We start from the raw sequence: 135826 nt of genomic DNA on the forward strand, positions 1-135826 counted from the left end.
AATATAGCAGCAGGAGCACATGAAGAGGTATGAATTTAATGTAAAAGTAGTTAAGTTTCCCCTGGGAGATGGTCTTTTCTGATTGTCTGATTGCATTCCAAATTAATGTTATTTCTTTCTCTTCTTTTTTTTGGACATACAAATTAATGTTAATTTGTCTCTTTCCAGGCTAGTCATCGTGTTGGATCCGACGAGAGACAACCACTTCTTCCAACTTAAAGTTTTAGGGAGTATGTGAAAAGCCTTTTGTTCTGGGAGTCAACTTCTTAATTTTGAAAATATTTCATGTGTTTTTAATTGCTGCACAAGTTCCTTGGTAAAGAGGTAGAGTGCTGTTATTCATTGTTAATAAAGCTGTATGTTACCTGGACCAAACTTGTTCCTCTTGGTGGATTATTTATTTGTCAAGGAAATAACAGCCAGGGGGCTTCAAGTCTAGATGAAAACAAAATGGATAAATGGAAAGCCTTTGTATTACTATGATTAAACTCAGCAGGTCTAGGTTTAGGTGTATCTATAATATGCAGATCATGCCTTCCCTGTCCCTAAGTTACACTTTTCATAAGATTAGTAACTAGTATTGTTGAACTGCTGGAGGATGAATCTGACACAGCAGTTGTAATTTGTTGCAGGGAGGGAATTTGTTTTGGTAGGGACCCAGGTATTGTTGGATAGTGACAGAGATAAACCAGTTTTCGCTCGAGACGTTTAATGGAATTGAAAGAAATTTGTAAAATGAGAAACCCTTAAATTGTGGTCATTTGTTATAATTTTCGTTCATGGGTCTGAATGGATGCTTGGTAGAGGAAGTGCAGTGGTATTGGCTCGGCTTGTTGCGGAGTTCTTCCTGATTTCTGCCTAGCCTCCACTCCACACTGCCTTTTCAGAAAAATGTATGATGTGGCGTTATTTGTTTTATTTCGACAACATACAGATTACAGGGAGACGGCGAGCAATTTTTGTTTGTTTATTCGGTTGTTATTTATCTTTTTTAAAAGGTAAACAGTCTTTTTTGTTTGTCATCAAATTTAAAAAAAAAAAATCGAGTCACTTATATGTTAAATCATGTTGACGTGATTTTTTTCTTGGTATAATAGTAAAATTAACCTGCCAATATTTGCTTATTTTATAAGTTAAATCATGTTGATGTGATTTTTTTTGGTATAATAGTAAAATTAACTTACCAATATTTATAATTTTATTAATTAGATCAGTTAACAAATTTAATCTTAAATTATGCTATCAAGTTAGTCTTGAATCTAAAAAATTCAGAATAACAAGATAAACTTATTAAAAAAAATTTTGACAGATCGAAAAATGTTCAAAAAATAATTGTTGATAAATAATACTTGAACTAAAAATATTAATATGATAAGAAGTAAATAAAAATATAAAAATATTGTTGGACCATAATACGAGCATTTTTGTGGATTTTAGCCCCAAGTATGTTACGAATTGCACACAAAGGTCCGCGATGAAGGTGAGCAGAATAGCTTAAGGCAATTATTTGAATAAATTAACTTACCAGGATTGGCCTAAGTTTTGCAAAATTATGGAAAGCTCTTTTATTCGAAGTCTAAAGACTGAGTAAATATTTTAGCAAATTGTAGTTCCCATGCTAATTTGTAATAAGGATAAATATAAAAGAGAGCTAATTTGTAATAAGGATAAATATAAAAGAGAGCGCAAATTCTTTAGAACTATTTTGTAGTTAAGTTTGAATTTGAGTCCTTGATGTAATTTGATTTGTACCTTTAGATGTAAGAGAGCACAACTACAAATAAAGACCTTTCCCACATCATTCGCAATCATTCAATCTTGTATTCTTTACTCAATAATCAACTCGAGGGCATTTACTATAAAAGCTTTTTTTGTGCTTTACTGAGCATTTTTTTCTTTCTCGCTTGTTTCTCTCAACTTCTTTTTAGCATTGAAGCCTTAGAGAATTCGATTTGAGATTCTCAGATTTTGAGGAATTAGAGATTTACTTTTTAAATTGTTTCTTTGTCTATGGTTGCGTGAGTTGATTGGCTGAAGTTCAATATCATGACAACGTTAAAGCAAGGTTTGATTAAGATGTTGATTGAGATGGCAAATCAAACAAATGATTAGAATGTCCCACCAATTGTGGGAGATCCAAGAAAGCTAGCAATTCAAGGGGCATACTGGTTGTAGCACTTCTTGTCTGATCCAATTGTTGAGTCTGAGTTACAGTATGTCATATTTGTTGTCGGAGCAACTACAAAAAAATTGAAAAGGATAGGAGTCATAAAAAAAAAACAAGAAAAGTGAAGACACATGAAGAGATTGAAGAGTGTGATTTTTAAAAACTCGAGAGAAAAAAAGATGGAGGCAAAATGTGCAATCATCCATTAACAAAAATGAGAAATACACGAATCAATCTTTTATTAATTAAAATTATCAAAATTATAGGAGAATTCTGTGCAAAAGCACATAGAAGACACGGCGGTCGACAAGCTCATCAAATTATTAGTAAATTATGAATTTAAGGTAATCATCAATGAATTGATTAATTTTGAAACCAAGGGTAGAATTAAGTATAAAAGGTGACTATTATGTAGGTCGGTGCATAAATTTTTCAAAGCAAATATTTTGGTGTTGGATTGAGAAATCACGGGACTCTCTTATAAACATTTTGTGAAATTAAGGTGAATGTTTCATGAAAATATTTCTTTCTTTTCACAATCCGACAAGAGATTGTAGTGTTGTTGAATTAAGCATAATTTGGAATAAAAACATGATTGTAATGGATTTGAATATTGTTAAGTATGGTTGGTTGTTATCAAATAGAGGAAGATGAAACAAAATTTCAAAAAGTTGATAGTCTGTGCGCATGCATAATGTGAGATTGATCAGATGAGGTATTAGAGCTTAAAGTTTGTTGCAAGGATAATGGTGATGGTCAATGTGTATGCATTGTGTGATATGTGATGAAATACAAGAGATTTTAATTGTTGATTGCGGTTGAACTTAAATTTAATGAATTTTTTTATGAAAAGTATGTGGTGAATTTATTAATAAAATGGTGATTATTGTTTTTTGGTATTCGAATATGGAAATTATGAGATGGGTTTAAAAATGAAGTTTTTTTTTAATTTTTTATGAGACGGAGATCATTGGAGAGTTGGCGTGGATATGTGCTTTTGGAATTAAATTTTGTTATAGGGAAAAGAAGATAGACAGGGATTGAGGGAGCCGAAAGTAGTTATGTAAGGAAGGTGAGAAGAGAACAGAAAACTGAAATTATTCCAAATTAGAGGAGACAAACAGATAATAATCTTAAAATTCCAAAATGGTTAGTTTAGTTGCATTTTCCCATAGTAAATCACCCTCCTGGAGCAGCCAAAATAATAATAACAAAAATAATATGACCCGTAAGCCATGACTAGTCTCTTCTCTAATTCTAAATAAAGAAAAGCTGTTCGGCTTTTTTGTTTTCTGTTGTTTTTTTTCTTTTGTTAAACTAGCCTTCATATTATAGAGTAAAATTATGGCCTTGACTTCTCCTCCTTTGCCTCTCCATGCATTTCAATTTTGAGTCTCTTGGGTCGCCTCCAGTTCGACCACCATTTCTTGTCTATTTTGGGCTTTGATTTTCCCGGAAATTTTCCGGGCATCCATACCCTTTTGGAGGCGTACCTTGGTGCCTGCTGCTGTTGCTGCTGCTTTTTTTTTCCCTAATCTTTTTTGCTTTTATACACGCAACGAAACATGGGTGCCTGCTGTAGTACAGAGGTGAAGTACAAAGGTAGACGCCATGAAGAAGATGATTTGGAGGGGAAAGAAGAGGAGGGCCAACAGGAGGAAGTTACGACCACTGGACATGCCGGGGCCATAGTCAGATTTCAGGGATCCTCTAGCTACACGTCAATGTACACCCGCAAGGGGAAAAAAGGGATCAATCAGGACGCCATGACCGTATGGGAGGTGATTTAATTTAATTAATGTTTCATTCTTTTTGTTTATTAATTCAACATTTCGATCGATACTTTCCGTATGTTCCAATTTCCAGTGCCACCCACCAGATCGTAATTGTTTGATGCCTACCAATATAAAATTTTGTCTAGGATTCATCTGCTGCTTTCACAAGGTCTTTGTGATCTTAGAATTATTTCCTTTTAATATTCTATTTACACATTTGGTGATCGTCTCCGTTGTTTTTTATGCATGTCGCTGCCGACTGCTTCTTCTGAATCTGACGTTGTTTTGCTCGCGTCACTATTTGTCCCTTTGATGTTATTCTTTCTTTTTTTTTTTTGGGTTCATTGTTATTGTTGGTGCAGCTCTCTCATGTAATATAGAGAGAGAAAATGGAATCAGTTAATCATCATTAATATATTTCTCCATTTTCTGAATGTTAAGTAATTTCTTTCCATTACCTGATGACTGTTGAAAAATGCAGATGCTAATATTAATAATTTGTATGTATAAAACAGCTTGCTCCGATCGACCAATACCGACCTTTTCTTGACCAAATAAAATTCGTAGCTAGAGAAGAATTTGATGCCGATTAGATTGTGGAGGAAGACTCCTCAATTTCTTGGGGGGAGCTTAATTTAATTTAGCAAACAAGTTAATTAGTATAACATTTTTGTAGGCCAGTTCGCCGTCCTGAATCACCTACCTAAACCCACACATGGTATTTCATTTCTTCGGGAATGCTGCTGCTCTATGCATATCGCCATCAACTTTAATATTTATAATTAGATAGTCTAAGAATGTATGACCATTTATTTATTGAATACACGGAACTAAACATATTTAAAATTTATCCAGAACTTCATGGGAGAGAAGAACGTGTTCTTCTGCGCTGTATTTGATGGTCATGGTCCGTCAGGTCACCAGGTTGCACGTCATGTATGTCACACCTTGCCATACAAGCTTTCTACAGTGTTCAAAGAAAATGATGTAGCTGTTGGCGCTGACAAAGACTGGGAGGCAAGTATAATTAGAGCTTTCGAAGAGTCGGATGAAGATCTTATCTTGGAAGAGTCTCTTGACAGTTACTGCAGTGGTACCACAGCTGTAACTGTTATTAAGCAGGTATAGCTTCTTTCTTAATTTGGTACATACATGTAGATGATGATCCGTTTATTTTCTCCAAAAAACATATATGCATATTTCATTTCAGGATGAACATTTGATAATTTCAAACTTGGGGGATTCTCGTGCGATTCTTTGCACTAGAGACAATGAAAACCAACTCATTCCGATCCAACTCACAGTTGACTTGAAACCTAGTATACCAAGTAAGTATTTTCTGTTCCATTCCATTCGCGTATATATATTATATATATATAACCTTGCCTATGCCCTATAGTTAAAAAATAAATCAAACCGTATATCCATATCTAATATGTTCCTCTGGAGTTGCTTCTTAATTAGGTGAAGCTGAAAGAATCCTGAAGTGCGGTGGCAGGGTCTTTGCAATGGATGAAGAATCAAATGTACCAAGAGTATGGATGCCCGATCATGATTGCCCTGGCTTAGCCATGGCAAGGGCTTTCGGGGATTTCTGCCTCAAGGATCATGGTGTTATCGCAATTCCTCAAGTTTCTTACAGGAAGCTTACAAGCAAAGATGAATTTGTAGTGTTGGCGACTGATGGGGTAAGAAGGAAAACTTTTACATGCACGTATAGCGTCTCCTTGTTTTCTTTTTGAAATATTATTATAGAATTAAATGAATCTTTCTTTAGGGTTAATTAATTCAACAACACATATATAAGCGGTAATTATATTTATTTATTAATTAATTGTTGAAATTAATAACAAGGTTGTATGAGAAAAAAATTACAAATTTTGCAGGTGTGGGATGTGCTAACAAACAACGAGGTGATACGAATAGTAGCTTCAGTAAAGAAACAATCAATGGCAGCTAAAATATTGGTTTATTATGCTGTTCAAGCATGGCGAACAAGGTATCCAGGCTCCAAGGTGGATGATTGTGCAGTGGTATGCTTGTTCCTGAAGAAACGACCATTATTAACAAGATCCTTGTCTGACATGAGCAAAAACGTTGCAAGTCAACTAGATGGTGCAGATTCTAACCTTATTTCTAAAGACAGGAAAACCGAAGAAGGCGAGACTGTTATAAATTGCGATATTACTGTGGACCCTAAGGCCCTTGATGAATTAAATAGAGTAAAGGCTTTTACCAAGTCTTCTCGGCTCGGCAGTTTGAATAGGAGGAAAACATCTAAGGACTTTGGGGGAACCGAAGCTAATTGATTTTGGGTTTAATTTGCTGGCAGCAATATTCACAATTTATAAAGCTTATTCTCAAATATATGTGAATCAAGTTCATATCGGGGAGGGAGGATTTATTTTTATTTTTATTTAAAAAAAAAAACACACTACTAACTTCCTTCCATTTATTATAGTTTGAATTTGAATGGAACTTTCGTCTCACTATTCTGTACATGATCTGAGAGAATTTCCGAAATTCCTCACACCCAATTACGTACCCCTCTTAATTAGCACATGATTTTTCTTAACTTCCTTACATTGTAAAATATCATTACACTAAAATTAAAATCTAAATCAAATCTGAATTAAAATGGTGTTGATGGTTAGATAAAATGCCCTAAACAATATCAATTTATAACTTATTTCCTTGGGAAAATATATTTCAACCTCAATTTGGACCATTTGGACTCTTAATTGGGTAGTGACATAATTGGGTAGAAATTCTCATCTATAAACACCCCAAGGATCAACTTAGTAGAGGGACTCCTCATTACTCCAAACCCTAACACACTAAGCTCTCAATTACCTCAGTACTCGGACCACAAAGAGGCCCCAGATATGATATTGGAGTGCTTCAGCAGTCCACGAACCACAAAAAACTCAGTAACCGAGCATGCAGCGGAAGGTGCACTCTGGTATTTAAAACATGAATGATACTTACAATAGGCTTGAAAGCTTGACGCAAAAATTACTAAAATATCTTGAAAAACTCTGCTTTTATTTAATTTAATGGCACTTTTGTATTTTTTCTATTATATTATTTTTGCCTTATAAATAGACATGATTAGGTTAATACTAGAGAGACTTATCTTTCATATATTTCTACTATTAAAAATTGGTTTGTGTACTTTAGAATGAGATAGCCACATGTAATTAATTAATTATTCATTCAACCATATTAGTTTTTACAATAGAATTGGATGAAACTTTTTACAAAATGATCAATTTGCTCTTTGATCTAGCGTATATGAATTAATTTACTGTTTTTTTAGTAAATGGACAAAATGCAATCTGACATAGATGAAAAAAAATCAAATTACAAAATAAAAATAATTATAAATCTTAATAATTGAACTTTTTCTTCTCCCTCCTTAGTCCATCAAAGAAAAAGCCGAAATGAAAGATGTTCGAAAATTATAAGCTTTATGATAACTATTATCATCATTATTGCAACCATTTATCCATAGTGAGTCCAGGCCTACAGTTTCACAAGGAATCCATCTCATGAACCAATTTCTGTTGGCAGCCTATAGTAAAAAGACCGAAAGTCTGGTCGCATGACCTTCTCGGTTGGACTGGTTTCAGCGAAGCCCTTTGTGGGTTGTGGACATTGTTAGCCTTGAAATGCCTGGCCCAGATCCAAAGCAGCAGAGATATCAATATTAATTGGCTAATTCCTAAGTTTAAGTTGGTAGTAATAAATAAAAAGGAGACAAATGCGGGGATCAAATAAGGGTCTCTGCAAATGCTGAAAAAGTTGCTAGTTGGTGGAGAGAGCTGAGTCTTGGGACTTGCGAGTCTCACGTTCCAAGTGAGAAAAGCCAGATTCAACTCCACCCATGCCGATACGTGGCAATGGATCCCTTTCACACTCCACCCCTTATAGAGAGGAGAGCCAAACCAACAGACAAAACAAAACACTGTCTTTTTTCTTTAACGACAAAAATTTGAGGAGACAGTTTCAGTTGGAACCCGCAAGTGATGAAAACCTTGACGAGTCCTTGCTCCAAGCCAATCTTTGGCAATAATAGAGATAGAGGGTTTTCTTCTTTTCAACATCTTTCTCTTACTAGAGCTCAAGTATGCTTATTACCTTCTAAAAAGCTTGCTAGAATCCGCTTCTTGCATTTGGTTTCTGTGCAACGGAGGCGTCTGCAGCCTCTTTTTTCATCTTCTTCTTTCTCACCTGACTTACAGGCATGTTATGTCCACTTTTATCCATTTTTTACTGATTTTTCCTTTTACTTTGCCGATGCTCCTTTGCCCGATTCCCAAGTTTTCTTTCCATGTTACTTCTCTTTACACTTTTTTTTTTCTAAATAACTTATATATGATCTAATTCTCCAATCATGGGTTATCGTGCCACGTGGGGTTTAAAACATGCATACGTAAATCCTTTTTTTACAATCCAAGCCTTTTGAAACTGAATGGATTTTGAAACAAAAGATGTTGCTTCATTTACAGTTCCTTTCCAATTCAAGAAAAGTTACTTGTATTGAAGTTGATATTCATTTGGTAAATTTTCTTCATGTAGGGGGAGTTGGAGACAGCAGAAACTCAACCTAAAGAACACAGTAAGATCTTGTGGCTCTTTAACTATTTGTCTATTATTGAGTTTTCTGATTTCTGAGTCTTATTTCAACACCTCTGATGCACAGATACCACTCGTGTCAAATTTCAGTTGAAGAAAGAGTGCTCATTTGGGGAGCATTTTTTCATAGTAGGGGATCATCCTATGTTAGGCTCATGGGACCCTGAGAGTTGTATCCCACTGACTTGGTCAGAAGGACATGTTTGGGCAGTAGAGCTGGTAAGCAGCAACTTATTGAGAATGTGAAATATTCTTGTTGAAGGCTTTATTGACAACTGATGAGATCTCTTTTTTTGGTACTTGCTCAGGATATACCTGTTGGAATCTCAGTCCAGTTCAAATTCATTCTGAAAACAACCACTGGGGACATTTTGTGGCAACCGGGCCCTGATCGGATATTTAAATCCTTGGAAACTGAGAATATGATTGTTGTTTCCGAAGACTGGGAAGCAGCTGATTATCAGGAAGTACTGAAGGAAGAACTACAAGCATTATCGGAGGAATTGGCCACTGGAAATGGTGTTCCTTCCCTAGACAAGCCCTTTGCTATTGTTGCAGAGAATCCTAGCTACCCAACAGAAGACTTCATGGCAAATAAAAATGCTGAAGCGCTTGGCATGAATAGAACTAAATACCCAAATAATGAAGCTATGGCTATTGCTAACAAGAATGTTGTAGTAGCAGAGGACTTGACTCCATTATCAACGGTGGCAACTGAAGAAGAAATGTTGGATGAAGATGACAAGAATAGTACGAGCGATACATCTGTTGGAGTTGATGAAGCTAAATGCGATGAATTATCAGAGGTAATGGCCTGATGAGTGTGATGCTTTGGATTTTATTCTCTCATTGTCCTCGTTTGCGGTCCTCTATTACTATAAACCTACCAAGAAATAAAACATCATCTCCATGAACCTTGTCTCTCATGTGAAAAGAAATTCCATACTAGTTCAAAAGTATCTGGTTTAAGCTTGTATCTTGTTGAGATGATGTGTAATCTGCAATGCAGCTCTTTCAATCCCTCATCAATGAAGTATTGCTCGTTAATAGTTAAGAATAATGACATATAAATCATCAATAATATATGAAACGTCGCACGTTCCCTGTTCCCTGTTCCCCGTTCCACTTTCCACACGCATACTGCTATACAACATAATTTTTGCTCCAAACGAGATGAGAATGTTTAGTCTAAACTTTCTTTTTGCTACCTAGACCTATGATTGTTTTGATTCACCAACAAACGCAATGTTTCATTTCTGGTCATGCTAATATATGAATCCTTGAATGTTAAGGAAACCTTTTCTACTTAAACAGGAAAATAATTATCAATTTACTTGGCCATTTGACAATCAATCATACTGTGAGACGTTGCTACTGTGGGATGTACTTGAAAAATGATAGGGTGATCAAGGCAATTTGTGATTCTCCCCTAACAAAAATCTACCATTGCGGTTGATAGCGTTATTACAGATTACATGCGTTTATGTCTTTTCCATCTTTATTTAATTAATTTTTTAAGTGCAATTCATTAAAATTCAGTTAGTTGAGAAGCAAGAACCTGAAGGTGAACCATGGGAAGAAAAAATAACTGCGGTAACCTACAATGGGTTGGAACAACTCGACAGCTGTACATTCAACTAGCCAGAGAACAGCCAGGACCGGGGCCTTTTCAACATAATAATGTCTTGCAAAGTGATATCCAGTGGGATCATCAAACATTACAGAAGCTTCTCGACAGTTTTAAGATTTCTATAATTCACCCTGTTGCCATGTGACAATTGCCGAAAAATGAGGGTTAGTGCTGCTAGTATGTACCAACAAACATTGCTTCCTTGATTCTCTTCTTGTGTATTCTATCATGTCAGATTCCCAGAATATTATACCATTACATCATTAATGTGACAAACATTGATCATCTCAACTACCTGCCCTTTCCTTTTTTTTGGATAATTCAGATGAAGTTATTGCTTAACTATGACTATACGCTTGGATTCGTATTTTGCAACAAAATCTCTCATCTAAGATTTAACAAGTTCTTAAACGGCACCAAAAGCCACGTTAAACGAATGAGATGCTAGACTTGCTGACACTTTAATCTGTGGATCAGGTAAGCAAAACTAGTTTTGATCATTAAAATGGTAATATTTACAAACTACAATCACCCTTTACAGCATCTTAGGCAAACCTCTGCCTTCAAACATCAAAGGCAGGAAAAACTGACAAAATAAACAAAGGAAGAAAAAAAGGTAGATAGTTTAATAAGGTAAATGAATAAAAAACCTGGTTTGTGCCTACTGCCTAGGAATCTTCTGTGCATGTCACAATCACTGTTACAATTGCTGGTATCTCATCTTACAACATCTCCAAGTCAAATCGGGAGGGAAAGCAAACTAAAGCTGGATTCTAAGATCTAGTTAAAAGAAAATCATGAAACTAAACTCACTTCACCACAGCATATCATGCCTTCTTTTGAAAATCTATATTATTCTGGATGCACAGTTCCTGATATGGTTTAAAACGTTCTTGCCACCTGCAAAACTGCCTTTTCAATGTCTTGAACGCTTCTAATTCCTGTGAGCCAAAGTTCATGACAGGAACATAAAGCTTCAACTCAATGGGACACAGATCATCGAATAGTTCTAGCCCAACACTATCAGTTGTGTCATTACGATCAGTAACCTTATGCACTTTGGTAATCATGGTAGTAAATTTCTCATCTTTATAAATATGGTTTCCATATGACTCGCCTCCAACTGGATGGTATAAAAGCAATGGTTTTGGCCTTTGAGAGTTAACCCACATCTCATCTCTGTCATCAGCAAGAGAGACAATTTCATCATTGTTAAGCAAGCTAGAATCTGATACAGCCATTTCTGCAGCAACCTGCATGACTTCATTGCACCTAAGGCCAAACTCCACCTCTGATGAAAATTCACACATTTTCTCTGAATCAGGACAGCCGTTACGAAACTCGTGAAGTGTAAGTAGAATGGGGAGAGGAAGAACAGGACCCACAAGTGAATCATCAGGCTGCATCTTATGTGACCACTTAGTGCTGCGGCATGAAGGCTTCCTTAGTAGGAATGGAGGCAACTGAGGAAGGTCTGGAACAACTGAAAATTCCAGAGGCATTGTCATGTCATCGAAGGGCACATCAAGTAGCTCAGGATAGCTAGAGAAAGCTAGTAGTAAAAGTTCCAAAGGTAAGGTTGCCCACATTTGCCTTGAAGCAACTTCGCATATACTTGTTGGCAAGCTAATGTCATTGAAGACAACGGAAAGTGCAGGAGAGGACCTGAATCGACCAAATCCGCAGACCTTCAACTTCTCACACAAAATTTCATGAAAGTCTAGGTTAAAAGATTCCTTCTGCTGAAGACCCTTGTGGGACTTCTTTATCCTGGAGTCTAGGCCTTCAGCAAGATTGTCATTCAAATAACCACGAAGATAGTCAAGGTTCAAATACTTGAACCTTTTAGGAAATTCATATTCATCGTCACCCAAGGCGTATAGTAAGCTATCCCCAAAATTGAAAAATGGTTCTCTGTGAGCTACATTAAAATTCTGCACCAAATCCCACGAGGCACAATATCGTTGAGCTTCAATCCTTCCTGAAGACATTAGCCTAATCAAAGTAAACCCACCAAATTCATCTGACTCGCACACCAACTTCGAGAGATCCCTGCTCAAAACCCCGAAGCCAAGGACAATATCTTTCTTCTGCTGCCAATCAATCCATTCAGGAAGTGCACCTTTCGAAAATTCTTCCCTAACAAGACAACTTCCACAATGACACTCTTGGTTTGACAATAATAAATCTGAAGGAAGATCCCATGCCAAAAAGGGTTTGCAAAACTTTGAAATTTCCATAGCAACAGGTCCTTCATTGGCTGAAGAAGGGCCATAACAGAACAGCCTGAACTCACAATTCCAAAATGATCCCAATATGATGCAAAAACCCGATTCAGTTGCCCACTGATATGTATCATCCCTTGATTGTGATCTCAATTCTGATAACCTAATCACATCAATGAAGCATGGATTATCTAGGGCATGAGCCCAACGCAGCAATGGTAACATTGGTTTACGCACATCACAAAGAAGCAATAAACTTAGGGAAGCCAAAACAAACTGAAACCCATCAGCTCCTGCTCTAGAAAATGCTAGGAACTGATCCTCATCAACTACAGCATATGGGCTCAACATCTCAATCTTAGCTAAACAAGTTACATTGCACTCATCACTCCTGAAATCAAGTAAAAAAACAGCATCTGATCGGGCAACAACTAAAATTCTAGGATGCCAACTGAACTCAATACCCAACCATTTACAATTCTCTGAAACACTCGAATCATCCCATAGAACTCTAAATTTACTCCCTTTAACATAGCCATTGGGTTTCTGACAATTAACATAAGAAGCTAAATCAAACAAGAACAGTGCACCATTCTCTAACAAAACCACACTTTCTTCAGGTATGTGTGGGCTGCAACAAGCACAGACAATCGAGGAACTCTTGAATAACTTACTGCCTAAGTAATCCAAAGCAGGGGTTTTGCTAGAGTTATCAAATCTAACAGAATACCAATGAACAGAATATAGAGTAGAAGTCATTAAATACCCAACAACAGAATCACCTGAAATCCCGTCGAAATCATCAACTGGGTTCACTAAAATACTCAATATTTTGTGATTGAAGTGGTTGTTAGAAATAAAGACGCCACCGTTCCCATCACCCAGAAACTTAAAATCGTTGTCTTGGACGTGAATAGCGAAGAACCCGATTCGGTCATGGTTAGAGCCAGTGGTGAAGAAGACAAGAGTAATGTTGTGGTCAGGGCAATGGAGAAGGTGGAGGCGATTGTGTGATAGAAGGGAAGAAGCGTCGTCGTCGTGGGAGCAATTAGGGGTGAAGCAGGAAGCAATAGAGAAAGAAGTGGAGTAAGGGACAGAAGAAGCAGAGAGGAATCGAGAGAAAGAAAGGCGAGGTAGAGGAGGAAGAAGAGGGGGGAAAAGAGAGGGAGAATGGAAAAGGATTTTAGGAAGAGTTTTGGGCTTTGGGATGAAGAAAAGAGGACCAAGCTTTGAAGAAGAGAGGAGCGGCGGGTCCAGTGATTTGCCGATGGGAAAATAAGCTTTCCATTCTTCCGATAACTCCATTCTTTACGACTCTACTGGGGAGGATACTCAATTCCCTTTCCACTTTATAGCAATTTCTTTTTTCTTTTCTAGCAAAATCTCTGCATATCAGAACAGAACAAACACAAAATCATGGTGAATTTTTGGGGTAGAAAAGACATCAGGCACCGGCGGGAAATGATGGTCGGCAGCATCTCACGGTGGCCGGCGACAATAAAAGCCCTACGAAGCTGATGAAGACCACTTGAAGAAGATGGGGTATTTAGAGTGGCCTGGATTAAAAGACTCAAGAGAGAATGAGTTGTAAAAATAAGAGGAGAGAGAAAATATTACTTATGAATATATTTTTGAAGAGGGAAAAAAGAAATTATATTGTACTCGTTGGAATTTTTCTTTTTTAGTGGGTTAAATATTTTAAAATTAAAAGTAAATTGATATAATATATAATTGGTGAATTTAAAAGTATTATTATATTAATTTGAAAAGAAAATTGTCACATTTAAAATTAGTGTGAAGGTAAGGATTAAATTAGGAAAAGTTGTTAAATTTTCATATTATTGTTGCCTTTTCTATACTCCTTTTATATTATATTTTTAAACATTATATTATACATCATTTTCGGAATTTGTAACTATTTTTAAAATTTTAAATTTAAATTCTTCTTACTTTTCCATTATTTCTACTATCATTTTAAAAAAAATTAAATAAAATATGCATATGGTAGAATTTAAACTTGCACTAATTGAATTAGTAAAACATTAAATTTATCACTCAACCAAAGCTTCATTTGGATGTCTTGGAGAATTTCTATCGCAAGTTTTTACTTTGCAAGAGTTAAGTTAATTTAGACGGATTTGAAATCAAGAAATTGCCTAAGGTTGTACAAATTGCAAAAGTAAAATTCTAACCCTATGACACATACACGTGTGATACAATTTATCACTTGCATATTATAGTGTCATGGGTCACGCACAAGAGCCCACAACCAATGCACACATTGATGATCGTCTTTGTTCACTTGACTTCGTTTGACCTATCACGATTAGCCTATTTCTTGGAGAGACTTAAAACCCATTTATTTTAAGGTTAATGAATATGTAAACACTCCAGTAACTTGTATTCTACCAAGGTAAATATTGTAATCCTAAAGGATAATGCACTATTTTATGTTTATTGGTTGTTTTTTATTCGAGAGTCATCATATTTCGAAAGTTAAGTTAATTTAAGTTGATTTGAAGCTAAGTTTCTTTCTAAGATAGCACAATTTGCAAAATTAAAATTTTAGCCTCAAGAAAATAGTAAATGTTTTAAATAATTAATAAAAATTAAAAATATATAACTATCGGCTCTTGATCCCCCTTTTCTTTTCTTTTTTTCCCCTTTATTGTTTATTTTAGCAATATAAAAATTTCCCGAGATAAATTGAGAAGTCTTGAAGAGTGATGACCAAAGTTTGAAATTTTGGAGATTAATTTCTTACTATTGTAGGCCGAGGCCAACTAATCATTTCAGGCATGTAATCAAATGGAATGGTGAGCATCGGTGTAGACGAGACAATGGATAATATAATAAGCATAGCATATATATATGCATTATCACCTAGGAAGCATCTGTGTTATAATGTGAGAGCTAAAAATCCTGCTTGAGGAGGAAGGATCAAATGCTTGCAGGTCTTTGTTGACGCCCCAGTGGCGAGGGTTTTGGCCCTTGTAAACACCTGGCTCTGACAGCAATTTCTCAGTTAGGTTCACTTCTTTGGAAAGCATTTCCACCACTTGCTTCATGGTAGGTCTTTGGTTTGCAGCGGCTTGGGTGCAAAACAGGGCAACCTTGATGAACCGCAGAACCTCTTCTTCTGGATATTGACTCAATTCTGGATCAACAATGTCTAGAAGCCTGTCTTCTTCTTTCAGTTTCCATGTCTGCAACAGGTACACTTTGCATGAATTATGATATCACTTATGTGAGATGTTATGTGAAGACCATCTAATTTTATCAAATTTGGAGTCCAATTGATGTATGAAAAGATAAGTAACATGATGTAACAAGTGGAAAAAGGTTGAAAGTACCCATTCAAGCAGAAGCATGAATTCCACTCCAAATGCTGCCTTACTACTACTTTTACCACTTACTATTTCAAGCAGGAGCACCCCAAAGCTGTACACATCTGCCTTCTTGGTTAGTTGTCCTAAAAGCGCATACTCTGGTGCCAAATATCCACTGGACAAAATACAATATCATAACTGAGATGCAAACAGAAACACAAGGATTAAGCAAAGGCAAAGAACAAAACACACTTGCCAGTGGATGACTCCTTCAAAAGTCCTTAAAAAACATCAATGAAATATTGAAATAGTTAAACAGCCTAGGCAGCTGACTAAGGATGAGATGCAATGAAAATGATGCTTACAATGTTCCTGCTACTCGAGTACTGACATGAGTGACATTGTCCGGGAAAAGCTTAGCTAGCCCGAAATCCCCAATTTTAGGATGAAAATTTCCATCCAGGAGTATATTACTAGCTTTAATATCCCTGTGGACGATATGCGGTACAGCTTCATAGTGAAGAAACGCAACAGCAGAAGCTGTACCTAAGCAAATAGCAGCTCTTGTTGGCCAATCCAAAGCAATATGTTTTCTTCTTGAACCTGAAATTAGGATTTCTGGACATCAGTATACCTCAATTAGAATTAGGAGTTCAATGAGCTTGGACTGATGTATTTACCAAGTAAAACACTGGCAAGGCTGTTATTCTCCAGATATTCGTAGACCAAGGCCCGATGGCTGTCTTCAACACAACAGCCGATTAGTTCAACAAGGTTGGTGTGCCGTATGTTTGATATCATATCAATCTCTGTCAGGAATTCATTAGATCCTTGCTTAGACTCTGCAGACAGTTTCTTGATGGCTACTTGAGTACCATCCCTCAAAACTCCCTGCAAACAGTAACAGACAGTAAAATTTTGTTAGTGTTTCCCAACTAATTCTAAAGTTGACAGACACTAGTACAGGCCTGCCATATGAAAACCAGAAAACCTGCTCTCTCTCTCTCTCTCTCTCTCTCTCTCTCTCTCTCTCACACACACACACACAAGCAGACATATACATAATACATGCCAAAAAGAGCCCAGAAGACATGGATGCTCTGTTCCAAAAGAACGGTCGGAGAGCTTTCATTACCCTGTAGACAACACCGAAACCACCTGCACCGATTCTGTTTGATGGATGGAAATCTGATGTCGCTGATCTCAATGAATTGTAAGTAAAAAGCTTTACATTCTCGTTGGTGAACTCTGGCCATGCACAGATACAACAAATATGGAATCGAATGAGATCACAAAATTATAAGAGAAATAGTTGACAATACCATGTGTCCGAAACAGAAACAAAAACAAGGAACCGTTTGAGATAAATACTTAGGAATGGTTACAAAAAAAAGGAAGAACCTATTGTAGGCTACGCTCAAAACACAGCCTGCCATGTAGAGCAATGGTCATAGTTTATGCATAACTATAAGAAGACAAGGCAGGGTATTTTATGAAACAAAGCGACCAAAGAAGAGAGCTTTAGATGCAGCCTACGACTTTACAAGGAACAACAAAATAAATGCAACTGAACCTTGAGCTTGTGTCTGGTCAGGGCTATACCTTCCTTTGAACCAATCAAAAAATCCAAAGCACTTACAACTCATTGCAAACACCAGACACCATTAAAGATCTTGTAGCTGCACAGCTTATCCCATATAATTAAACCGGATCTCTTATCCAATTCTGAAATTACCAAAAGTCAAACTCTTTTTTAATTGCTCATAAACCAAAAACAAGCAATATGGAAGTTACCTACGAGAAGTAGTTACAAAAAGCAGAACAAGAGAATACTATCAAATTACATGCAACTGGTAATTCACCAACTTACCAAAGCCCAGAAAGTCAAATTTAGTATATCTTCTGGGATTTTACAATCCTAATCGAGTTGCGAGCAACAAGTATGCTAAAAAAAAGGGTATGGGTTGGTTGAAGAAGAATCAGAAAGAAAGCCCCAGGGAGGATGGTGGAGATGATATAATTGGGAAAGAAGAAGATCAAGTTATCATCCAAGGCTATAAGAATTGGGTTGTGCAGTTTGACTGGAAGGAATTGATAAAATAGGAAGAAACAAAAGGTTGTCATTTAGCAGGAAGGAGTGTGAGAGAATGAAAGTGACAACACAAGATGGTTAGATTTGCCATGTAAGGCAAGACACTGTAGCAAAAACCTGGGGGACTTTGATGGACAGTCAATATATGGCTATAACATTTCTGGTCTAAGATAGGAAAAGTTTTTGTTGATTTGCTGTATTTGCTTTCTCCAATCCAACCATTCAAACTTAGCAAGAAAAAGAATACAAGATTTCCCTTGAAATAAGAGAAGTTTTTGGTTTAGGTGAAGAGAAGCTTACTTCGGATTTGACATTGTCCAAATGTATATTTGGAAAGATATGGGCAATGGCAGCAGGCTTTCAGTCAAAGTCATTGGAGTAGAAGAAACCAAACCATGATCCTACAACTTGTCGTATAGCAATGGACCTACTTTTAATATTTATGAATTATGATGTTATGTGAAAAAGGGTTCGTGGTCAACTTGGCTAGCTCCCCCTTATTCCTGCAGGAAACCATTTGCTTGGGATTTGGAAGTTGACCATTTTGCGCAAGACCACCAAAGTTTACCAAATTAAATTAAGAATTCATACTCAACCACTTTTATCTTACCTGCAAAAGTGGAAGGATGTATAGAAGTGAGAGCTGAGAGCAGAAATAAATGTTAGGTTTGCTACTTAGGAGAGAAACATTTAATTTTCTATTTACAAATTAACCTTTTAAAATTGAAAAGATAGGTAATAAATAAATATATAGTAGAAGCTTTAAATGTCTTCTCACCTAAAAAATAAAAGGTTGATGACCAGATTGAGATTGACATTCATAAAAGCTCAGGGTCATATTCATCTTCCATGCCATCCATGCTGGGGTCAATCAAGGACCAAAATACATAATCATTTGAAGGATATAATGCAATACTATTATTATGAAGAGATATACCGAATCATATCAAAAGATTTTGTTGATTTGATTGAATGCAAATCCAAGTTTTTTTGTTTCATCCTGTTTAGCGTCGGCCTGGTCCATTTAAGTTAAGCGGGTAATAAAACCAGCACCCAATCTATTATGGTGGATGGATCCATTGGATAATGTTTTCAATTCATCAGCAGTCTTAACACTAATTTGTATGTAAACAAGGCAACATTGAGCCCTCATCTTTATCGGTGGGGGGACTGGAAACAACAATATGTACCATCTTTTGCAGCTCTGCGAAGTTATTCTGATACTAATTTGTAAAGAATGTTCAGTGACAGAATATTGTTCCAATTTCAAGGCCAAAAAAGTTCAACAAGCGCAGGAGAAGCAGAGATATGTACAACTAGAACAAGTGATTAAATGGCAATCAAGCATCATCAGCATCACTACTTCCACCAACCAGAGATTCCTGAATGGCCAAGTAATTGCCTCCATCAGGACCCAACACCTTAAACCTGCTCCACGGTTAAATGCACATTTGAGAACATTGATATACTATAAGCGAGTAAAGGAAACGGTGATATGGCACCTCTCGAGAATGAATTTTCCCTCTTTGTACTTTTGAGCCTTCTCATGTGCAGCCTCCTAGAATCACTCACGCCATTAGGAAAAAGGGAAAATGTTCCATGAAATTACCTCATGCAACTAACCCTTGAAATGAAATCAAACTGGCAGAAGAACTTGAAATTTCAGAACTAGTTCTTACGTATTTCCATCCCACAATCGAGCCACACCCAACACAGAATATATCAACAACAGTGTGCAGTCCAGTCATCATCATGCGCTCTTCTTTCTCCCCTTCAGTGATATTCACACTGTAATGGATTAAGAAAGAAATATGTTATTTGAACTATTCATATATGCAGAATGTATATGATACAAGTCCCTATACTCTCAACTCCATCATAGGCATTTCTGCTTTTGCCATCCATGGTTATTCTTGCAACAATTAGTATGCATCACTTGTAATCTAGAGTTTAGATAATAATAAGCAGAATGAATGGAAATCGTAGGAAAGGGATTGCCATATAGCTGCAGGCAGTGGACTGGTTCAGATTGTTGATTTTTTAGTAGTTCTTTAATAGAAAAAAGATGATCTGAATCATTTTTTTATTAGATAAATGAAAAGGAGAGAAGGGAAAAAAAAGGACTTATCATACATCCATACCAAAATCAACACATTGAAATGCATAGAAAGTGAAATCATGAGCATGGTTTTAAAATAGACAGGACTATTTTTAGAGAACACTCCATGGAGAAAAAAAAAAGAGTGCATAGCAATGAAATACTTACACCTTATCAAAGAGATAAGCCTTTCCATGCCCGCAGTGGAAAGACTGAAACACAGGTAAAGGATAGGGTTAGTATGACTCTGTGATGCTGAACAACACATGATGTAATTCAGACAACAATGAGAAGCATGGCCATGATGAAGAGAAAGATAAGACAGAAAATGCGCTTGGCAACACAAGTGGCTTTGCTCCTAGAGTATGCAAGAAGCCCTGTATGATGATAGTCGATTATATTCTATGAACATTGGAACCAGTCACTGCATCTACAATAACATTGATGATAATAGTCCCGAAAAAAAGAAGGGTAGGTGGTTTTTCAATATATGATACTGATGTAAAACTAAACATGATAGGCTGACATACAACCTACTTATTTTACTCTTCCTTATGTCTCAACTCTTAAATTCCAACTTCACAAATATCAAACAATATCTTAGGCTTAGACAAAAAATAACCTCCAATTGAACCAGCCATTGTCTATTAAAGAACTGATACATAATCAAAAGAAACAAGAAGCTATAACTTAATATTTTCTAGCACCAATTAAAACCCTCCGTAGAACAACAAAAAAGAGGCAGCTAAGGTCAGTCACTCTCCGTAGACAATGACTCGTTCATCCATCAAAGTTGTAAGCATATATTAATCCCTTAATTGCAAAATAAAAAAAGGAAATCACATAGAAGGTTGTGCGCAAAAATTGCTGGGGATTCGTATTATCAAAGAGAAACAGTAAAAACAGAACTGAAGAGTAATCAATCTGTTTCAGTTAAATCATTATTCCTTAATATTATTTACTACGTTCCATAGCCCAATAAAAGCTTGGGGAACCCCAGAATGAAGTAAATAGCATAATAACAATGCATAAAGCAATTCGTGGAAGAAGAAAAGAGAGATCAAAGGATTTTGCTGGAAACCTTAGAAATAATGTCGTCAAGGAGAGCCAGATGGGTAAAGCAATGCTTGCAGCTATAAATGCGTCCTTCAAGAGTGATCATGAATATCCTTCCCATTTTGTTTTTAGTTTCCAACTATCAATATATTAAACCTTCAAGAAAAAGAGAAAAGAAATAAAATTCAAATAACTGACTAAACAAAATAAAAGCATAGGAAAATGGTATGGATCGAGAAAGATACCAAATATGAAGGGAAAGTAATGCGGACGTGTGTTCTATAAAAATTAACAGCAAGGGGTTACAGAGAGATCATTTGAGATATGAAAATGGTGATGAAATCGGAACCGAGCCAATCCTTAAATAATAATCTATACAATACCCACCGCAAAATATGAATTTGACGACTTGAGCGCAATTATTATACTCTTATAAAAACAAAATCTTCGTATAATTTCCGAAATTGGAGTTATTTCTTAGGTTGGGGTCGGAAATCTTTTTGTCCAAATTACCCCCATAAACTTATTTGTCATTATCATATTGAGCTCTAAATTAAGAAAAGGCTTTTTCAACTTTATTTTCCCTAAATTAATTTATGAACTTGGTAATTATTCTCGTATTAAAGCTTAGATTTGATAATTATTCCCGCAACTTTAAGGAAACATTAGGGACTAACTTGAATTAAAAAAAAGTTCAATTCTCAAAATGAACCCTTCTGAATTTAAAACTATACTTGTTGCGGATTACTATTTCTTTACTAGTTGTTAGGTGATATCAGTTCGATTCGATCGAATTTTTTCAATCATCCATCCATCATTCTTCAATTCAGGTATTGATTTTTCCACATTGGTTTTAGATTTGTAGATTTATTTGGACAAAATGAACTTTGTTTTATGAGTTTTGTATATTATTTGATAAAATTTTAAAATATCTTTCATAAATGTATTTCTAAGAAAACAATACTTATTCAAGAACTTCACACTATTTTAAATATCAAATATTTTTTTATATCATGAAAAATATTTGATTTTATTTTAGATTTTCTAGTAGTAGAAGATAATAATAATTTCTAAAACATTTATTTATATATCATCTAATTTTATATTGATTTGTTTATTTTTGGTGAAAGTAAGCTTCATTAAAAGATCAAAAGATTGATGAAACTAATTTATAGATACGAGTGATGAGTAATACAACAAAACAGAAACAAATATGTGTTCAGATGATGTTTTCCACAACTAACGATAAGCATTATGTGTTCAGTCCTTGCTTCAGATAACTGTAGACACCAGTCATTTCATTTTAAAGTAGATAGTCCTCCCATACAATACAAAGAATCACAAGAGAAAACAAAGGTCTACGTCAACGTCTAGGATATACAAGGAATGGTTCACTAAAACTGATAACTGGTACGGTTCTCTCTCTACTCCCGTCCCAAATTCAGAGAACCATCTTTCATCAGCTTTATGCTTAGACTGTTGAATCTCCCTCTTGAGTAATGCCGAGATGCCTTTCTCCAATCTGTTCCTGTTTTCATCATGGCTGCAAATTCATCATAGCTGATGCGCCCATCCTGCACTTACAGAAAATGAATTGTCACTCGACTTCAACCTGATTTTTATTTATGACACAATATTGGGTCATCATAAGTCACCTTGTCTGTGTCCACTTCTTGAAAGATGTCATTTGCAACACTAGTACAGTCATCTGCTCCCTCCATTAATGCATCCCGAAGCTCATCAGGCTCAATGAAACCATTACCATCTCTGTCAAAATAAGAGAAGGCCTTTCGAAGATGCTCGTCATTGGCCATTCTTTGCACATGGAGAGAAACAGCAAGAAATTCCCCATAGTCCAATGTTCCTTTCCCATTAGCATCAATCTGTAGTCAAGAAACACATTTTTAGCATTGAAAATAAAAATAACTTGAACCTAAATTATGAGGTGCCATGGTCCGTAATTAAATTTGGATATGTTAAGGTCGACCCGATTAGCAACAAGAAAAAAAAAATAGCGGAATAAATTGAAAAATTAAACACACAAATTTAACGTAAACTACGGGCAAAGATAATTTTACTATAATGGCAAAAGAACGAAGAGTACAAAAAATAGAGATAAAAACTAAACTCTAAAAATGAAGAACCCTCAGAACGTAAATACAAAATTCTCTAAATGTGTTATGAGTTCTAATCTCTAATAGGTGTATTTTCTAACGTTGTAAAAGAGTCTATTTATAAGTCAAATAATAATAAAATAATCTAAACTAATCAGAATTTGATTGAAACAAATAAACAGAGTTTAACTGAAAGATTATTTCTCAAATTTAACTGAAATAAGAGTCATACTCAACAAATCTCCACCTTGACTCATATTTCCAGAACACCATCTTTGCCAAAGCTCGCCACGAGCCTATATTGAACTATCCAGGGAGTTAACTAAGTCGAATCTGTGCTTAGAAACTAGAAAGCTTCTAGCCTTCGACTTGTATACTGCCAAATTAAAATTAACTCGGGTCTGATTTTCATAAACACAGTGCCCTAACTTTTCAAAACCTACATCCAAAAGAGAACCTCTCTTCAACGAAACAGTCATACATTTTTCCCTCCTATAACCAAGTTGCCTCCGCTCCAAATGAGTTGATTTCGACTCCATAACGGACGAGGGACATCCGATTTCACCAGTCACTGTAGAATCTTCCAGAATATAAAGACTGCCGGTTCTTTTACCTTTTAACAAAACGAGAGCTTCACGAGATACTTTAATGTCGCTCGACTTGATGTTGATTCTGCATCCTTTCAAGTCTAAAATATTTAAGGAGATGAGATTCTTTCATAAATCAAATACATATTTGACATCTGAGAGTGTCCTAGTCATCCCATCGTGTCTCCTAATTTTAACAGTACCAATATCAATTACCTTACTAGATGAATCGTTTCCCATGCGCACAACTTTACCTTCAACCGAACTGTATGCGGAGAACCATTCTCTATTGGGACACATGTGGAAAGAACATTTCGAATCTAGAATCCACTCGGATGTAAGCTTAGAGTTATCGCTTGTTGACACTAACAAAAAATCATCACTGCTTTAATCAGCCAAATTAAAGTCAGCTACATCTTCTCCGTTACTGTCAGCAGCTTTTTTATTTTACAGTTTATAACAATCTGCTTTGACGTGACCTAACATTTTACAATAACGACACCTTTTTTCTCGTTTCTTTGATGTCACCAAAACGAAAGCTTGCTTATCTGCCTTGCTATCCAAACCAAACTCATTGTCGAGTTTATCTCTACTCAACAAATGACCCTTCACATCTTTGAACGAGAGTTTGTCTCTGCCATAAATCAGGGTCTCCTTAAAAGACTTGTATAAAGGGGATAAAGAATACAATAATAGCATAGCCTGATCTTCATCGTTAATATGAACCTCAACGTTCTTTAAATCATTTAAAAGAGTAATGAATTGACTGATATAATCTCTAAGAAGCTCAAATTCATTCATGCGAAACATAAATAAACTTTGTTTCAACACTAAACGGTTAGCCAGAAACTTAGTTGCATAAAGAGTTTCTAACCTTTTTCAAAAAGCGGATGAGGTTTTCTCCATCAATACCTCCTATAATACCTAATTCGCGAGGCACAATTGGATTGCGGATAAGGCCTTTTCATCAAGCTCTTCCCATTCTGTTTGATTTAGATTATTAGGTTTTTTCCCGGTAACAACCTTTTCCAAGCCGATTTGAACTAGAATTGTCATCATCCTAACTTGCCCTAGATTGAAATTGTCTCACCATCGAACTTCTCAATTTAAAACCTTATTGCTGTCATATCTGAATGGGCTGATCTATAAAAATTAAACTAACTCGATACCACTTGTTGGGATCGACCCAATTAAGCAACAAGTAATAAAAAAGAGCAAAATAAATTGATAAATTGAACACACAAATTTAACGTGTAAAAATTCTTCCAAAGAGGATAAAAAACCACGGGAAAAGATAATTTTACTATAATGGAAAAAGAACGAAGAGTACAAAAGATGAAGATAAAAACTAAACCCCAAAAACCCGAAAACAAAGAACCTATTTATAGGCTATTTATAGGCTAAATTCTCTAGTGTGTTATGAGTTCTAATCTCTAATGGGTATATTTTCTAAAGTTGTAAAAGAGCCTATTTATAGACTAAATTCATAGGTCAAATAATAATAAAATAATTTAGACTAATCAGAGTTTGATTGAAACAAATAAACAGGGTTTAACTGAAAGATTATTTATTAAATTTGACTGAAATAGGAGTCATACTCAACAGGATATGTAGGAACCGAGCCAGAGTATTACAGCCACATTGATAAAACATCTTGATAAGTATGAATACAGCTGAAGTGTACATCAAATTCAAAATTGACCAACTGTTCAGGAAAATGGACAAGAGGGGAAGTAGCATTACGAACCGACTAGCATCAACACCAAAAAACCTACAAATACGGGAACCACTAAAGTAAAATCTCTCATCAACTACTGCCAAAATAATACTTCATGAAAAATTAGAATGTTTGCTGAGTAGCAGCTGCATACTCTTTTGAAAACAGATTTGCTTCTTTTTCCCTGCTTAAAAGTGTAGTTACACTAACTGCTAGGATACCTCAGGATCTCCGTCATTATAATTTGTCTCTAAATGCTGATAATTGCACAAGGTTAGGACATTGTCCCCAAAGGCCATCCACTCCTTATTCTTACTTAGAGTATCATCAGATATCCAACTTCCTCAAGCTGCTCTACCAATGCAGAAACATACTTCAGAGATTAAAAATTTTAAAATAAATAAACAGAGGTAGCCTGACAGTAAAGTTAGTTTCTTACAACCGCATAATAACATAAGAAAGGAAGTGATAACAAAGAACTCAGGTTAATTAAAGATCCTACATAGCCGGCTTCCAACCCAACTAAATTAAGTTCCAACTATAACAAGCCTTGGTCTACTAATACTTCTTATGATCATATTTACCACACTTGCGAATGATAAAAAAAATAGTTTCAAAAAGAATAAAAAAAATGACTCTCTCTGCTTAAAATTAGATCAAACAGGAAATACTTGTTAATTTAAGGTAGTGTATAAACCAAAACTCACTCACAGCTTCAATAAGCATCATTTGTACTTCAGACTCTGCGAGCTGTGAACCAACATTTCCAAATACAGCTTTCAGCTCTTCAATTGAAACAATGCCATCATTGTCAGTGTCCATTTTCTTGAACATTTCTTTGATGCCTTCAACTTCTTCAACAGATAAGAACTCAGCAATAACCTAATCAAATTAACTTAAGATTCCCCCAGCTATGGGAAAAAAAAAGGATTTAGTAGATTTATTAACAGTGAACCAACCCGCAGAGCTTTTCTTTTGAATCTGTTCATTATTGAAAATTGTTTAAGCCTTGACTTAACAACATCACCAAGAGGAACATTGGCAGCTTTTTTAGCATTTTGGAGCCACGGGTGCTCTGCGAGAAGAGGCAATACATAGATTAGGCAAATTATCACATATATAATGTAGGACAAATCAGAAACATCACAATTTTGAAATAAACTTGGAAAGCCGATATATTGTGGTTTTAGATGTTATATTTGAAGAGGCATAAAATGCCCATCACAAGATCAACAGAAACATGAAAAGAATGTGCCAAAATGCTTATACCCTCATCCACCTCCCTCCCCCTGAAACATACACATGAAAAGTAGCACGGAGGAAATGTTAGTACCAAGCACTTGCTTTGCAGTGAGTCGAAGCTTTGGGTCAGGTTCCAACATTTGCTGGACTAGACTCTTAGCACTCTCTGAAATATTTGGCCATGGGTCATGTTTGAAATCTATTAACCCACGAAGAATTGCCTGTGCAACGCCTTGTTCAGACTCTGCATAACAAAAAGTCTTCAGGTAGGAATAACAATTCAATTCATTTTTTATTTGTTAGTGCAGATCCAATAAACATGCACACATATCAACAGAGAGAAGAATAGTCAAAAGAAACAGACTTGCCAGCCCAAAAAGGAGGAACCCCACACAACAAAATATACAGAATGACTCCAGCACTCCATATATCAATTTCTGGCCCATAATTTCGTTTGAGCACCTCTGGAGCCATATAATATGGACTTCCAACGATCTCAGAGAATCTTTCACCTGAAATTCACACGATGTAGGCATTAGAACAAAGTATTAAAGAATAAAAACTACAATAAACAATAACAAAAGGAATATTGGTCAAACTATAGGCATGAAGGCCTTATCTTACTTAGCATAACATTGACACCTACGTACATCACCGGTTTCCCCCCACATCACACCCTACACAGGCATGCAGTTTTTTCTTAAAAAAAAAAAATTTCAAAACCACGATATTGAACAGACAGAAATATACTTATGCAGAGATAAATTGGGAAAAATAACTTGCTTTTCACGAAACGTTGGTCTTACTGTCCCTGCTATTCCCAGTTTAAAAGCAAAGGAAGTATTAAAAGAATTAACCAAAGTAAATTCAGCCACATCTTGGGGTGATAGAACAAGAAAATCTTCACAAAACCCAACGCTGACAGGATGTTTATAGCATACTAGAATATCCCAAAAAATAGACCATTCATCTTGTGGAAGGAAAATGAAAATCAACTTAATTTGAGTCACTTAAGCTAGTAAGGTTAACAAGTGCTATCCCGTCACAGCCCATTTAAGGAAATAGGGAAATATGTATAAGATGAACAAAGCTACAGTTTCTGACAACTATAAGAAAGAAACGACAAAAAGCATGCTTCAAATTTCCCCAACAAGAGGAAAGGAATCAAATGTGATTCCAAATCAAATACATGAAAAAAACTGCAGTTAACAAGGCCCGACTATGCACTACCTCATTCTTCTGTTGGTTTATTTTGGGAAAGTTAAGGGCCTAGTAACATTACTTTAAAGGAATTTCACCTACTTGTAGTAGTGCTACAACAGCTTATTATGCACAGCCAAATAAAATAATCAAAGTGCGAGTTTCGTCATTACAAAAACCATGAACAACTAAATGCGAAGACACTACTATATCACATCGGAAGTTCAGGATGTCCGATAAACTTTGATCATTCCCATGTACTGTTCCTTTATGGCCAAATCAAAACCAGCTTAGCAAAATACCATATTTGCTACATAATTAAATAAAACTCTAAACTAGCACTATCACTAATAATTCTGACTAAATATGGCGTGCTCTTGAAAAGGCCACTCATTTATGCATACATTCAGATTTCAAACAACTTACCTGGCTTGAAAAATATGGATAACCCAAAATCGATAGCTTTTAACGGTGAATTCTCTTTCTTATTAGCGAACAAAAAATTCTCAGGCTTCAAATCTCTATGAATCACTCCATGCTTATGGCAAAGCTGAACCACTTCCATAATCGTCCTCGTCACTGCCGCGGCAGCTCTTTCAGTGTAATGTCCTCTGGCGACAATCCTATCAAAAAGTTCACCACCTTCGCAAAGCTCCATCACTAAATGAACAGCATTGTCATCCTCGCACGCTTCTTTAAAGCTCACTATACTGGAATCCTTTGGTAAGTGCTTCATAATTGCAACTTCCCGTCTCACATCGTCAATATCCACAGCAGTCCTCAGTTTCCTCTTCGAGATTGACTTGCACGCGAGCAACTCGCGCGTACCGCGGTCGATGCAAAGATAAGTAACTCCGAACTCACCTCGGCCGAGCTCGCGATCCACGAGGTATTTCTCTTCTATGCTATCCTTTGGAACTCCTGCAAGCACGGTAATCGCCGGCTTCTGTTTAGAAACAGAATCTTTACGGGCGTGATCGCGACCGGAGAAATTCGATTTCACGTCTTCTCTTGCAACGGCTGCTGGAGATCTACAACAATTCCCCATTTTGCCAAACGCAGCCTTGTCCTATGTCCGCCAGTCCGGATCGCGTCGATGAAAAAACTGAAAAAGGAAAAAAAGAAAAAAAAAGCTTTAGAAGAAATACTGAGCTAGGGTATCACATTATAGTCTGAAAGCCAAATAAATCCGCAGCTTTCTAGCTTCTGTAGAGAGCAACCGAAGTAAAGAGACTGATTAAGAAAGAGAGAAATAGAGAGGAAGAAAGAGAATGTGGAAGTGAGCCCGACAAAGGAGCAAACCAACAACTTCAATGAGAGTTCGTGTTTTGTATTAATTGTCATTTTAGTAAATTATTAGTAAATTTACATTTTAGTCACTTAACTTCAAAAGGTTTTAAAATAGTCACTGAACTATTCAAAAGATTTTATTTAAGTCACTAAGTTATTAAAATTGTTATCATATGACATTTGTTTGCACCACCTAAACTAATCGAAAGCTTTTTTTTCCCTTCTTTTCTACGATTCAGTTTTTCTTCATGAAATAACTTTGAATGCCATGAATCTGAAAATTAAAATTCAAACACATTTCTTCTCTTCTAGCATTAATTGTCACATTGGCTTGATTCTAAGGTATGTTCTTCTACTCATTAATGGCTTTATTCTAAGGTATGTTCTTCTACTCATTAATGAGTATTCATCCACCATACCGATCGTTGAATCATCACTTGGAGCTTACTAGCTGAATTTTTTAGAAAGAAAAAGAAAAACTTAACAAACTAATGACTTAAATAAAAACTTTCAAATAGTTCAGTGACTTAAATGAAAACTTTCAAATAGTTCAGTAACTATTTTGTAACTTTTTGAAGTTAAATGACCAAAACTTAAACTTATTAATAGTTTAATGACCTTGAATATAATTTGCCCCTTTTTAGTTTTACTTCAAAAAAAGTTGTAAAATTAAAATTATAACAAAAAAAAACCCATAGAAATAGTCACTCAACATGGATTAAAATTTATTTATTTTATGGAAAAATAAACTAGTTGTATGACCTTTGGGCTTCGCGACACCTTGCCTAACACGGAGAAAATAGTGGTAGGGGTAATCTTTTGTTCAACATCAACCTAAGCCAAAACACAAGTACTTTTGTCTAAAATTTGGAATTGTATTCAACTGTTAAGCACTTTTGGCTTTTAACTTTAAAAGAGCCCCAATTTCTTCTATCTTTTAAGCTTAGAAGTTACTTCTTCTTTATTTTTTAGGGTTTTAGTTCATAGCTTTTCCGTCTAGTTAATTTTTATTATAACTCTAGTATTAATTGCACTTTGATACTTTAACTTTGCTTTGTATTTTCATTTTCATCCAAATCCTTCAATATATTTCTGTTTTATTTTCTCTCAAAGTATAAAAAATCTAAACTTTATTTGTATTTTCTATCTCCATTATTGTTGTCATCATCTTCTTCAAACATCTATTAAGAAATTTTTAAGCTTTCCTTAAATTTACTGTTGTGCTTATTTTTATGTATGATTTGAAAATCTGTTGAGTTGTGTGTATGGAAATGATGGTTGATAACTAAATTTATGGTGGTTGGTTGATGGAAATATTGTTTGGTAAGTTTTTGGTATAGGGACTAAATTGTAAAAATTGGACCAAATCGAACAAATCTTAAAATTGAAAATTGACACTTTTAGGTGAATATCTAGATAGGTGAGACTGAGAGGAGATCCTATTGAGCACCAATTTAATTGTTTCGAGTTAGTTTGGTGAGGTCAAGAGATAAACCAAACTAAATCATTTAATTTGGTAAAGTGGTGATCGAGAGGTAAAATTAAGCCAATTTGAAGTTTACGCCTTTTAGATCCCTAATCCAAAGACTAATCAGCAACATGAAAGTCAACCAATCACTTGTGTGTATTGAATTGTTAATTGCCTAATCTTGAATGTTTTACAATTTGGTCTTTTTTAGCATTAGGCAGTCGATTAGTGTAATTTACCCTTGATTATGAATTGTTGTAATATAATACTTAGTGAGTAGTTAGCTAGACTTTCTATTTACATGCTTATTGTTTATGAATCACTTTGTTCCCAAACATTCTTAGGTTCGATCCTTGGAATACTTGAGTGTTTTATTGTAACACTATAAATATTACAACTTGATTTGTCACACTTGCAGTATATCGCTAGATATTTAGAGATAATTGTGTTGATTCATAACCCTAGTATACGCACGTTAGGGTGTGGTCAGAACCAATACCTCTTTTTTTTTAAAAAATATTATTTTCTCTCTTTCATATATTATATATTATTGTATCTAAATAACTTTAAATGGAAAATTATTTCTTATGAAATTCTCCAAATGATGAAACTTCTTATGAAAATAGTGAAAAATTAACACTAATTTATAGTGTGAAAAGGAGAGTGTCATCTAGTTAAATGTGGGATTTACTGACACTTACCTAAAGAAATAAAATATTTTTTGAAATTTATTATTACCATATAAATTTAACCATTTTCTAAAATAAATCAAATCAAGAAAGAAATTATAAATGTTGTTTATTAATAATGGTCCCATATCTTATATTAATATGTTTAATAAAATTTTATATATAAATGTCTTCATATTAATATTCTTAATTATTATATAAAAATTTTGGATCAAAATTTTTTAAAAGGAAGCCTCACAATTTTCTTATTTCCCCAATGCGTGCGAACAATAAAAATAATATTTCCAAGATACATCACGATTAAGAAATAGTATTCCCAATATATAATACAATGTCTTTTCTTGAACGGAACAATTCTTCTTACACCTTTGAATGGAATAATTACACATTTAAATTCAATAATGTCAGGAATCAAAAGTTTATATTGTATTTTTTGCACTTAGATTTTGATTTAAATAATTGCACCTTTAAAATTGAATAATGCCAAAAATCACTCAAAAGAATAAAAAAAGAAAAAGAAAATTTGTATTGCATATTTTGCACTTGAATTTGAGGCACATAAACAACACAAAAATGTGATTAAGTGTCGTTTCAGAAAGGTCATAACACTAAGTGTTGTTCAAAAAGGTCATAAAGCGGTATTTTAGAAAGGTCATAACCTCAAAAAGGTTATAACACTAAGGGTGAGTTTGGATGGGCGGTGGGGTGCGGTGTGGTGCGTTTAGCTTATTTTTTATCTCACGCTACAGTATCGCTACAGTATTTAATCTCACTGACACTGTTTTTTTACACTAGCCGCAAGTAAACGCACCGCCCATCCAAACTCACCCTAAGTGTGATATTAGTAATTTTGACATCAATTAGACTAAATTGCAAAGTATGAAATATGTGATAGTTGTGAATAGGTACAGGTACCAAAGTTGATATGAAATGTTTATAAGATTGGCATAATATGTATATGTTATTATAGGGATTGAATCAATATGATTACAGTAATAAAACATGTGTGAACTTAGTAAAGAATTAGGATACATATGAATGACATGCCATTAGGGTCTAATATGAAATCAATCAGGGATTTACATGGTTATACGAGATCCACCATTTGTTTTTGATTCTCATCAATTCATAAATGTCAACTTGTGTGAGCAAATCCTTAAATGTCAGCTTGTATGAACAAATCCTTAAAAGCCAGCTTATGTGAGTAATGTTAGCTTGTGTAAGCAACCCTTATCACTGTTAGCTTGTGTGAGCACTGTCAACTTGTTGAAATGATATGAACATGAATTGAATTACATATGTTTCCGAATTGAATATGAATTTAATGATATATGTTACTAGATGAAATTGTTGTATATATATATATATTATTTGTGTTATAAGTTCTTGATATGTAATGAACTAACCTATTGGTTGTATTTGTTGAAATGTATATGAAAGTATAAAGATGCCAAAGGATGCCATGTTATATACCAATGTGTTTAATTGCTTAAATTGTTATAATGTCAAGGTAAGTTAAGTAAATTTCATATGGACTTACTAAACATTTAATATGCTTACTCCGTTGCCTCCCATTTTCCTTATAGATTGCGAACTTACGAAATGTGCCAATCGGATCAACGAGAAGCTCACACTATCCCGTTATTGATTCGATAATTTTTCAATCATTTAAAAGCTCAGTTTTGTGGCATGTATATGGGTGTTTCATAAATGTTAGCTTGAATGATGAACATAGTTGAAACTTACCTAATGTTTGATTTTGACAATGTTAATGCCTACTTGAAATGGTTGGTTTTAACAAATGTGGTTGAGTCTTTGATGATTTAAAATAGCTGATGTGTCGTTGAAAGCACCAAAAATATCCTATCCCTATAAAATAATGAAAAGAATATTATAAGGGAAGTAGGGTCAAATCCTCAAGGACTGGATTTGCACAAATTCCTGTTCCTTGAGATCCCAGATAGAGTCATGCCCAAGAAAACTTGCGTACCTGGAAAAAAAACAGAATTAAAAGTTTGATTGAATTGAAATTGCATAAATTGGATTTAAAATTGTAAAGATAACAATGTTGAGAAAAGAGCGTTTTTGATGGAGAGATTCCAGCCTCCGGTTGTCTCGATCCTCTTTGGGTTCAATCCTCGACTTTTGGGTGATCCTTCTCGAACAGAATAAGCCAATTATAGTGGAAGAGGACGCCTACGACCACCAGCTCCACTTAGATTTCAAAGTTATAATTTAGAGGAACCTGACTGTAGCCAACCATTGCTTTTGTGGGATCGTCTTACGCTAGATCATCACTTCTCAATGGCAAATGCCACGCCATTTTGTCTATTGGGCTCAACAACCACTAACACAGTAAGCTAACGAATCGACTGTGCAACCTTCCCAAAACGTACAAAGCGGCCGCCTTTGTGCAAGATGAAAAGATCACTTTTGAAGGGACATGGATGGAAGCGTCAATCCCGTAATGCAGAGAAACGATGAATACTCGTTGAGAAGGCTAAGCGCAGATTTTAAGCCTCATGAACCCTTTTTGGGGAATTTCGACAACCTTTGGCTAGATGAATTTAGTGCTTCATGCTTTTTGGGAAAAAAGAAATAAATTTAATAAAAATAGAATTTTATTGAATAAAGAAAGGAACAAAGGCTAAGCTTTTTGAGAGATCGAGTGTTACAGAAAAAGATGAGTGAAATTTGTGGCACTCTATCCCCTATTTATAGTTCTTAGAAAACCTAGTCTATTCTTATTTAAATTCTAAAAGATAAATAAAAATAAAAGCTAAAATTAAATCTAAATAATAATTTTAACAATTATCCTAATACAATTAAAATTTAAATAGATTCTTGTGTTTATAAAATCTCTTCTTTGCACTTTTGCCCCCAAGTCTTCCACACTTTGTATTTTCGGCACCACTTCTTTCCTATTTCGCATGCTGGCCCATTTTATCTTTAAATTAACGCTTTTTGCCGTTAAATCTCTTTTTGCCTTCAATTTAGTCCCTACAAGATAAAAAACCATAAATAGTTCAAATTAGTAGGATCATACTCAAAATAAATATGTAATTAATACATAAAAATATGTCATTCTAGAGTATTATCAATAGCATGCTAAGATATTTTTTAACATTGATAAGAAGATGGTATTGAATGGCTAAGTGATTAGATGAATAGGTTGAAATTGAATAAGTTGAATTGATATGTTTTGATACCAAATTGAAGTTTTTTTGGAGTAGTTGAATTGAGATGGTCAAATAAATTGTTTTGGCATGTGTTTGAAATGATTTTTGTGCAGGTAAATTTGTGCAAATATGCACCAAATGTAATGTTTGAAAGATAAACATGAAATAGGTATCTAATGGCCTAAATTTTACCAAAAATATAGTCTATGTCCCGGCAAGCAATCTTCCTCGTTGCAATGTCAACCGACAGTATGTGACGTCGCGGTGTTGTGTGGTCTGACATAATGACGTGAAAAATTGTTTGGTGACATCACAACATGGAGGAAGTGACGTCAAGACGTCGGGTGTAATAACCCGTTTTTGAGTCTGATCGGAACAGTGGTTTCGGGACCACTTAACCAAGTAAAAATATTTATTATATTATTTTAATAAGTTTTATAGCATGATGGAATTATAGTATAAAAATTTCATTAAGAAATTTTACCGTTTAAATGCTTAATTTGATAAAAAGGACTTAATAGCGTAAATTGTAAAAGTAGCATGGTATAAGTTAAGAGTAATTATTTACTGATAAGTTGAATGAGAGGTCCTTATTATGTTATTGGACCAATGACAGTGGTGCTGGTCATAAATGACCTTAAAACATGTGAATTATGCTTTTATTTCATTAAGGTTAATTTGGTAAAATGGTTATTAACATTGATTTAAAGTAAAACAAAAGCAAAGTGGCGTCATTTTTCCTTCGCACGATTTTAAAGTTTAGAAAGCCAAAGTCATGGCTTTTACATTCGGCCAAGCTTAGATTCTCAATTAGGGTATGGTTTTTATTCCGTTTTTAATAATTTTTACGTTTTTGAAATCGTTGTTTTGTATTCTAGCTAGCCCGTACCTCAATTTCTGAAAATTTTGATGATTTTAAAATATGCCATTGGTGAATACTAGTATATTTTGAAGTATTATGCTAGATTATTGATGGGTATTGATATATATACAAGTTTTATAAAGTAAATTTTGACAAAATGAGCTTTAGGGATTTAATAAAAAAATAGAAATATTATGTTAGAAATGTGAAATAAATGAAAATATGGGCTGATTAGAAGATATATATTATTCGGCTAAGAATACTTATAAAGAAATTTCGTATATTTTGTATATTTGTGAATTAGGAACTAAAGTGTCAAAATGTGAAAATATGAAGGCTATTTTGTAAAAATGCCAAAATATATTTATATGGATTGAATTGATTGATTTGGTGAATAAATGAGTTAAATTTGAATTTATATAGATCAAGATAAACAAATACCGGAACTTGATCGGGGGAAACAAAAGTTAGACGGGTAGACGAAAGTATTCGAGCAAATACGAGGTAAGTTCGTATAACTAGAATTGAATTATTAAATAACTGTAATTGTCAAAAAAATTGTGTGTAAGTTGAATGAATAATCTATTTGAATTTTACATTACCGGTATACTATTTTATTTGTGGTTATATAAATGCAAATGAAATGTTACAAATACTATATACGTTATATTGTTTTGGTATGATAATAGGCACTGAATATGAAATTTGAGTATTTAAATGTATGTACTTAATTATATTAGATATATATACATATGAATTGAGAAATTGAGTTATTGATTTTTTTTCATTGCTTAATTGATGAAATTGGATAATACCGAGCCCGTTTGAACTTTAGAAAATCGTCGGATACGAGTGACTTGTCACTAGGGTTACCGTTTGGGCGAGCTCCTGCATTTGTTGTGGACTCACCACAGCTCGTATGAGCTTACCGTTTCAGCTCTATGGAGCTTACCGTTTCAGCTCAATAGAGCTTACCGTTTATCAGCTCGGAATGAGCTTACCGATCATGGCTCGAAAGAGCCAAAATAACAATGAATTGACGAATTTCTGATAAATACACTTATAGTGTATCACCCGTGTATCCTTCGATGTTCTAATAGGTTCAACGGGTATAATTACTGTTACTGATTATATGAATAAGCTATGTAATTATATGGATGAATTACCGTTGATATGTATAAGTTACGGATAGATTTCAGTTATTATCGATGAATTGCAGGTTATACGAATAGGAAAGAATTGATATAAATGTTATATGATTTACATGATTTAAAAGTTACATGAAATACATGATTTACATGGATTGTTGTTTTATGAATATATGAATTATAGGGACGACATGATATATTTGGCTATATGACTAACTCGGGGATGGTGATGTGAATAGACCTTGTGGACAAATGAGTTGATTTTAATTGTTTTAATGCTTAGATGTTAAATTGGAAAATTTTAATTCTTTATTATACGGCTTACTAAGTTTAGTGCTTACTTCATTCATTTTCTTATGTTCTATAGATTCGGAAGCTAGCTCGATTTCGGACGAGGTCGGAGATTTGCTATCACACTATCAAAACGATTTTTGATACTTTTGATCAAGCTATGTGATATGGCTTGAGTTGGAAATGTTTAGTTTAGAATGGAAACATTATGTGTTATGTTCATTTTGGGTGCACTTTGATAAATGGTATTTTGGTATAATTAAGTATATAAAGGCATTGGTTGCAATTTAAAATTTGCAGGGAAGGTTCAATAGTTATAAATGGGTTATATTCAATTTTTTTTTTAAAAAATGAATGAAGTCAATTAGTAAGAATTTATATGAATTTATGACTATATATGTTTGTTATTTATTTAATTTTTTTTTGTAAAATTCCAAGATATACGATAATTCCTTGTAACCCGATTTCGGCGACGGTTTAAGGTTATAGGGTGTTACATCGGGCCTGAAATTTTAAAACTTTTATAATTTGGTCATGTTTAATGCTTGGGTCAACAAAATAAAAGAACTTTTGTAAGCTCGATTAAGGGTCGAATTTAATTGTGTATCACAATATGAATGTATTTATGATATGATTGAATGTTTGAATGATTAATTTACGATGTATTTGGCAGTAGTTGCTTCAGCAACGAATGTAGCATCCTATAGCTCAGACCCGACAATCGAGTTGGGCAAAGGGCGTTACACACAATCATAGTATTCTTAGTACAAAATTGAAATCACCAGGGTAACTTCTTAGTAATCTTAGCACTGTATTAGGATCCCTATGGTAACTTTTGAGTACTATGGAATCATATTTTATTTGCTTGGAAAGTTATTTGCAAAAGTTAGGAAAGTTCTAGATTATTTTCAAACTAATAGAAAGATTATTATTTATCTATTTCATGTAATATATATTATTAGAGGATGGATCTACTTACATCGTGTAAAATTAAAATGATTTTACTCCCTTTCATATATTTTTGTATGATTAATATTTTAACTATTCAACCGCCATATTTCATATTTCATCCCTATAGATCATGCATATCAAATTTTACGTAAATTAAAAATTTCAAACTATCTATTTTATGCAAAGAAAAAAAACGTTTCAACCGTTCAAGAAATATTAACATATATACTATTTTAGATCAATATGATAGAAATATCGGATTGGTTCGAAACTTTACATGCATATCTATTTTATGTTTGAATACCAAAGAACAAAAATAATTAAAATTATAAATAACTTTTTAATTTTGTGAGAAATTGGCCTGATTTATGCAACATGTGGAAAAACTTAGCTATTTGAAGCTTTGGGAGTGAAGCACTTAAATAAATTTAAGGTTACCATGGTAAATAGGGAAACTTATCTTAAAAGATGTGATATTTGATAAGATTCAATTTTGAAATTTTAATGGATTGAATCAATCCCTTAAGAATCTCAATTGTAAATAGATTTTAGTCTCGACCGTCGATATAACTCAATTTATACCGTTAATTTTGGGGAACTCAACTTTAAATAGATGTCTTCCCCTCATTTGTAGAATTTCTATGAAGATTCTCACTTTTGTGAGAGTTAAATTGACTTAAGAGAATTTGCAACCAAAAAATCATCAGTCATATGGATTGCGAGAGTAAAATTCTAACCTCGTAAAAACAACACGTAACCAATTAGTTGAAATTTTAAACTGTTTGAATAAATTGATCTCATACAATACTATTGGACAATGGATGATCTTTGGATGGACCCAAATTTGGTAGACAAATGTCTCTCCAAACCTTAACTTACTTGCCGACGATTCGAATAGATACCCTTCCGAACATCCTTCAGTATATTCCTCAATGACCTCCACACAAGGAAATACTAACTTCAAATTTTCTCTTAAAATTAAAAACATGTAAGACATTAAACAGAATTAGAGGTAGACTTTGAATGTTTGAAATGTAGTTTTTTCTGTGAATGTTCCGGTTGGTGTATTTTTTGAGAATCAGATGTGTTGATATGCGAGAGATTTGAAGTTGTAGATGTTGAGGTAACTTCAAGGCAACGAATTGATTTGGAAATGTACCAACAACACTAACCTCATCTGATGTGTGCATGTATTGAGTCCACAACAATGAAAAATCTGCGTGCTTTACTAATTAATCAAAATTACCAACATGTAAATATCCAAGAAAGAAAAAGCCGAGAACCAGAGAACTAATTTGATGGAACTTGCATGGAAATTAAATAAATTTAATTTAGTTTTGCAAGCTTGAGTGTTCTGGTATACAAACAGCTAGAAAGTAATAGTCTTTTAATTTCTTGTCTTGTCTGTTACTTTCAGCAAACTTGAAGGTCCATTCTTCCACTTCTCCTAATCCAAGATATAAAACAACTAATTGTGAAAGTTAAATTGCCACCAACCGCTGGGAAATTCAGAAATTATTTAGCTTCAAACAGAGAGCGGGGAGGAAATTAGTGGACTCAGACTTGGGCACAACACATGGCGAAGAGAGGGAAGAATACGGTGAAGAAGCACCAGGTCATGCAGGTTCTTCCTGCAGGCGCGTGGGGTATCAAGAGCAGCTTCCGATCGCTTGTTGCCCTTCTCTTTGCCTTTCTAGTGGTTGCGGCTATATATCTTAGACAAAGCAATGAACAAGTCTTCCAGCATGCGAATGGGAGAACACATGATGCAATTAGTTCAGGTGGCTGCAACTTGTTTTCAGGGAAGTGGGTGTATGATAATAAATCTTACCCTCTATACAAAGAGCGAGAGTGCACGTTTATGTCTGATCAGTTAGCTTGTGAGAAATTTGGAAGAAAGGACCTTAACTATCAGTTTTGGAGATGGCAACCTCATCAGTGTGACCTCCCTAGGTAGCTATCTTTCTTTTATGTGCAGATTATGTATATATCATTTCATAAATATACTAGTAAGTATTTACAATATCCATCTGATTTAACCACACAAAAACGAGGACGATCGATATTGATGGTTTTAAGATTGGATTTGGCAATGTTTTTGAGTTTTGTGGAATGTTTCCTTGTTTATGTTAATAAGGTTCAATGCCACAGCACTGCTGGAGAGGCTTAGGAATAAGAGGCTTGTTTTCGTCGGGGACTCACTCAACAGAAACCAATGGATCTCGATGATCTGCCTGGTGGATTCAGCCATCCCACCGGCCTTCAAATCCATGCATAATAATGGTTCAATAAATGTTTTCAAGGCCAAGGTGAGTCTTTATTGTAATTATTATTTCCAGATGACAGTATATGCCAAATCCAAGCCAAGCAAGTTTTCTAAATTTATGTTGGCTTTGGCTTTTACAAAGCATTTAACCACGGTTTCCTTATTCGTCTTATAAAAATTTGTATTTTGTGATGCATGCTACAGTGACTAAATTTTACTGATTAATGTTATCAAGGAATATAATGCAACAATCGAATTCTACTGGTCTCCATTGCTGGTGGAATCCAACTCCGACGATCCAGTAAACCATCGCGTACCAGACCGGATTGTTAGAGTAGAGGCAATTGAAAAGCATGCTAGGCATTGGACAGATGCAGATATTCTTATTTTCAATACCTATCTTTGGTGGAGAAGACGCCAAATGAAGGTTTTGTAAGTACATTTAATTTTCCCACCTAATCAATTCTTATAATCATAACCGGCCGGCATGAGCTTTTTTAATTAATTGATCAGGTGGGGATCTTTTGAAAGCCCAGAGGATGGGATTTATAAAACAGTAAAGTTGCCAAGAGTGTACGAGATGGCCCTACAGACATGGGCACGATGGCTAGAGGTTCATGTAAATAGAAACAAGACTTTGCTGTTCTTTATGAGCATGTCACCAACTCATGAAATGTACAAACCTTACTATATTCTAATGAGCTCTTTATCAATTCCTAAAATATGAATGAATGGATTTTAATGATCAAACTACAAATTTATATAAATTATAAAAAAATTTCAGGGCTGACAAATGGGGTGGGACCAGTGGTGAAAATTGTTATGGAGAAACAGAACCAGTTATGAAAGAAGGATATGCGGGAGATGGAGTGAGTCCAAGGATGATGCGTGCGGTGGAAAGTGTGCTTGGTGAACTGAAAACAAGAGGTTTGAACGTCCAGATGATCAACATTACTCAGCTATCAGATTACAGGAAAGAAGGCCATCCTTCAATTTACAGAAAGCATTGGGAAACAATAACACAACAACAGTTATCCAATCCCAAAACTTTTTCAGATTGCATTCATTGGTGCCTCCCCGGAGTACCTGATTTGTGGAACCAGATTCTCTACGCCTATATTCTTCAACTTAATCCCATTACAGAATAAAATCATGTTACTGAAAGATGGCTTACTTAGTTAATTGACGTAACTGCATGCATGCATGCATGTTGATTGAACTAATGAGCTGACAGCATTGCATAAAAGATGGTAAAATTTTACCTTTTCTTAGTTTAAATATATAGCAGCATTGCAGTCCCGGAAAATAATTTACATAATAGTAAAATTTTGCAAATTAATGACCTGAGGACTCAAAACTCTTCCTTATTGCCAAATTAAAATCCATTCAACAATATTGTAGAACTAAATTATGGTATTAAAACATTATATAAGATACAAATGAAGCTTTAATGGGTGTCTAGGTTAAAATCTCATTATATACAAACTTTTATCTATAAGATGTAACAACCAATTTTTAGTGGTGTTAGAAACGATGGTTTTAAAACCCCATTTTTATTTTCAAGTTCATAAATATTATTATTTAATATTTACGAGGTTACTATTAATGTTTATTAAATTTTGGTCCCTTAATTTTATCAAATTGATTGTTAATTAAGGTATTGTGATTATATTATCCTTATAAATTTTTAATTGATCAGAGGACCAATTGAGGAATTTGACCAATTTTATTTGGCCAAACGGTGGTGGATATTAACTATAGTCCACTAACTTGTCGAATTTAGATTAAGGTATAGGTAACTTGTTTTCTCGAGCGGCCGCCTCCTTTACTCTCTCCCTTCCTGCGACTCCATTGCCCGCCTAAGCTTTGGAGGGAAAAACACCAGGTAACTCTTACTGTCTTTCAATTCTTCTTCCCGTATCACTTTTCTCAACTTGGGTTTAATTTGCTTTTAAATTTTATATATGTTTGTCCTCGTTTTCATCATATTTTGAGTTTGACATGGTGGTGAATCTATAATATGGTGCTCATGGTGTTTTGTTGTTTTCTCGTATTGTGATTTAGTAATTATTTATATGCTGCTCAGGGATTGGCTTGTCGACCTTTATTCATCAGGTTTTTGTTTTTTTTTTATTCAGAACCTTTGAAAGAGGGAAAACATGAGTTTGATATCTCAAAACCCAGTGTCTAGAAACAAGGTGAAGGTTAAAAGGGATGATGAAGTGGTTTCGATTAATGAAGATACAAATGACACTGAGAATGGGTTAGAATCTGATTCTGAAATCTCTAAGTTGAAAAAGAGAAAGAAAGAAAAAGAAAAACAGATTGAGGTTGAGCAGGAGACAGAAATGAAAAAGCTTGAAAGTTTTCTTTTCGGGTCGATTTATTCCCCCCTTGAATTTGGTAAACAAGTGGAGGAAAAAGCTCACGATGTTGTTGCTGAAGACGGTTCTGCTTTGTTCTTCTTGGACAGTTCCACGAACGATGTGGAATTGTCCGAGGAAAGTGATTATGAACAGAAGACTTGTAAGGAAAGGAAAGCCGTTTGGGTGGATGAGGAGGAGGAAAGAACCGTGATAAACATAGCTAAGGTCAATAGGTTGAGGAAGTTGAGGAAAGAAGAGGATGAGAGTGTGGTTTCTGGTTCAGAGTATGTCTCGAGATTGAGGGCTCAACATGCTAAGCTGAACCCTGAGACAGAATGGGCCAAGCTAGATTCAGGGTTAAGGAACGATCATGGTTATGATGATGAATCATCTGACGAAGAAAAGGGTGTAGTGGCAGCTTCTGGTTATGGAAACGGTGAAGTTGTTGATGATATTCTTAGAACAAATGAAGATCTTGTGGTGAAGAGTAGGGTTAAATTGTTGCCGGGGCTTCTTGAGTATTCGAGACTCGTGGATGCAAATGCTGAGGAACCTTCCAATGGCCCAATAAATTCAGTTCAGTTCCACAGGAATGCACAGTTACTACTTGCTGCTGGATTGGATCGGAGGATCAGGTTTTTCCAGATTGATGGTAAACGGAATACCAAAATACAAAGTGTTTTTCTTGAAGATTGTCCGATTCGTAAGGCATCTTTCTTGCCTGATGGTTCCCAGGTTATTATAGCAGGGAGGAGGAAGTTCTTCTACTGTTTTGATTTAGTGAAAGCAAAAGTCGATAAAATAGGACCACTGGTTGGTAGGGAGGAAAAAAGCTTGGAAGTTTTTGAGATTTCCCCCGATTCTAGCACGATTGCGTTTTTGGGAAATGAAGGTTATATCTTGTTGGTTTCATCCAAAACAAAGGAGCTGATTGGAACACTTAAGATGAACGGAACAGTCCGCTCTCTAGCTTTTGCTGATAATGGGAACCAATTATTGAGCTCTGGCGGGGATGGAGAAGTCTACCATTGGGACTTGAGAACTAGAACATGCATCCATAAGGCCGCTGATGAAGGCTGCATTAATGGTACGGCTCTTTGTACATCACCGAATGGAAGAATGTTTGCAGCTGGTTCTGATAGCGGGATAGTGAACATTTACAATAGGGATGAATTTTTGGGAGGTAAAAGGAAACCAATCAAGACTGTCGAGAATCTAACCACCAAAGTCGATTTTATGAAGTTTAATAGTGATGCTCAAATACTAGCTATCTGTTCTACCATGAAGAAAAACAGTTTAAAACTGATGCATGTCCCATCATTTACAGTCTACTCTAATTGGCCTCCACTGAATAAGAACTTACAGTATCCCCGCTGTCTGGATTTCAGTCCTGGTGGTGGTTTCATGGCTGTTGGAAACGCCGCCGGCAAAGTGCTACTATACAAATTGCATCACTACAATCATGCATAGAGTGGATCTTTACCCCTCTAAACTTGTTTGAAGCATCATGTACTCATGTAAGGTGAGTTCATTCAGCTGCAATATAGTTTCAATCGTCACCATATCTGGTGGGTGAACAACCTTTCTTTTCTTTCATTCGATCTTTTGGTTTTTGCCTTTACTTATAAGCAATGATCAAAGAGCTTAAGTTTTGGATACAGTAGCTTCAAACACGTTCCTAGTATGCGAACTTTTTGGTGGTTCTAGTTTTTTTCTGATCTCTGTTGTAATTTCGCTTAGTGATATCTTATTTAACAATTTTGCCTTGCTTTATTGATATTTGGAGACTACTCTTTTTGTTTTTTTATCATTACAATGTTGGTATCATACACTACACCACTATGCAGGTTCATACACTACTACACAGATGAACCTGCTGATCAAACCTTCCTCTTAAGTATGGATGAACTCATTTCAATCATTGACTCTATTGCTTGACTTCAATTTATTTTTATTATAATTGATTCGGATATGTATTGTTTAGAATAATAACTGTATTTGTAAAAAGAAAAGCCAAAATCTTCACCCATTTGGGAGTTCCCTGAGCATAAAAGTGAAATTCTTTCTTTCTGTGGAAGAGAAAGTAATGTGGAGAAAAATGATAGACAGTGCGATTAGTGAAATTAGATATTGTAATGATACTGTAGCGTGAGATAAAAAATAAGTAGCTAAAAAATAAGTAGCGTGAGATAAAAAATAAGTTAAATCACTTTCCATCCAAAATTTGTAATCCAAAATCTTAAGTATTTGGACAACTTGGGTGCACTCATCCTGATTTGCCATACAATCAAACTTGGGGTTCACTCTTCCTAATTCGAGCATTTTTAATCGTTAGTTTTTGATGAACAGTTTCGCATACCATATGTACTTTGAGGGTAGCAACTGATTCTTTTCTTCACATGGAAGTTCCTTTTTTTTTCCTACCATGTTTATTTATTTGAAAGATGGTGTGTGTAGCATATGAAATTCATTCTCTTCTCGTATTATCTTATTGAAATTCTCATGAAATTTTGTAATGATTTAATAATAACGTTATTGAATCATTAAAATTTGTATCAATCTGAGACACCATTTTAATGAACTAGACGAGATAGTCTTATAAAATTCAATTATTCGACTATTTTGGATCTTAGTTCTAACAATGTAAGCCGAAATGTTACAATATTGGATGAAAAATAATTAAAAGGTAAAAGCAATTTTTAAATTTGATCATTAGGAAGTAATAATAGGAACCATCTTTGTGGGTAGATACTGCGAGAAAAAGGCTACATACTTTTATTATAAGTTACGAATAACTGCAATTTCAAGTGAAGTGAAAAATCCCCCATTAGGAAGACAATGACATCCAAAACCTTTACGGGACATCCAGCAAAGAAACCACCTTTTTAAGGTGCGTGGATTATGGAGTGCACTGTTCAATTTTCCTCTTTAACCAATGAGAAAACACCAAAGAAATTCTTCAGCTTAGAGTCACTCAATCTTTGTCTCCAAGTCACGTTACAAATATCCCACCCTCCCTCTATGCCCATCTCTAAGACTAGCATGTGTATATAGAGAGAAAGCAAAGCATCCAACTTCACCAATTTCCTTCACTGAGCAACAAAAATGGAAGGACAATACGAAGATGTGAGGTTGGGAGCAAACAAGTACAGGGAGAGACAGCCTATAGGAACAGCTGCTCAAACCCAAGATGACAAGGACTACAAGGAACCACCTGCGGCTCCACTTTTCGAGCCTGGCGAGTTATCCTCATGGTCCTTTTATAGGGCCGGCATTGCAGAATTCGTGGCCACTTTCTTGTTTCTTTACATCACTGTTTTAACCGTAATGGGTGTTGCCAAATCTTCACACAAGTGTTCAACTGTGGGGTTTCAGGGCATTGCTTGGGCTTTTGGTGGCATGATCGTTGCTCTTGTCTACTGCACTGCTGGCATTTCAGGTACAATAGTACACACTACTTAATGCGTTCAATTAATCTTGGAAATAATTTTTTATATGTTTAACAGTATTCGGGGATATATATGGTGCAGGGGGTCACATTAACCCAGCAGTGACTTTCGGGCTGTTGCTAGCAAGGAAGTTGTCGCTGACTAGAGCAGTCTTTTACATGATAATGCAATGTCTTGGAGCCATATGTGGCGCTGCTGTCGTCAAGAGCTTCCAAAAGACTCAGTATGAAAGGCTAGGCGGCGGTGCAAACACCATTAGCTCAGGCTATAGCAAGACTAGTGGACTTGGAGCTGAGATTGTTGGCACCTTTGTCCTTGTTTATACTGTCTTCTCTGCCACTGATGCTAAGCGTAATGCACGGGACTCCCACGTTCCTGTAAGCAGAATTGCAGTTAGCTTTCCTTTTTCGTAATCATTTCGCAATTATTGTTTCTAATATTTGAATGAATATTAGATATTGGCACCTTTGCCTATTGGGTTCGCAGTCTTCGTGGTCCACTTGGCAACCATTCCCATTACAGGAACAGGCATTAATCCTGCTAGAAGCCTTGGCGCAGCTCTTATTTACAACAAGGACCAAGCATGGGATGACCATGTAAGTCTTCCCAACTTCATCTTTTCTAGTATTTTTACCAGCTCAACAACCAGATTATTATATTTTAGCCAAAAAAAACAAGTTGATTGTAAACGTTCTCTAATGCTAAATCCTCTTTGGTTGCAGTGGATATTCTGGGTCGGACCTTTGATTGGAGCAGCCCTGGCTGCTTTATACCACCAAATAGTGATCAGAGCCATTCCTTTCAAGTCCAAATAATCGATAGATGATGGAAACAGTGATTGATAAGTGAAACTATTGAGTCTATGATGATGTGTTCCTTTCCATTTTCCTTTTCTCTTCCTCTGATGTGTTCCTTTCCATTTTCCTTTTCTCTTCCTCTGATCCTTTTCTTTCTTTTTCTTTTCTGGATGTAATTAAATGATGGGTCAAGGTAAGGATGGTGCATATATTGCGGTAGTTCCATGGGAGAGAAATTTATATGTCACTTGTGTTCCCGTTCTCAATGTATTGATCCACTATTAATATGGAGAATTGGCCACTTCCTATTCTGAATAAAATATTGATTGGAATAGTTGACTTTATAACTTTATGTATGACCGTAAAACGGACTGAGTTTGTAGCGTGATAATGATTTCCCCAATCACTGTGTATAGAGTAATATGATCCCCTACATCTACGTGGCATACTTGAAAAAGACATACATTGAAATTTTCTCGACGGCCAGATTGTAATAGCTGATACAACCTGCCATGGTTCCCCGCATATAGGCCTGCGTATGTAGAAACCTATATTACCTTCTCCTTTTTACTGTTTGGGTGGGGTGGATTGTTTCTTCAAAAAAGATATGCTCCACTCTCTGCTGTCTTTGGTCCTACAACGATTCACCAAAAGAGAAGGAGAGAGATTCTTAACAGGGTGCTGTCATTTTCTGCTTGCAAACTTATTGCAGCAAATGTCAGATTCAGTGGTGAACGTTGACAGCAAAACTGCAAATAACGATCGTTAAGCATTGCAGCTGCTATTTTAACCCTCCTGGGATGGCGTGATTAAAAATTAGAATGAAGTGGCCAAAGTGCATTTCAATTTCATGTGCAACTTGCAGAGAAATAAAGTGGACAATAATGAGAGGGAAAAAAGAAGTGCAATGTACTTTATATATCGCTCCATGTTGCCTTAAATTGTATGTCTTATAGTAGTAGGTGGGACCTGAAAATTACATGTACATTTTGCAACCAAGACGGTGGGCACTGGGCTCCTCATGAAACTTTGATTCAATGACAGCAACCAAACAACAAAAGAATGGAGCCACATCATGCCAACAGCAGCTTGCCAAAAATTACAACTAATCCTATATTTTCTTTTACCTGAACGGTAACTAGACAATTATATTTGCAGGAAAGCGGGTTTCAGATGAACGGATTTCTTTGCTTTGCTGTTCATTTTTCTGCCCCACCTGTTTGTCATTTTCACCAAGAAAAAAGCAAAATAATATATTTCTTAGAATTCCAGTATCCTAGTGACTATTTTCTCAGAACAGTAAGCTTATAACATTGGTTACAGGTCACATCAGGATCACTCACGGCACTGCACTAACCAGGAAGAAAATTCTTACAAAATTTCAAGTGCTTTTAGCTGAATGAAAAACTAGGACCATAAAAAGGGGTTTGAAGAGTCTGGAGTAGTCTTTTCAATGACAGAATCATCTTAAGCAATATAAGGAACAAATGAAAGAATAAAACGTTTTATTCTCATCTCATGAAGGTGATGAAAAGGGAGAAATGAAGAATGGGATGCTTGAATTAGTGGCTCTTAGTACTATAGGCTTTCAGTCCAAGATTCTATTATCAAGATAAGTCACCTAATCAACCTACCATTTATTTCCCTAGAAGATTAAGTAGTTTGCCATTAACATAAACTTGAATTTGCGAAAAGCAGGGACATTTTAACCATGCATGAGAAGAAGATAGAGGAATTGTGGCTAAAAGAACAAAGAACATCCTTTCATTTCTTCACTTTGTCTATGATAAGATGCGAATAAAAACATCACACATTCACAGTTGTGGCCAGGAAAACATGAATTATTAGAGTCCATTATCAAATTTTTGGCCTTTGTAGTACAGTCTGTCATTTTGCAGAAGACACAGGCCCTCACGGGGGCATTCTATAGAACGCATGAAATCAATCTAAACAGATAATGCAGACACACGACTACTATTAGTAGAAGCCCCCAAAGATATTTTGGTTCAGTGGTTCAAATTTGAATGATAAATCACAAAAGCCACCTTACCAGACCACTCTTTCAAGTGATAGCTAGGACTAGTTTGCATCTATAACATATACACATGTGGCTTGGACAAAGCTAGCTGAAAATCACTGTTAGGCTGGAACTTCATCTCATTAATTCATAATAATGCCGTCAGAGAACTCTTTCCACTTCCTCCATGAATTTACTGATGTTGCATTGACTGCATCTGGAAAAGAGTGTTATAAGATCCAAACTGAGATCTGGGAAGTGTTCCTCTTGGCAATTGTTTTTCCTCCAGCTTGGTTCCATATGAAGAAATCCCACACAAGGGGGAGAGTAAGGCGTTACCAGTACTTGTCTGATTGAAAACCATGGCTGCAACCCCTTCATTATGTTGCTTCCACTCAAAATCAAATAGCTCTTTAGTTGTTACACTGGGTACTTTCGACTGCTGCTGTGACTGTATGACTGCAGAAGAATTGTTTGGAGACAAAGGCTTGCTGTGATCCGGTGAGGAAGAGGGCGTATCGGGGATGTTAACCGTGGTGATATCATGGATACTGGTCCTCTTCTTATCCTTCCCACCCGTCAGCTGCCTAATGAAGTATTTTTGAGCATGGCTTGCCACCTGAGTTGGTGTTCTAGTCATCACGAAATTGCGTGAAATATTTCTCCAATCCCCTTTACCATACTTTTTAAGACCCATTAGAAATTGCCTATCAGTAATCATCAGATAAAACATCATAAGCTCAGTTGCTAGAGGATGCCAAACAAGTCAAAATACAGAATTTACTTCCTCTACATATAAACATTACATATTATCCAATCATCATTAAACGAATAAAAAAATTGGCAAAGATATAAATAATCGAGAAGGCCAAGCAAGCAACTTACCTGTGTTCTTCTTCAGTCCATGGCACCCCTTTCTTCCTTTCATGATCAGAAGGTCGAGACCCAGACCCTCTTTTACCACCAGGAGTGTAATAGTTTCTAATTCCATCAAAGCCCTGACTATCATTAACCCACTCCAATCTAAAAGAATCAGTGGTATACCCAGGAATTGGAATCAATCCCGCCTCTATATCACTTACATCCTCTTCCAATTCTCTATACTGTTTGATGACATCTTCAACAGTTTTTCCAGGAACCATTGCTGCCACTTTAAACCATCGGTCAGGTGTGTCTGTATCATATAAAGCTAGAGCATTTTCGAAACACTTGTTCTCTTCAGCACTCCATTTTGTTCCCTTGCTCTCTTGAAACAACCAATTCCAAGTTTGTAAGTAAGAGGTTTGAGATAGAACTTGAAGTCCCCGATTCATCATGATTAAAAAAAAAAAAACTTGCTTCTCTCCCACTTTGAAATGGAGCAACTCAAAGATGTAAAAAAATGCAGGGAAGTGGCTTGTTAAATGAGCAAAGAAGTATCAAATCTTGAAAGCCTTAGACATCCATAACAGATCTAAAATCATACAGAATAACAAGAAAATCTATATGCAAATTAAAATTCGGAAACTTAACTCATAAAGTGAAAGACTAAAGCTGGAAAAAGAATACTTGAAATCCATCAAGCGAGAAAAGAAACAGAGAGGATATAGAGAAGGGGAGTGTTATAAGTGAGTGAATCTTTATAGGGTAAAGCAGAAGCAAAGAGAAGAAACAGAACTATGCTATTGTTTATGTGTAAGCAACACAGAGAGGAGGCAAAGGTGGGGAGTTGTGAGCAGTGAAAATGGAGATTGTGGGATACTGTTGCGGCCAAAGCAAAGTTTTTTTCTTTTATTTGGGGGGGGGGGGGTAAAAATTGAGTGGAGGCCAATGAGAAGTGAGAATGAGGAAATGAAAGGGACAAGGTTCGTGAAAGGAAGTGGGTGAGTGACTGAGTGTTGTGTTTTCTAGTGATTTTATGTGAAGGAGAAGGAGAAGACACCAACCTTCGCAATGGCGCCGAGTACTGACATTTAGCTGTCGCACGTGACATGTTTGTCTCTTGTCATCTATTTTTAATAGGGATTTCCCTCTTGTTTTTGTTGCTAAACCTGTGATTAGCACATAGATTTGGCTAATGGAAACTGCAGAGCTCATAATATAACTCGGGTTTAATTTTGATTTTCATGATTTTATTTTTTAAAATGGATAAATTGCACACAAAGTCACTAAATTATTAGTAAGTTTATATTTTAGTCATCTAACTTCAAAATATTACAAAATAATCACTAAACTATTCGAGAATTTTTTTAGTACAGTAATTAATTAATTTTAATTCAAATTTAAATTTATATTAAGATATATATATGAAATAAATAAGTTATTTTTGGTCATGACCAAACATATTAATTGCCACATTTTAGGATTATTTTTATAAATATCATCTTGTCTTCTTAATAATATAAAATGAATATTTATTAGCAGAACATAATGGATGTTGCTTTCCATGAGTGCCATAAAGGAAAGAAATAAACTATTACATGAAGAGTTTTAAAGGAAAACATATCAGCGTGAGATATTTGATGTAATCATGTGTCAATTTATAAAGTTTGGGTAAATTGGTATATTTACTTTTTCCCCCCTTTTTTATTCCTAAATGTTAGTGTTTGGTATAAAGTCAATTTGCTGCTTACACCCTGTGATTAAATCATTTACAAACTCACCCAAAATTATTTATATGATCATATCTTTCCTGGACATTCATTATTACTTTTAAATTATCGTAAAATACTCGTTACAAAATCCATTTATATATTTTCATTGCTGGGTCCCATTTGTTTAATTAAAATTGACAAGTCAATGATTTCGATAGCCTCCCTACCCTAATTCATGACTGTCCAATTTCATTCCTCCTACCCCTTCAACATCAAACACCCGTATAAATACATCGATATACGTATTAGATTACAAGATAAATTATTTTTTTCTCTTAAATATTTAATTTATTTGTACAGTTAAAAATCAACGCGACTTATTATATATATCTTTTAATAAAATGAGCCGTATATTTTTATCTAACCTGTAAAACCTTATTTACTCATTTTTTAATAAAAACTCTGCCATTTAATTTATATCAAGAGTGAAATCTACTCGCAAAAGTCGAACTAATTCTAACAAAATTATTTTATATTCATGATGTCCGTGAAATTTTTATATAAACTAGACCGGATTTTTCAATCATTCTCTTATTTTTAATTATTTTATTTTAATTCTTATATTAAAATTAAAATTAAGATGTTATATTTTATTAATTACGAAGTTTTCATCTTTTATTATTATTAAGATTATATATGATTTTAAAATATAATACATCAAAATATTAAAATATTAAAATAAATATTTTCAATAAATTAAAAATATTTATACTTAAATAATATTAAAATAGGTGTAACTTAATAAGCAAATACCTACGAAATAGTAACAAAATTAACAATAAAATAAGAGTTATACAGTATTTAAACAATAACAACAAAATAGTAGTAACATAATAGTGAAATGATAACATAATAATGAGAAATTGTTTTTTTTTTTTGCTAATCCAAGCCAAGCCTAGGTTAAAAAAGTCTTACTCGAGGCTCAACTTATTTTGGTAAACAAACCTTATTTTTTAGTTCAAGCTCATTTTTTAAGTCTGTATTTTTATCCAAACCCTTTCACTTTTTGAACGGACCTTCAAGTTGCACAGGTCTATAATGAAGTCGACTCTAGCCTTTTTAGGACATAATTTAAGCCTATATTACAAATTTTTTAAAATTTTCTATAATTAGTTAAATAATGATTAAATCAATCTCGCAAGTCAACGTGTGAATAAATAGTTTTAAATATAGATTTGTAAAATAAAATAAAAATAATTAATAAAATAACATTTCTTTAAATTGGGTCATTAGAGAAAATATTTAAATATTTTTATATTTTAAATGGGAGATGATTTGATATTAACTCAAATTAATGTACACATCGTTAAAATATGTAACTAAAAATGGCGTTATAATAAAGTTGAATTTAATAAAATAAATTAACAGTGTTAATAATTAGATTTATATTTTAAATAAAAAATGAAGTGATTAAATTCTTTAAAATAGAAGTAAAGGAATGTATTAAGAGTATAGGTACTTATACCACATTTTAACTTATATAAATCTATTAAAATCTCTATATTATTAGAAAAAATATTTTATAAATTAAATTTTAATAATAAAAAACCAAAAATGTTAGAAAGTTAAAAAAATTGATTGAATATACCTAAGTACGGAATAGTATTTATAAAGCTAAAGATAAATTTCAATTGGTATATAACTCTAATAATAATTAAGTGATTATTAAGATACTTACAACTCGTTTGGTTGTTAATGTAAAAACACGAGGAAAAAGCTTATATTATAATAGTTAAACATAAAATAAGGAATAGTTGGTATACATTTAAACTTGAAATTAAAAATATGAATAAAACTCTTGTAAATAAATAAAACCTCTTCAAAATAAGCAAAAAAATTTCCTTCTCTTTTCTCAAAATAAGTCATGTGAGTAGTTAAAAATTACTAATTGAGATTATTTTATTACTAACTCATATACTATTGTCATGGGCCGCAAATCAAAGTCTATGACCATTGCATACAGAACAATCCTTGGAGGTCAATTGATTAAATGAAACTCGTTTGAATCACATAAATTGACTCAATTTGTGGAACACATAAGAAACCTATCTACTTGAAACAAATTACCATGATGAATATTGTAAACTTTTAAAGATAAGATTGTATAGAATTTAAATCTTTTACGACTCTCATATTGTAGATAGGCTTTAACCTCAATCGTTGATGTAATTTAAACAATATCGTTGGATTTGGAGGAGCTCAGCTATAAATAGAGACAGTTCTTATCATTTGAAAATCACTCAATTGTAATTCTTCAAAGTAATAGAAACATTTTAAGAACTTTTACTCAAACACTTGGTGTACTTAGTTTTATTGTAGCTTTTTTGTTTCGAGAGATAAACTGACTTGGACAGATTTGAGTAAGGCTATATGGTTTGTCAAACTAAAGCTTTAATCCCATGTCACAAGAACATGAAAAAATAATACTCTTACCAAAGTAGTAGAGTTCTATTCAATTAGTAACTCTATTTTACATAAATAAAATTAACATAATTGTTTTTACAATAAAATTTATTTTATAATAATGTCAAAATAAATTATAATTATTTTTAACTAATAATTGTAAATTAATTTATATTTATAACAATTTTATATTTTATGATAAGAGTTCTATTTAAGTAATAATTCTATTTTAAAATTAACAAATTTTTTAAATAATAATTTTAAATTAAATTATAATTATTTTCAAATGTCAATTTAGTAATATGATGAAGAATAAAGGATACTCTCATTGGTTCAAATATTTCTTCAAACTCTTGCTTTTATATATACTAGTTTCTAATGTCATATGCGTTGCATGTGATTTTGTGCGTTGATTTTTACTTATTTTTAAATAACATGTTTTTATTTTTTGTTATTTATCGTTGATAATGATAATTTCTCTTAATTTTTAAATAACATACAAATTTTGAACTATATAAGAAAATAAACTATAATGTTAATTTGAAAAAATTAGGTAAAACAACCTGCATCAATTACAATAATATTGATTAAAACCAATTGTTGCAATTCAAAATAAACTCACAAAATATTTTTCACCGCACCAAATAAATAATACATAAATAATAAATAAAAAATAATTTTAAGAGTGTTTGCTTCTTTGAAAAGCGATTCTTTAATGCTTCATTTTTATACAATTTTAACTTCTTAATGCTAAAAATTTCTAATTTTTACCTGTAATTTTCTTAAATGTTATTTAATTTGAATATGCCTAACTAGTAATTGATATTTATAAAGTTAAACTTAAATATTAATTGGTATATAATTATATTATTAATTAAGATACTCATAGTTCTATTCAGTAATATCTTTATTTTACATCAATAAAATTAACATAATTTAAAAAATTAATTTTAACTAATAATTGTAAATTAAATTGGTAGTGCATAGCTTTCTGTTTTTATATTTTATACAAATTGGTGGTATTAAGACTAAAGGTTGGTATATTGATAGTTATGTTTGAGTATTTTAGGGTTGATATTTAAGATTAAATCATTTCATGCACATATTTTTTAAATATTTATAATTAATATTTTATTTTAGTTGTGTCTAATATTTTCAAAAGTATTGTCGATCTTTCACAAGAAAACAGAATAATGTTGTGGATTACTTGGTAAAGATGATTATTGGAGATTTAAATACGATTTGCACTTTGAAAGTGCCTCCAACGAGTGCTCGAGCATTGTTGTTGAGAAATTCTCAAAATTTGGTTTAGTTTATGCAATTTTTGCAAAAAATTAGTTCGGATTTCTTTTACCTTGGGGTTGAAAAATTAAAATGATCAAAGATGATTAACAATTTGCTAAGCAATAGAATATAATTACAAATAAGAAAAGAGATTAGATGAAAGAAATAAAAATTGAAAATGGCAGTCGAAACTCTTCGGGTTTATGTATACCCATGTCAAGTGTATATCTATAGAAAAGCAATAAACTATGGTCGAACAGTTGCATGTCAAGTCTGTCATAAAAAATTCAGTAAATGAATTGTACTTAAATACCATGAAGGATAGATCTCTAAAAGACTCTAGGGCATTAGTGGTACACAAAACCAATTCCTGAATGGTCCAACCTCCTTAGCAAATGCTACTAAAAATAATAGTTAATAAAAAATGGAAAATAAGCCTGAATGATGAATGGAAAATACCTTGATGAAATCGGATCCTATACAGTAATTTTTATTTCATTCCAAAAAACAAAAAAGAAGAGGACATAATAATAGAAAAAATAGCAATGCTTATACAAATGTTATTCAGAGACGCTTGAGTAAGTTGATTCATTTACCCAAGAAAACAAATTCATTCTCAACTCTTGCTTTGCTTATTATTAAATACTTCCGTTTCATAGTGTCTTCTTCGAGCACTTTCGATGTCGAAAAGGGGATGCTGTTGCCATTATTAACATTTTGGAAGATCACTCGGCGGAGGAACAAGTGAATGATTTGGACCTTTTCCATTCTCCACCAAGAATGCCATCTTAAGCCCCCATGTCGTATGCACTTCCAAATGGCAATGCATGAACCAAACTCCTGCAATTTCGGGAAAAAAAAAAGTTAAGATTAAAAACATGGAGAAAAAAAAAAAGATTACCCAAGTATCACAACTCACAAGTCACAACATTGTTAATGTACCTGGGTTATCTGCACGAAATCTGATAGCTACCCATCCACCAGCTGGTACTCCAATTGTGTTCCTCTCAACAGGATCCACAAGATTAAAGTTTTGAGGATCTGTCTTTGGATTATAGTTCCCAAGCCCCTTCCCAACAGTGAAGAAGTTGAATCCGTGTAAGTGGACGGGATGGTTCTCAGGGGCTATGATCCCAGTGTCTTGCAAAACAAGTTGCACCGTTGAGTTATAAGCCAGCCTGAAAACCTTTGTCCCAGTCATCGTTTGCAAATTGGTTGGTGGAGCTCCCGAGTAATTAAATTTGTGCGGTGGCTTAGCCGGAAAATCAGTGGTGAAAACCCCACTAATGTTGAAGAAATGTGCTTGAAGTAAGGCTGTTGTAGGCATAGTGAATGTCACATTATTAACAGAAGCTACCACCCGGCTGCCATTACCAGCTTTGCATGTAGGGCAGGGGTTAATCCCAAGTCCAACAGTGAAATAGAGATTGTGATCAATAGTTTGTGGGACTAAGGCAGGGAATTGTTTGGAATTGAGGGCACGAAGAGAGTTTATAAAGTTGTTGGCAACTGCTGTGGCATTTTTTGGTGGTGGGGCAGTGAGAGTCGTGGGCGTATTGGCAAGAGTGCCTGAGTAGTGCACGGTTGCTGTTGCTGTCAGGTTATCGACTGCGACGGGAGCGTCCATAAAAGGGGAAGCCGCTACCAAATACTTGCCAGAACTTTGATCAGCCGAGAGAAGGACATTGGTGGTTTGTCCTGGGGCTATTACAACCGTGTCAATTTTGAACGGTTTAACATATGTGGCGTCAACTTCCACCACAGTGAGCTTGTGCCCAGCAATCTTGAAGAACAGCTCTTCATTAAGTGCAGCATTGATGAGGCGTAGCAGATAGGTCTTGCCATTTTCAACTGCCAATGTGAAACCTCCTGAATATGATTGAAACAGATTCTATGTCAAAGATCTTAGCTTTTTAAAACGATATATACAAAGAGAAAGAGAAATAAGTACTCTGTGAAGGACAACTAGAGATGGGTCCTGGATGTCCATTTATTGTGTGAGCATCCGAGACATTTGGAGCCAATCCAGACTTAAGTGCTTCATTGATCACAGCTTCAGTGTCAGATTTCCACCACTCGCCTAAAACAACAACTGTTTCCTTGTGTGGTTTTGGGAATGGATAAGGCACACCACGTTTAGGCAAGATTACAATGGCTCCATGGACCGTGGACCTTAGCCACAGAATATGTGCATGCCAAAGCAGTGTACCTCTTTGTCCTGTAATGGTAAAGTTGTAAACATAGCTTTGCCCGGTAGGGATCGGACATTGTGTAATGTATGCTGGCCCATCAGCCCAACCTGTTCTTAGCTGCCTCACGCCATGCCTGGAATGCAAAAGTTATGTGATTTTTACAGGGTATTCCTGAACTGTGATTTAAATTGGAGAAGAACAAAGATTTGGGTCCTCACCAGTGTATGGAAACATTGTATTTGACATGGTTGACAACTCTAACAAGTACTGTATCGTCTTCCCTGGCATATAAGGTTGGCCCTGGGAACTTACCATTGACTGTTACAATAGGCTTGCTAGAACATAATCTAGTTGTATTCTTCATTACCACCTGCGCATGTTACCACCATAAACTCAATTGGTGTATAAGGATTTTTCCTAGCTAGGCAAGCGAGAACACATTTTCATTGACAATTAAATAATGAACTTACATCGAACTTGTAATGTCGGACGGCGCAGTCAACAAGAACAGGAAAAAGGAATGCAAGCAGAACTAGTACTCGAATCAAAGAGCCCATTTTCTCTCCTTCTCTCTATCTTTTTGTTTTTTAATTGTTTGATCACTTAGTTCCCCTTGGCTTTGGACTGGCCAACACGCTCGTTTTAAAGGGTGATGATGGACCAATTGCTGCCATGTCGTTTTTCATTGGTTAGGTGGATGAATGTATCCTTTAGAAACAAGGGTTTAATTGAGAAATAACTAGGCTTCTCCCATGATTTCTTGCATTTTACATAAAGTTGCTTTAAAGGACCAAATCATAATTTGAAGTTAATGCTGATTGTATCTAATTACAAACTAATCAGAAATTAGGTTGGTTGAAATTTATGGTCATTAATTTTCTTTTTGACCTTCCTTTTAGCTATTTATCTCCTTGATCATCTTTGTCCCATTTAGCTACTTTAATAATTAACACATAAAAGCCAGAAATAGAACGAGCTAGCTAAAGCTAAATTTGATCAAGTCAGAAGGAGCTCAAAAGAAGTTGAATTTGTCTTCTTTTAGCTTTACAAATTAGTGCTTTTCTCAACATTAATGTAACAATTTTTTGAGAATCTTCATATAAAGTTTTGAAGATTAAATTCATCACAATTCATAAATTTTTTAAGTGTTGTGGAAGCTGAACAAGTAACACTTAAACATCAGTTTTTTACCACTGATCTGATCTTCTAGAAAGGCAAAATTGGTGATCGACATAGACACATCACCATGTTAAGCTATGGAGCGATAGAGAAGAAGCAGGAAAATCCGTGTTTTTCCTTGTCTCAGGTAAAGAGGGTAAAAAAGAAACTGTCGTCGGTCACATGTTCCATGGAGGTATTAGACAGGATTAATGTTAGCAGGTTTGTGATAAATAAAAGTAGGTGAACTACGTAGGGCAAATGGCAGTGAATTATCAACAAAGAGGTGACAAATGGGATCTCAAAAAGGGTATCGTATTAATAGAATGGCTTGTTTGAAAGCAAAGACTAAACCAACCCCAACCTAGAGCATGGAACCAACTTCCCTTCCCTTGTGCCTTCCTCTCTCCTTCTTATCTCCTCCAAACCCCAAATTCAACCGAATCAGATTATGATGAAATCACTAGTCCAAGTCCACGAGAATATAATCTTGCTAAAAATGTACTCCAAAGTGTACCACTAACCACTCACGTATGGTAGATTTTGTTTCATTTTCAGTGCAACAGATAAAGATTATCCAAGCCAATAGAATGCGACTGTTTTTCTAGTTTTGACTAAATTGTTGATGCACTTGATGGTGAACATGCACACTGATTTTTATCTTGTCAGCTTTTGGCTATGGTAACTATTTTCAGAAGTTGACTGACTATGTTGGGAGATAATTCTGTCATGCCTAATGCTTTTCTCTGTCAGCATATATGGGTTAAATATTTTGGTGATTAGTGGTATAGAAGAGAGGTTATAGGTGGAGAAGAGGTGCTAATTGGTGAGAGAATTATTTCAAGGTGGACTATTCTTGTAGGGAGTGATTCTCAAGTTTCCTTGGGAGATAATTCCCAACCCACCTTTTTTATAATTTCTATAAGCAGCAAGCCAAATTTATTTGGTATCAAGTTTGTTTTGAAACCAGAAAAAAATAAAATAATTCATCATGTAAACTTTACCCATTGCTTGATATTGGATTTGAAAATTTTTGAGAATGTACCCAATGGGATGTATAATAATTTTTAGTTAGTTAAGGGTTTGAAAGTGTAGTTAGATATTGAGTAAATTGGTCTTTCAAAAAATATTCGGAGCAATTTAACCTCAAATTGTACATAATTTTGATTAGTATAATAACAAATTTAATTCTCGATATTTATATATTTTATCAGTCTAGTTTTGATTCTAAAAAAGCAATAAATTTAGTCTCAACGTTTACACAAACGTCGCGAGCTAAATTTGTTAAATTAAGATCAAATTGATAGGATGTATAAATTTATGATTATATCGATTAAAATCATGAGCAAGTGATGAAAAATATTAATGTCATGATTAATTATTTTTAGTTGCTCGCTTTTAAAATTGAGAAGGACTAATTTTGCCAACTGGAATGGTGAAAGTTTAAGTTGAAGAAGATGGGTAGGGATTGGGTGAGATATGGGCTACCAGCCATCTTCTTATGCCCATCTCATAATTTTAAACTAGGCCGAAAACAGACCCCATATAGCATAAAACATAAAACCCATTTATTAATAAATTTATATCTCCTTAATTCCAATCCACTCTGTGGAGGAACATGGTGGGATTATTTTCCTAGTCACCTTTTTGACTTGAGAGACATAAAAAAGCTTTGTCGTTAATGGAGAAAGCATGATCTTTTTTGACTCCAAAGATTGTTTTGTTTAGATTCCTTTTCGGCATCCCGATAACAAAGGGAAGAAGATTAACCTTTGCTAATGGAGGAATAATAATAAGCATCATCATCATTACTTCACCATTTATTGCATAACTCATGCACTGAATTTTCCCTTAATGATTATTAATACCAGCTTGACATCCTGCCTAACATTTTAAAAATAGAAAACATAACACTTTTGCTTATCTCCGCAATTCTTGTGAACTAAAACTATTTTAAGTTGGAACATCTTTTGTTGTTGTTTATGAGCTCTAACATTGACATAAAGTTGTCTGGTAAGGATCCATTTGGAGTGTGCATGGACTCGGTTGATACGGAGAAGGGCATAAGTTGGTCATTTTTCGTGACAAAATGAAACTTGAATAACTAAAGAAAAAGGAGCATGAGGTGAGCCCACTTCCACAACATGCCAAATGCTACGAGGAAACATACTCTTTAAAAATTGCAGCCTTTACCAGCCAACTTTAAGTGTGTGAGACAATGAAATAACATAAAAACCAAACTGAATCAAAGCTCTATTTATCTGTACATATATTCCCTTTGTCCGAACCTTGTCTGGTAAAATATGAAAAACACAACATGAGGAAAGACAAAAATGAGGATTAGAAACAAGACACATAGAATAGCAACAACAACAAAAAAAGCTTTGTTATTTGAATGGTGGAAGAAGCAAGCATGCATGCCCACTCACAAGTAAAGGCAAACAATTAAATCTAAGGGTGCTATTGTTTTTTTGTTTGTTTTTTTAATCCTTCCAATTCCAACCAGCCCGCAGCAAGAATAATACCAAAGGCATGTCATATGTGGTTAAACAACAAATGCAGTGAACTTAACAACGTTTAAACCCAAAGAAAAAACAGCTTATGAATCTGAAAATTCAGTACAATCTGAGTACGCTACTGGAAATTGAATGTGCATGGCTTCCCCTGTTTTTGCCTGACCCACTTCTTCGGCTACCCTGCATGGGTGCTAAGTAGAACCTTAACAGTCCATTATCAAAGTCATTTGGTGAATATCTTGCACTTCGATTACGCTCCAACACGAACTCCTCTCTCTTCTTCTTACTCTGTCCATTCGACTCAACATAGTTCATCCTTGCAGTTGCACCACCGAAACTGCTTGAATTATTCCGCCAGCTTACGCTCCGCAATACTTTCGGATCGAAACCTGCTCTCGACTCCGGCCAAGACTCTGAATACGACCTCTCCACGCCATTACTTCTACAATACCTATCTTCGTCCTCATTCTTGTTATTAACACTTCGCCTGTGAATAAACCCCCAAATATTCCAAGCTTTACTCCACCTACGCCACTTGTTAGTAGACGAACCTTTCCGCTCCCCATTTCCATACACTGATGACGCATTGTCTCTAAGACCAATCTCGAATGTATCTGAATAATCTTCTCTCAATGAATTGGAATTGGAATCCCTATGTCCATTGCTGTAATCAAGATTAGAAACCGACTTCATTTCATCCATTTCAGCGACCACAGCTGCAGCAGTTTTTCTAATAGAACTGGACCTATCTAAACTCTTTCTTCTCCTAGAACAAGAATCAGAATAATAATCCCTTGTTTGAGCTGTTCCTCCAGGGAGTGATTGATCCTCATTAATAGAATTCATAGCCGCCGCCGCCACCGGTGGTGGTGGTGGATCCTCCACAGGGATTTGAGTATCAGACCTCATAACATGTTGAACTGGAGCATCATCTTCCACAACAGAAAGCATGGTAGGCATTCTTGGAAATGTTCTTCCAATTAAGTACCCATCCCAAGAAGCTCTGGGTTCGTCAAATGAATACCTTGGGTCATCAAATGACATCCTTGCTGCATCAAGAGAGAACCTTGGATCCGTGTCACAAGACCTTCTCCCGAACCCATAATCTGCAACTTCCGATTGGGTTTCTCGGTATTGTCTCCCAATCGGTTTCTCCACCGGCAATCTCGCAGACCCACCTCCATTTCTTGTCTTTTTAAGCTTCTGTTTTTGCCTCCATTTTTGTAGTTTCTTGCTGAAAACTGAAGCAGCTGACCAGAAACTTCCAGCAATCTTAAAATCCCTTCCAGAAGCTTTCTTTGTTTGAGAATCAAGATCTATATGATATTTCATGGGCTTCAGCTCCTCTTCTAGACACGATTCCTTTTCGTATTCTTGCTCAATTTCTTCAACTTTATCGTGGGTTAAAGTAAAACTCGCAGTAGCAACAGGCACAGTGGATACTTGTTCTTCTTCGATGATCTCTATGTCGTCTTGGCGATCGGTTTCACTTTCAGTTTGGTCTTCCTCTTTGCTTTCAAAGACAGGACCTTGAACAACACTCGAAGAAGAAGCCAAATTTCGACCTTCAACCTCAACAATTTCAGAAGACGGTCCATTCTCAGCAGCATGCAGGTCCTTCTCACCGTCTTCATAAAACAGTGACCAAAGCGTACTTCGACCCCTAACATCACAAGATTTCCTCTGAGGCTCAAAAACCCCAGAAAAAGCCTCGTTTTTAGAGGCCGAGAAGGACTTGGTCCGCCGGATCTCAGGGAAAAACCCAGGTCGAGCACCACTTCCACCAGAAGGCTTGAAAATAGCTTTAAGAGCAGCAGTAGCGGTGGAAGTAGTGGCAGCGATAGGAGGTTTCCGAGAAGAGGAAGAAGAAGAAGGTTCGAGCACAGCTAAACGTTCGCAGAGGCAAGAGGGACAAAAGCCAGTAAACTGTTCGTGAGGGTGACGGTCACATGAAGTGGAAGGACGGTGAGGTTGCGGAGGTAGCGGTGGCGGTGCTAATGCAGGATGCGACGGTGGTTCCACGTTGGGATTCATAACCGGTAATTAATTGTTTAGTTGCAATGGACAGTATCTGATAGTATAGGAAAGAAAGAGAGAAAGAAAAAGAGAAAAAGATAAAGAGAGAAGGGGTAGCATTAGCAAATAGCAAGGGAAAAAAGAGAAATAAGAAAAAGAAAAATGTGAAAGAGTAATGTGCGTAGCGTAGAGAGGGCAGGGGCAGGGGCAGGGGCAGGGGGGGCAGGGGCACCTGCTCTGCTTGTCAGTCCAATGGCTGTTTTGGGCATATACTTTGTCTCGTCTCAAGCCCACACGAGTACCAAAAACCAAACCTGTGTACGTAATAAGAGGAATATTATTTGATCATGTTTTTATTTACTTTAACCACTTGTCACAACCTGGGACTAATAATCACCCAATTTGGATTTATTGTATAAAAAAACAAACCAAATTAAGCCAACCCTGTGTGTGTGTGTGTGTGTGAAAACAAAATAAAATAAAGTCAAAAGGATGGGCGTACTTTTAGCTAAGCAGGCAAATATTAGGAAAAATGAAGATGCATGACCCAAAAACCCTTTAATTTGCTTTTACAACAACTTATCAATCTATCAGCTTTGTGGTGAGAGAGGAGAGGAATGCTTTAGATTTTCAAAGATTCCTGTCTGTGAAAAAATAAAGGTAAAGCTAAAGCAAAAGCAAAAGCAAAAGCAAACCACGCCATCACTCATTAGAGGTGAATTGAAATGCTATTGCTAGCTAGCTGCCAGTTCCCCCTCGTCTCTGACTCTCACATTTCGCTTTCCTTTTCTTTTCTTTCTTTTATATTACACCCCTAATAAATATAAGTTTCAATTTTTATACATACCACACTTGTGTTTGCATGGTTTTCCCAGTTTGCCTGCCATTCAGCTTTTGCATTACATGACGTCCTTGTTATTTATTATTGAAATTGAAAAAGGATTTTCATTTAAGATGAAGCTACCATGCCTAGTTAAGAGGGAATATAATACAAAATTTTAAAGTTTGTTTTATCGGGCATGCATGTAAGGAGGAATAGCAACATATGTCCCCGCCGGGTAAACCAAAAAGCAAGCCACCGTGGGTCGACCACTGTCTCCACCCATCCAACAGTGGCATGTGAAGAGCAGAGCAGAGAGGCTAGTGAAAGGGAGTCCTTAGCTTTGGCTGTCTGCATGAAATAGTGAAACGTCAAGGTTCCACTGTCCTTTATTATTCCAAGGGATGGATACTCAAATCTTTTCGCGAGAAAATTACAAAAAGTAGTAATATCATTTTAACACTTTGTCTCACTTTATTCTTCTTTCTCTCTACTTTCTAGGCTTTGTCTTTATTGGGTTTTGGTTTTCGGCTCAACTATCATCTTACTCCTTCCACTTTTTTCTTCTTCTTTTTCTCACCCTCCTCACTTCTTCTATCCATATCATCAAAACCCCACCTCTTTTTTTATTGTTTTAATACGAATTTTACCTCTAATATTTTTTCTATTTAATTATAATTCTGAAATGTAAAAATATATATGTTTTAAAAATAAACCCAACCCTTTCTTTATTCCTTTTTTTTTCTCTTTATTTTTCGTATCAAATATTAAACCTTTCCCTTTTCACTTCAACCCTCTCTTTTTTTCTTCCAAACAACCATTCTTGGATATGTTGTTATCCTTATCAAGATCGAACTAAGGAAATGCCTTGGTCACTTTGGGCTCTCTCAAACTCAAAATTGCTCTTCCCATTTTTTACGTCATAATAATGTTAACGATGCCATATTAGTTTTTCTTTTAATAATTAAATACATTTTAACGGTGGAGTGATTAGATTTTAAAATTATCCTAACAATATATGATAAAATCGAAACACCCTTCAAACTTTAATGAATATCTTAATATTGGTGTTGATTGGTTATATAAAAATTTGATGGGTATAAAAATGTACTGATGGGTATTGATGGGTATATTTTAATATTTAAAATTAAAGAAAAGAAAAGAAAAGAAAAGTATACATTCATAATGTTATAAGGAGTAAATGATATGTAGCCAAAATAATTGGGACCAAACTTGTAGCATTGTGGCCACTTTCCATCATTCCAATTCCAATCAACCATTTCCCTCTCTTTTGTTGTTCCACTATCCCAACATTCACCCATCCTTTTCAATTTTAGCTTTTGCATGTCATATCTTATATATATTGAGAGTATGATACTCCAATTTATTTTATTAGTCCCCATCAAAACTTGTCTCTCTATATGCCTAATATTATACTACCTCTCAAATCAATCCTTTTCTTTTCTTTTTTTGTATGTGTTATGTTTGTTGTCCCAATTTTTTTTTATCATTGTCCAATTGAAATTTATTTCCCTCTTCATTACACTTTCATTTTCTGATTTTCTTTTTGGATAGAAAGGTTCCATCAATTTTGAGATCGGTAAATTTATCACGGAGACCTTTGTATTAGAATCCGGATTGCACTCTACTCCTTTTATTAAAAAATTAGACAAATCAATCTATACATGTTAGATCAAGATTAAATTGGTCTTTTTGTTAAAAAATTCATTCATTTTTACTGTTAAAAATTGGTCACTTTACATCAAGATGAGGTACATGTAGCACACCATTTGTCACTGTTTGATTATTCTGTCAGGTATGTCAAATTTTATCAGAAATGACTAGTTTGCTTTTTGATCTAATATACAGGACTAATTTTCTTATTTTTTTAGTAGAGGGATAAAAATACAATTTAACATCTAATGCAGGGACCTCCCGATTATTTTTACCATCAGTCTTAAACAAGGTTGAAGAGCAGCAGATATGCATGAGCACTAACTAATGGACTCCACTGATTTATAGCAAATTATGTAATCTTATTATAAGCCTATCATCATCCATCCGTAATTATACACAGAAACCATATATATTGGCAGATTTACATACATAGATTATCTGTATGGAATCATTTTCTTTTACTTTCCTTCCCAATATCTTTTCACCTTTTTTTTTCCAGGAAAATTATAAGCTGTAAAGGAAAAAAGAAAGAAAGAAAAAACTAAGATGCAAATGCATGTTTCACTGTAGAAAAAAAGAAAAAAGGAAAGCTCATCATTACCAAAGATATTACGGAGTGACAAAAAGCCAATCTAATCGACTCCTTTTGCCCCACACACACTATACAAACAACATATGAATAAGAGGGGTTGACATGAAGAGCGAAGTTAAAAAATTACTTTGAAAATAATTAAAGATGAATTATAATTTTTTAAAAATTAAAATATAATTCTATAAAATGTTAAAGGATTAAGTAGCAAATTTACCCGTTTTTAGGGGACTAATATCACTGCATACCCATTATTGAGAATCATAAAAAATTAATTTTCATAAACTGTACGATTTGATTATATCAGAAAATAATATTAAAAAAACATTTGTGATAAAAGAAAAGGAAAACGTTGTATTCCCCATTGTAATGAGCGAAGAAATTCAATTTCTGTAATCATATTATAGATTTTATCTTCAATTAAATGATGTACAAAAGCAAGAAAAGTGATAATTGGTGCATGTGCGTGACAATAGAATGGAATATGCCCCAAAACAATTAAAGAGAAAAATAATAATAACAATAATTGTATCCTCAATTTCCCATTTCATCATCAATGCAAAATACATGAACTAAAACCCTTTTTCATTAAATTCTTATGAAAATAATCTTCTCAAAATATTGGCAGATAATGAATGATACGTTTTCTATCAACCAATCATTGTTTTCATCCAATATCACAAAAAATTAAAATCTTAAATACAATATATTATTAAAATATCCACCAGGATTTACCAACAGATAAGGATAAAATCCTTGACTGAAGTTGAAGAGCTGCAATGATGTTCTAGAAGTAAAAATGATTAGTCTAAGCAAATGGAGTAACACATGAATAGGTCCAAGCCACTGAAATTGGAGGTGGAAATAAGTATGACTACATAATCATAATAATAGGTTTAAATGCAGAGTGGAATGGAGGAATCCCAAGAAAGAATTAGGAGTTTGGCATTGTTATATATGCAATTAAAGCCAGACAAAATTATATGGACTTTTTTTTGCAGAGACAAGACTCAACTTCAAGTGCAGGTCACAAAGAGATATATATTTTGAGTTTCTAGGCAAACCTTCTTAGGGATTTGCAGATATATTCCAAACAGATCTTGCCTTTGATGTGGTTTATTATTATAAGGCCTATGAAACCTATACTACGACTGACTCATATCACATGCTTTGATATTTTACAATAAAATAAAGGAGCTCCTCAACTATTGTATACTAACATTGCATGAGAATCATCAGTTCTTTCAGAGGTGAGAGGGGGTAGGGAAAAGGCAAAGACGAGTCTTTTGTTCCTTTTTTTTTTACCACTCCCTTTTTTTTTTTGTATTTACAAGTTGAGCCAATCAATAATGCTTCGAAAGATGGTGAGTTGAAAAAAAAAACATGCTTGGAGTTGGAAAGATGGTGAGCAAAAAAATAATGCTCGCAAGAAAGACCTCTCCCTTTTTTTGAGTTTTCATCCAAGGAATGGAGCCCATTCATGCTTGATTTCCGTGCTACACTCGCTTATTTCTCTTCACCTTATGTGGTTGATTAACTAAAAACTATAAAAATTGGACCAAGACCAACTTTTGTACAAAGTTTCTTGACCAAAGAATTGCCCAAATTTTGAAATCTAAGTTCACTAAAATTGAAAAACATGAAAGCATCGCCTTTGTACCGAAGTATTTTAATGCCTACTTTAGCATCTATAACGCAGAATTTATGGTTGTTCATTTGAACTCAACTCTTCACTTTGATGGTCATCTCACAAGTAGGTTTTGTATAAGTTTAAACCTAGTTTAATCACCTAAGTTGATAAATCGCTGCATCACCTGATTGACAGAATTGAAATAGAATATGCTTGAATGGTTTAGTAGCATAATAATCCTTTTGAGGAGCAAATCTAATACCGAAAATCATAACATGCTAACTGAGCATGCACGGATAATAATCTTGTATAGACCAAACATAACATAGTCTTAAATGCATTCATGTAATCTCAAAAAGAAATTCAATTTCGACAATAACACAATCTCAGGCCTCCTTAATCAAAAAAGGGAAAAATGAAAAAAGAAAATTAAGACAACGCAAGATCGATGTCAACTTGGCTGTGTCTAATTTTGAGAGATCTAACGCCCTAAGACATATATTATCATTTGGTTTAAGTGATGTGTTGAGATCCAATATGGTGCGGTTGTTTAGGACCAAACAATACTAAATTAATTCAACCACTAGCACTAGGACGGGGTCAAAATATTAAAATGAAACAATAAACAATAATATACATTGGTTACCCTAAATGCATGCATGCTGCAATGCTAAATCCTCTTTGATCTGGCCAACTATAAGAAAATTAGTCTCAGACCACCTTTCAACTCAACTTGGCGTAACACTATTCGAGAACTATTGCACCGCTGCCTGGATCATACCACTCACCACAAAGATTTTGACAGATTTTAATTACAATACATCATATCCCAGTGACCCACCCGATTCATCAACGTCATCTGCTCAACACAACCGCCTCATTATGCACCTAACTTAACGCCATAAGAAACCACAGCACACCCAAGCCGTCCAATACTGATATCTCAAGCAACTGCACAACCCAATGTCACTTGCGTCGTGCTGAAGCCTTGCTGTCCATCCTTATTCTATCGGCATACATGGGCAACCGAATAATCTCATTAATCTCATTTAATAAGATTTCGTCTGTGATATTATCCTTTATACTTCGCATTACCTGTTCTTTGCATAAACAAAAATCTTACTGCAGTTAGCTCCGCAACAATATTTTAAAAACTATTTCTCAACTTAGCAATGAGGCAGACAGTCCGACCGACCTTCTTGAAAGTATTGAAATCGTTTGGAGTCGACTTATCTGTCCTGATCCGCATATAGACCCACACCTGCTGATCAGGATCCCAAGAACACTCGATAATCTTCCCAGAGAATGAAGATGGAGGATCTGAAACATCTGCAAGTAATTCAGAGAATTACAAGAAAAGAAAATCAATACCAATGGTCATGACTTCAAATGAAGCAGAAAAACACAATAAACGCAATTAACAGTAACCTCTGAATTCAACTGTATCCCTATCCATCAACTTCCTTTTTCCCCGTTCAAAGAGATAAAGTTGTGGACGATCATCACTGCTAATCTGTAGATGCATAAAGCTTTCAGTTTAGGATCAATGTCATCAAATTTTTTAAGCCAAAATTTAACATAAAAAACCAATTAAAAGGAAAATGAGGCACAACCTCAAATAGAAAGTCAACAGAGTTCAGCCGAGCATATTTCCATTTCAGAAGACCTTCATGAGTGCGAGGTACATACGGATCATCCCAACCCTGGCAAGAAAAAAAAACCAGTGATTTTCATAACATTGCATGTGTAAGTACCACAAAGTCTAAAGATACATGGATGGGCAGGACATAGTGTGTGAAACTAGAAAAGATGTTGGATGAATATATGTACAAATGCTGACATACTAAATATCCAATCAAAAGATCATTTACATAACAAGAGAATTAGTAAAATAAAAAAGACTGAAAGATTTGAGATTCATAATCCAGTAATCCTCTTCAATCACCTGAAAAATAAGACCATCTGCCTCATGAGAGAGCCTAGGGATAAATTCCTTCAAAACCTTATTTACAGTGGATAGCAACCAAAAATCCTTCCTCCGCACCTAATAACAGAATTAAGCATATTCTCAGCCTATCTCCACAAAGGTAGGAAATAGACCAGTATATTAAGAATCAGTGCTCCTCAATACGTACCCTGAAGGGTTCAAGGTCATATCGATAGTAAGGATTCCTGCTCTGGTAAATGTTCTGCCGTTCATAATTTCGAGGCTCAATCACTTCTTTTTCCAGCATTTTCCATCGTTCATAGAAGGGCCGCTGCATCAGATTTTTATGAGAAAATGGAGAAAACATGATTCTGAAAATTAAAAAACCATTGTCTCTGAATTTCAATCTACTCCTAGATTTAATGGCTTGGCTCCACTGTCGAATTCCAGAATAAAAACAGCAACGGAAATCAGTAAGGGAAACCAACAAAAGCTCCCTTCACAAACTTTACTTCGTAATCATTACCCAATTGAATGACAAGCAGTTCCTAATCAAAATAATGCTTTTCGGGAATTGGGTTAGGGAGATCAAAACCTAAAGAAACTTAAGACAAAAAGCATTTCTGACAAGCCCGACTAAAAATGTTTAAAATATAGTCTTCAGAAGCCTAGAGTAAAGTAAGATTAAATAACTATAGAGAAAGACTTCAACTCAACTATCAGTTAGGTAATATAGTTACAATGCCAAATTGGAAAGACAATAAAAAGAAAAAAATTGTAACAAATAAGCACAACCAACCTCTACAATAGAAACAGTGTTAATTGCCATCATATCATAAATGAGATATCTTCTCTCTTGCTTTTGCGAGTCTGGCAAGGTGTCTATTACCATTTCACCATCAAGCAATGTGAAATGATGAGTTCTCTCCCCTATACCCTTGCAAATTGAAAATTATGTCAAATTAATAAGATTTGTAAGACACTAAATTCCCAAAGTTTTCCTAAGAAAAGTAGATATGCAAATACATACTTCATTTGGGTGTCTGGCTGGGAACCTCATCTGAACCCTTCGGAAATTAAAACTCCTATCAATTAAGTAACAACCATCAACAGTTATTAACATCATATATCGTGTTCCATCCGCTTTCCAAGTAGCATAATAATAACGTTGCCTTAAAAGTTGTAGATTGTCCCTGTAAGCACAAACATAGCGAAATCATTTTTTTATATAAAGATTCCAGACCAAAATATAATAATAACAAAATAGACCAAGTAGGACTAGCTCAACATTCACTTTATCCCAGAGGATATTAAGAAAGAAATTAACATCTAGAGGACCTGTTAAGTGAAACTGGATGCGATCCCGGAAATTGTGCATGTCCTCTTACCTGCTTTCAAGAAATGGGAATGCCAGAGCTCATGTTAAACCAAAACTCTTATGAGTAAAACACAAAGAGAAAGAATTAACTGAAAAGAAGGTATTCAAGTTTTCAACAGTTTTGGCTTTATCAAATGGTGAAGTTCTCTTAATGTTATCGTTCAGAGAAAATATTCTTATAATTTAGATATTATCATTACAAGTCATGCTACCATATTCAAAGCAAAAAAAAGCCTACCAAGTCATCATTTAATTGCCTTCCAGGAAATCATCACATAAAATGTAAAGCAATAAAAAAGGTGGATAAAAAAGCTGTGAATGTTGTCTATCACAAATTTGATGAAAACTATTTCTCTCTAAATCTCATAGACTCAATAACGTGAATAAGTAGCTAAAAATATACTGATTTAAAGTGCATACTCCAAGATTTAACTTCAATGTCTGGTAGCAGAATGACCGCATTGATTCCAGTTGGTCACGAGGTATTTCATCTCCCAAAATGTCATCATTTGTCAACACTGCATCTGTTTCATGATTCTCCTGATATCAAAAAGGACTTATCAAAGTTGAAATCTAAACAAAATACTTGTTCCAAAACTTGAGCAAAACTGAAACGTGATATATAAAGCTAGATGAAACATAAACAAGCATACCTCAGTATCAATTAGCAAGACCTTAACAACAAACCTTAATACAATTTGAAAGTTTGTCATAACACAAAAAAACACCTCCTCTATAATCTACACGGTTAGGGGAGAAAAAGGAAACCGACCACCAGCAGAAGTTTCATATGCTACCAATGAAGATAACCCCAAACATAATATTTATCAAAATATGTCATTTTCTGATAATAAAAAAAAGTAAAAATCTAACCTTTTCCATATGAAAGAGAAACAAAAATCTAACTTCTATATGGAAGAGAAGCAATGGATATAAAAGGCTTGATATATCAAAGTACTTTTTAAAGCCCTTATGAAGCTAATACATACAAAAAAAAAAGGGATGAAAAAACAAAAATACTACAAGGTCATCCGTACAGGTAATGCAGCTGGACCTCCACCTCCATCATCATCGTCGTCATCTGCAACAGCATCACCGTTGAGATCAAGGTCAGAAGACCTCTTCCACTCAGGAGTTGAAGGGCAGACGACCATTTCAGGCCTTCTTTCATGATAAAATGCATACAGAGCATCAATGTAGTCAGGTTTGTAGATTCCTGGAGGGCGTGCCTCATTGAAAATTTTTATCGCCTGCACAAAAGGAAAAAGAAAAAATGATGTTACTCTATGAATTTCTAAATGATGTTTAAAAGATTAATGCAACAAAGAATAACTGACCTGAGTAACAGACATTGATTGTGATCGCATAAGATAGTGAATAATCATGTATCCAGTACGGTTATGCCCATGGGTACAATGAACAAGAATATATTTCTTTGATTTTTGACGTAGGAGGAATTGCGACACCTGATAAACAAATTACGTGGAAAATGCATTAATTGGTTACAGCACATTAGAATAAGTAACTCATGAATCTGTAATAATTAGAATCTGCATGCCACATGTAAATAAGTACAAGTTCAATCAGAAGAAGTGGGGTGATTGGTGATCATGAGATAACATCTAACATGTGTTTGAGATTACAAGACGGTAGCTTGTTGGCTTTGCCAAGACAATAAGGAATCATATAATACCAGCCACAACTTCGGTCGTCAATTGATAAATGAACTGTGGGAGTTGGGACTTAAACTATCACAGGAATCACATTTAAGAAGAGATAACAGCAGACATTCTAGTAGAAACAAAAAACAAGCATCATAGCAAAAGTACCTCGTAAACAAAGGTATTTACAGCCACATTCTCAGGTACAGAATCTCTTCCTTTGCATTGAATCTAGAGCAAAAACCAAAAAGTTAAAACAAAGCTGAAAGCAATAAGACAAGCAGTAAACTATACTAAACCTATGCTCACCTTTACATGCTTAATGCCTTCTCTCTTCAGGTCTGTAGTTTGATAGTAACGAGATGTGTTCGTCAAATCAATCACCAAACCAAGCTGAAAACAGAACATGCAGGTAAGGTAAAAATTATTCTCCAATTACCTAACTCATTTTACAAGTCTTATCCAACAGAAACTAATGTCTAACTTATTTTTGTAACATGCACAAAGGCATTGTCGCACATCCTTAAAATAAATAGTTTTGTAAATCATGAATGATACAAGCATGTCTACTACCTAGATTTATATAACCAGCTGAGTCCCTATATGCATTTTCATAACATGAACCTGCATTTGAGGATTTCTAGAGTCCTTCACAAAAAAATTTGACGCGCCACTTATATGATAGAGATGATGACAGAAAAGATCCGATTTGCATTTTATGGGATAATTAAAAAGATATTAACATTGTCAAAGCAACATTGTCCATATACCTTTCTTCCTAGAACTCTTTGCTGATGAATCACTTGCTTAAAAGAGTATCTTTTACCAGGAGGAACACAGTCGTTATAAGATTCACCAAGTGGAACCTTAGAAGGAATAATACAGCCTATTTCCTGACCAACTGAAGGACAATCCAGCCAACCTGCAAAAAGATTAGAAAAGGTTTTTAAAAAAAATGTGATGTCTTAAACAACAATGTAAATTTGAAATGTTAATAAATCAATCAAATCACCAACTTAAGCATAAAAATGAAATGACTAACAATAAAAAAGAAGTACAGAACAACACCAAACATAAACTTCAAAGCACTACAATATTTGGCAATGGAATACCAAGATTATTAAAAATACATTGATAGTAACCCTGAGACTAGTTAGCAATTAGTGTGCAATGTCAGCGGTCTTACCAGGAGGGATCCTGCTTTTATCATAAGACCTGGGATTCCTATTTTGATAGAAGTGATCATGTACAGGAGGCTGAGAGACATGGACTGGCCGGTCATCCGATCGGTCTCTTCTCAATCTCTTCCGTCTTTCTTCACGTTCCTAAAAGAAGCAAATTCCATTACCATGCATGAATGAAAATTGATGCAAAAATATGAAGATTAAAAACCTTTTAAAGAGTGAAACAAAAATATCACAGCATAACATGAATAAACTAGACAGGAAACAGATAAGGGAAATGTAAAATGAAAAAGGAAAGAGTAACCGAACCTTCATGTTAAATAATAATAACAATAAAAAATTATGAACACAAACACATATATAAATCCTTTGAAGAGGAAAGAATTTTCAGCATACACAAGCCACCACGTCCCTTCACCACTAGATTTTAACTTTTTAAGTAGCCAATAAGTGGCTACCACTCCAAATCAACTACATTAACCCAGACAACTTCAGCATCTCATGCTCACATGAAACAAAAAATATCTGTTTCATCTACAACACTACCTTGGCCTATCCTTCATTGCTGAGAATGATTCATTCTGACACTGCCTAAATCATGCTTACCAGAAATCAAAATAAATAAATAAAGGCCAGAACCATCCCCAATCAATGATTGATGAAAACAAATAAAAGATTCAGAGAAGTACCCGCCGCGAAATTTCAACTGCAGATTCTACATGTTCTTCTTGTGCAGAGTAATGTTCAATATGTCTTTCATATATCTCTTCATCATCTTCAGGTACTGGTGAAGCATTTAAGTCCATACTAGCAATCATTCAGCATCTACCAAACACCATGAACTAAAAACCTATCCGAAAAGGTAAGCAAGATGAAAACAAATAAAAGACATCTATTCTCAGGAAGAAAATTCATTAATCAATTGATGCTAAATCATCAAAAATAAAATGGCTAGCTCTCTCCTAGCAAATAAATTGGTCAATCTAAGAGCAAATCCACCTAACAGCTCTAGCTCTTTTCCTTCACACTCCCCCTCACTTTCTGTGTTCCTTGTTCTGACTTATGCCTTGTTTTTCGTTTTTACCATAAATTGTTTAGCCAGTGAACGAAACAATCAAAAACAATTCGAAAAACCCTAACAAATAAAAATATACGCAAGCAACTGCAATCCTTTCGGCAGCAAATGAAAAAAAAGAGAAAATCGAAAGGAAAAATACGAAATTAGGTTTAAACTCACCAGAAACATGAAATCAACGTAGAAATTGCATCAAAAAGACGATCCGCAACGTCGTTGGAGACGCTAAAGTAAAATTGATTTCCTCTCTATTTTTTATTCTTCCCAGAAAACAAATTGAATCTCGTGAATCAAATAACCACAATAAACTTGTCGTGTAAGCTGTAACAACCCTACAATTAGGGTTAGGGTGGGAGTACCCTCCGGGGTTCTCTGAAAGTTTTCCCTTCGAAACCCTAGAGAGAGGAAGTAATTTTGTTTTTTGAAAAAGAAGAGAGAGAGATAGTAGTAAATAACCCCCCAGAAATACAAAGCTTAATAAATCAGTCCCGTGCCCGGAGAGAGAAGAAATATGAAGATTTGAAACAATCAATTTTAATTTATTTAATTAATGCTTAAGTATATTTAATTATGTGATTATTTATTTTTGTATCTGATTGATTTTAGTAGACAAACTTTGTGCTGAATCTTCTCCTCCCCTCATAATCATTCTATTCAGTTTGGTTTTCTTACTAGCTTTTTAGAATTTGCCTCGTATGCTTTTATTTTTATAATAACAATTATATAAATCATTTTAGTTTGTAATCAATTATATAAGTTTGTCTTTTGTATTACGATCCAATCACGTAACACTGCTTAGTATTAATTAAACATTAGACAATGAGTGAGTAGTATTTGCTTTTATCTTGCTTTGGGTGTAAAAATCATGTGAGGACAATAAACAAATTATTAATGTAATTCATGAATAATTTTATTAATCAATCTATTCGAAAAATTGTAAGTGTACTTAGACGAAAATACTACACTTAGGGCATACGATCTAACAATGGATTGCTCTTGATGTTGTAACACCCAGCTCTGATGTCGCAACACCACCTCCAGACTACCTAAGGAGCATATTGTCTACTATGCCGTGACACACACTATGGGATGTTGTGACACCGACCTAAACGTGCCAAAAAAGAGTATATTGCCTTCCATGTCGCGACACTGCTGCAACGAGGCTGACTGCATGCCAACCTCCAACGCACGAACACCGTGGCTAGGCATAGAATTAACACTAAAAAAATATAACTATTGCGGTTTTATTATAAGCGTTACAGGTCAGTTGTAATATTTATAATGTCTAATGAAACATTAAAGTATTCCAAGAATCGAACCCATAAGAATTGGCAATTAAGCAAATTCCTAAGTTAAGAGCATGCGAATTAATGAGTCTAATTAACTACTCGCTAAATACTATAGTACGACAGACCAGTCAAGAGTATGATTATACCAATTAATTACCTAAAACTAATAAATAATCAAATTGTAAAGAAAGCAAACTTCACAACTATCAAATACGATAACAAGGAATGGTTGGTTGACTTTCGAATTAGGTATCTAAATTATTATTACTCCTAAATTGGTTTCGTTTTACCTCTCGACTTCAACTTTACCAATTTCGACAAATTAGTCCAATTTATCTCTCGACCTCACAAACTAATCTGGGACTTATCAAATTGATGCTCAATAAGATCTCCTATTGATCTCACTTATCTTGATTTTCCCTTAGGGGCGTCAATATTAAGTTTTTAAGTCTATTCAATTTAGTCTAATTTTGCAATTTAGTCTCGAACCCAAAAATCAATTACCCATCATTTCCATCAACCATCACCTAGATATTTAACCACTCATTAACAAGAAGAAATTAAAAAAAAAAAACCACCATTAACTTTAACCCTAAAAAAATCGATAAAAATTTAAACTTTCTTACCAAAGCTTGGATTGCACAACAATGGAGGCAAGAATAATAAGCAAGAACATAAAAAAAAAAAACGGGTTTTTAACAAAAGAAAGTAAAAAAACTGAATAATATCAAAGTAGGATTAAAATGTAACTATAAGAAAGTTTGAAGGTTTACTAAGCAATTAAAACCTAACTATAGTAATAACTAACTTAACTACCAGCCATCGATTGGACTGTCGACTCAGTTTCATACATAGGGCATGATTCAACTAGTTTTTGGGTTTCGATCTCAAGTTTTGGTTCTCGAGTTCAATTTTCGATCTCGGGTCTAATTTTCAAGTTCAATTACCCATTGTGCTAATTGTTTGACTTGAAAATTGATTTCTAAAAATATCATATTTATTTTAATTAATTTGATTAATTTAATTTTACTTGATCAAAATTAATTTTTCCAAAATTCACTAAAATTTTCCAAATTAATTTTTCAAGAAAATTATTTAATTAAATTCTCTAGTTGAACAATTCTCACGATCACTTAATTTAATTCCACATTGAATAAATTGACTCAATTAAATTATTTCCAAATTTGTAGAATTTTCTTCTGATTCAAATGCAGTCCGATTGAGCTTTTGTTGAGCTAGCTGAGGGATCAATCAGACATATACAATTAGGCTCAAATAATTGCAATTATGTCCCGAAGCATCATTCTGATAATTCACATATTACTTAATTATGAAGTCAGTCCAAGAAAAGCACCACGATTGAAAACTTCTTATTGTACATACTCTTTATGACAGTAATTCATTCAACTGCTTTGTCTAATTCATCCAAATGGGACCCTCATGAGTGTTATGCCGAGGAATGCTTCCGAGGATTGTGTTTGAAGGATTCACCGAGCTTACTGCTCGATCCTAGCGATTAAGGTATATCAAAAATGTTTTCTAATGTTGTTGGAAAGTGAAAACGAACACCAATTTCATGCTATTGCAAGTATACCAAATCTACGTATAGATAAATCTACATGAAATTCCTAGTCTACGTTAGCTTTGCATCTAGAAGTGATGAGTCTTCATATGAACCCTATCACCTATCAATGCTAATTAAACTACTACCAATGAGTAGATGTTAAAATAATAAATATGCGTCGCAGCTGTATGTTTATTGAGTTCATTACATAATTATGCCAACTAGCTATTGGCCTGAACACTAATGGCAACTTGTTTAATCACTGTGAAACCCCTTTTGCCGTCAGCTTCAATTCTAATGGAAAATGCTTTTCTAATATGAAAGAATGATCGATCAGCCTCTAAGCATTCAAGGGCTTGTATGACCGTAATTGGCAGGTCTCCTTTTGCTATGCCTTTAGGGAGGCAAATAGGGCTTCAAATGCCATGCCCTGAAAGAATGTTTGGGTTACAGCAACTTACTCAACTCCATAAAATATGAAATAATATAATCATAATACAAAGATATATAAATATATCAAAATTTATATGGTAAGGTTTTTTTTTTGGTTTAGATATATAGTAAGAATTTAATGTATAAAAAGTCTACAACAAACATGTTTAGGATTATTAAATTGCAAAATACATAAACATAATAATATTCTTAAGTAACACTATTTTTTAAACTTTTGAGGTAGTATCTAAATCTATTCATAACCCCTACCTAACCCATAAATAGGAGGATAATGCGCTTCAGCGTACTAGAACTCGCGTCTTCCTCAATCGGCAAAAAAGATTATTATATATAATTATGACAAAAAATTCTTTGTTTTTAGTAAGTTTTGGGAGAGTTACCATGATTTAGAGATAGACTTGTGTTAATGGTAAGTATTAGTATTTGTTTTTGTAGAAATGGTAAGTATTAGTATATGGTATTAATAAAAATATTGACCAATGACCATACGTTATATTCTACACACCACGTTTCAAGTATTTGTAATTATTATGATTCATTCCCAACAATGAAATAAAAAACCAAACAGGCCGTGCCTCTTACGTTCGGAAAAACCCATAAAAACAATGTCCTGCCATCTCTCCATTTGCCATTCGTCAATTTTCATGCATTATAGAAGAGGTACGGCAAAGCCTATTTATTAAAGCAAATTTTCGTGTTGAGTTGCTTGATTGTCTCTTCTTCTTCTTCGCTTTCCTTTTTCTCTCTTTTAATATTTCCTGTGACACCATGCAGTCGGGAAGTGCAAACAAGACGGCAAACAGCAGCCTAAAACAAGGTGGACACACTACTACAAGACGACGTGTGACAGAACTTCCGACATCAGAGTCCGACGGCAATTGTTCATCTTCTTGTAATTTAAACTGTTATTACAACGACGAACAAACCGACAACCCCAACGGTTACCTTCCTTCCGGTTCTTCCTCCTCCGGCCACCACATAAGATATCTGCTCCTGCTGCTTCACAGGAACTTATGTTCTTGGCTGTGTGTTGACAACACGTGTCATCATCAAGCAGTTAATATGGTTCCCGGTTTGAGATCCGGCGGGGACGTGTGGCGTAAAATCCTCGGAGTCTTGTTGTTGATGATATCTGTTTCGGTTTTTTTCAAAGTCACGTTCCTTTGTAGACACGTCGAGATCAACGGTAAATGGAAAAACGAAAACGGACTGTTGATCTTACAGGCGTTTAAAGATGATTGGACATTGGCCGCCCAACGCGTTGTCGCCGAGACTCAAAGCTCCGTGCCCAAACGGGTCCTTGAACGGGTCTCCGTAAGTTGAAAATGAATGCTTCTTTGTTATTTTTCCTTTTTGGCGTTGAATATGTTGGCTCTTGACTGTTTCTGGGGTACTGTATCATGAACATTAGCTTTGTAGCATGTCATTTTCTTGCTTAGCTTTTGCTTGCAACATCAAGTATGTCATGTTCTTGCATTATTTGCAGACCCCAGAAATTTGGATGAAACCAAACAGTGACAATTATCAACAATGTATATCTCGGCCTAAGAATCGAACAAGTATGTCATATTCCTTTCTCAACTTGTAAGCACATCCATATCATATATATGTATATGAAATATTTGTCAATCTGACATAATTAAATTCAGGGGTCGGATCAACGACTAATGGTTATATCATCGTTCATGCAAATGGAGGACTGAATCAAATGAGAATAGGAGTAAGTTTAATAAACTTGTTTTTAACCTTTTGGTGTTTTCCAAAAGCTAATCTGTATTAAATTGCAGATTTGTGATATGGTTGCTGTTGCTAAGATAATGAATGCCACCTTGGTTCTTCCTTCTCTAGATCATGAATCATTTTGGACTGACCCAAGGTAACATTAAATATTTAAATATCAGTTCTCTTATTTGTATAAGCTTAAAAAGATTAACTTTCTTTTTAAATTTCAACAGTGACTTTAAGGATATTTTTGCTTGGAGGCACTTCATCAATGTTCTGAAAGATGATGTTAAGATTGTTGAACATCTACCTGTTAAATACACAGCAATAAAGCCTCTTGTAAAGGCCCCTGTTTCTTGGTCAAAGGTATAGAAACCTTTGATGATACTTGGTTTAATTTTATGTTAACTGGAATGGTGCCTTATAGATGCTTTCATTTGCAGGCTAGTTACTATAGAAAGAAGGTGATGCCATTACTAAAGCGACATAAGGTAATCAAGTTCACACATACTGATTCTAGGCTTGCTAATAATGGACTACCAACTTCAATTCAAAGACTAAGGTGCCGTGCCAATTATGAGGCTCTTCGCTATACGAAAGAGATAGAGGATCTTGGGATGACTTTAGTCGAGAGATTAAAGAACAATAATAAACCATACACTGCTCTGCACTTAAGGTACGAGAAGGATATGCTTGCATTCACAGGCTGTATCCATAACCTTACTGAACAAGAAGGTAATGAGCTCACAATTATGAGATACAAGGTTAGACATTGGAGGGAGAAAACCATTGACGGTGAACAACGGCGACATCAAGGTGGATGTCCAATGACACCTAGAGAAGCAGCTTTGTTCCTCAAAGCGTTGGGGTACCCATCCAGCACGCCTATCTACATTGTTGCAGGTGATATTTACGGCCGTGATAGCATGGCAGCTTTCCGATCAGAGTATCCAAATGTCTTTTCTCATTCTACTTTGGCTACTGAACAAGAACTGAAACTGTTAGAGCCATATCAGAATCGCTTAGCTGCCTTGGATTACATTGTGGCACTTGAAAGTGACGTCTTTGTTTATACCTATGATGGGAATATGGGAAAATCAGTACAAGGTCATCGACGGTTTGAAGGGTTCCGAAAGACCATCAAGCCTGATAGGTATGGAGAATGTAACTATTTTTTGAAAGCAGCGACATTAAGACAAGTGTTCTAAGTTCTAACATTGTTGTTTTATTTCAGACAAAATGTTGTCAAACTCATTGATCAGCTGGACGAAGGTGTAATATCTTGGGAACAGTTCTCTACGGAAGTTAAGCATTTACACTTGGACAGGCTCGGAGCACCATACCTAAGACAGCCGGGAGAGTCACCACGACTAGAGGAGAATTTTTATGCAAATCCCCTTCCTGGTTGCATATGTAGCAGATCTTTGGAGCTTGAGCAGAATTTGAGTTCAGTTCAAAGATAATAGTACCAGTTTGTTTGCTGTTAGAGGACCAAACAAGCAACTTAGTTAAGTAGAGCAGGTGATGTAGAATTCTGAGGCAAATCAGGTTAGTTATACAGGCACGCTCTCACATATGTCACAATGGAATCAGTGTATTCATTATTCTTTCAACAACTTGGTTGTTAAAAAGAAAAGCATTTGCCAAATTAACCTCCTACGAACTGGGATGTAATATTGCCATGATGAAGGAACCAATCTTGATTCGATGAAAGTATGGTGGGGAAAAGGAGACAAAAAGAATGAAGACGATTCTGTTGGCCGAATGTTTTACTACGGAGAGAAACAAGAAAGGGCTTTGTACAGATTTCTGTCTTTATTGACCTCAGAACAGCTTGCAGTTGTGTTTCAAATTGATTCTTTCGCAATATCAGGTTTAAATTAATGGAAACAAAGGAATCGAAATCGGCCTGCACAGCTGGATTTAAAATAATATTTTAGCTCATATGCATTGTAAGAGGCTTAGAACTACCGGCCATTTCCATGCATGTTGGCATGATCCTGTTTTTAATCTAACCAGCAGTTTTGCCTTGCCACCCTCAGAGGTATTCAACATTGCAGAAAGTTTACCGAAAACCAAGAAAAAAACACAACAGATGGAACTTAAATCCTTCAAATCTGCAAGAGGAAAAGGCAAAAACACAAGGGGTTCATACAATGACCTTCTTGAAGTGCTGCCATTGCCAACAAAGAGATTCCCATAAAATTTACAGAACAAGGACAAGTTCGTCTTCATTTTGAATTACAACATAAAGTGTATTTCTTTATATCCATAAACAAAAATACTACTCTTTTTTCATTTGCATCTTATTCAAGCCAAATACTTCTCCAGTTTCTCCACCTCTTCTTGGCTTCCAATATAAAGTGGTACACGTTGATGGATCTGTTAGAACAACACAAGAAACAGAACACAAATTACTAAACTTACCAGCAACAACAAATCAGAAAACAATAAGTAGGTTTTAAGTGTTTCTCACCTCAACGGGTTGGATATCAAGGATTCTTTGATGTCCATCAGATCCTTTCCCACCAGCTTGTTCCACAATAAAGCTCATTGGTGCACATTCATACAAGAGTCTCAGCTTACCATTTTTGCTCTTTTTGTCTCTAGGGTAACCGTAGATTCCACCATATAGCAGTGTCCGGTGAAAGTCTCCAACCAAGCTTCCAATGTATCTAGCTGAATAAGGCTTGCCACTAGGGCCAGGGTCTTTAAGGTCATCAATATACTTCTTCAACTTATCATCCCACAATTGGTAATTCCCTTCATTGAATGCATATATTTTCCCGGCTTTTGGTATCTGAATTTTTTCTTGAGTTAACACGAATTCACCATACATTGGATCCAAGGTGAACGCGTACACTCCATTCCCTAACGTGAGCACAAAGATTATAGAGCTCGAGTACATGCAGTATCCAGCAGCTAATAGATTACTCCCTGGTTGGCACACATTCACAACACATCTTTGTTCTGCTGAACCAAGCTGCAGGCCATGCATGTAACAATGAAGCTTTTATCTCAAATTTTGCATATAGGATAGAAAATTCATACAGGCTACTTACAGTGGAATCATCATCTATTTCTGCTAGGCATTCATCGTTGGGACTGTATATCCCAAAAATTGAACCTGTTGAAACAGCAGCATCAATGTTGGATGATCCATCAAGAGGGTCAAATACCACAATATAGTTCCCAGAGTAACTCTCTTCCACTGCCACTGGCACATCTTCTTCCTCTGATGCTATAATCCCTGTCCTTCCACTTGATCTCAAACAGTTAGAGAACACCTGTAAATGTAACATAATTTAATTGCAAAACATAGTTCATGTCATAAACTGTAACACATGGTTGATGACAGTTTTTTTATAACAAGACCTCATTAGAAACAACGTCGAGCTTCTTTTGATCCTCTCCTTGAATGTTGACAGCTCCTTGAACACCAGTCAAGTTTGAAATGCTAGCCCTTTGAACCAAAGAAGCAATTTGCTTACAGGCCATGGAAATGCTGGAAAGGACAATAGTGAGCTCAGCATCAATAGTACCCGCCTGTTCCTGCTTCAACAACCAACCTGTTAGTGTCTGGATTTCGAACCCACTTTTCTTGGTTTCTGCCTCTGGTGCTGTCCCCACAGCCATGCACCTAACATGCCTTCTCTTGATACTGTTGTTACTGCCATTGCCATTGCTGGGGCATGACACGAGGGTCTTGGAATCAAATACGCATAGCTGAAATGGTGACAGCCGTGACAAAGAGCGGGAACTTGATACCAGTAGTTGAGATGATGCTGTTGCTGCCACTGCTGCAACCATTATTTTGATTCTCTGCTTTTTTTTTTTCTTCTTCTTCTTTTTTTTTTTTTTTTTGCTTATTGTATGATATTTTTATTTTTGTTTATTATTATTGTAATCTTATGTGTTACAGCAGCCCAACAGTGTCGATTGGGATTGTGTTGTGGATGTTGAAGCTGAGAATGTGAGGTTCCCAACGATTCTTTGTTTAGTTTTGGGACCCCACTTATCCTCCTTTGCATATACATTTTTGTGATCATGGTTCATTTTAAATGGCCCAATGGGCAGTATGGGCTTTTTTATGGTGCCATTCTTTGCACTTCAACTCATAACAAAACCTGGATTGGGTGGGTTTCACATATATCTCTTATCGGACTCTCAATAATATCGAATATTTTCTTTTAGTGGGGTTTTCTTTTTCATATCCTATTTAAAGCTAACGTGCCATGAGTAGTTGCTCAATGAACCTGGTTCACAAAGTTGAGAATGTCTCGATTAATGGATTGATAAAACTCAAGAGAGAGAAATTAATATATGGCATGTAATAATTATGGAGTTCACTTGTATGAAGGGCACTCAAACTACTAATCCGAGGCTTATAATCCACTTATTTGCAACCATAGTACCACTTAAGCTCGAAGTTCATTGGTTGATGGATCTGTGAACTAAGTTCATCAGGTAGTCAATCGTTCACGACCCACTGACTCTTGACAGAGTAGAAGAGACAAAACTCCTACCAGTCGACTATCCAATACACGACACTCTAAAGATTTCTCCTAAAAAAATCAATCCTCAACAACAATAAAAAGCCAATAATCAGAATTCAAACTACCCAAACGCAAATTAGCACAAACCTAAATACGTTAAACAAGTAATCTCTTGTAATTAACAAAGAATATGTGTCTCTGGCTTTTACTGATGTGCTACAATTAGTCCTTAGGAATCAGAGTTTTAGAACCTAAGACATCCTTAGAGACTAAGACAGAAGAAAGGAGATGACGAGATTACTGTCGAACAAACACGTGTTTAAGTACCAAACAAGAAAAGAATCGACTCATAAACTAAAATCAACGAAAAGAACAAAGAAAGATATGATTTTATAATATTGAAAACGAAGATTAAAACTAAAGAATCCTAAGAAGGGAGGGAGAGAGAGAGACTGGTAAACGGCAATGGCGTCTTCAATGATAAAGCTCAATTCTTTGTTTGTAACTTGTAAGCTAATTAATAACCCAAATTAAAATAAACTAGAGGCTAAGTTAAAGAACCCTATTGGTTCCATACACTTCACATTTCATTCATTTGTATATAATCTACCTATCACTCTACGTGCCTCACAACAATCTAGCTTGGATATTATCACTTTAACTATGGCTTCGTTCAAACCCCTCTTGTTTCTCTTCCTTTCTTCTCTTTTGCTCCATGCTTCCCTAGGTACGTTAATCTTCACATTTATTTTTAAAGACAACTTTAATATTCATGTTACATAATTGGGTTTTTTTTTTTTTTTTTTGTAGCTGAGATTATTTGCGAGGATTTGCCAAAGGATGCGTGTGCGTTTTCGATAGCAACATCTGGGAAGAGATGTTTGTTGGAAACATCGGTGAAGAAAGACGGCTACGAATGCCGAACTTCAGAGGTGGTGGTGGTGTCGTTGGCCGATTATATCGAAAGCGATGAATGTGTACGTGCTTGTGGGGTTGATAGAACTTCCACCGGTTTTTCATCCGATTCCCTTCTCGAGCCACAATTCACTGCCAAGCTTTGCTCCCCGGCTTGCTACCAATACTGCCCCAACATTGTCGACCTTTACTTCAATTTGGCCGCCGGTGAAGGTATCTTGCTTTCCAATTTTTCATGCATGTTTTTACACGTACGTGAAAGTAACTGCTTTGCTTGTGATTCAATCAAAGGAATATATTCTACCAGGAATGGAAGTTAATGTATATTCTACACGTGTAGGAGTGCTTCTGGCAGATCTCTGTGAGGCTCAGCGCACCGACCCTCGGCGGACATTGATGGAGCTCTTGAGCTCCGGTGCTGCCCCTGGTCCAGTTTCTAGTGAATCAGGGTCATTGTTCGGTGTTACTCCTGCCTCAGCTCCTCTGTGATCAAGTTACTGGTCTTGGTCTTGTCATAATCGATTAGCTTCGATACGTAAATTTTGGCTTGAGGAATAATATCTTTATATGATTGGAATTCACTAAGGGCTATATGTTCGCTATCATGTTAGAAAAAGAAAAGGTTTTAACCATGAACAATTAATGGTATTGGTAATATACTATCTACCTTTTTGTTTATAAATGCAAATTATACCAGGCAGCCTGGCTTAGTTATATAAGGAAAAAAAGAAGCATTTCCAAAGTATAAAAAAAAGGAAGGGCCAGGAAACCAGCACATGAAAACAGCAAGAAAAAATGGGAATGCCATGTGCTAGATCCTGTCAACTTCAGCCTTTTTTTGCTTGCAGGAATCATAGTTTCAAAGCAACATCAACGGGCCACAATTCCTACCCCTTTTTACTTTTCATTGTATTTATATTCTATGTCCCCCACCTGCAATCCTGTCTTGAAATGAAATATAAAACATTTAAATTCTCACTTTAAAAACTAGTTTATCTCAATAGCCTTCGGCATCGAGAGACCTACAATTAAAATTTTCACCATTTCACACAATGTTGAGAGAAGAATCGGGTATTCCAACAGTTACAGTAAATGAGGGTTTTATCAACATGAGAAAGAGATGATAGCTGTGATAGGAACTCGGGAACTTCCATGATACATGTTGCATGCTGATGATGATTGATGGCTGATGTTTTTAAGCAAAGACACAGAGCACTGCACAATGGACTACTCAAATTTCTGTTCTTCTAATAATACAAATCACAAGGATTCAAGCAGCTCCCATCATCCAAGCAACATGGATTCCATTGGCATTTTCCAGAATCTGGCCCTTAAGTTAAACTACTATGGCCGATCTGCGTGGTCCACAGAATTCCCATTCAAGAGCTTGTGATTCTCTTCTTTGGTCTTACTATCCTTGTCTTTGGTGCTCAATGGTAGCAAAACGGGTGAATTTCCATTGCTTCTGTCAGGCAATTCTGCAGTAATATCATAGAGTGTTAGAACTGCTAACAAGGCTTATGCCTCAACAATTGGGGGAAGAATTAAAATATGGTTTCAAAACATTCTAACCTGGAAGTTTCTTGTTTACAAAGAATACCACTAAATTAACAGTATACCTGCAGAAAAATCATACAATAGTAAACTAAATTGAAACTAACATTTTAATTATCAAATAGAAATTCTGAATGTATACTTCACAGTTCATACCATGCAACAGCTATGTCAACCGTGTAATGTTTGCGGGATGCTACAATCAACAGACTTTGAATTATTGCCAGCAACCAAGCACATTGCTTTATACACCTGCAATTGTACAACAATATACCATCAGAAACCCATCAAATTGTCTACACACGCATGTCAATAGAGCAAGCAAGAATAGTAGCCACGCTTTACCTTCGTGTGCCATATTTCTGATAGGTGAGCACAAAGACCAGGGTGAAGATCATGTGTGACGAAAAAATCAAGTCGCCACAACCATAAACTACGCCTTGAGGAACTGCAAACATATGACAAGCAAAAGATCCAAAATACTTATTCAGAAAACATATTTATATCCTTAAAGGTGGTAAGTTGAAATCTACAGTAAAATAAGAATACATACAATTAATTAAGAGGATTTCTTGCACATTACTCGGCTTTGGCAACCTGGCCAGCTTCGAACCCTGCAAAAAACATGATGTTTAGTAAATGGTCTTAAAAATCAATTTTCATTTCTTATATTAACTCCTAGAGAACAAATGTTCAGTGCAGAAACAAATTAATAAAAGAATACCATTTAAAAATGTAAGCATAAAGTTGAGAGCCAATACACACATAATTTTAAGTCTATACCTCTCGGCAATGATAATTTGGTCCAGGAAGCTGAGTAGAATAGAATGTGATGATTCGAAGAATCTGAGAAGCCTGCAGCAAATAAATAAACAAAGAAAACAAACTGTAATTAAATTACTTAAAAATAGCTTAAGGTTGCATGATTTATCAAAGTTGATTCTCACTGAACCACGGTAACATATATTACCATAATATGACGGAAGGAAATCTAAAAAAGAACCGGAACACTTAAGTATCAACACTCACAACTAAAAATGCTAGCACCCTGCACCAAATTAGAACAGTATAGATCTTTTTGCTCTTGAAGATGAAAGGATGCAAAGTCCACTGCAAATAACAATTCACATGTTAGAACTAGAGACATGAAAAATGCCAAAAGAACTGAAATTAAAAGATTCGTCATATCATGTAGTAAAAATGTAAGAACTGAATAAAACTAATGGAATTATCAATAGAGAAGTAACAGAATAACCTTACCAAGACAAATGACAAAAAAACAAAGGTGAAGACCATCTCACTGATGTAGGCTTTATCTTGCCCAAGCTCCTAAATTTATGCATTTAATCAAATATGAGACACATAATAGATATAAGCAAAGAGCAAAAACAAAAGAAACTTGTTCTTACTGGAAGAAGAAAGTATCCAAGATCCTGAAGTGTCGGCCCTGGCCGGTGTAGATAATGAACTCCATGGGCAGCTAGACCATGAATGTACTGCATTATAGAAAGTAAATGCACATTTCAGACCCAAAACAAAAGCAACAGCCTACTAAATGTACAAGTTATAAAAGAACCATAAGTTAAGCATACTTCAAATTAGGAAGATGTACACACTAAACAAAGTTTGGATGAAAATCCTTTTGAGAAGCAATGTAAAGTAACATACATGAGCTCAAACAATCTGTATGAACCATGATAGAAGATTTATCTTATGCTAAACGCATAAACTTGAGTTCTCTAAGTAAGAAACCACGATCACTAACAGTTCACCAGAACCTACTTCTTTTCATCAAAACAAGCATCTCCATTAAAACAAAATGCTTGCTTTTCCACTACACATCCACTATTAAAAATGCTTTTTTTTTTTAGATATTGAACTAAGAAGAAAAAACAAAATGAAACCTGAAAAATGAGACCAGCAAGAACGTATTTCCAATTGTCTAGAAGAAGATTGATCTCTGTAGTTGCCTCTGCACAAATTCTCTTCCATAACTAGAAGAAACAAAAGAAAAACAACCCAAATATCAAATCAAAATCCCTAAACAAATTTCCATTTCTCGAATAGAAAAGAAGGCAAACACACACACCTTCGAAGCTTCGCGACCAATGTAAAGCGTCATCTTGTAGCCGTACAACAACCACTTCCATAGTACTTCACAACCCAGCAGTTAAGTTCAACATTGTTTAACTTAACCCCCTCCCCCCCCAAAAAAAAAAACTCACACAAACTTCAAAAAAAAGTAAAAGAAGTTTATTTTATCCACCAATAACCTAACTTCAAATCCACCACAACTGAAAATGCCACCCCTTTAATAAACTCTTCAAGTGATCAAACACTCGCGACCCCCACGATCAAGATCGAATAAAACAAGCAACATAAAGAAAAAAAAAAGTAGTAAAAAGAGTGAAAAGAATAAAGGGTCCTTTGGGTTCGATATAAACGAAGAAAGTGAAAAGAAAAGCAAAGGTTTATGATTTCGGTTTTTTTTTTTTAATTATTCGTTGATTCTGGGTGTTCAACAACACGAGATGAACACGGAGAGACAGTTGAGAACTGTGACAAATGATTCAAAAACAATTCTTTTTTTATAAAAAAATTGAAAGAAAATATAAATTACCTTATACTCAAAGACAAATACCAAACTTCACACCAACTAATTACTGCGAAAGTGAGAGAGAGCGATCCAGAGAGAATATAATGAGATTTTTTTTTGGTAAGAAAAAATAACTTAAGCTAAAGGACTAATTAGCCTAATTAACAACCACTTTCGTAGACAACGCTTGATGTATATGTGCTTCTAAAATCAGTCGCACTCCATATTATCTCTAGCCTCCTTTGCCATAGAGTTGGCAACTTTATTAAAATCTCTAGAGATGAGACTAATTTCACTTGTTAATTTTTTAAGCTAAAAAATAAATCATTTTAACTTCAGCAACACTATTGTTTTCAACTAATCCATTTTGCAAGATGTCATATCACTCTCCACTTCCATTTGACGGAAACGCTATGCCTAAGTTAACTTTAAATCTTCACGTATTGCTTTGGCTTCAACTTGAAAAATATCGGGCAATCTTATTACTATTCTAAATCTGACAAGCTAACCCCCATTAGGTCTCTTATCGCTCCACCTAAGGTCGCTCTCGAATTAACCTTTGAAACTGAGCCATTCACATTAACTTTGACCCATCCGGTGTTTGGGAGTTGCCACCACCCCCTCAAACTGGATATAGTTGTCCAAGCTTGAGCCAAACCCTTGATGTTTAGAGACTCTGTCTAAGTGACCGCTGAGGAAATAAGATCATAGCTATTGCCACTAGTATGATTAAAGATGAAATCATTTCGATTCTTCCAAAGGAACCAACAAACAATTAAATAGAAAGAACCCCATTTACCACCTTGGAAATTGAACTTTCCCGCATTCCTAATGTTCCAAATAATCCACTTGACAAGTGGAAGGTTGAAGAAAACATCCAATTAGACCTCGAGACAACCGATTTCCAAACAGCTTGAACAAATTCGTAATCTCAAACTACATGAATTATAGATTCTATACACAAACCATAGCGTTCACAAAAAGGGATAATTGGACATACCTCACCTTGTACGTACTTCACTAGTCAAGAGTTTATCACAGGCAAGTAACCAAAGAAAAAAATGAACTTTTTGTGGTGCCATAACTTTCCAAGTGAATAAATCACTTTCGAGTTTCTTTTGGACATTATGGGCAAGCAAATTCTTGTACATTCCTGCAATAGAGAAAACACCTCCCAACATCCATCTCCATGTTAAGTAATCTGGCCCAGCAGTTTCCACCGATGGTGCGCATCCCATTATCCGCTTCACAAACTCACAAGGAAGAACCGATTGAAACCAAACCACATTCCATGAACCATCCGTATTAACAACATCGCAAACACGCAAGGAAAACTGAATAGGTCCGTTACCTTTGTAATATTGTGCCAAAGACCCCGACTCCTTAAGGATTAAGCCAAAAATTAACTAGACGACCATCTCGAATCTCCCAGATGAGACCCTTCTTTACATTCTCCCAAACATTAGCTATGGTTCGCCAGATGTAGGAGCAACTACTACGCTGAATGCCATTAACAAGATCCCATGAAAATTACATTTATTCCTCAGTATTGGTCTCCATGTTGAAACCCAATTTTAATAGGAATAGTTTGTCCTGATCCTGAAGTCTTCTAATCCCAAACCTCATTTAAATTCAATGTGCAATAAACATCTCAGTTTACCAAATACACCTTTCTTTCCGAGGCTGATGATCCCCACAAAAAATTTGAGCCAATTTTTCAATTTCATAGTAGACCGATGTTGGAATTCTAGCAGTATCCATGAAATAATTGGGGACTGTAATTAGCACACTCTTTACTAGAGACAGCCAACCAACAATAGTTTCCGAGCACCCCAAAAGTCTAGCTCGGACTTTATCAACTAGAAACTGAAACGTACCAACCCCCACCCTATTATGAAATAAGGGTATACCAAGATACTTGCCTAGATCGTTGACTTTAGTAAAACCAAGTTTGACACCCAACCTTGAAGCAACCTTTTCTGAAACATTCCTTGAGAAAAATACTTGGGTCTTCAACCTATTAACACGATGCCCTGAGTAATGACAGAATTTATCCAGGACGTGGTTGAGACAATCAACACCCTTATCTTCAGCTCTGCAAAAAAACAAAAGGTCATCTGCATAGAAAAGGTGAGATTAGGCAGGACCTCTATGAGAAAGTAACAAAGGTTCCCAAGACCCCCTTCCCATAGCTGCTTCAGTCATATGCCCAAGCCTTTCCATTACTAAAACCAACAAATAAGGAGAGAGAGGATCCCCTTGTATATCAGAATGAGGTACACATGACAGATTACGTGTAACTATCTGGTAATTTTTTCAATCATGCTAGTTTTTAACAATAAAAATGGATAAAAATTTTAACAGAAATGACTAATTTGCTCTAATATACAAAGATTAATTTGCCATTTTTTTAAGTAAATGGGCAAATACAATCCAACTTTTAGTACAAAGTCGTCCATGTTATTTTTACCTCTTTTAGGACCTTACCTAGTAAAAAATATTCCTGTACTGGTGAAATTACAAAATAAAATTTATTTAAACTTTAATAAGTGAACCATGTTTTTTCTTTCTTTCCTTGGTCCATGAAATAAAAAGCCAAAATGAAAGATGTTTGAAAATTATAAGCTTTATTATAATTATTATCATCATTATTGCATCCATTTATTAAAGTTATATAATTGCCATTTAGGTGAAACCACTTTTTTTTTTCTTTCCGATGGCTAGACAAGCAAAGCATTATTTCAATGTTTGGGGTACTAAAACTAAGTCGGTTTCCTTTTTCCACGGTGATGAATAATTTTCTTCCCAATGCTATGCTACCACATATTATTGCACGTAGGAATTCCAAAAGTGAATCAATTATCATCTAGTCTTCCTTCCTCCTATCAAATATATATTAAAATTATCGAATGATAATATAATTTATCATTACATTAATAAATAAATCTTGAAAAATCCAGCTTCTAAAGACAAGAATTTTGAATAATATATATCATGACAAGAAGGGGAAACTCTCAAAGGGTCATGACAGAGATCATAGACAGGCCTGTCTGAATTTGCTTTGCCTTTTGCTTGCATATCTATTATCTCTGTCATGTCCCTACAAGCTTGGAATCTTCATAGCTGCCGTTGCCGGCCATGCAATCCAGTTCTTCGTCGTTCCGGCTGAGGAAACAGAGCACAAGTGTTACATACGTCTCCCAACATCCCTTAGTTCTAACATTTGGTGATTACAGTATGTCAGAAGCCAGAACCAATTTAAAATGCAAGTTAACCAAACATTAACAACACTCGGATAATAAATGGTTTCGAATGGAAAGGAGTGGTCTACCTTGAAGGGAAAAATTGTTTAGCCATTTGCTTTGAGCCCAAGTGGAAGAAGAAGAAAAAACAGGGGACCCAACCACAGGAAGTCCAAGTGGTAACTGCTGAAACCCTCAAATCAAACTTAAACTTGTAATAATAAAAATTTGACACGAGGAAAATGATGTATGTACTTTGTCCTCACTTCCTTTGCCTCATAAGTCGGTAACCACACAATTTATAAATCTCAAAATGCAATTATAAGTATGAAAGGTTAATTCAGTAAATTCTCACTATTTTAATGGGTGACTAATGAAGAACATAGGGAGGGGTTTTTCCCAATATGAAAAGAAAACAATGTAATATTGTGGACCAAGTCAAATAAAACCCCACAACATGTAACGTAATGCACACTACCGTCACAACCACCACTAAAGGCACGTTAAACTGCCCCCAAAACACACGTATACGCGCAATAGAACCGGCGTTTAAAGATGCATAGCCTCGGACGTGGTCGACCGATTCCATGTCTCCATCACTATCCTTTTTACCTTATCTAGTCCTCACCAAAATCCATCATTTAAAAGTATAATAATAATATTCTGATATTAAATGAAAAATGGGGATGTTGTAATAAAACCTCGTTCATTTCATTAACATTTTCACTTTCAACAACATATACTTATTCCCAGATTACAAAAGAGTAACCTCTTCCTATAGCTTTAACTGGTTTTCCCTAAGCCCAAAGTAATGAACAAAATCTGGCTGCAACCCCATATATATATATATATATATATCACCATCATTCCTGGAAACTAGAAAATTATTGATTTTCATCTAAACCTAACCCTAAAAACCTATATATGTCATCTATACTACTAATTTAGTCAACAACCATATGCAAAGTTGAGTCAATAAGTCCAATCTTGTGGTAACTGAACTTCACGGTTGATCCCTTGGTGAGGCCTTGAGTTGTGCTGTTTCTTACTTGAAAAAACATTCCCAGTCCCACCACTTCGAAGCTTCAAAGCAGCAGCATCTACAAATATAAGTAAAACCCATAACTAGAAAGTAATTTAAATTTGAAAATCAAAACTAGTTTGCCCAAAGATTTGTTTTTATTTTTTATTACCATTATCAGCAGTGAAACTTGTGTTGAACCCAGGATGAAGATTGGGTCTAGCACCAATCTCATCAAGGTTCAAGTTCAAGGCTTGAACTACTCTAGCTGGAAGTAGAACAGTTGAACAAGCTGCCAAAATAACAAAATGTTATCAAAGGGACAACAAATTTAAAAAAAGAACAAAAACAGGAAATGGCTAAATGGGCATGTATGTATGTACCTGGTTTCTTGTTGGATTCAGAAGGGGTACCAATATGACTGGGCAGGAAAACACCAGTTCCAGTACATTCCTTTTTACCATTTGGATTCCCCAAGAAAACAGCCCGCATACCGGACCCGTTTTGTGGCTGTAGAGGTGGCCATGCAGATGGAGACATACCCAAAGGCCTATTATTATTACTATTCCTTCCTTTGTTTTGGAACACAAGGCTGTAGTTCTGCTGATACTGATGTTGATGTTTCAGTTGTTTCATTAGCTGTTGTTGCTTCAATTGTTGAACCTGCAATTAGAAAAATGAAACACCCAAATTAATACCATGGCGGAGGGGAAAAAAAAGGCAATTTTAAGCTGGTTTTTGAGGTTTATTTTACTTGACTGGCCTGCAAATTGCGGTGAGAAAGTGACTGGTGAAAAGGGTAAAAGCCAGAAACATCAATGGACTTTCTTGCCGGTGGACCCAAGAGACCTCTGTTGGTGAATCCACCGTACGATGATTCTCTATTCTCTCGCATGCTTGCCACTTCCCCTGCCACCGCCGCATAATCCCACCTTCCCAGCGGCGATGAAACTCGAGATTGACAGTTAAAGCTTCCATGAGGCCCTTGCTTGCAGCTACAACCGCTCCTTAACGCACATAGAGTCGATTGAGGCGAACTGGGCAACACCCGTCCCTAAAAAACCGAAACAAGAAATGAAATTAGAACCCATCCCTAATAACTGACCAGAGAAGTTGTGTTAAGTTGTTTAAATCAACCTTGGAGTATTGAGAGGCAAACGCATGGTTGTTCCGGAGAGTAGAGTGGGCCATTAGACGAGTTAACTCAGCCAGGTAATCTTCTTCATCACTGTCTGTTTCAGTAGAACCCACCACAGACTCAACCGGAAAATTAAGCCCAAACCAAAACTCATCGTCGGTTAAAAACTGAGACGGAAGCCAAAACTCAGCGTCGTCTAAAACTTTAGCCATGAGAAAGAACAGAGAAAAGCAAGCAAGAAAATATGAAAGCTTGGTAATGAATGGGTAATTGCTGGGTTGTTACGATTTAATAAGCAATGGCATGGCGTTACAAGGCTGTGGCAGAGGTACGAGGGCCCAGCCGAGCCATTGGGCAAAATAAATAAAATAGAACTCAGTCAGTGTCAAGAGAGTATAGTAACGGTAAAAGTACCATAATGGTCCCTATATTAGAAATTAGATTAAATTTTGTCCCTTTAACTTAAAAAATAGTAAATTAATCTCTATACATTATATCAAAGATCAAATTGATCCTCCCTATTAAAAATTTCATTCATTTTTACTGTTGTAAATAACGTGGCTAATGGAATAACCGGATAGTAACACGTGGTGTGCCACATATACATCATACTGACGTATAGAGACCAAATTTTAATGTATATAGGAAGCATAATGAAATTTAACTCGTGATAAAAGAATCTCCCTAGTACTTTTACCTAATTATCTAAAAGATTTATATTTGTAGAAGGACCAGTAGCTTAAAGAGGATGCTTAAAAATACGCCTTGGCCTGGCCCGAGGGTGGCAGTGGGCATGGTGTGGGGTCGATGGAGGGAGCAGTTGATGCCAGCCAATTCAAATATCCATATTTATCCTATTCAATTTTATGATTTTTTTTAATGTTTCAATTCAATCCCAAGCCACACTAGATGCCCAATTAATATAATGAAATTCCTCGAACCATTTGATTGGGAGTGCCTATTTTTTTTTCAATTTGGAGATCTATAAAGATGCCAATTGAGTCTTAGTTTGATTGGTATGAGTATTGTTGTCAATGTGGGAGGGCGTAGGTTCGAGTGCGCTGAAGTACATTATCCCCCTATTTATGAATTGGGAAGAGATTATGGGTAATTCTAGATACTTCGATGGTTAAACCAGTCTATTCTATGTATCTTAAGAATTAAGGATGGATTGAAGATTTAATATCAAATATTTTTTATGATTCAATCTATACTTTTGATAGGTTTTTTATTTTGGAAAAAGTATAGGGGTTTATTGAGGGGAAGCTAAACAATAAAATAAAGGTTACAATAAATTGTGTGAGCCACGACGTGGGAGGCTATGCTTCACCATCACTACCAACACAAGCACACCAGACATTTGTCCTAGCTAACCTACGCACCTCTCCACTCAGCAAAATCCAGGGGCTTAATAATATTCCTTTGCGCATGATGTCCTCTCATTCTTTTTCTTTTTTCAATTTAATCCAAACCCATTAAATGGTTTAGCAGGTGCTGTAACATGGTACATAATAGTAACATATATGGGAGGAGACAGGGAGCAACATGTACATATCCATTTTCAGCTAAAGCCTGTGGTGGGATCAGCTTTCAGATTTTGGGTAGTGGCAGTGGTGGATTAATTGAGGCAAACTCAAAATGGTGTCACAATCACTACACCATACCCCTATTATCCCCCATCTTTGTTTCATTAATGGCCAAAGAAATAAAACTTCAAAATAGGATTAAACCATCCATGCCTTTCTTTTATCTCTAACGTACTAATGCATTCATTTCGAATGCTGTCATATTACATTTTACTCTCTTTACATAAAAATAGACAAATTAATTTTTTTATATTAAATCAAAGAGTAAATTAACATGTGACATGTTTCACGCACTATCTAGAATTTTTCAATTATTTTTGTTTGTTGTAAAATATGATGAAGCATTTGGAGTGTAGGTAGCAAAACGTATCCCGACAACCGGTTGAGATGTTTATCTGACATTTCTTGCCTTTACGGACACTTGCTGGTTTTGCCTGACAAAACTCTCAACACAATCCCTTTTTTCACCCTTCATTACCAGTGGATTGTATATGATTTATTTATTATGAATCTCGAAAATAAATGCTACGAAATAATAATTAAAAATAAGAGATGGTGGATGGTGGAATAATTGTTGGATGAAATTGGGAGTGATGGAACCTGCACATGGCATGGGGATGATGAGTCTCATAATGCATGCGTGGGATGGATGGAACGTGCTAAGCAACAATTCCTCTCATCATAGGCACTCTACAATTGAGTGAAGCAAATAGTGCATGTATCATCATCAATAATTAATACTCATAATACGAGTTTTAAGCTTAATTAAAGGAAGGGTTAATTTGAAATTATGACGCATATCTTCAATTAATTATTAAAACTTCAAAATGATTAATATCATATCAATGAAGTCTTATCGTGTTTAATTTGAGTGTCAAATAATAATTTTAATGGCCTAATGACTTATTTAGCCCTCTAATTTTATAGCAAAATTCATTTTAATCTCCCATTTAATTTTTCGCCTTTATTAACCTTTGAATTTGTGCTTTCTTTTATCAAATCACCCCAAAGGGGTGGAAAAAAATAGTAAATGTTAACTTCGGTAACATGGACATATACAAGGATGCCACATAAACTGTAACACTCATTGCCCGATCCAATCACCTGACTCGAGTTTCATGATGCTACTTTAGTTACCGGAACATCCACATGCAAATCATAACATTGAATTCAATTTAAATAATCAAGTTGTTCTAAATACATGCATAATAGCAATTATAAACCAAATAGAGACTAAATCGAGCATACAAACATAGTTTAATAGATTCGAGCATGATTAAGGACCAATATGAAATTTTTTAAAATTTTGTAACTAGGTATCGATACCAAAGAAATAAATATAAATACTTTTATGGTAGGTATTGATACTATAATCAATATTGATAACGTTTTGGCATTCTGCCATTTTCAAAACACTGATCATCTGGTAATGTATCGACACATTGGTCCCTGGTATCGAAACTTTTACTCAGATAGCTAAATTCATCAGTTTTAAAGTACTTTTTATGCTCAATCCAAGGCTTTGTCAAAAAGTGACTCAAATACACATAAGACCTATATAAAACTCATTCAAAACATGCTCAAATCACCATATTTCAACCATGTTCAATCAACCCATAACAAACCTCAATTGACCAACTAACCATTTCAATTACATCATATGTTCTACAAGTCGGCAATCTACAGGGAAAGGGAAAACAAATGAGGTAAGCATAGCAATGCTTAGTAAGTTCACAAGTATTAAACCAAGTAACTTACCTCATGTTATAATTATACATTACATGCTACTTAGCTTGGTAAAGTTTGTCTAACATGACAAATCAAATATAAAAAAAAGGTTAGTTCAACATTTACCATACCATATAGTAACTCAATCATGCAACATTTCAATTCACTTATTCAACATTTCATTACCATTCACAAAACAAATGATCATTTAATCAATTCACTATATTAATCATATCATACAATCTATTTATTCGCAATACATCCCATTTCAAATTAATGTCAAACATTATTTTTAATTCATGATTTGAATTCTCAATCCAATTCATATTATACCATATGAACTTCATTCTCATATCATATCAATTCATCTTTATACCAAATATACATCATATGTCAATTTAATGTTAATCACTACTTCGTTTCATAATACAAATTTCGAATCACATTCATCAATTTGTCACGTTTCCATATTGGCCCTCTGGGCTTTTATAACCAATATACAATATGTATATGTATCATCCGATCATCATATCAACTCAATCAAAATGCCATTTATTCCATTTACATTATACATGTCCCTATTAACCTGACTCGAGTTCGGATGCATACATGGATCTACCAATCACACTAATTTAGCACTTAGTGCCTATCAGATAAATCTGAAATAGTAAGTTGCGCCTAACGCTACTCTGTAAAATAAAAAAATAGATGCCCACAACACTGGTCGGTATAACCTAAAAATGGGTGTCCTCAACACTCCTCGGCACGTAGTAGTATAACCTTGAACTCTTCCTATCCTATGGTATGCCAACTATATCCGACTTTACCCAAATAGTTAATAGGGTAATAGTTTCTCAATTTCATTACATAATTTCATCAACCAATCATAAATTCTCAAATATGATAACATATCACATAAAATGCTAATTCAATTTCACACTTATAACATTATATTATATTTTCACATATATTCAATTCGGTCCTTATCACCATCAACCGGTCTAAATTGAATCAATTCAACTCATTTCATCAAATCATCATTTTATCACATAACATATCCTATTTTGGTCCAATTTAAGGTCAATTCCTTAATTATTTCAATTTGCAATTCATCGTATTCAATTTAATCCTCTATCTCACCTTTTTGTACGAATTGTAAAAATCAAAATTTCAATTGAACATATTTAAAATTATAATTATAAATGTACAAAAATTAACACAAACATACCGTATGAACTTACGGAAAAAGCAGATAATGGTCAATTCTCTAAAGACTAATAAACAATTTTGTCGTTTTTCCATGATTACTTCTAATTTGTTCCAATTCCCAATCTATACAATTATTCAATTCAATTTATCAATTTTAACCCTTTTATATCACCCTATTATAAACATATATCAGCTCAATTTTATTATTTGGATGTGTCCTAAAATTTGTATTTTATTTAATTTAGTCCCTAAAATCAAACTTATCATATCGTTCGAAGTTGAACTCCAAATTTGAAACTCGCTTCAAATATGTCCATATATAATATCCTATTATCACGATTTACAAAATTTCATACAAATTTCAAAATATTCACAATTTAGTCATAAACTCAAAAGTAACAATTAGTTTCACAATTTAATCCTTTTTCCATTCCTAAGTTTTAAACCATTTCCATTCCTAAGTTTTTAAACCATCATTTTAAAAATAAAAGCTTCTAATATCTCTAATAGTAACATTTAAAATCTTTAATAGTTTTACAAACAAAGATACAATATATATATAGACCAAATTACAACGAATCACAAAAATATAAAATTTACGAAAAACTGAACTAAAAATCACTTATATGCAATGGATGAAAAGCTTGCATGAAAAGAATGGCTTCCCTTTTCTTTCTTAATTGTTTCGGCTGGAGAATGAAGAACAGAAGATGAGCACTCATATTTTCTTCTGTTCTTCTATTAGTTATTAGTGATTTACCAAAATGCCCTTTTTTAATTTAACATAAACATGACATTAACCCTAAACCCTAAGCCCTAAACGTGTTAAAAAATCATTGTCATTAAAGAGTTATTTCATTTTTGTTAAAATATTATATCCAAATTGCTCATGTGATAGGTATATACATTTTTTTTTAAATTTAACCAATGTGTTTTAAATATGTTCCACGTTAGATTCGGACTAATATTTCGTGGTCGAGTTGATGGCTAGGCTGGAAAGCTTGGGTTGATACAATAAATATACACTTTAAGGATTCAATTGTATCATTTCAATGTTTAAAGACTAATTTAGAATCTTAATAATAGTTCTAGCCTTTTCAAAACAAAATGTAGGAATTGGGAGACTTTTTTGGGGGGTGGTTAGGGTAGGAGTTGTCCACAGATCAAAACTTGAAGTTTGTCTATATAAGGTTTAGGTTTGAAGGTTTGAAGATGGTTGTCTCACATCATGTTTCCATAATCTTTATTATGCTGCCATTGATCCCACATTAACTCAAAATTCTGATGCCATTTGATATCTGCAAATCATATTCAACCTTGGACATGGTGTTCCTCATAAGATTACAATAGCAATATATATATATATATATATATATATATATATATTATGTTGTTAATTTTTACAATTATTTCGAAGTCATGACTCTTGATTTGTAAATTTTAAGACATCCAAAAGCAAGAACAACTTGGTTGGGGTTTGGCAGATTTGGAGGAAAAAATGTGTCAAGCAACAAAGCACAATCAAATAACAAAACAAAAAGGTTGTATTAAAAGAAAAAGCATTGCAAATGAGTGGCGCGTCGGTGGGAGACCATCTGTAAAACTATAAGCTTTAAACATGTCTGAATGTCTGATTACGTACATACTAATAATCAATAACTAATATTAATCACAAACAGTGCTAAACCCTCCTTCCCCCCAAAAAAAAAGAGTTGGATCAAAAGTGTTTTATATTATCCTAGGTATGGAGAGAAGATATAATGGAGGAACTTGTCCACCTTGATTAGCGGGGAAGAAGAAGTTATGTCTGAAGCTTGTCGTTTTCTTTTTCTGGTGGAACACACGAAGCTGTTTCACCATATCTGTTGATTAATGTGGAAAACACAAGCTGACAGAAGCAGCTTAACTGTTGAAAAAGCTGCTAATGTTATGTATTGGTGATGGATTCGTGCTTTATCTTTTGGGCTTTTCAATAGGGAAAATTACATACCCGACAGCAACTCCAACTCCAACATGACAATGTTCAAACCCCAAACATATAAAACCTTGGAAGAAAGAATATATTATTAAGCAGAACATAACGGCCCAACTCTCTTTTGATTTGGGTACTAAACCTCTCAGTGGATTGGGTTAGTTCAGGTATTTTATCAGAAAAAAAGCTACTAGTTTAGTGTTATAATGTACATTAAGAACCAATGTGGTCCGAAGTTATGCTCGGGGGAGTTGATTACACGTTTCCACTAAAAGGTCGCTTGATTGGATCAAGCACACTGTGATCTGTTGTATACTTGGCATCTGGCAATGAAGTTCCAGAAATAGCAGCTGAAGTAGCAAAAATGGAAACTTCTATTTTCAAGGTTGTTGACACTGTCATTGAGATGATTACAAGTGGAGGAATCATCATTTTCACTGCATATACCTAACTCTGATAGAAATAAACAAGAACTAGATAATTCTCCCAAATATATTTTTTTAAAGTAAGTGCTACAATAATAAAATTGTCTGTTCTTTTACTGCCACCTCCATTATCAGTAGTGGGCTAAAGCTGCTCTTACATAATGTTGCAGTATAAATACCCCTTCAGAACAAGGGTTGCTGCATTAAGCTTCGAGCAATGGCATCTACAATGAAATTCATGTGCCTCGTAGGATTGGTTGTGCTTGTAAGCATTTTGGGGCTACAAAACGTTGATGCAGCAGGGGAATGTGGGAAATCATCACCTGATAATGAAGCAATGAAGATGATCCCGTGTGCCGAAGCGGCACAAGACGAGAATGCTCCTGTTTCTGCCGCTTGTTGCACCCAAGTGAGGCAAATCGGCCACAATCCAAGCTGCCTCTGTGCTGTTATGCTCTCCAACACTGCTAAATCGTCCGGAATCAAGCCAGAAATAGCCATAACAATCCCTAAACGATGCAACATAGCCAACCGTCCGATCGGTTACAAGTGTGGAGGTCAGTTATGATTTCATTGCTACATTATTCATCTAATCTTTTAGTTTCTGAAAATTGTTATTAATTATGACTACTTGTTTGCACTTTGCAGCTTACACACTTCCTTGAATGGACCTCACATATGATACTAATCACTATGTAATTTAAGCTTTACTTGTGTACCAATACAAGCTTGCAGCTTGCTATATTGAATAAAAAGAAAAAAGGAATTGGAGACAATAAAGGTAGACAAGAGAGTTCAACCATGGATAAACCATACATTCAAGCAAAAGTAACAATCCATCATAATAATATATAGTCACTAAGAAGCAAGTTTGATAATCCTTAAAAGGGAGACCAAATAACTATAATTGCTTGGCTGGAGACAGTAATAAACAATCCAGCTCTCTGCAACATTTGATTTACTATATAATCCATCTCCTATATCTATAACTTGAAACAGATTAAAATGTTGCCCATATCTTCCTCTGTACCTGTTAAGGATAAAAACCAAAATTTATCAGACATTGCATTGGTCCAATTCAGGGAGATTTTGATTAAGTAGCAAAGGTACCTTTATAAGTATATATCCTGATTGGCAAACAAGTACTAGTAATATAGAGAACCTGCAGAAATAACAAACATGTTAAACCTTTGAATTGGAATGTTTTTGTCCAAATAGGCAATTATACAGTACCTTGCCACCAGTTTCCTCTTGATGCAAACCCTGGATCATCTTCTCCAATATCCTTGTTAAACTAAGAAATTAAGAAAACAAGTTAGCAGATTCCTAAATAAAATGTCAGATCACTAGTACTACTCACCACGGAGTTCAATTCCAAGTCCTCTCTACTCTTGGGATCGAAGCATACATCTTGGCCACCGTAGAAGATCGATGAACTTAAATGACAGGGTTCAACCCGTTGTTCCTCATAAATGTTTCTATTTCCCATGTTCTGATTTTCACCTTCATGTCCTTTGGAAGAATTACCTGATATAGATATTAATGAATGGATTTGGAGAGAATTTCCAGGCACCAAAAATTGAGCATTCACTAATTACAAAGTGGAAACAGAAGCAATTGTTGGAAACTACTTCAATTCACACTTTATATCACAAGAATTCTGTAAGAGAAAACTTGGTTCTTGTTTTGGTCTAGTGCACAACAACACCTAATACTATATGTAATGAACAAAATGGTGTGGAATGGAACTAGACTGATGAACATACCATAGGGACCTGGATTTGTTGTGTTCCATGGCTCTTTGGGTGAATCGTACCTTTTGGTAATAAGGTCATGACGCAGTGACTCCCTACCTAATACCTATAACATATACAACAATAACAAAAGAATGTCATTTGTTCAACTCTGCAATGCTCTCAGCAGCCATTAATCAGTCATGTAAAGCTCAAACAAGATAAAAATCCCAATTGAGAAAATGAAAACTATCCATGGATCAAATGGAAAGAACAAACAAACATGGTAATAATAAAATAATACCTTAGATGGAGGAGCAAAAATAGAGCCAAAAATCCCAGTAGAAGAAGAAGGTGGGTCTTTTGAACCAAATAGCTCTGAAGCTAAAGAAGAAGAAGAAGACCCCACTTTTTTATTTCCTTCCATTATTCTCTACACACAAAATCAAGCTTCTCTTTTGCTCTCTTGTGAATCCCTATATATTTAAAAAGCACCACCGTCAAAGAATCAAAACAAAGAGGATCAAAGAACAAAAACAGTACGCAACAAAGAAAGACACGTGAGGATTGCTCTTTGTGTTAGCATCAGTTATTGTTTTTCTTTCAATGAAAAGAAAAGAAACCGTCCTCTCCCTTTTACCGATTTTTACAAAAGATTGAACCTTTGAAAAAAAAAAACGGACATGCAGACAGATATATACGACACGTGAAAGCAGTAATTTTGTATGAATGAAAGTTCAAAGTTCCAACCTTTTTTTACACTCAAAGTCGATCCTTTTGAATTTCCCAGTACACTAACAATGGTCCATATTTATACACACAAAGTGATGTATGGTATAAGGAAAGTAAATCGGTTACATAATTAATATCCCAATCAAATAAAAAAAGATACGTCTTTCATATCCAATTATCCTTATTGCCTTGAATTGAAATTTGACTTGATGATACTAAGCCAGGGTATAAGGCATAGATGATGGCAGTTAGTTGACCAATGCCTACCCCACTTATGACCTTATCCTTTTATCCTATCGGAGCAAACTGGTGGGTTCTTGTAAATTTTAGAGCTAATGGTAATAGACCTGGAAAACCCTGTTTATTACACAACATACATGAATTAAGCTACCCTGTCTAGTTCTTGTAATGCTTTGTTAACTACCATGAGATCATTGTTTTGACAGTATTACAGAAAAGAAACAAACAATATTGTAATCCAATGTTATCCAAAGACCAAAAAGAAAAAGGGTTCAAGTGCATGAACTACATGTGTCCAAAAATTTCCCCACATGGTGTGTCGTCGTCCTAGAATAGAACCTGTCAGCTTCTCAAAGGATGCTGTTATATCGCGTTTGCCTCTTCCAAAGCCTGTTTTTTTTTTTTTTCTTTCCTGGAGTTAAATATTTTCCAATTTTCTATTAAGTTTGAAATTAGGAAAAAATATTTTTTTCATTGTGGGGGAGTTTTTTCTCTCTACATTATTGGCGAATTACAAGGCTTGAAATGAGCAAATCATAAGGCAAATAATTTTCTTGTGAAAATTATAAAAAGATTAAAGAAAGAGGAGAATGAAGAGAAGATAAAAAAAAGTAAAATTTTATGCTAAAGCTATGGGTGAAATGTTGTGGATGAAAATGCAACACCTAACACAAAGTAATATGGGATTGGATAAGAACAAAATTTAGAGAAAATAAATAATAATAAAAAAGTAAAAGAAAAGTGTAAGCACTTTAAGAGGATGGCAGTCATGTCCCTATTTGGCATGTGCCTACTGCTCAGTACTGCTTTGACATATATTAATGCTTGCTTATTATATTAAATTATATTCTTGGATTTTGTTTTTCTTGCAAAACTGGAAAGTCTTTTTATGCTCAATTTTCTCTATTTGGGTGGAGAAGATACAAGAGACTAAGCCCAAAATGCTGGAAAAAATAATAATCTGAGGTAAAGTTTAGGCTTAAATCCATATTCTTAAGCAATAATATATATAAAATTACACATTAAATTAAATTTTGAGATTTATTTTATATAATTGTAATCCAAAACTCATTTGGCAATAATCTTAAAGATTTCCAATCCAATCTTTCAAAATTGTACATTTTGATTCACAAATGGAAATAAAAGATTTTAAGGATTAAATTGAGTTACCTAAAACATAAATAAAGAATTTTGTGTTAATACTAACCTTAAGTAAAGAAATTAGGTTTAGTCCCCATTAGGCTAAAAGGCTTACTTACGTGTAAATTTCAACAAATACTTTTCTCACTACACAAAATTCTTCCCTATAAACAAATAAATATCAATACATATATTTTTCTTTTTTATACTTTGGGAGGAGATGATAAAAATATAGTTTCATATTTGGATAGCTTATATCTCTATAATTTTTAAAAGATTATATCACAATACCATAGTTTAAGTTGGTTGAAGATTTTTTCATTTTTTTGTTTGGTGCAACCTTATTTACCATTTGTTCCATTAGATTGTTGGCCAAGTGAATGATTTAAGCCCAATCAAAATGTTGGATCGGTCTCGCGTTGACTTTAACTTAAAAGGGGTGAAATGAGAAGATTATTTTAGGGGAGATGAAAACCCTGAAGAATAGGTGTTGGGTCAGAAATGCAGCGATGGAGGAAGGAAATTTGGGAAGTTATTTTCCGTAAAATAAAAAGCAGCCAAGCAGCTAATTCTGGCTGGCAGGCTATTGGGCAAGGGTTACGTGTTGATAGCCCCGACACTCTGCGTTTGTTGTTTCTCTCCACTCATATCTATATAGTTTGGTTATGACTGCACAAAAACTTGACCCACATTCGCCAATATTCCATTCCGTCAGGAACCAAGCTTTGTCTCCCATGGACACTGATCCAGCTGCTTGCATTAAGAACGTCAAGCGTTTGGTCGTTAAGGTCTGTTCATTTGAGTCTCAAATGATATTTTCGTAATCTCATCGTGAAAATGATAGAGCAAGGTAAGGGTTGTTTTGTTTCGGGATCGAATATGTGTCAATAAATATAAGAAAAAATCAAACAGAACAATTTTGGGATAAAGAAAATATCATGAAAGCAACCAAGGAAATGGTGTCGCGTGTCCCTCACTCAGTAAGTTACGGCTTCTAATAATAATGATAAGAATGTTTGTCATGTCGTCTTACGTCTCTCCATTGGTCTCCATGTGAAACATGAACAACAACATCATCATCATACTATATAATGTCTGCTCCAAACTATTAGGAATTTTCCTTTGAATAAAGTTTCTTTCTTTCTTTCTTTTATATATATATATATACACTTTTTGAAAACGTTGCTTCATTCTTCTTCACAAATCACAACCCCTTTTCTCCCCTCCATGGATCCTATCCGAGCTTTTTTGATCGATGTGAAGCGTCTCATTGTTAAGGTTTCCGTGTTTTTTTTTTTTTGATAATGTGGTTTTGGTTTCATTAATAAGAGGGGAATGATTTGATTTATGGATTTTTTATTATAATAAAGGTGGGAACAGCCGTGGTGACTCGACACGATGGAAGATTAGCAGTGGGGAGGCTTGGGGCTTTATGTGAACAGGTACATAATCAAATAAGAAAAGGGTAACAATGGGGAAAGATGGGATTTTTATTTTAATTTTGATGGCTCATTGTTAATGTGCGTTTGAATGAACTGGTTGCTTGCAGCTTAAGGAGCTAAACTCTCAAGGCTATGAAGTAGTTTTAGTCACTTCAGGTGCTGTTGGTCTTGGTCGTCAAAGGCTTAGATACAGGAAACTGGTCAATAGCAGGTTAATTTCAATTCCTCCAACACCCTTTTCTTATTTGTTTTTTTTTCTTTTTCATAAAACTTGAATTAAAAAAAGATTTGATCTTTGTTTTGTATAGTTTGGCTGACCTTCAAAACCCACAAGTTGAACTTGACGGCAAAGCTTGTGCTGCTGTTGGCCAAAATAGTTTAATGGCTCTTTATGACACCTTGTTTAGCCAGGTGAAACCTGAAATAACAACATAGTTTTATGTCTAAACCTTTATGTTTCCACTTGTCTTAATTATAACTCAAATCTTTTTTTGCAGCTTGATGTTACTTCTTCACAACATCTTGTAACAGATAGTGACTTTAGGAATGATAGTTTCAGAGAACAACTCTCTGAAACAGTGAAATCTTTATTAGCTTTGAAAGTTATTCCTGTTTTCAATGAAAATGATGCAGTCAGCACTCGTCGAACACCTTACGAGGTATAGAACTATGCCTTCAAGTTCAAGCTTCATTCTTTTAGACAACTTTCTGTTTTGTTATGTTCTTCCTTCCAGACAAATTGATTGCAAGTTTTTGTTGTTTCAGGATTCTTCTGGTATATTCTGGGATAATGACAGTCTAGCAGGTCTATTAGCTATGGAAGTAAAAGCTGATCTCCTTGTTTTGTTGAGTGATGTGGAGGGTCTTTATAGTGGACCACCTAGTGATCCGAACTCGAAACTGATCCATACATATATAAAAGAAAAACATCAAGCAGAAATAACATTTGGTGACAAGTCCAGGCTAGGTAGAGGAGGTATGACCGCAAAGGTTGATGCGGCCGTTTGTGCTGCTTCTTCTGGTATCCCTGTTGTTATTACTAGGTATGCGACTTATAATCGAGCAGTTCATTAGCTTATAAAACTGGTTCTTGCTGCTGACACTCCTGATTTTGTGTTTTAAAGTGGCTATGCCACTGATAACATTATAAAGCTACTTCAAGGAAAGCCTGTTGGTACCCTATTTCATAAAGATGCACACCTATGGACTTCGGTTAATGAAGTTGATGCCCGTGAAATGGCGGTTGCAGCACGAGAATGTTCTAGACGGCTACAAGTAGGAAGCATCATTTCTTCTAGTAGTTACCATAAACGATCTCTCTTAAGTTTGGATGTTTTGTAAATGATCTTACTTTCAGGCAATGAGCTCTGAAGATAGGAGGAAACTTTTGCTGGATGTAGCTGATGCCCTTGAGGCCAACGAAAGTTTGATTATGGCTGAAAACGAAGCTGATGTTGCTGCTGCCAAGGCTGATGGATACGAGAAGGCACTAATATCTCGTTTGGCCTTGAAGCCTGGAAAGGCAAGCCTTTGTTGATTATGTGATTGTGTGTTGCTTTCATTTGATATGTAAGCACATTCCTCCTGATTTTCATACATTGTTTTGTTTTACAGATTGCAGGTCTTGCAAAATCTATTCGTGTACTTGCCGACATGGAAGAGCCTATCAGTCGTATTGCAAAGAGAACAGAGGTTAGAAATCCTCAAAAAAACATCTTAGAATTGTGTGGATTTGCTTTCCTCATCACTGTTTTCACCATTTACTTCGACTACCCTCGGTGCAGCTTGCAGATGGACTCATCTTGGAGAAAACATCTTGTCCTCTCGGTGTCCTGCTGATTGTTTTCGAGTCTCGACCAGATGCCCTTGTTCAGGTAGCGGACCATTTAGCTTATAAGGTGTTGTCATATTTCACTTTGATAAGAATTCATGATTATTTTAGTATCATTTTTCCCGTTATGATTTAATAGATAGCTTCACTAGCCATTCGAACTGGGAACGGGCTACTTCTTACAGGTGGCAAAGAAGCTAGGCGATCAAATGCAATCCTACACAAGGTAAGATTCTCTAGCTTCACGCAAATACTTGTTCATACCGAAGCACAAGCCTTATTGCTTTTGTTTCTATATCATTAGATCATTACTTCTGCCATCCCAGACTGCGTTGGAGACAAACTTATCGGACTCGTCGCTTCAAGAGAGGATATCCCAGATTTGCTTAAGGTGAGCAGCAAGATTTTCAGTTCATTAAAGCTCTTTGGTGCGTATATATATATATATATGTATGTTCTTTTAATTTATTCTATTTTGCCACAGCTTGATGATGTGATAGATCTTGTGATCCCAAGAGGTAGCAATAGTCTTGTTTCTCAAATTAAGAATTCAACAAAAATTCCTGTTCTTGGTCATGCCGGTAAGAAAAATAATTCGGCTCTTCGATGCCTTGCGAAATAGAGCTTCAACTGAACTTCAAACTATTCATTGCAGATGGAGTTTGTCATGTTTACATTGACAAGTCAGCTAACCCGGATATGGCCAAAAAAATTGTTCGGGACGCGAAGGTAGACTACCCAGCAGCATGTAACACTATGGTAATTCCATTATGCATAGATTTCGGTTTGTGTTCCTGTTTTTAGCTGCTTATGTTACAGCGCATGCCTTTCCATTTTGTGTAGTTTGTTTCGGAATTCCTTAACCATGCTGTTTTCAGGAAACACTTCTAGTACACCAGGATTTGTCAAATAATGATTTGCTCAAGGAGCTTCTTGCGGAACTCCGACGTGAAGGTATGCTTATACGAGTGTATATGATTCTGGTTGAGGCTGCTAAGTTCTGTCGTTGAACTTTCGAGGGATTACTTTCTGCAGGGGTTACTCTTTATGGTGGACCAAGAGCAAGTTCCTTGTTAAACCTTCCCAGGGCACAATCATTACATCGTGAGTACAGTTCACTGGCGTGCACAGTTGAATTCGTGGATGATGTGGGGGCTGCTATTGACCATATACATCAGCATGGAAGGCATGTCATGTTCTCTCGGAAAATTTGTTTTCCTTTTCTATTCGTTGCTTTATTTATGCCTCTGAGTTGTTGGCTGCCTTTCTCTAAATTTCAAGCAACTTGCTTTATCTTCAGTTCTCACACCGACTGTATTGTCACTGAAGATCACGAAGTTGCTGAAATGTTTTTGCACAGAGTAGACAGGTACGGTTACTTCTCAGCTTGAGATCTACTTTCTTTGGATAGTCACACAAGTTATTCACGAAGTTGATGTTTTGTTACAGTGCTGCAGTATTTCATAATGCAAGCACACGGTTTTGTGATGGAGCACGATTCGGACTTGGTGCTGAGGTAATCAGTCTTCCGAAATTTTCTTGTATTTGGACAACACAGTCAATTGTCTAAACTGTTCTATTTCTTACATGGATTTTTACAGGTTGGTGTATGTACAAGCAGGGTTCATGCCCGAGGTCCAGTCGGAGTTGAAGGATTGTTAACAACTCGATGGTATGCTCGATTTTCTTTATGATAAAACTTACTATGTATAGTAGATCTTCTAACAAACTATCATGGTTGTTAAAATTGTAGGATTTTGAGAGGGAGTGGACAGGTAGTGGATGGTGACAAAGGGGTTACTTACAGTCACAAGGATCTTCCCCTGCAAACACAAATATAATCGGCTCCCAAAATTAAGAGATGGAAGGAAATGATTCGTCTTCTTTTCCTTGTTCATCCTCTCTATTAGTTTCTGTATCTTGTAACATGGTACTGCAGAACTGCTTGTATGACTGCGCATTTTGTTTACGGTTTTTGGCCTTATAGTTATGTTCCCAGAAACTTTTTTGTCCAGAACATGCTCGGCACAGAACGCTGTATGATTCTCTTGTTAATGGAAAAACTTTTTAAGATCACAGCTTCTGGCATTGTAAGTGTAGCTGAGATATGTGAATGTTTCCTATGGTAGACCAAGAGAAAACAAAACTCCTCGAGGTTCATGATTTCAAGAAGTTCGTTAAGATTCGAGAGGATGTTTTCATGCATGTCCATGTGATGAGCTATTGCAGGATTTTAAGAGTAACTCCGTATGAATCAAATGGACTAAACCCCAAGTTAATGAAGGATTCTTATTAATATAGAGTTAAAGTTACAGGAAAATGAGGGAAAAGAAGCAAGAAAACTTGATTGTCTACATTAATGAACATAAAAATCGAAAATAATGTTACCTCTAATTTGAAGAAAAAATTTGAATAGCTATACATAATGAGCTAAAGAAAAACTCTGAAAATAGTAAGCATGTGATCGAACACCTGAAATATGGTCACCTCAGATTTCACCATCCCAAAGTTCTTCAAGGGTCTTGTATGCACCATAGGTTTCGTCCACTAATGCTTCGCCTCTTATCAACTTCTCCTGAATTCCAGATTTTCAGATAAATTCTATTATTCTTACAAGTTCCAAGACAAAACAAAACAAAAGACATGAAGCTGTTTACTTGCCTGGTCAATATGAGAAAAAGTGGGAAGCAACTCTTGAGGTATAAACCAGTTAAAAACATCAAGGTTTTCCTTCAATCTTGCCTCGCTTATGCTCTTTGGAAGTACGCTATGACCCATTTGCAGTCCCCAACGGAGAGATACTTGTGCGGGGGATTTCCCCACTTCCCGTGCCACCATTTTAACAAAAGGGTTATCCAAAACTTTCTTCCTCACATTCTCCCCAGATTGAGAACCCAATGGTGAATATCCCTTACATCAAACAAAGCAGTAACACTATATAGCTAATACGATCAACAGAACAAAAGACAGAAATGATATGAACCTGAAGCGGCCTGTTTTCTTACCGACAAGTGAATTCCCTTGGATTTACAAAATTCATGCAGCTTTGGCTGCTGCCATACAGGGTGAAGTTCCACTTGATTGACTGCAGGCGGTATACGTGCCACTTCCAATAGATCCCCGAGCTTCTTTGCCGAGAAATTACTCACTCCAATAGCTTTAGCCTTACCGGAATCGTAGAGTGCCTCCATTGCTTTCCATGTAGCTGGGATGTCTGGTTGTGTAAGGCTTTCACCCTTCACAGCAATTGCTCCCCTTTTTGCACTCACTGGCCAATGTATCTTCAACATTCAGCGCAGTTACCACAAATGTCATATATACATATACATATGTATCATTTCAATGAAGTAAGTGTTAAGACATACTAGATAGAGATCAACATAATCAATTTGCAAATCCTGCAGAGTTTTATGTAATGCCTTTGGTACATCTTCAGGCAAGTGATCAGTACACCTGAACGTACAACGCAATGACATATTAGATATGCAAAGTAACGGACTCCATTGAGAAGAACTTATAAAGAAAAGGCTTAAAGCACAAAAGCAAACCATAGTTTTGAGGTGACCCATACATCCTGACGTTTCACCATACTCTCACTGAACACTTTTTTCAAAGCAAAACCAACCTGAATTGAAACACATAAAACAATAGATCAGGACTTTTGTCATACATGTTTTGAACATCCCCTTACACACACAAAAAGCAAATAAAACATCACCTCTTTCTCATTGTTGTACATTGAAGCACAATCAATATGTCTATATCCAACCTGAAAGATGACAGAAAACCCAGATGAAAACACCAAAAAGACAGAAAGAAAAAAACATAAAAAAAGGGGTACCTTGATGGCAGAAATGACAGTGTTTTGAAGGACACCATGTTTAGCACCGTAAGTGCCTAAACCAACAGAAGGGATCTTAGCTCCTGTGTTGAGTTCAAAGAATTTGATCTTATTATCAGCCATTATCTAACAAATGGGTGTTGGAGAAGAGAGATGCGAAAACACAGGCAGTACCAAATGATATTTTTTTCAGATTACAAAAACAGTTTGGGTTGTGTCTGGTTTTTTTTTTTTTTTTTTGGTTTTTAACTACATTTTGTAGGAAGGTACGACACTTGGCATGGAAACATTGGGTTTTATGTTGTCTGTTAGGATTTTTGCATTGCGAAGTGGAAACTCTGCCCAAGTGGCGATTACAAAAGCGGTAAAGCCCTTAGCCCTTTAGCCTCTAAGGGGTGTTTTAGCCTAAGCTCGCAACCCCTCGACGCTAAAATAGAAAATTGTTATTTAGGTAATTTAAAAAAATTTAAAATTTTAAATTAATAAAAATAAAATTACATATTAGTCTCCTTTAAAATTATAAAAATTTAATTTAATTTTTAAAAAATTATAAAGATATAGACTATTAAAAATTAAAAATTTATTTGTTTTGGCTTCGCCCCTATTTTTATAATTAGTTTTAACCTCGTATTTTTGTATTTCTACTTCAAGTAGAAGTTGAAAAAGTTCACGGAGTTTTGACAAAAATACCTAGGTCCACCAAAGCCAAAATAATAAAACATTTCCTTGGCTAGTTTAGTAAATTAATAGTGTTCTTACCTACTAAGAACTTTTAAAGGCATCTTGAATCCCACCAAAGCCAATATAATAGGATATTTCCTCGGTGGATTTAGGCGCTCAATGAATCTCTTTAGACTTTCATCAAAATAAAGAAACAAAAACCCGAAATTAAAATCGAATATAAACGAGTCTCGTCAAAATTCCAACCCACCCAATTAAAAACATAAGTGGAAATCAATATAAGAAATTATAAACATAAATTCCCTGAAGATTAAAGTGACGACATGGTTTTATGTCTGAAAAATGACAGCTACAAAACTGTTGATTATTAAACTTTTAAACATGTGGATCATTGTCTTCATTGTTAATTGCCGTGGCTACAACGCTAGTTTGATCGATCTGTTTAGTTAGCCTTAGCCATATTGACAAATAATATTACATCTCATTTCTACAAATATTCAAGAAGTCAAAGTGTTTGAATCAATGTCACATGTATTTCATTTTCTTTTATTACATGAAAAAATTATTAAAATATTATCAACATGATCCTTGACAATAATTGGTTTAGGCTTAGCGTAAGAGGCAAGAACACCATAAACTTACAAACTATAATTATGGAGTAAATTAAGGGTGGCATATCTACGTAAATGTCGAATTATAATTAATAATAAAATTTTATTTTATTAATTATTGAGTCACTAGTTGCATCATATCATTTACCTAAAACAAATTGTCTGCTTTCAACCTCTCCTCTAAATATATTTATTTAATTTTGCATTAATTTCCTTTATTTCTAATTTTAGTTTTGAAATTATGACAGAAAAAGACAATCATCTTACTGGTGGGGGACTAATTTAAAACTCAAACCCTAAATACTTCTTAACAGATAATATTTTTGAGAAATCGTAGATGTAGATCCTTTCTCTTTGTCTTATCTTTTGGATTTATTTGGTTCTATTAATTAATAATGGATGAGTATTCAAGCTATCACATTGAGAGGATGGTACAAAGCAATTTACTCATGACCTAAGATCAATTATTTTTAAAAACTAAATATATTATTTATATATAATTAATTAATTTGTAATATGAATATTATAGTTTTAGTCTTTTTTTTATTACGTTGAAATTAGAAATTTGAAATTAAAGAATAAATAAATTTTAAATGTCGATTGAGTCTTAGTTCGATTGTTGCCAATGCAGGAAGAAGTTATGGATAGTTTTAAACATGATATCAAAAAAACAATATCTTAAACACCTAATTGATCATAAAGAATAAAGAAAAGTTGATTTTATTCCTTAAGATAAGGTGAAGCTTCTTAATGTTGACTGATTTTTTTAACAGAAGAGAAGAAGAAGAAAACATAAGGAATAAAAAACCATCAAATCAAGGCTTTGTAATAGAATGGACATGAATATATGTTTGTTGAACAACAACAACAAAAAAGACATGAAAATATGTTTGATGTTGGAGCTTTTGGGCAATCGATTGCTTAAAACCAAACTGTGTTTCCCATGTTTGTTTTCGAAGCAATAATTCACGTGATCTCCTAACAATCAAAATTTTTAGATAAATTTCAAATTAATTCGGTATATTAAGAGTCGTATATGGCATATCAATTTTAAAAAAGTTGGTAAATTAATCCCTACACGTTAGATGAAACAGTAAACTAGTCATTGATCCTATTATAAATATGAGGTGCATACGGCATATCACATGTCATTGTTTGGTTAATCTGTTAATCATGTCAATTTTTAATAGTACAAAAAGAACCGATTTACTTTTTGATTTAACATATAAAATTAATTAATTTATTTTTTAAACAGAAAGACCAAAATGTAATACGAATTCCAAGCCTAATTAATGCAAAAGTATAATGACTCTGTGAAGGATTAATGAAGGGCAGATAGCCCATATAGGTGTAGTGTTATTAAATTTTCTAGGTCATTGCTACTATGTGTAGCATTATTATTAGTTAAATTTATTACTATGAACACATACTATTGTGTGTTAGGGTATAAAACAAATCATTCTCTAATACTTAAAGGGTTTAGTATAATACATTAATTAATGTTATTATCGATTTAACTGATTCAATAGTAATTAAATAAATAATTATAAAGTTTATTTCGTGTCTAAATCAATATACTAGTTGATTGTCGATCCAACAGTTCAATTTAAATAACACTAGTTATACATAGCAATATGTATAATACAAATTCAAATAATGAATATATCCGAAGAATTAAAAACTAATCCACATTTTCAAAAAAAGAAAAAAACCCAAATAATTAATAGGGAAGTAAAATAAAATGATATTTTATATAGTGCACAAAATGACATCTAAGCACTAAAATGTGCCATCTCTTTTGCTTAAGTTTCTTAGCTAGGATTTTTCAGTCAGAGGCTCACAGTTTGTCTTCAAGCAGCTACATCCCAGAAGTAACTCAAACCATTAAGGACCCACACACGTTAATTTTTGCAAAACATTCCCTCTTCCCAAACAAACAAAGAGAGTAGCTACACACACAATTAATTTTCATATCTTCCCCCCTATATACCATTTAGATTCTAACATGTAGTTCTTTTAGCTTGCTTTGATTAAAATCCCTTTTCTTTTCACCCCCTCTTGTAATGGAGCAAGAAAGGTATTGGATGTGGACAAGGAGGAGACATGGTTTGACTTCTCATCATCATCATCATGTTGAATCATCAACAAAGGAGGGTGCATATTATGCTTCATGGGAAGAACAAGCTTTTGCAGAAGATGCTTCTGGTACTCCTGGTGGGTGTATATGGCCACCAAGGTCATATTCTTGTAGCTTCTGTGGGAGAGAGTTTAGATCAGCTCAAGCTCTGGGTGGTCATATGAATGTTCATAGGAGAGATAGAGCTAGGCTAAAACAATCCCCTCCATCTCCATCTCCTCCCCACCATGAGCACCATCATCATCAGAATAACATTCAGGATCCCTTTTTGCCTTTGGGTTTTCCGTGCCAGCCTGATGAGGTTTGTAACTTTCTTTATAACCCTAACCCTAATTCCAATCATGGTACTACTAAACAGGATTGTCCAGGGCCTCCTCTTTTCTCTTCACCAAAACCATGGTCAAACTTGACAGCTGACAGATATGGAGGAGACAAGAGTCCAAGAACCCTAGTTGTTCGAGAAACACACAAAGAAGACATCACTGTCGGTTGTAAGAGAAAGAGAACCGATGATCATACACCCACCATGACCTTATTACCATTCTTCCTCGAGCCGATTTCAATTCAAAAGCACCATCATCATCACCCACCAGCTGATGAAGACAACAACATAGATCTTGAGCTAAGGCTTGGCGATCCACCCAAGGTAAAATAGTTTCATCATAAGACCATATTATAACTGGTCCTTACTTTCTATAATCATATGTTTGTCTGTAAGACAGCACTGTGACCTCATTTCCATTATGTTTGATGAAATTACTTTATGACCTTTCACATGGTGTAACAAAAAAATTACATATGATTGAAATTTTTTTACTATATATCATTCCCATGCATATGATTTGATTAGCTTGTTCTTCTTGAGTCTGAGACAGTACTGTAGATAGTAACTATATGATATTTGTACCATTTTAACTTTGAAATCAAAGGTCGATAGTAACTAAAAGTTGCTGGCCTTTATTTGTGTTGTACTGCTCTAGGGTTTTCATTTAGTATATAGCTGTCTTCATTGAAACAACACATGAATATATATTCATCTGCTGCATGCATGTGCCAAGACATAGATTTATGAAATTAAAAAAAAGTAACCAGCTGGAATATCATTGATGGCGATGATGATGCAACCATAGATGGATGGAATGTTTTTTTTTTTTTTTTATATATATATTCAGTAACATAGATGAATGTGAGCTTAGAGAGTATGGGTTGCCTGTAAGCAAAATGCATAGAACATTGTGACCACTCATATAATTAAGCTCTTTTTCCCACTCAATACCTCCTTCATTCACATTCCATATCAACAATTTACTAGGACACATATTGCATTTTGGCCCTCTACTAAAAATATGGATAAATTAGTCTTTATAGGTTAGATTAAAGAGCACATGAGTTACACGTGGCATGCTACATGTAACTGTCTGATTATTCCGTCAATTATACCAATTTTTAATGGTAGAACTGAATGTAATTTTTAACAAAAATGACTAGTCTACTCTTTAACCTAACTTACAAAGACTAATTTACCTGTTTTTTGGAGTAAATAGAACAAAATCCAATCTAACTCCTATTATAAAAACTTCATCAATGCTATTACCCTATAAAAGCTAAATCAAACTAAACCCACAAAACACAACACTGGTAATAAGGTCAGATACATAGCAACATGGGTTCCCTTTTGAGCTTCTCTTCTTCATTATTTTTTCTTATAATCCTTCCAAATTTGCCACCAACTCTGGAGAATCATTACATTTAAGTATTACAAAAATGATACAACAACATGCTTTATTCATATTTTTTAATCATTCAAGAGAATATTATGCCACCATCCATCTTTTTGTTCCTTGTTCCATTGCCCAAACTCTTAATATAATAAAGTATAAAAACCTCACATCATTTTATATACGCCTTAATAATCTCATTATTACAGAAGCAAAGGCTTTAAAAGCCTAGACCTTGAGGCATAATTTGATGGAGCAAGCAACAACATCAGCTTGACTTTTTCGAGACATATATAGCTTTACCACTATAAGCTAGCTAAAGGACTGAAAGTAGTTTTAATGAATTTTGGACATGAGATAATAAAAGGAAGAGTACAAATAGAGGAAAATGAAATGGTTTGCTTTGGCTTCAACGAAGGCTCTACAATGGTGTAAGAGAGTTAATACAGATGATTGGTTGGCCTTTTTGTCTTCATCCCTTAATAATAAACAAAAACTACAGCCTACAGAGAGCAGGGATTCAGAAACTGACTTTTTTTTTTTTATATTACATTATTGAGAAGACCAACATACATGCATGCGTGGGTTTTGGTCTGTTTGAGAGCATTTTTGTAATACCAAATTATTGTTTAAAAAGAAATTTGAGAATTTCGAGGAAGAAAATCCAGAGGAATAATTAATAATGATAATAATAGTAATTAGTTTGACAACTAAGAGAGTGTATATACATATATATATTTGCATGGGAAGATGTTCCATTTCTTCACGAGCCAACTTTCGCTTTCAGTTTCAGATCAAAATTCAATTCCCTTCTCTCTTCAACTTGTGCCAGTTAAATGTCAAAAATCTCCCACTCTTTCTCTTCCTTTCAATATTCATCTTTATAATATTTAACTGTTATTCCCATAGTCCATAATTGACTCCTCCTTATAAGGATATTTTGATGGAGAATATTCACCAATATAGATCCCTTTTACTTTATTATACCTACCAAAAAATCCATATGTAAAAGCAATTTGTCTCAGGTTACATTTTAGTCACTTACGTTATCGTGTAACGGTAACCTGAGACAAACAAAATTGGCTATTTTGGTAGTTTACCCATAAATTTTAAATTGCTTGTGGAATAAAAAATATATACGATCAATGTACGGAATGCTCACCCATAATAAAATACTTAATTAAAATTGTTAAATGTGTATGATCTTAGTCCATGTTAGCATGGTTGAAAGAATCGGACCAAATCGACTTACAGGGTCAAGAAAATGTATTTTAACCGGTTCGATTGATTATCTAAACTAGTAAAAAGATTGATTGAACTTATTAAGAATCGATTAAACATGATTAAATCTAGTTTAAATATTTTTTTGTTATGATTTATAAAATGAATGTTTATATTCCTTTTTATGTGTTTATTTGGGTTTTTTTTTTTCAATTTTTGTTATTTTAATAAAAAATTTTAATTTTTTCATGATTAAATCAAAATTTGATGGTCTAATTAGTTCGACTTTCACCATTGTTTTCATAATGTTGCATATTAGCCACTATGTATTCATATAATCACTATGTATGTATATAATCACTAGTTAAAAGATGTAAAGAACAACACTGTCGTAATATCAAGTTTCAAACATAAAACAAAACCCTTAGTTACCACAATTTGAGCATAAAATCTGTTCTTCATTTGTTAATTAGATTTATTTGATTCGTTGCCTAATTTGTATATATCAGATCAAAGAGTAAATTTGTCCTCCTGTTAAAAACACTATCCTTTTTTACGGTTAAAATTTGGTCTATGTATGTTAGCATGCGGCACATTATTTTTTGGTTATTCTATCAGCCACACTAATTTTTAATAATATAAATAGATAAATTTTTTAACAGAAATAACCAATTTTTTCTTTAATCTAATGTACAAGAAAAATGTAATCCAACTCATTATATTGTTTGCTTCCAAAGTATTTTACAATTGAATTATTTGTTGGGCCATAATACCCCATCCTATAATTATTTTGGGGCCACATCAAGGCCAATAGTCCAACTAGTGTGGGCAAACCCTAAAAATGGTAAATCTATTATATAATTCTTTTAAAATTTATGAAATTATAAATTAATATAATGATAGAAATATTATTCATATTTTACTCTATTTAAAACAATTTTCTAATTTGACCCATTTAAACTAAAGTCAACGCAAGAACGATGCAACACTTTCGCTGGGCTTTGGTCATTCACTTAGGGTAAGTTTGGATGGACGGTGCGGTTAGTATGAAAACAGCGGTGGCGGTGAGATTAGATACTGTAGCGTGAGACAAAAAGTAAGCCAAAAGCACCGCACTGCACCCAATCGCCCATCCAAACCCACCCTTAAACAACAATCCAAATGAATAATTATAAAATAAATTACCTATTGAATGATATATTTTGCAAATTTTAATTTTATTTATATTTTCCCATTATGAATAATTTAAGAATTGTATAAAGATTATAAATGTATACATAATTTATGCATAAACAATTTGAATTTGAGGGATTAAAAAATAAATTTTTTAAATTTTATTTACACTATCAAAACAAAAATATAAACATATGTGTCGAATGCATAGATAGTTGGGATTGGACCAAAAAGTGTTGGCTACAATAATAATGCACAATGCGTTCCTAAAGGGAAAATGGGGTACGAGACTTGAAAATGATATTATTTTATATTATATAATTGTTTTATATTTTTTTATTCTATATAACTTATATGTTAAATTTTTTATAATTTTTTTGAATATATATTTTTTTAATTTTGGATTTTTTAAAGGGTATCATATTATCAATTGCCATTTGCAAATGTGGCACGTTCTAGACTTGATCATGGGTCGGGTCGGATCAATGCAAAATTTTAAGTTCATTTTCTAAGCTTGTGTTCAGTCTGACACAAAAAACTAAAATAACCAAATTCGGTCCAGATAAAAAATATTAAACCCGAGTCCGGCCCGACCTCACATGTATTAAATTTCTTATATAAAAAAATTTAAAAATATAATACATTAAATAGACTAAAAAATTAAAATAAATGTTATACTTAAATAACACTAAGATAATAGCAACTTAGCAAGCAAATAACTCTAAAATAGTAGCAAAATTAACAATAAAAGAAGAGTTATACATTATCCAAACAATAACAACAAAATAGTAGCAATATAATAACAAAATCGAGGCAAAAAAAAGGTCAAAATAGTTTGCAGATTCATGACGTTCAAAATTGTTTCACGGGAAAAAAAAACTAAATTGTAGAATAGAAGGAGAAGGAGAGCTTTTGATTAATATAGACGGTACAAACAGAAAACGCTATACAACAACTATTTTAATACGATGCGTTTAATTTTTTTTACGTTATAGTATCGTTATAATATTTAATTTATTATTGTTACTAAGCAAAGATTTAGCATTAAACTGTTTAACCAATTTTCTTCCCCACTCAAACTGGTCAAATAGAAAATGTTCTCTTTCTTATCCCATACCCACAATTCTATTTAGTCCATACATTCATTTTCCCTACAATTTTCTTGTCTACTTTACTCTGATTCAATTAATTTTATCCTTTTATAATTTTAAAATTATAAATTAATGTAAAAGTAGTAAAATTTCGGTTTAACCCTTTTAAAATGGGTTAATATACTATTCGGTACCCAAGTTTGGTTTTAATGTTTAATGTAATACTTGAATTTAGCTTCAATCTTCACTGCATGATGTCAAATATTTATTGCACTATTGAAGCCAAACTCAAGTATCAAATTAGGTCCAAAACAAGTCAGATACGAACATTGAAGTCAAGATCAAATACCGAATGTTATCATTATCTTTTTAAAAATTAAAAAAAAATCAAGTATATATAATAATAAAATTATGCTTTGATCCCTTTAAAATTTTATAATTTAATTTTACTCCTAAAATAAGTTTATAGCTTTGCCCTATCCAAAAACATTAGAGTTTGAAATTGTCTCAACAAGCATCCCAATGAATTCAACTTAAAATGATTAGATATCAAAATGATTTGAACTTGTAGTGATCATATCCAAAAGAACTTAGATATCAAACACGAGTTAAACGAATCAAAATTTAAAATAACTCAAAAAAACTATAATTAACCACACGAACTCAAAAACTTTAAACATTGACCTAACCCCACACTCTATTTAGTTGTACAACGCCGGCCAAGAACTAACCAAAAGTAGAAGGAATAATGATTTATTTAACTCTCTAATTTAAAAAATAATAATTTTAACACTTCATTTAAATTTTCATCTCTTTCGGTTATTAAATTTATGCTGTTCGTTAAACCACCTCAAAATAGAAAAAAATTAACATTGATTAAATTTGCTAGTGTGGCATAAACATGGATACTACGTTAAAGAGAAAAGATTGTATAAAACTATGATTTTACGTCATCCGTATCCCTTTCCAACATGAGAATGACAAATCAAAATTTTTCACTTTTTTTTTAGGATTTTTTGCAGTTGAATTTAAATTTTTGGAATGAAAATTTATTTTCCCGTGTCAGTTTCATCACCTGTTGAAATAATAAGCAAATGCCTACAATTTTTTCTCACTCTCTTCCATCAAACACGACCTGGAAAATGTTTACAATTTCCCTTCCACTTCTCTTCTTCCTCATTGTCTCACCTTCTTCTTCACAACCCACCGAGTTCTTCTTCTCTGGATTCAAACACTTAATCGATCCCAACAACTTAACGTTAGCAGATGAGGCTGAGATTGAAAAAAATGGCGTTTTGCGTTTAACCAATCACACCCATTTTTTACAGGGTCACACTTTTTATAGCTCACCGTTTAGGTTCAAGAACTCAACTGATGGCCGAGCTTTTTCGTTTTCCACCACCTTTGTTTTCGGCATAGTCCCTGACCTTATAAGTGGTGATGGCTTTGCTTTTATCATCAACCCTTCTAAAACTCTAAAAGCATCTTCTGGTCAGTACCTAGGGATGCTCAACGCAGCCGACCCGGGTAACTTGTCGAACCATCTTGTTGGAATTGAGTTCGACACGGTTCAGAATTTGGAGTTTAAGGACATCGACGACAACCATGTCGGCATCGACATTAACAGCTTGGTCTCCAATGCTTCGGTTGCTGCCGGTTACTATCGCCAGGGTAGTTCCACAAAGCAAAACCTTAGTCTCAAGAGTGGGAAACCAATCCAAGCTTGGATTGATTATGATTCAATCGACAACGTTATCAATGTAACGATTGCACCCAGTTCTAAAAGACCAACAACCCCAATCTTGTCGTTTCATGTCGATCTTTCCCCGTTTCTTAATGAGTTCATGTACGTTGGTTTCTCAGCTTCAACAGGTCAGCTTGCTAGCTCGCATTATGTTTTAGGTTGGAGCTTGAAAATCAATGGACAAGCTCAAACTCTTGATCTATCTTCTTTACCGTCATTCTCCAGACCACCAAAAAAACATACAGCTTTAACAGTTGGTATGTCGGTTTCAACTGCCAATCTTGTCTTAATTGTTCTTTCCGTTGCGATTTATTTCATGACCAAAATGAAGATTGGGAACTGGAGATTGGGCCACAAAGATATACTTACCATGAACTCAAACAGGCAACCGATGGTTTCAGCGACAAAACATTTCTCGGACAAGGTGGTTTCGGTCGTGTTTACAAAGGAACACTTAAAAACTCAAAACCTGATGTTGCTGTCAAGCGAGTTTCCCATGAATCAAAACAGGGTTTACGTGAATTCATGTCGGAAATTTCGAGTTTGGGTCGGCTTCGACATCGGAACTTGGTTCAATTATTGGGATGGTGTAGGAGAAGAGGCGATCTTCTTCTTGTTTACGATTTCATGGCTAATGGAAGCTTAGATAAGTTGTTGTTTGATAACCCTAAAACAATCCTGAATTGGGACCACAGATTCAGGATCGTAAAAGGTGTTGCTCCTGGGCTTCTCTATTTACATGAAGGATATGATCAAATTGTGATTCATAGAGATATTAAAGCTAGTAATGTGTTACTAGATGATCAATTGGATGGAAGGTTAGGAGATTTTGGCCTCGCGAAATTTTATGAACATGGTTCGAACCCAGGGACAACTAGGGTAGTCGGCACGTTGGGGTATCTAGCACCGGAACTTTTCAAAACCGGGAAGGCCACGACAAGCTCTGACGTGTATGCATTCGGGGCACTCTTGCTCGAGGTCGCTTGTGAGCGTAGGCCTGTCGAACACAAGGCATTGCCTGAGGAAATGGTGTTGGTTGATTGGGTATGGGAGAAATATAGGCAAGGAAGGATGGTTGGTGCACACTAAGCTACAAGGCCAATACAATGAAAGTGAAATAATGATGGTGCGTAAATTAGGATTCATTTGTTCCAACGATGTGCCTGCATTACGGCCCAGCATGAGGCAAATAGTGCTGTATCTCGATGGAGAGGCTGAATTAATTACCAGAAAATTTGAGGCCACCGGCTGCATTTGACGGCAATGCCGAGGAGGCCCTTATGTTGCACGATTCTTTGGTGTAACATAATGTAACAAGTTTGATGTAATTTTTAAATAATGTGGTCGTGATTAAAGCAAGAAACTTTTGGATAGAATTGGGCCAATCACGTTTTACATACTTCTTCTATTGGGTTATTGATACGTAACCCTTTAAACAACGTAGCTTTATACATTTAATACTTAAATCTAATTCCATGGGGGGTTCACTAGTTTGACTTTCTAGAAATAGATATTGCAGTAAGGCAAGATGACATAAAAGAAACTGTTAGGAACAACCGACACCTAACAAAGATATGTTCATAACACAAATCTGTTTTGTCTTCGTTATCAAGTTTCAACGTTAGGAAGTTGAAGGCTACCCTGCACCACATTAACCCCTTCTTTACTCTTTAATATCCTTTTTCTCCTAAACGAATCTAGTATTTTATGAGTATTCAGACATAATATGAGGACATGATATTTCCTATATTCATTAAATACCTAAAACTTTTACGATATTTAATTATCTCTACATTTGGTCGAAATAAAATAAAATAAAATATGAAAATAATTGGTCGGTTTTCAGTTCTGAGTTAAAAATTCAGAATCATGCATGGAGTTTTCAATGTTTTTTAATGAACCAAATGGACTGAATGTAACATAAAAAGCTAATGAATCTTCAAACATTTTCCCTGCCTTAAACACCACTCCACAGGGATTAACCAGCAACCAGTTGGGTCAAATCAGCAAGTTGCTGCTAAAAGACAACCACCTAATTAACAAACTAATCACTCCTTGTCCTGTAATATAAATTCATTCACTTGTTCCTTTTCTCAACATCCAAATCAGTATTTTGATCCCACTTTTGACTATCAGCTGAAAAAGATTAAAAAAACGTAGATATGGTTTCTGTTCTTACATCATCAGCCCTTTTCAAGACTTTATTGTTCCTATCTTTATGTTCTGTCTGGTTATTACCTGATTTAGCACTTGCAAAACATGCAGGCATTACCAGGCATTACAAGTTCAATGTATGTTTTGCTTCCTATCCTATCATTTTGGCTAACATTTATGTTCTTTCTAATTCCTTTTAATCTTTCCACAGATTAAAATGCAAAACGTGACAAGGTTGTGTCAAACAAAGAGCATTGTGACGGTCAATGGTCAGTTCCCAGGTCCTCGTATAATAGCGAGGGAAGGCGACCGGCTTCTCATCAAAGTGGTCAACCATGTTCAATACAATGTCACTATTCATTGGTATGAAACTTCAATTTCCTATTACTTAAAGGGTTACCATTTTATTACAAATTATGCAAATGCTGGCATTTTATTACAACTTGTAAAACCAGGCATGGAATCCGGCAATTACGGAGCGGATGGGCCGATGGACCTGCTTATGTCACACAGTGTCCGATTCAGACAGGGCAATCCTATGTATACAACTTCACCATTACAGGCCAAAGAGGGACCTTGTTTTGGCATGCACATATCTCTTGGCTGAGAGCTACTTTGTATGGACCTATTGTTATCCTCCCTAAACGACATGCATCTTATCCGTTTCCTCAACCTTTCAAAGAATTTCCGATCGTATTCGGTAATTACAACATGACAACTTTTCTTATATCGGGTCACCTAAGAACAATATGTTTGAATCTTGGGTTAATTTGTTCGAGTTTTGCAGGGGAATGGTGGAAAGCCGACACTGAAACGATTATAAACCAGGCCATGGCAACCGGAGGGGCACCGAATATCTCGGATGCATTCACCATTAATGGTCTCCCAGGCCCTTCTTACAATTGCTCAGCTAAAGGTACCACATCATATTATTACATTCACTGTCAAATTCAACATCGACTTACAGCAAGTACACTAAATGTATGCAGAAACGTTCAAGCTTAAAGTGAAGCCTGGTAAAACCTATCTTCTTCGTTTAGTCAATGCTGCACTCAACGACGAGCTCTTTTTCCGTGTTGCAAACCACACCCTAACCGTCGTAGAAGCCGACGCGGTCTACGTCAAACCATTCAAGACAGACATTGTACTCATTACACCAGGCCAAACCACTAATGTCCTTCTCAAGGCCAAATCCAATACCCCGAACGCCAAATTCGCTATGTCAGCTAGGCCTTATTCCACCGGACCGGCCACTTTCGACAATACCACGACAATTGGTATCTTAGAATACAAGAAATCCGCTTCGGCCTCGAGCTCTAACAACATGAACATCTCATTACTAAAAGCAAAACTTCCACAGTTCAATGATTCCACTTATGCTATGAAATTCAACCAGAAAATCCGTAGCCTCGCCACGAGAAAATTCCCGGTAAAAGTCCCCAAAAAAGTCGATAGACGGTTTTTCTTCACGGTCGGGTTAGGGATACTCCCATGTTCAAAAAACCAAGCATGTCAAGGTCCTAACAACATAAGACCAGCAGCTGGAATTAACAATGTCTCATTTGTACAACCAAATACGGCTCTTCTCCAAGCTCATTTCTTTAACCGATCAAAAGGCGTTTACACCACCAATTTCCCGACCAACCCCCCATTCAAGTTCAACTACACCGGCACACCACCAAAAAACATCATGTTAGACAGTGGAACCAAACTGGTGTCCTTAAATTACAACACCAGCGTAGAACTGGTAATGCAGGACACAAGCATCCTTGGTGCTGAAAGCCACCCTTTACATCTCCATGGCTTTAACTTCTTTGTATTAGCTCAAGGCATTGGCAACTTTGACCCTAAAAGAGATCCAGCCAAGTTCAATCTTGTCGACCCTGCCGAGAGGAACACGGTAGGGGTACCGTCCGGCGGGTGGGTCGCTATTCGGTTCCTAGCAGACAATCCAGGGGTTTGGTTCATGCATTGCCATTTGGAAGTACATACAAGCTGGGGATTGAAGATGGCATGGGTGGTTAATGATGGAAAAGGCCCTAAACAGAAACTAATGCCTCCACCTGCTGATCTTCCTAAATGCTGAACCATTCTTTTTCTTTAGCTTGAAATTGTTTTAAATCTCTACTTTTGACTACATAATGTAAGAGACAACAATTCTTCCTTTACAAATATAATTTCATTTTTCCTTAAACTTTTGGCCTCATTTACACTCTCAAATCTAATACAAATTTATCTTACCAATAAAGTATATATAAACAGTGAAATAAGCTGCTAAATTAATTTTTCCATCTAAAGTTAAGGGGCCAAAGTGATCCGCAAAAAAATTAGTTAACTTCAAGGACTAAATTTGTCATTATGCCTAGTAATTAATTTATGGTGAATATATTGACAAAATTAATCTTTTGGGGTTAATCTAAGAAAAAAGAAAACGTTAAGGGGCATACGAGTAAAACGAGAGAAAAATATTTTAACGGCACCGCACCATCTCCTATGAACAGTTGTCTCCCAATACCAACTTCTCAAATAAAAAGCTCCATTCTTTTCTTTTTTTTTTCCTTTGATAAAGATCCCACCTTGTCATTTCACCAGCACCGGAGACGCCGTCGTTTTAAACGCCGGCGCCTCCACCACCCGTGCCGACCGAAAGCATTACAAGAAAACGCACAGCTTTTAAACCATGACGCGAGGCTTCAGCTTTTCTTTGCCTGTAATGGTTGTCGTTTCGGCCATCGCGTTCGTCTATTTCTGTACGGTCTTTGTTTTCATTGATCGCTGGTTTGGTCTAATGACCTCTCCCGGTATCATGAACGCCGTCGCTTACACCGGTGTCGCCGTCATGTGCGTGTTAAATTACGTCTTTGCTATCTTCATGGATCCAGGTCGTGTCCCATCTACTTTCTTGCCCGACATTGAAGATTCCAAGGTTCCTATCCATGAGATCAAACGCAAGGTACGCTCAGAAAACATGAACCAATTCGATGTTTAGCTAAGATTGTCTATGTTTTCTTGTCCTGAAAGACGAGAATGTTTGATTGGTTTTCTTTTTGTAAAGTTTGATCCTTTAAGTAAGAAAAAAAAATTGATTCTTGCAATTTGGATTTGTTAGAAACCAAAAGAACAATTTTGGGATTGTTAGAATTGTTTTGATTATTGCATGCAATGATTCAAATGAGCTGATTTTGAGGTTGCAACATATTAGCAAATTTTGGAATTGAGGATAAATAGGGTAGATTCAATTACCTAAAAGGGGAATTTTTTTTAATTAGGTTTTATTTATAATGTGTCAAAGATGCCAAAAAAATAAGATGAGCAAATTTCATTATTATAAACATTCTAATAAACAGATAAATTACTGCTCTGTATTCAAAGGTTTGTTTGATATATGCTGCATTGTAGAAAGCTATATTACTCAGACTCGTATAGGAGTGTCGGATACAGGTATATCTGATGCAGGAAAGCTGAGTTCTTTCAAGTTTTTCGATTTATTTTGGGGTCCTTTGAAGATCATATCTCTATATTCATTTATGAATGTGTTAGGAAATGGGTACTTAAAAGAAAATTGAAGAGCCGGAGCGATATAGATAGAAAGCCCTTGCAGTATCAAACACTGTTATGTCTTATTTGATTGTTAACCGTAATAGAGACCGTTATTTCAATGCTGCATCGTTTGTGTCAGGATGATGCACTAGCTGTCCTTGAGGTCCCTCTAATGACCGGTGCTTTTTTTGTCGTGTTGCATCACTGTTATAGTTTCCTTGTTCTTTCGGATGAATAACTTATAAAGGCATAAGTTGATGTGATCGTGGGTCACATTTGATCTTAATATTAACATTTGGAAGAAGTTGGTTTTCCCTTTTTGCTTGAATCTTGTCTTCTATTCGAAGACCGGTTTTGATTTTGTCAAAATAATCTCAATGGTACAAAAAATTCCACATGTAAGCGGAGTTAAAATCTTCATAATTTGGGTCAACTCCTCTAGACAGTCTGCTTAACCCAGGGTAGTCAATGGAACTTTATGGTATTCAGGAGGTTAATAGACATCCTTACCTTTTTTGTCGCATTACTTCTATTACTGTCATCTTTTTCAGATTCCAACTTTTTTGGAATGTTTTTTAGGGAGGGGACTTGAGATATTGCCAAAAGTGTTCTCATTTTAAACCTCCTCGTGCACATCATTGTCGTGTTTGCAAGATATGCGTTTTGAGAATGGTACGTGCAATCTATGTCATCATTCATGCATGCCTTAATTGTCATCGATACTAAATGTGCTCTTCTTGATTCACAAGGATCACCATTGCACTTGGATAAATAATTGCGTCGGCCATGCCAACTACAAGGTCTTCTTCATCTTTGTCGTATATGCAGTAATTGCTTGCATCTATTCTCTGGTATGTTATATCATAGTAACATATTGATATGTTTAGTCTCCTTGCACATAAGTACCACTTTTTCCTTTGGATTGGCCTCCGGCATGGTGTATGGTTTTACCGGGGCCACCCCAGCCGGATTCCGGTAAAGTCTTTCAGTCCTTTTTCTCATATATTTTTCTACTAAATGTCAGGTTTTACTCGTGGGTAGTCTAACTAATGATTCCCAAAACGACAAGCAGCAAAGTGCAGACTCTTTCAGAATCTTATACGTAATTTCAATGATACCACGTTTCTAAAGCTAGAACTTGTCATACTTATGGTATGCTAATGGCTTAGTATTTTTCAGGTTATTTCCGGATTGTTGCTTGTTCCCTTGAGTATGGCCTTAAGTGGTCTTTTAGGTTGGCATATCTACCTCATTTTGCAAAATAAGACAACAATTGAGGTAATGAGGATTATTGTTTCTTGTATTTTGTTTATTTCTAATCATATTTCCCACTTGGAATGATTGTTTTACTTCCTTCGGTTTTCGTTTTTAAAAAACCGGCAGTATCATGAAGGGGTGAGAGCCACATGGCTTGAAGAGAGAGCAGGGAACGCCTATAAGCATCCATATGATCTCGGTGCCTACGATAATCTAACAACGGTAATAACTAGTAACGAACCTGCTCTCTAACCTTTCTCTGTACTGAGGCATGTAAATGCTGCAATGGTGGCTTTTACAAAACTATAGTAATAGGCCATTTTCATCTTTTTCATATGTTCCCCATCTTATTGTTTCAGGTATTGGGTTCAAATATCATTTGCTGGATATGCCCTACATCAAAGCACATAGGTAATGGTCTCCGTTTCCGAACGGCCTATGATGGCTTACCAGTTACATCAACATCAAAATGAAGTTTGCGTGTTACTTGTGGTAACATGAGGGCTTCAAATGTCCCCAGTTTTCAAGTTGTAGCCTATAATACCGTCACCTCCTGGTAGTCCAGGACAAAGAAGCCCTGGTGGCGCCAGCAAGTGATAATGGAGGAGGATCTGAAAAAGGACCTAAAGCAAGGCAGTTTCAAAAAGGAATTTAGAAATAGGATTAATGGGGTTTTTTACTAATAGGTCATAACAATGTAGAAGTGATCATGCAAATCAACAGATACAAAGTGTATCAAATCATGTAAACACATCTGCACAACCCTTCTAACTAAATACAAAGTTTTTTCATTTTCAAATTTACCATATCGTCCCACTTGGTCTCCGTACTTTCTACAATCCAATATGATTACATCAAAGGACCTAAATGTGTAGGTTTAAGGAGGACCTAAATGATAATATAAAGATTTAAGCAGGGGTTAAATATGAATTTATTGAAATGTGAAGTGACATGAGCGTGAATTTAAGAAAAATACAGGTTTTTCCCCAAATTTGCCTTTGTTTATCACGTAAACATAAAAAAGAAAAACGGGGGCGCCCACCTTATGCATGGCGCTACCTCCGAGAAAACAAGCTCGCGTCGCTCATCTTAGGTTTATCATATCACGCGCTCTGTTAAATTGCAAAACAAACGCTTCAAACATTAACAAAGCTTTAACCATTTTAATTGGCTCGTGTATTTCACGCTCATCGACTAAGTACATTAGAATATTTCAACTGTATGCCAAGCTCCGACCGTTCTTTGTGTATTAAGGAACTTAAAAACAACATTAAAAGCAAACAGACAAACAAAAAAAGAACATAATAAATTAAATGAGATAAATCCATCAGATGCTTACACCTCAACTTGCTTTGTATACATTCCCTCAACTGATCAATCAAACCATCCATCCATCCATTCTTCAATGATATGTACAAACATCAAACGAATCACTCCAAAACAAGACAAAAAAAGAAAAAGAGAGACAACTTTGATATCTTTTTAAGCATCAAAATCAACACTGTGGAAGATCTGACGGTGGTGGTTGCAACTTTTGGTTTGGTCCTGGACCATCCAACACTATCCATGTCATTCTCAATCCCCAACTTGTATGAACATCTAAGTGACAATGCATGAACCATGCACCTACGTACACAACAAAACACAAATACAGATTATTTGATATTTGTTGCACTCATATATAACATTACCTTGGTAAAAGTATATATCATGATCTTTATATTAGGAGTTAGATTACATTTTACCCTTCTACTTAAAATATGAGTAAATTAGTCCATGTACGTTAAATTAAAAGGTAAATTGATCCTTTCTGTTATAAATTTCATCTATTTGTACTGTTAAAAACTGGTATGGCTGACGAAATAACCAAAAAATGACATGTGGTACCTTGTGCTGACTTACAAGGACCAGTTTTCAATAGTAGGACTGGATGAAACATTTAAGAAAAGGATCGGTTTACGTTTTAGTCTAACATAAAGGGACTAATTTACTCATTTTTTAAGTATAGAGGGCAAATGCGTCCGAATCCTAGTAAAGGGCCTCCATGTCTTGAAAAAGATGAATTTTACCTGGATTGTCCGCAAAAAACCGAATAGCGAGCCAACCGCCAGCCGGTACACTAGCCGTGTTCCTCTCCATCGGATCGACAAGGTTGAATTTCAAAGGGTCTTTATTCGGATCATAGTTGCCGAAACCTTGTCCAACGATGAAGAAATTGTATCCATGAAGATGGAGTGGGTGACTCTCTGCACCAAGTATGCTTGTGTCTTGCATCACTAGCTCGACACTTGTGTTAAACGGAAGCACCACTGCGCGTGTTCCGTTCATAACGTTAGTGTTGTTCGGTGCGGTTCCGGTGTAATTAAATGGAATTAGTGGTTGTGTAGGAAAATCTGTAGTGTATACTCCATTTTGTCCGAAGTAATATGCTTGAAGTATAGCTATGGTTGGGAGTTGAAATGAAACATTGTTTACCGAAGCAGCGAATTTGCTTGAATTGTTAGGTCCTTGACAGGTTGTGTTTTTCGGACAAGGGTTCGTCCCGAGTCCGACCGTAAAGAAAAATTTCTTGTCGACGGTTTTCGGTACGTTAGCAGGGTATTTAGCATTGCCTAAGCTACGAAATTTCCCTGTAAAGTTTACTGCAAATCCCGTAGCATTAATAGGAGGGAGTACTGGTTGAATTATGGTAAGATTTTTAGATGATTGGTGATTATGATGGGATGGATGTTCATATTCGAGAATCCCGACAGTAGTCGAGTTATCGATGGTGCCTTGTCCGGTAAAGTAAGGCCTAGCAGCCATTAAGAAGGTGGCATTAGGGAATTCAGGTTTGGTTTTGAGGAGAACATTTGTGGTTTGGCCCGGTGTGATGAGTAACTTGTCGGTCACGAAAGGTTTGGTATATACCGCATCACCTTCGACCACCGTTACCGTGTGATTGGCAATGCTGAAGAAAAGCTCATCATTAAGTGCAGCATTGATTAATCGGAGAAGATACGTCTTTCCCGGTTTCACCTTCAACTTATAAGTGTCTACAAACATTCGTACAGGGTACCGAAAATTATGACGTTAAACTCCAACTATCACACTGCATGAATGGTTCAATTTTAGCACTAATTTATACATTACCTTTAGAAGAACAATTGTAGAGTGGACCTGGGTAGCCATTGATAGTATATGCATCCGAAACATTTGGTCCAGCACCTGTTTGTAGTGCTTGACTGATTATAGCTTCAGGGTCCGAATTGAACCACTCTCCTGAAACCCGAAACCCGAAACCGGATAAGCCGATGCTTATGCCTTACATTAATGTTATTATTACATATGCCAAGTTTATCTTACCAAGCATGATGGTGACTTCCTTGTCGGGCTTGGCAAACGGATACGATTCATTACGCTTCGGGAGTATAATTATCGGTCCATAAATCGATACTCTCAACCAAGATATATGAGCATGCCACCACAGAGTTCCTCTTTGTCCTGTAATTGTGAAGTTATAAATGTACGACTGGTTTGCTTGTAGAGGACATTGTGTTATGTAAGACGGTCCGTCCGACCATCCTGTCGTTAGCTGCCGAACACCGTGCCTGTTTGAGACAAAACCAAACAAATCATTAAAAAAAGCAAAAACAAGTTCAACATCGCATTACCATTCGAACCAAAGATTCATACCAGTGAATGGTGACATTATTTGCAATATGATTAACCACCTTAACAATCACTCTATCACCTTCCCTGGCCACTAATCGAGGCCCCGGAAACTTCCGGTTCACGGTCAGAACCGTCCTCGTGTGGCATAGTCTCGTAACATTGTGGTACTCAACCTTAAATCATTTAAACAACAACACCACATTAAAACATTACGAAAAACATAAATTGAAAAAGACAAAAGCAAAGCAAACAGTTCCATCAGTACATTGAACTTGTAGTGTCTTGTTTCACCAGCTGCATTGTTCATAAACAGCAATAAAACCCAAAAACAAAACAGCATATGTGAAGCTGCCATTATCCTTTTTGTTTCAATCGTAAACTTAGAATAAGAAAAAAGCTAGGAACAAGGAGGGTAATATATAGGAATAAAATGTGTGTGTGTATATATATATGGTTGAAATGTTGATTAGGTGCTAAGGGTTTTTTTTTTTTTTTTTCACTGTTAAGATGGTCTTGGTCGAGCTGAACTTTAGAGTGTTGGTAAAGTAAAGAGTTTTATAATTATTTTTATTTTATTTCTTTTGGGTTTGTTTGTCTAAACTTTGAAGTAAATCTTGATTACCAGAATGACCTTTGTCTTGATTGGTCCTTTTTACAAAGACATAAAACAGGTAGATTATGCACATCAAATCATCACTTAAAAATCTACTTAGTGGTCCTTATTATGTAATTAAAAAGAAGTGTCAATTTATTTGGACCACTTGTGTGTACAAACAAATCCCACAGCTGGTATATGTACAGAAATTAACTTAGTTGACAAGAAAAGAAAAAAAAAATAGTCAAATACGTACTGACATCAGGTAATTTTTGTTTAGAATGTATCGTGCTTCATAATTGTAGTCGGCATTTTTTTTTCATTATGGTTTGTTACAAGTCATAGAAGCCTTTCTGCTAAAAGTCAGATTGTATTTTACCCTTATCTGTTAAAAAAAAGGGCAATTTAATCTTTGCGTGTTAGATCAGAGAGCAAATCGAATGAAATTTTTAACAATTGGATGTCACATATACCTCGTCCTAACATACAATGACCAGTTTTTAACAGTAGAAATGAATGAATTTTTTAACAAAATGATCAATTTGCTCTTTCTTCTGACATACATAGACTATTATGCCCATTTTTTTAATAGAGAGAATGAAGTATTATAGCTATGTTCACCTAATTTACTTCAATTCTCTTCCAATTTCCTTGGAGCACTTTTTTCTCATGTTTGCTTCGTATTTTTATAGCAAACTTCAGAAGGTTAGTATTGAGTTATGAATTGGTTATATTGTGAGTTACAGTTAAAAAAAAAATAAAGAAGATATAAATCGATTACACAGTTTAAAACCCTACAATTTAATAGTATATTCATTCCAGAGTTTGTCTATCACACAAAAATTTCAACCAATACAAAACCGTCTAATGAGTAGAATGATACACTCTTATACTCGTATACGAATCAATAATCAAATCTTCAATATGTAGCTATTATTAAACTCGTATAGTTGAATTAATATGATTGACGCGCCTCGATTAGATTTTTTATTATGCCATGATATAAAAAATATAATCTCGAAAATTGATGCACAACATCCTTAAAAACAAAAGGAGGGCGATGGTGTGATTTTAAAGGCCATTGTTACTGTGTTCTCAAGGTACTTCCTACTTCTTCCTTTGTTTCTAAATATTGACTTTGAAACTAAGGAATAAAATTGGTCATCATTTTATCAAATGATTTTCATTTAAGCAAACAATTAATTATATTCTTACACCACTAAACATCAGTTTAACAAAAATTAATGGTAAAATTGCACTTTCAACCCCCTAAAGCAGTCTTCTTTGATATGTTGCATGTGGAAACCAATATAGACATTTCGAACTATACAAGGGTAGTTTGAAGGATTGAAAACAAAGAAAAGAAGAGAGATTTTGGTAAGACAAGGTCAAGGTTGATAAGTGGGATTTAGTTGGGGGCAAACTAGTTGATGTCCGGCAAGTGTGTGGAAGACAAGGATGTTGCATCCGATGGCACCCTTGAAACCGACTCATATCTGCTCCTTAAACTGGTTTTTGGTACTAGTCAATGTCCTCATTCCAACCATTTACTTTCTTTGCTTGCCCTGTTAACAAAAACTGATTGGTCAAACCTA

The 135826-nt window shown here is 35.0% G+C and overlaps 26 protein-coding genes, 1 long non-coding RNA gene, 1 other non-coding gene and 1 pseudogene across 36 annotated transcripts; 15 read left to right on the forward strand and 14 right to left on the reverse strand.

The window, feature by feature from the left end:
- On the forward strand, positions 1-1063 carry LOC105761865 (uncharacterized). The gene is made up of 3 exons (XR_008190724.1): positions 1-27; positions 169-230; positions 633-1063. It is a non-coding gene; the product is annotated as an uncharacterized LOC105761865 (transcript).
- Positions 1064-3467: 2404 nt separating this feature from the next.
- On the forward strand, positions 3468-6422 carry LOC105761864 (probable protein phosphatase 2C 65). The gene is made up of 5 exons (XM_012579813.2): positions 3468-3948; positions 4798-5064; positions 5153-5270; positions 5407-5630; positions 5829-6422. Exons 1-5 carry the CDS (start codon positions 3733-3735, stop codon positions 6249-6251), a joined length of 1248 nt encoding a protein of 415 aa, XP_012435267.1. The 5' UTR covers positions 3468-3732; the 3' UTR covers positions 6252-6422.
- A 1293-nt stretch (positions 6423-7715) lies between these two features.
- LOC105761863 (uncharacterized) lies at positions 7716-10662 on the forward strand. The gene is made up of 5 exons (XM_012579812.2): positions 7716-8186; positions 8524-8563; positions 8648-8799; positions 8889-9386; positions 10120-10662. Exons 1-5 carry the CDS (start codon positions 7971-7973, stop codon positions 10219-10221), a joined length of 1008 nt encoding a protein of 335 aa, XP_012435266.2. The 5' UTR covers positions 7716-7970; the 3' UTR covers positions 10222-10662.
- Positions 10663-11037: 375 nt separating this feature from the next.
- On the reverse strand, positions 11038-13740 carry LOC105761862 (uncharacterized). Its single transcript, XM_012579811.2, has one exon. The coding sequence runs from the start codon at positions 13738-13740 to the stop codon at positions 11038-11040; it is 2703 nt and encodes a 900-aa protein (XP_012435265.1).
- Positions 13741-15159: 1419 nt separating this feature from the next.
- On the reverse strand, positions 15160-18902 carry LOC105761859 (putative serine/threonine-protein kinase). Of its 4 annotated transcripts, XM_052623922.1 has the most exons (8): positions 18635-18902; positions 18157-18466; positions 17338-17489; positions 16837-17012; positions 16445-16655; positions 16130-16367; positions 15789-15939; positions 15160-15641 (listed from the first exon to the last, which is right to left on the reverse strand). In XM_052623922.1, the coding sequence occupies exons 3-8, from the start codon at positions 17408-17410 to the stop codon at positions 15315-15317; spliced, it is 1176 nt and encodes a 391-aa protein (XP_052479882.1). In that variant the 5' UTR covers positions 17411-17489; positions 18157-18466; positions 18635-18902; the 3' UTR covers positions 15160-15314. The 4 variants fall into 4 exon arrangements, with proteins under 4 accessions (XP_052479882.1, XP_012435258.2, XP_052479883.1 ...); XM_012579804.2 differs by lacking the exons at positions 18157-18466; positions 18635-18902 and adding an exon at positions 17635-18150 and having other exon boundaries at positions 16900-17012; XM_052623923.1 differs by lacking the exons at positions 18157-18466; positions 18635-18902 and adding an exon at positions 17635-18150 and having other exon boundaries at positions 15852-15939.
- Positions 18903-19050: 148 nt separating this feature from the next.
- On the reverse strand, positions 19051-21482 carry LOC105761861 (protein yippee-like). The gene is made up of 6 exons (XM_012579805.2): positions 21256-21482; positions 21036-21166; positions 20123-20166; positions 19536-19644; positions 19359-19414; positions 19051-19284 (listed from the first exon to the last, which is right to left on the reverse strand). Exons 2-6 carry the CDS (start codon positions 21129-21131, stop codon positions 19197-19199), a joined length of 393 nt encoding a protein of 130 aa, XP_012435259.1. The 5' UTR covers positions 21132-21166; positions 21256-21482; the 3' UTR covers positions 19051-19196.
- A 683-nt stretch (positions 21483-22165) lies between these two features.
- LOC105761858 (calcium-dependent protein kinase 13) lies at positions 22166-29170 on the reverse strand. Its single transcript, XM_012579801.2, is given in 8 exon segments — positions 22166-22446; positions 22448-22584; positions 22666-22893; positions 26140-26310; positions 26388-26503; positions 26762-26914; positions 27039-27182; positions 28297-29170. Coding segments are annotated over 8 exon segments (1644 nt in total). The 5' UTR covers positions 28919-29170; the 3' UTR covers positions 22166-22373.
- Positions 29171-35243: 6073 nt separating this feature from the next.
- LOC105761857 (uncharacterized) lies at positions 35244-37039 on the forward strand. Its single transcript, XR_001123815.2, has 3 exons — positions 35244-35311; positions 35782-35862; positions 36874-37039. It is a non-coding gene; the product is annotated as an uncharacterized LOC105761857 (long non-coding RNA).
- A 2187-nt stretch (positions 37040-39226) lies between these two features.
- Positions 39227-41349, forward strand: LOC105761856 (protein trichome birefringence-like 34). Its single transcript, XM_012579800.2, has 5 exons — positions 39227-39701; positions 39886-40057; positions 40250-40446; positions 40528-40689; positions 40799-41349. The coding sequence occupies exons 1-5, from the start codon at positions 39325-39327 to the stop codon at positions 41160-41162; spliced, it is 1272 nt and encodes a 423-aa protein (XP_012435254.1). The 5' UTR covers positions 39227-39324; the 3' UTR covers positions 41163-41349.
- Positions 41350-41739: 390 nt separating this feature from the next.
- On the forward strand, positions 41740-44190 carry LOC105761853 (U3 small nucleolar RNA-associated protein 18 homolog). The gene is made up of 2 exons (XM_012579796.2): positions 41740-41899; positions 42153-44190. The coding sequence occupies exon 2, from the start codon at positions 42174-42176 to the stop codon at positions 43848-43850; it is 1677 nt and encodes a 558-aa protein (XP_012435250.1). The 5' UTR covers positions 41740-41899; positions 42153-42173; the 3' UTR covers positions 43851-44190.
- A 1143-nt stretch (positions 44191-45333) lies between these two features.
- Positions 45334-46973, forward strand: LOC105761855 (aquaporin PIP1-2). The gene is made up of 4 exons (XM_012579799.2): positions 45334-45819; positions 45911-46206; positions 46285-46425; positions 46552-46973. Exons 1-4 carry the CDS (start codon positions 45486-45488, stop codon positions 46642-46644), a joined length of 864 nt encoding a protein of 287 aa, XP_012435253.1. The 5' UTR covers positions 45334-45485; the 3' UTR covers positions 46645-46973.
- A 1395-nt stretch (positions 46974-48368) lies between these two features.
- Positions 48369-50488, reverse strand: LOC105761854 (transcription factor DIVARICATA). The gene is made up of 2 exons (XM_012579797.2): positions 49529-50488; positions 48369-49350 (listed from the first exon to the last, which is right to left on the reverse strand). Exons 1-2 carry the CDS (start codon positions 49957-49959, stop codon positions 48837-48839), a joined length of 945 nt encoding a protein of 314 aa, XP_012435251.1. The 5' UTR covers positions 49960-50488; the 3' UTR covers positions 48369-48836.
- A 4935-nt stretch (positions 50489-55423) lies between these two features.
- Positions 55424-57789, reverse strand: LOC105761852 (laccase-4). Its single transcript, XM_012579795.2, has 5 exons — positions 57626-57789; positions 57374-57525; positions 56915-57288; positions 55906-56832; positions 55424-55803 (listed from the first exon to the last, which is right to left on the reverse strand). Exons 1-5 carry the CDS (start codon positions 57710-57712, stop codon positions 55673-55675), a joined length of 1671 nt encoding a protein of 556 aa, XP_012435249.1. The 5' UTR covers positions 57713-57789; the 3' UTR covers positions 55424-55672.
- A 2885-nt stretch (positions 57790-60674) lies between these two features.
- On the reverse strand, positions 60675-63059 carry LOC105761850 (protein OCTOPUS). The gene has a single exon (XM_012579794.2). The coding sequence runs from the start codon at positions 62861-62863 to the stop codon at positions 60929-60931; it is 1935 nt and encodes a 644-aa protein (XP_012435248.1). The 5' UTR covers positions 62864-63059; the 3' UTR covers positions 60675-60928.
- Positions 63060-67866: 4807 nt separating this feature from the next.
- LOC105761849 (uncharacterized) lies at positions 67867-75276 on the reverse strand. Of its 2 annotated transcripts, none has more exons than XM_012579793.2 (18): positions 74949-75276; positions 74401-74553; positions 73714-73852; positions 73298-73449; positions 72837-72920; positions 72696-72758; positions 72204-72332; positions 71904-72116; positions 71287-71406; positions 70827-70876; positions 70519-70681; positions 70288-70425; positions 69697-69819; positions 69507-69605; positions 69175-69264; positions 68990-69074; positions 68757-68890; positions 67867-68656 (listed from the first exon to the last, which is right to left on the reverse strand). In XM_012579793.2, the coding sequence occupies exons 2-18, from the start codon at positions 74527-74529 to the stop codon at positions 68528-68530; spliced, it is 2040 nt and encodes a 679-aa protein (XP_012435247.1). In that variant the 5' UTR covers positions 74530-74553; positions 74949-75276; the 3' UTR covers positions 67867-68527. The 2 variants fall into 2 exon arrangements, with proteins under 2 accessions (XP_012435247.1, XP_012435246.1); XM_012579792.2 differs by having other exon boundaries at positions 74401-74561; positions 74949-75275.
- Positions 75277-78761: 3485 nt separating this feature from the next.
- Positions 78762-81758, forward strand: LOC105761847 (O-fucosyltransferase 19). The gene is made up of 7 exons (XM_012579790.2): positions 78762-79406; positions 79579-79651; positions 79742-79812; positions 79880-79968; positions 80048-80180; positions 80258-80967; positions 81049-81758. Exons 1-7 carry the CDS (start codon positions 78861-78863, stop codon positions 81275-81277), a joined length of 1851 nt encoding a protein of 616 aa, XP_012435244.2. The 5' UTR covers positions 78762-78860; the 3' UTR covers positions 81278-81758.
- Positions 81759-81962: 204 nt separating this feature from the next.
- On the reverse strand, positions 81963-83708 carry LOC105761848 (fructose-1,6-bisphosphatase, chloroplastic). The gene is made up of 4 exons (XM_012579791.2): positions 83190-83708; positions 82877-83101; positions 82291-82797; positions 81963-82196 (listed from the first exon to the last, which is right to left on the reverse strand). The coding sequence occupies exons 1-4, from the start codon at positions 83622-83624 to the stop codon at positions 82125-82127; spliced, it is 1239 nt and encodes a 412-aa protein (XP_012435245.1). The 5' UTR covers positions 83625-83708; the 3' UTR covers positions 81963-82124.
- Positions 83709-84753: 1045 nt separating this feature from the next.
- LOC105761846 (uncharacterized) lies at positions 84754-86212 on the forward strand. Its single transcript, XM_012579789.2, has 3 exons — positions 84754-85037; positions 85121-85438; positions 85566-86212. The coding sequence occupies exons 1-3, from the start codon at positions 84974-84976 to the stop codon at positions 85712-85714; spliced, it is 531 nt and encodes a 176-aa protein (XP_012435243.1). The 5' UTR covers positions 84754-84973; the 3' UTR covers positions 85715-86212.
- Positions 86172-90100, reverse strand: LOC105761845 (phosphatidylinositol:ceramide inositolphosphotransferase 1). Its single transcript, XM_012579788.2, has 11 exons — positions 88869-90100; positions 88684-88773; positions 88189-88275; positions 88040-88108; positions 87809-87889; positions 87563-87634; positions 87333-87393; positions 87125-87227; positions 86936-87031; positions 86798-86844; positions 86172-86703 (listed from the first exon to the last, which is right to left on the reverse strand). Exons 1-11 carry the CDS (start codon positions 88899-88901, stop codon positions 86570-86572), a joined length of 873 nt encoding a protein of 290 aa, XP_012435242.1. The 5' UTR covers positions 88902-90100; the 3' UTR covers positions 86172-86569.
- Positions 90101-93306: 3206 nt separating this feature from the next.
- LOC105761844 (uncharacterized) lies at positions 93307-95089 on the reverse strand. 2 transcript variants are annotated; one of them, XM_012579787.2, is made up of 5 exons: positions 94776-95089; positions 94402-94692; positions 94022-94301; positions 93811-93930; positions 93307-93717 (listed from the first exon to the last, which is right to left on the reverse strand). In XM_012579787.2, the coding sequence occupies exons 1-5, from the start codon at positions 94986-94988 to the stop codon at positions 93590-93592; spliced, it is 1032 nt and encodes a 343-aa protein (XP_012435241.1). In that variant the 5' UTR covers positions 94989-95089; the 3' UTR covers positions 93307-93589. The 2 variants fall into 2 exon arrangements, with proteins under 2 accessions (XP_012435241.1, XP_012435240.1); XM_012579786.2 differs by having other exon boundaries at positions 94393-94692; positions 94776-95088.
- A 6820-nt stretch (positions 95090-101909) lies between these two features.
- Positions 101910-102476, forward strand: LOC105761843 (putative lipid-transfer protein DIR1). Its single transcript, XM_012579785.2, has 2 exons — positions 101910-102253; positions 102345-102476. The coding sequence occupies exons 1-2, from the start codon at positions 101914-101916 to the stop codon at positions 102359-102361; spliced, it is 357 nt and encodes a 118-aa protein (XP_012435239.1). The 5' UTR covers positions 101910-101913; the 3' UTR covers positions 102362-102476.
- Positions 102477-102490: 14 nt separating this feature from the next.
- On the reverse strand, positions 102491-104332 carry LOC105761842 (uncharacterized). Of its 2 annotated transcripts, XM_052623159.1 has the most exons (7): positions 104180-104332; positions 103734-103905; positions 103463-103556; positions 103057-103223; positions 102930-102990; positions 102803-102858; positions 102491-102722 (listed from the first exon to the last, which is right to left on the reverse strand). In XM_052623159.1, the coding sequence occupies exons 2-6, from the start codon at positions 103854-103856 to the stop codon at positions 102842-102844; spliced, it is 462 nt and encodes a 153-aa protein (XP_052479119.1). In that variant the 5' UTR covers positions 103857-103905; positions 104180-104332; the 3' UTR covers positions 102491-102722; positions 102803-102841. The 2 variants fall into 2 exon arrangements, with proteins under 2 accessions (XP_052479119.1, XP_052479120.1); XM_052623160.1 differs by lacking the exon at positions 104180-104332 and having other exon boundaries at positions 103057-103208; positions 103734-104112.
- Positions 104333-105941: 1609 nt separating this feature from the next.
- LOC105761839 (delta-1-pyrroline-5-carboxylate synthase) lies at positions 105942-110892 on the forward strand. Of its 2 annotated transcripts, none has more exons than XM_012579781.2 (20): positions 105942-106329; positions 106912-106983; positions 107091-107194; positions 107292-107394; positions 107481-107642; positions 107749-108026; positions 108108-108258; positions 108341-108505; positions 108598-108675; positions 108768-108857; positions 108954-109040; positions 109119-109205; positions 109299-109395; positions 109470-109573; positions 109693-109768; positions 109850-110000; positions 110115-110183; positions 110264-110330; positions 110416-110486; positions 110568-110892. In XM_012579781.2, the coding sequence occupies exons 1-20, from the start codon at positions 106207-106209 to the stop codon at positions 110653-110655; spliced, it is 2223 nt and encodes a 740-aa protein (XP_012435235.1). In that variant the 5' UTR covers positions 105942-106206; the 3' UTR covers positions 110656-110892. The 2 variants fall into 2 exon arrangements, with proteins under 2 accessions (XP_012435235.1, XP_012435236.1); XM_012579782.2 differs by having other exon boundaries at positions 106226-106819.
- A 172-nt stretch (positions 110893-111064) lies between these two features.
- LOC105761840 (aldo-keto reductase family 4 member C8) lies at positions 111065-112941 on the reverse strand. Its single transcript, XM_012579783.2, has 7 exons — positions 112656-112941; positions 112533-112583; positions 112363-112439; positions 112180-112267; positions 111820-112095; positions 111476-111724; positions 111065-111389 (listed from the first exon to the last, which is right to left on the reverse strand). Exons 1-7 carry the CDS (start codon positions 112776-112778, stop codon positions 111303-111305), a joined length of 951 nt encoding a protein of 316 aa, XP_012435237.1. The 5' UTR covers positions 112779-112941; the 3' UTR covers positions 111065-111302.
- A 917-nt stretch (positions 112942-113858) lies between these two features.
- LOC105801666 (L-type lectin-domain containing receptor kinase S.4-like) lies at positions 113859-124289 on the forward strand (annotated as a pseudogene).
- On the forward strand, positions 115772-116905 carry LOC105761838 (probable transcriptional regulator RABBIT EARS). The gene has a single exon (XM_012579780.2). It carries the CDS (start codon positions 116011-116013, stop codon positions 116737-116739), a length of 729 nt encoding a protein of 242 aa, XP_012435234.1. The 5' UTR covers positions 115772-116010; the 3' UTR covers positions 116740-116905.
- An 858-nt stretch (positions 124290-125147) lies between the features above and the next one.
- On the forward strand, positions 125148-127379 carry LOC105761837 (laccase-17). The gene is made up of 5 exons (XM_012579779.2): positions 125148-125322; positions 125397-125548; positions 125641-125885; positions 125973-126101; positions 126175-127379. The coding sequence occupies exons 1-5, from the start codon at positions 125194-125196 to the stop codon at positions 127269-127271; spliced, it is 1752 nt and encodes a 583-aa protein (XP_012435233.1). The 5' UTR covers positions 125148-125193; the 3' UTR covers positions 127272-127379.
- Positions 127380-127698: 319 nt separating this feature from the next.
- LOC105761836 (probable protein S-acyltransferase 16) lies at positions 127699-130785 on the forward strand. Of its 2 annotated transcripts, none has more exons than XM_012579777.2 (7): positions 127699-128138; positions 129305-129397; positions 129475-129576; positions 129750-129827; positions 129905-130003; positions 130109-130204; positions 130342-130785. In XM_012579777.2, the coding sequence occupies exons 1-7, from the start codon at positions 127866-127868 to the stop codon at positions 130453-130455; spliced, it is 855 nt and encodes a 284-aa protein (XP_012435231.1). In that variant the 5' UTR covers positions 127699-127865; the 3' UTR covers positions 130456-130785. The 2 variants fall into 2 exon arrangements, with proteins under 2 accessions (XP_012435231.1, XP_012435232.1); XM_012579778.2 differs by having other exon boundaries at positions 129475-129525.
- Positions 130786-131269: 484 nt separating this feature from the next.
- LOC105761834 (laccase-17) lies at positions 131270-134057 on the reverse strand. The gene is made up of 6 exons (XM_012579774.1): positions 133902-134057; positions 133658-133809; positions 133328-133572; positions 133115-133243; positions 132052-133017; positions 131270-131608 (listed from the first exon to the last, which is right to left on the reverse strand). The coding sequence occupies exons 1-6, from the start codon at positions 133989-133991 to the stop codon at positions 131478-131480; spliced, it is 1713 nt and encodes a 570-aa protein (XP_012435228.1). The 5' UTR covers positions 133992-134057; the 3' UTR covers positions 131270-131477.
- Positions 134058-135826: the final 1769 nt, after the last annotated feature.

The sequence above is a fragment of the Gossypium raimondii genome, chromosome 11, assembly GCF_025698545.1.
Source record: "Gossypium raimondii isolate GPD5lz chromosome 11, ASM2569854v1, whole genome shotgun sequence".
In the NCBI taxonomy this organism is placed as follows: Eukaryota; Viridiplantae; Streptophyta; class Magnoliopsida; order Malvales; family Malvaceae; genus Gossypium; species Gossypium raimondii.

Coding starts and splice junctions, on each gene's coding strand:
- LOC105761864 (XM_012579813.2), top strand. CDS start 3,733: ATGGGTGCCTGCTGTAGTACAGAGGTGAAGTACAAAGGTAGACGCCAT. Junction 5,271..5,406: donor CTTGAAACCTAGTATACCAA/GTAAGTATTTTC, acceptor CTTCTTAATTAG/GTGAAGCTGAAAGAATCCTG. Junction 5,631..5,828: donor TAGTGTTGGCGACTGATGGG/GTAAGAAGGAAA, acceptor CAAATTTTGCAG/GTGTGGGATGTGCTAACAAA.
- LOC105761863 (XM_012579812.2), top strand. CDS start 7,971: ATGAAAACCTTGACGAGTCCTTGCTCCAAGCCAATCTTTGGCAATAAT. Junction 8,800..8,888: donor ATGTTTGGGCAGTAGAGCTG/GTAAGCAGCAAC, acceptor GTACTTGCTCAG/GATATACCTGTTGGAATCTC. Junction 9,387..10,119: donor AATGCGATGAATTATCAGAG/GTAATGGCCTGA, acceptor ATTAAAATTCAG/TTAGTTGAGAAGCAAGAACC.
- LOC105761862 (XM_012579811.2), bottom strand. CDS start 13,740: ATGGAGTTATCGGAAGAATGGAAAGCTTATTTTCCCATCGGCAAATCA.
- LOC105761859 (XM_052623922.1), bottom strand. CDS start 17,410: ATGAGTTGTAAGTGCTTTGGATTTTTTGATTGGTTCAAAGGAAGGTAT. Junction 16,656..16,836: donor TGTCTTCTGGGCTCTTTTTG/GCATGTATTATG, acceptor TACTGTTTGCAG/GGAGTTTTGAGGGATGGTAC. Junction 15,642..15,788: donor TCATGCTTCTGCTTGAATGG/GTACTTTCAACC, acceptor TACCTGTTGCAG/ACATGGAAACTGAAAGAAGA.
- LOC105761861 (XM_012579805.2), bottom strand. CDS start 21,131: ATGGGAAGGATATTCATGATCACTCTTGAAGGACGCATTTATAGCTGC. Junction 19,645..20,122: donor GCTTATCTCTTTGATAAGGT/GTAAGTATTTCA, acceptor AATCCATTACAG/TGTGAATATCACTGAAGGGG. Junction 19,415..19,535: donor CGATTGTGGGATGGAAATAC/GTAAGAACTAGT, acceptor GAGTGATTCTAG/GAGGCTGCACATGAGAAGGC.
- LOC105761856 (XM_012579800.2), top strand. CDS start 39,325: ATGGCGAAGAGAGGGAAGAATACGGTGAAGAAGCACCAGGTCATGCAG. Junction 39,702..39,885: donor CATCAGTGTGACCTCCCTAG/GTAGCTATCTTT, acceptor TATGTTAATAAG/GTTCAATGCCACAGCACTGC. Junction 40,447..40,527: donor AGACGCCAAATGAAGGTTTT/GTAAGTACATTT, acceptor TTAATTGATCAG/GTGGGGATCTTTTGAAAGCC.
- LOC105761853 (XM_012579796.2), top strand. CDS start 42,174: ATGAGTTTGATATCTCAAAACCCAGTGTCTAGAAACAAGGTGAAGGTT.
- LOC105761855 (XM_012579799.2), top strand. CDS start 45,486: ATGGAAGGACAATACGAAGATGTGAGGTTGGGAGCAAACAAGTACAGG. Junction 46,207..46,284: donor CACGGGACTCCCACGTTCCT/GTAAGCAGAATT, acceptor AATGAATATTAG/ATATTGGCACCTTTGCCTAT. Junction 46,426..46,551: donor ACCAAGCATGGGATGACCAT/GTAAGTCTTCCC, acceptor CTTTGGTTGCAG/TGGATATTCTGGGTCGGACC.
- LOC105761854 (XM_012579797.2), bottom strand. CDS start 49,959: ATGATGAATCGGGGACTTCAAGTTCTATCTCAAACCTCTTACTTACAA. Junction 49,351..49,528: donor TGGACTGAAGAAGAACACAG/GTAAGTTGCTTG, acceptor GATTACTGATAG/GCAATTTCTAATGGGTCTTA.
- LOC105761852 (XM_012579795.2), bottom strand. CDS start 57,712: ATGGGCTCTTTGATTCGAGTACTAGTTCTGCTTGCATTCCTTTTTCCT. Junction 57,289..57,373: donor TACAATGTTTCCATACACTG/GTGAGGACCCAA, acceptor TTTGCATTCCAG/GCATGGCGTGAGGCAGCTAA. Junction 55,804..55,905: donor ATTTCGTGCAGATAACCCAG/GTACATTAACAA, acceptor CCGAAATTGCAG/GAGTTTGGTTCATGCATTGC.
- LOC105761850 (XM_012579794.2), bottom strand. CDS start 62,863: ATGAATCCCAACGTGGAACCACCGTCGCATCCTGCATTAGCACCGCCA.
- LOC105761849 (XM_012579793.2), bottom strand. CDS start 74,529: ATGATTGCTAGTATGGACTTAAATGCTTCACCAGTACCTGAAGATGAT. Junction 70,682..70,826: donor CATCCAGTTTCACTTAACAG/GTCCTCTAGATG, acceptor TTGTGCTTACAG/GGACAATCTACAACTTTTAA. Junction 70,426..70,518: donor CAGCCAGACACCCAAATGAA/GTATGTATTTGC, acceptor TCAATTTGCAAG/GGTATAGGGGAGAGAACTCA.
- LOC105761847 (XM_012579790.2), top strand. CDS start 78,861: ATGCAGTCGGGAAGTGCAAACAAGACGGCAAACAGCAGCCTAAAACAA. Junction 79,969..80,047: donor TCATTTTGGACTGACCCAAG/GTAACATTAAAT, acceptor AAATTTCAACAG/TGACTTTAAGGATATTTTTG. Junction 80,181..80,257: donor CCCCTGTTTCTTGGTCAAAG/GTATAGAAACCT, acceptor TTTCATTTGCAG/GCTAGTTACTATAGAAAGAA.
- LOC105761848 (XM_012579791.2), bottom strand. CDS start 83,624: ATGGTTGCAGCAGTGGCAGCAACAGCATCATCTCAACTACTGGTATCA. Junction 83,102..83,189: donor TCGACGTTGTTTCTAATGAG/GTCTTGTTATAA, acceptor TTACATTTACAG/GTGTTCTCTAACTGTTTGAG. Junction 82,197..82,290: donor TTGATATCCAACCCGTTGAG/GTGAGAAACACT, acceptor TTGTTCTAACAG/ATCCATCAACGTGTACCACT.
- LOC105761846 (XM_012579789.2), top strand. CDS start 84,974: ATGGCTTCGTTCAAACCCCTCTTGTTTCTCTTCCTTTCTTCTCTTTTG. Junction 85,038..85,120: donor TTTGCTCCATGCTTCCCTAG/GTACGTTAATCT, acceptor TTTTTTTTGTAG/CTGAGATTATTTGCGAGGAT. Junction 85,439..85,565: donor CAATTTGGCCGCCGGTGAAG/GTATCTTGCTTT, acceptor CTACACGTGTAG/GAGTGCTTCTGGCAGATCTC.
- LOC105761845 (XM_012579788.2), bottom strand. CDS start 88,901: ATGACGCTTTACATTGGTCGCGAAGCTTCGAAG. Junction 87,890..88,039: donor TTTTTTTGTCATTTGTCTTG/GTAAGGTTATTC, acceptor TGTTATTTGCAG/TGGACTTTGCATCCTTTCAT. Junction 87,032..87,124: donor CAGAAATATGGCACACGAAG/GTAAAGCGTGGC, acceptor GTACAATTGCAG/GTGTATAAAGCAATGTGCTT.
- LOC105761844 (XM_012579786.2), bottom strand. CDS start 94,988: ATGGCTAAAGTTTTAGACGACGCTGAGTTTTGGCTTCCGTCTCAGTTT. Junction 94,693..94,775: donor TTGCCTCTCAATACTCCAAG/GTTGATTTAAAC, acceptor TCGGTTTTTTAG/GGACGGGTGTTGCCCAGTTC. Junction 94,302..94,392: donor GCAATTTGCAGGCCAGTCAA/GTAAAATAAACC, acceptor TTCTAATTGCAG/GTTCAACAATTGAAGCAACA.
- LOC105761843 (XM_012579785.2), top strand. CDS start 101,914: ATGGCATCTACAATGAAATTCATGTGCCTCGTAGGATTGGTTGTGCTT.
- LOC105761842 (XM_052623159.1), bottom strand. CDS start 103,856: ATGGAAGGAAATAAAAAAGTGGGGTCTTCTTCTTCTTCTTTAGCTTCA. Junction 103,557..103,733: donor TTTTTGCTCCTCCATCTAAG/GTATTATTTTAT, acceptor TATATGTTATAG/GTATTAGGTAGGGAGTCACT. Junction 102,991..103,056: donor ACTTGGAATTGAACTCCGTG/GTGAGTAGTACT, acceptor TTAATTTCTTAG/TTTAACAAGGATATTGGAGA.
- LOC105761839 (XM_012579781.2), top strand. CDS start 106,207: ATGACTGCACAAAAACTTGACCCACATTCGCCAATATTCCATTCCGTC. Junction 108,676..108,767: donor GTATTGCAAAGAGAACAGAG/GTTAGAAATCCT, acceptor CCCTCGGTGCAG/CTTGCAGATGGACTCATCTT. Junction 109,574..109,692: donor CAGCAGCATGTAACACTATG/GTAATTCCATTA, acceptor TGCTGTTTTCAG/GAAACACTTCTAGTACACCA.
- LOC105761840 (XM_012579783.2), bottom strand. CDS start 112,778: ATGGCTGATAATAAGATCAAATTCTTTGAACTCAACACAGGAGCTAAG. Junction 112,096..112,179: donor ATTATGTTGATCTCTATCTA/GTATGTCTTAAC, acceptor TGAATGTTGAAG/ATACATTGGCCAGTGAGTGC. Junction 111,390..111,475: donor CTTTTTCTCATATTGACCAG/GCAAGTAAACAG, acceptor TCTGGAATTCAG/GAGAAGTTGATAAGAGGCGA.
- LOC105761838 (XM_012579780.2), top strand. CDS start 116,011: ATGGAGCAAGAAAGGTATTGGATGTGGACAAGGAGGAGACATGGTTTG.
- LOC105761837 (XM_012579779.2), top strand. CDS start 125,194: ATGGTTTCTGTTCTTACATCATCAGCCCTTTTCAAGACTTTATTGTTC. Junction 125,323..125,396: donor CCAGGCATTACAAGTTCAAT/GTATGTTTTGCT, acceptor ATCTTTCCACAG/ATTAAAATGCAAAACGTGAC. Junction 125,549..125,640: donor TACAATGTCACTATTCATTG/GTATGAAACTTC, acceptor TTGTAAAACCAG/GCATGGAATCCGGCAATTAC.
- LOC105761836 (XM_012579777.2), top strand. CDS start 127,866: ATGACGCGAGGCTTCAGCTTTTCTTTGCCTGTAATGGTTGTCGTTTCG. Junction 129,398..129,474: donor AGATATGCGTTTTGAGAATG/GTACGTGCAATC, acceptor TTGATTCACAAG/GATCACCATTGCACTTGGAT. Junction 129,828..129,904: donor ACTCTTTCAGAATCTTATAC/GTAATTTCAATG, acceptor AGTATTTTTCAG/GTTATTTCCGGATTGTTGCT.
- LOC105761834 (XM_012579774.1), bottom strand. CDS start 133,991: ATGGCAGCTTCACATATGCTGTTTTGTTTTTGGGTTTTATTGCTGTTT. Junction 133,244..133,327: donor GGAAGTCACCATCATGCTTG/GTAAGATAAACT, acceptor TTCGGGTTTCAG/GAGAGTGGTTCAATTCGGAC. Junction 131,609..132,051: donor GTTTTTTGCGGACAATCCAG/GTAAAATTCATC, acceptor TTGTGTACGTAG/GTGCATGGTTCATGCATTGT.